The sequence below is a fragment of the Phyllopteryx taeniolatus genome, chromosome 1 (genome assembly GCF_024500385.1).
Source record: "Phyllopteryx taeniolatus isolate TA_2022b chromosome 1, UOR_Ptae_1.2, whole genome shotgun sequence".
Taxonomy (NCBI): Eukaryota; Metazoa; Chordata; class Actinopteri; order Syngnathiformes; family Syngnathidae; genus Phyllopteryx; species Phyllopteryx taeniolatus.
Window position 1 is genome coordinate 16,378,948 of NC_084502.1, and position 121,300 is coordinate 16,500,247.

Consider the following 121,300-nt stretch of genomic DNA (forward strand, 5'->3'; position numbering starts at 1 on the left):
CCATAGATGGGAGAAATTGATTTAATAAATATATATGAATAAATTATGTTTGTATCGATGTACATATGTATTTTCCAGATACTCTGACTTCCTCCCTCTTTTCAAAAACATGACTACTAGGTTAATTGCAGACTCTTAATTGTTCGTATGTGGGATTGTGTGTGTGAATGGTTGTTTGGGATTAGGTCCAACAGAGTACAAGAACAACAATACAACAATAACGTATGTCAACGAAGCAAGAAAATCACTGTTTTCCTTGTCATATTAACAAAAATGTTATTGAAGAGATTTGGTTATTAATATATATATCTTTTATCTTGAAGCATAATTAGAGCGACATACAATGCACACAAAAAAACGGGCAAGGGAGAGACGTCACAACCGTGAGCAGTTTGGATTGGATATCTTCACGATAGATGGCAATTAACTCTGTTCTCTGAATGGGAGGTATCATCCTATCTACCAAGTTGGGCATTTTTGTTCCTGCCACGTTTTCCTACTGCAAATAATGCAAAAACCATCACTGATTCTGTAGATCATCCAAAAGAGTCACAGAGAAGTCTGGAAACTGATAGTGATCTCAATGCTCAGGTCACGAAATCATATTACATGGGTCAAACCATCATGAGGAGATTGCATTTAGGGGTAATGGACTTGCCTTGGTGGAGGTTTGGGCTCGTTCTTCTTCTGGACAAACAATGACCATGAATCACTGGCATGACTAGATCAAAACAAGATAAATCTTTATGAGAAAGAACATGCTTGGTTTTCAAAACCAAACCATCTTTCTTGGGTGAAGTGAAAGTAAAAAAAAATAATAATATCAAGGAAATTAATGAATTAATCTCCCTGTGCTGCTGAGCTATAAACCTTCTGTTGCCTTTTTTCAATAATAAATACCAAACAGATAATAAGCACTACTCTAGAAGGACACAGGTAACAACCACAGCTGCAGAAAAATCAAAGAACAAAGGTTAACCTTCTCCGTGATGTTTCTGCTACCTAACTAAACATTGAATAGCCAGTTGCACAGTGTTCCACAGTGTTACTGTCAAGGCTTATTACAAGCTTAACAAGAAAAATGAGATACTGGTTGACCTATTTCTGAGCACTTTTTTTCATGCCCACTCACACAGTCTCCCCTTCCTCCACGTACATCCCTTTCTTCAACGCAAGTTTGCCGCTTCCTTTTTATTCCTGTGCCCACCGGTTCTTCTAGAGAGGAGGTCAGGTCAGAGGCCACCTGGCTCATCCACGTTGCCGAGCATGAGCAACCTGGCAACAAAGGCTGCCACTGTTGGAGACCTGTCACCCGCTGCCAAACTTTTACCATCGGCCCCTCCCCTTGGAGCCTCTCTGTGAAGAAAACCCCTGCAGGGATACTTCAATGGGGGCAGTGAGCACTTGAGACTTTGCAGCAGTAAAGTTTGGATGCTGTCACGAGAGGAGTCACACTGGGAACTCACTAGCCACGGGAAGGTGGAAAATAAAGGCAGTGACGTACCTCTGCTTTGGTGCGTGCACAAAGACAATTCTATAGCCGCCATTTTTGGTCACGTCTTTTACATCATCAGCATCATTTGGCTGTCAGAACTCATTTTGTTAGTGGGCCCAGAAGCTCCTTGATTGGCTGTTTCAAAAACATCTTCAAGCAGCTATAAATGTGAAACAATATGCTATGAAACCAGATGAAAGAGTATTAGTTTCTCGCGCAACTGAAAATCCTGCACGTTGAGTTTTGCAGATAAGACTTGAAGGCCCTTCTGTTCTAAAATACACACCAAAGCAACATCGGAGACCAGGGGTTTGGTCTTAAGAAGAAGTTTGTTATTGCACTGCCTTTGACTAAGGTCATACCAAATTAACAGATGAGTGACTGAATAAAAATAGCATGCCATTAATTCATTTTTTTCCTCCTCTCTGCTCATAGATCTTAAAGGTTGACCTGATTTTTAATGCTAAACTATGTGGAGAAATGGGGGGGTTGGGGTAGTCGCGGTGTTAAAATTGGAATAAGCAGCACAGATTCTTCCTAAACCACGTTCCGTGTGGAAACTAAAAACGTGTTTGGTCTTTTTGAAAAACAACTTACACAAGTGTGCAGTTTGGATTTTCAGACTTGACGTACAATCAGTGCTGACAACCATAATCAATTTTCAAGTGATAGAACACATAAACAAACGGGTTGGTGCAAGCCATTTAATTGCCAGCACAGTCGTTAACATGCTTAACTCCCAGCACTATGCGCCACACTCAGCATTCAAATAGATCCTAATTATTTCTTGTTGAAGGTCTTAAGATTGTCAACTCTTGTGCTGGCTGACGATAAAACACAGCTATTTCAAACTTAATCATCAAGTACAGCCATTTGGCATGAATGGCTCAGAGGTTAGCGCGCCATTAAATCTCCCGTCCGTTTTGCTTGAATAGACTGGCATGCACAAAAAGCAGATTACGTCCTCAAATCAAACTCAAACTGATAATCGCACTCCTGAACAGTCAATTATGGAATGTTTACTGTAGCACCATTTGCTTCTGTGTGCTTGATAAAATGCTAGACCGACTCTAGATTGACAAGGATTTATGGGAAATTGCATAAACACAAATTATAAGCAATTTAACATTTTTTTGTCTTTTTCTAAAAATGGACGACGAGATACGGGGTGTTTAATGAGGAGAGGCGATGATGGGCAGTCCTTACATCATAATATGCAAAATAGGCCATCTATGAAAGAGTGTCTAATGCACTTCTGCACAGCGCTGGATGCCAAAGAAGACCACTGCTGCTGCTTACTTATTGGGATAATTACCAAGTTTTTTTTTTTTGGAGAGGAAGAGTCAGAGGAGATAAAGTAACAACAAAGCACTGGAATAGATATGCACATCTATCAGAATCCTGCTTTTGGGACAGATAAGTTAATCGTCAAATAAAAATGTAATTAAAATATTCTTTCATCTTTTTTTCTAGAGTTCACAGTAAGCTCACCTGTCCTGGGAAAAAAACGAAAGGTTTTATTATATCATATCTCTAAAAGCAGTCAGCATGTGGAATAGTGGTTAACACGTCTGCGTCAAAAACCGAAAACGTCACACCAGTTGTCCGTTCAACCAAACCTCCGCTCAACCAAACTTCCGGAAGGCAGCGGGCTGTAAGTGGAAATTCCGCTACCCAGCACCCGCTCTCAAGCCCTCGACTTGCTCATTCAATCACAAATCTGACAGAGCAGCATTAGATTTGTGATTGACATTAGCGGGAGAGAATCTGTCTGCGGCTGGTTTGGCTCACAAAGTTTCGCCAAACTAGGACTAAACACGTCATCAAAACCAGTGGAATCTATAACAGCAGTTCAGCGGAAAATTGCTAAACCTTTCTACGACTGCCAGTTTGTGTTGTCACTGTGTGGATCCAGCGGTTTCGGGTCAGTAAACATAGAAGCATTCACCATTCTTGTGCTAACTGCAAAAGTGGTCAGAGCCAGCGAACTACGAAGGAGTGGACTTCCTACCAGCACAGGCCAGTAGAGGCCAGGGAGTGCCGGCACCATCTAGCTAAAGTAACTCATATACCAGTGATCACTATCTGGCAGACCGTGGTCCAGGTCTGGATCCTGATGCAGTCCCATACGGACCCACACCATAGCCCAAAAAGAAAAGGTTATGATTAAAGAAAAACAGGGTACTTCTATTTGAAGCGGCACAGCATTATAGGCTTTACGGTAGCCTTACCGACCAATCACATGTGAGCTCAGCCATCGCTTTCAGCCAATCAAATCATATCTCAGGCGGCGATCACTGACTGCGCGCAGCCCAGACAGAGATGAGGAGAAAAGGAGCAGGGAAGAGTGAAAGAGACTAGCGTGGAAGTGAGTAGACGGAGAAATGCCATTATGAAACATAAAGGTTTTAAAACAAAACCCTGAAAACGGCTCAGTTCTTAAAATTTGTTAAAATAAAATATGTACAATTGTTTGAGACTTCACTGTTGTGTAAAGATGCCAAACAGAAAACAGGAAACTCAAACTTTTTTTATTTTTTTATTTTTCTGGTTAGGCACTTTATTTGAACACGTATAACTTTCTCTTTTTATTTACTTGCTCTTAATTTAAAATTCACAGGCCTATTTTTATTTAATAAAGGAGAGAACACACAGTTGTGCTCATATGTTTGATTACCCCAGAATGTGGACAGTTCTTTATAGAAAACATGACCGACCAGGCGAAACACATTTAATTTTATTTTTTAATGGGATTCAAACTAACCTGTCAGGCATTTCAGAAAAGCACAGTCATTAAACAAAACATAACCATTAAGAAAATAATGATGATCCTTTTTCAGTCATCACAAAAAAAAAACAAAAAAAAAGTCACAAATTCTTCCAGGGTATGTAAACTTATGAGCACAACTCTGCATATCAGTCATACATATTTGTTTAGTTCTGTGTTACTTTGACAATAATAAATGCCAAAAGGTTTTTGGATTTGACTGCAGTATTGCTTACAAGCAGATGCAGACAACTAGGCAGGCTACTGAAACATATATCACAATAAATAGACACTAGTTGATCTTCCGGAGTTTTGCTTCAAGAGATTTTCTCTATCTGGACCTTTTAAAATTTTAGTTGAATACCCCTGTCCTATACACTTTGCTGTGCAGTGAAAAGTTTATTATTTTACACTGGACTGCACCACTACAGTAATCATCATCATCATCAAACATCATCCATCATCATCATCATCAGCACCAGCAGCAGCAGAAGCATATTTGTTGACATGTACGTACCAGTACTGTACACTGTGTATCCGCATGCTTAGATGTAAACTGTTTATTGTGCTATATTTGTAAGCATTCAACATGCTATTTAAGTGTTTTGGGATGATAGTGTGTGATATACATTTATGGTTTTAACTATTAATTTGGGCAGTTATAATCACTTTAAGGGGCGCGTCAATTATTCGCAGAAATCCACTATTGGCAGTCAGGCTCAGTCCCTATATCCTGCGAATAGCGGGGATCCACTGCACCTGCAAAATGGGATTTGGTTGGCAGTGTGCTCCTTTATACTGATGCAGCTTTGTGGAGCAAACTAACCCGACAATCAGAGAGACAGCAAATCGTGATGGAACTTCTCTGTAGCTGAGAATCAGCTTCCTCAGCCCCTCAAGTAAGATCCATTTCCAGGTCTGGGGCGAAGCATCGAGGACGTATGTACGATGGCCCTGAAGTTCAAAACACAACAGAAAATAACTAATCACAACGGCAAATAAAAAACACAACAGCAAATAACCAAACACAACGGCAAATTAAAAAACACAACAGCAAATGAAAAAACAATGACATTAAGCTACCTGAAAATGTAGGAACTGGGCAGGGATAAAACTCATCCCTGATTGGACGAGAGGGAGGACTTGATTGGACGCTTTGACGAGGAAGTGGTTTTTGAAATGAGCGTTACCGGTGATTCAAGCGTAGTAATATTTTGACTCGGGACATATGTAACCTGTCTGATTTTGTGACTCTGTGTTACATAACTACTCCAACACTTCCTGCGTGGTCAAACACACTTGGGTTCGAATCCATGCTGCCACCGTGTCACGGATTGGGAGATGAGTGCCCGGGCCGCTAACTCAGCGGCCAGCAACCTCTTTTAAGGATTGGGGTGTGGGGTTACTTAACATACATCCGCACCGCTTAACACACACATTTTTACACATACATATGAGGTGATAGTCATTATATATGCTCAGGACTAAATCACAACATTCAAATAAGTATGCGTTCACTTACAACACATTTAAAAGAGGGTGGGCTGCACAGACGGTGTCGTCCAATCAAGTCGTCCCTCAGCTTAATGTGATTGTGTATTTTCATTTGCTGTTGTTTTTTAATTCGCCGTTGTGCTTAGTTATTTGCTGTTGTTTTTTAATTTCCAGTTGCGATTAGTTATTTGCTGTTGTGTTTTTTTAATTTGCCGTCATGTTTAGTTTGCTTTTGTGTTTTGCATTTCAGGGACACCGTACTTAGGAGCAAGGACGTTTACAAATAACGGACTCGAGATTAACCTTTAGAGTTAGATAATGATTCCCAAGTAAAGTGCACCTTTGCTGCACCACTACTTCAACCAGTCAGTCACGTTACATACTGTACATACAGTATGTGCATACACAGAGATGAAGGGTGTTAAAAGCACTTTTTTTCCAGAAGGACAAGCAGTTAGTGTGAATGTGTGCAGTGGTTTTTTGTTTTCTTTTGCATAGTGACGCGCACTATACAGGCCTGGCCCGTATATTACATTGTTTAGGACAGTCTCTAGATTGCAGTTTAGTATCCCACGATGTAAAACTGCATTCAGAAAAACAGCATTATCATATAAATCTATCAAATAATGGAACAAGTGAATTGAAGAACATCACAAATTACAAAACATTCTGTAAAGAAACAAAGATCTTAAGAATCCAACCCTGTCAGCATTGACTTACTTTGTTTATGTATGTTAACCAAATTTTTTCAATGCACAAAAACTAATACATTCCATGTGGGTATGTATATTCTGAGAACTTTGAGCACTTTGCTACTGCATAGGTGTGAATAATGTCATTAATGTAATGTACAAATATACTGTACAGTTTGATTCTTCACATCTCTTTCAACTTAACTTTTCTACTCTTAATTGTTTTTACTTGCCTGCCACACGGACTGCAGATGAAAAGTTAACAAAAAAGATATAATCTGGAATACATCTTCTCTATTTTCGAGTAAAATTTTTCCTGTACATGGGCCCTGACAAAACGAATAAATCAATAAACTACATTAAAGTGCAAACTTTTCATTTCGACAATGTCATTGTTATGTGAAACTTTTCAAACAGGCAAAGAAAATAAGATTCCTGTTTTGCCTTGGTTGTTGTGGTGTACCCTTATTCATGTTGCATCTTAGAACAATGGAACTAGCAAACACCATTAATGAAAGACATTTCTGGCCACAAACAGTGTGGCCGGCCAGCCTCTCTGTCTTTGAAGTTCCCCCCTCTCCCTTAACTTAGCCCACTCTGTTGGCTTTGTCCTTTAATGTGGCGGGCGGGCAGGCCTCCTCAAACCGTCCCAACAATCACGTCAGTAGACGTCTTCAGAGCTGGGACTATTTGCATTTCCTGCTCCGTTTGAGCTTCAATCACACAAAAGGGTCCAGGATTGCCGCACAAGAAAGAGCGGCGGGGTAAAAGCACCCTCCCTCTCCTCAATGTGATGTGGTGCTGCAGAACTCAAACCAGATGAATCTTCTGTAGTTTTACCTTCTCCTCTGCCAAAGAAACATCAGGCACATCCTGTTCGCTTCACTAAAGACGGACTGAGGGAACAATGATGCTTCACTCCACACACGCATTTGATTGTGATGGGTGTGTGAGATCACAAACGTTTATGGTGGGAGTTACCAAACAGCCTTCAGGATGGAGATGAACATTATTCCAAGGTCACTGTGAGTCCTGTAACGTTTGGCAGATACTGTAACTTCAGGTGGATGTTGTCGCTGTAAAATATGTATGGGCAAACATATTGTGACAGATGACAACTTTTGATTGGCTCACATCAAATTCTAATTTTTCATTATTAAGTACAGTACTTCTTAATTTTGACATTGGGTGATGCTGATCTGATGAGGCATTCAAATGTAAAGATCACTCAAAGAAGAGTGAGCTCACTAAATCATTTGACACATCCTACATTGGTGAGAAGCAAGAGCAGAAACACCCGATAGCCAAATAGCTCAACAATAACAACAAATATAATTTTGCAAAAATATTGCTATGAAAACTTTTCTGAGATTGACTTCATAAAAACAGTGCCTTGCTAAACTTGCAAGAATCCACCTGTCCACAAATAAAATTGGCTGGCAAAATTAAATGTATCTGCTAAGTTACTTGGGAACAGAAATGATGACTCTTTTAAAACGTCCACATGGCTTTAAAATGGCCAAAATGATTGTATGAACAGCTGTTGTCTGTGACAAATTTGACATCTAAATGTATTTAAGCATAAAGAAGTGAATACATTTAATCAGTCAGATTTGATGAACCATATAAACTGGTCTATTGAGTGCACTGGTATATCAGCCACACCCAATAAATACATAAAAATATCTGAATGTTTTTCCACCCATACACCACACTCTGGACTAGTCGCCAGCCAATCGCAGGCCATATATACACAACAACATGCAAACTCTACACAGAAAGTCTGGAGCCCGAATTCGAACCCCCAACCTCAGTATGTGCTAACCACTTAGTTACCGTGCTGCCATAATTGCACAGACTGTATAACCATAATTTTGAAAACGTCTTGAGCCCATGGACATTTTTTTTACTCCCTGGAGATGTCGCTGTTTGCATGAATTGTGATCTATATAGCAAGTAAATGGAATATTCTACAGTGGTGAGGTCTGCTGCCTGATCTTTCACGTACTGAAGATAAAAGTGAAAGCAGCAAAACCCAAAAACAAGCAGCAACTGAGGGTGACTGCAGTGAAAAGCTGGTAAAGGAACTTTGGTGATGGGTTCCAGACTAATGGCAATCAGTAACTGCAATTTATTTTTTCACTCAAGTGGAGAATTTTGTTACATTTCCATTCAAATACTATTAAGCGCTTAAAATTGGAAGTAGTCTACAGAAATGACTGTAATTCCTAAATGGTAAATGCCACATTTTTGTGAAATCTCTTCAATTAAAGCTGGATTTCTAGACTTCAGTCACATTTTGTTTTATTTCAAATGCATCTGGTGGTGTCAAGAAAAATCCTTAAAACTCTTTCTTTGTGCAGATACTTCTGACCTTAACTGTATACAGTATTTGTATAAGTTTGGGTCCAGGATAGGAACCACACTTCTAATTTGGGTCTTCAGCCGAAAGTAAGTTTGGGAAACTGTGGTCTACGGAGAGAGTGCTGAGTGAAACTCCACCCCCTCTGGCATCAACAGCAGCTTTAAGCAAACGCTATGAATTATTTGCAGCTCCTGCTTGTCCCCACTGCGGTGCACATCCACAGTACTGTATGTACATGCGAGGTGCGAGGGTGTGGCCCGCTAATGAAACCCAGCTGTCGTGAGCTGAACTGTAGAGAACGCTAACTCTGAGCCACATCGACAAAATACAAACAAAAGGAGGAGTGATTTGCACACGAGACAACTGAACCGAGCCGGGCCGTCCACAATAGAGATGTTCATGTAAACAAGAGCGTTGTGCTAAAACAATACAGCTGCATCTCCGCTCGGTAAGCGGCGATAGTCATCACTCAGTGTTTACTAAAACAGAGCGAGCTCCACGGAGCCTCAAAAACGCAAACCAATCTGGATCCACTAAGTGCGTGGCTGTGTTGATGTAGTATATATTGAAAGCCTGGGCCGGCATAAGGCCCTCACTACTGTCCAAACGCATCAGTGATTCACTTCTTCTTGATCAGGAATTGTCATTTTAGCACAATGTCCTGCCCAACTAATGCAAAGTGACAGTTCCTCCTCAATTTCTGAGAGCCTGCAACACTTTTTCCACAGCAACATTTCCAAAACTAATCATTGCTCTTTATGGAAAAAGAGCTTATCATATGCAAAGTGCTCCACATCAATGTCTTCATAGTCTCGTTTGAGAAATTCATTGCACTGAGAACTCCCTCGGGAACGCCAAGTTTCTGCCTCGCTAAAGTTTTTTTTTTTTTTTTTTTTTTTTAATTCTCTCGCTTTAATTCAACTTGGCACGTTATTTCTCAGAAATACAGTCAGGCTCGCGGGAGACACACAGACGTGGTCGCACTTGTTAGTGCTGAATAAAGATCAGACAATGGCTGAGGGGAGAGAGCCTGCAGTCTAGTGCGGTATTGACACAGGAGATATTGCCTGAACAAAGTAGATCCGTGAGAAAAGGGAGCGAGCAAGCGTGAAGGAAGAAAAAAGAGAAAGATTATCTTAATTATCATTCAGGAGCTGCTTAGTGCAGCACCTGTGCATGAATAATGTCATTTATAGGCACATTGAGATGTGCATAATTCCCCCTTAAATCATACACATTAGCAGCATAACAAGGGATGAACAAGTCGGCCTCTCGCAGGCTCGACTCTGAGCTTCATTGTCAGACGCTCACCTCCCTGCTAACAATGTACTTCTTTATTCAAACACTCCGCTCTCCTCTCATTTAACATTTGCTATTCGGACCACAGGGGCTGTGAGGTTACATATCCTGCTTCTTATTATCGGACTGGATTTCATTTGTGCGCAGCAATACTTCAATATAGGGCTAATCTAATGCTCGCAGGGCTATAAACTTGTTTTGAAGGAAAAAACAGTGGGGCGTTATAGTGTGACAAATACTGAAACAAATCATTATTTCATTTTCAGTCCTTGTTCACTTTAAAAGACTGACTGCTTATAAAAAGATTATCTGGACGTTAAGTAAACACTTGCATTTGGTTAAAGGTTACCTTGTGCATCCAGTTTAGTCTTGCTTAATGTAACAGTTTTCACAAATGAACGAAATTGTCTCTAAATTGCCCATAAGTGCAGAGGTGTGAATGATTTGGTTGCCCTTTGATTGACTGGCGATCAGTCCAGGTGGGTGGGCGCTGCCACTCACTCAAAGTCAGGTCAGACAGGCTCCAGTTAATCCACCAAACTGGGCAGGATAAATGGTTAAAAAAAACAAAAAAGATAGAATACACCACAGGGATGCTTAATTACAGCTAGTCTAGCAAAACATTAATGGCCCAGTATGCAATATAAGGCTAATGTTTAAAGAGATATATATACTGTCAGTGGCATCCAATGGCAGCATAAAGAAAAATCAAAGGATGCAAGAGCCTCTATGAAGTCTTTCAACTTTAAATAACTTTAAATTATTAAACAGGCTAAAACCACATGTTATTTACCTTACCACTATACACTACTACTGATGACATAGTACACCTAGTTTTTCTATTAGTGCGACGAGTTCTCCTAGTTTTAATCAAAACTTCAAAAAGTAGCCTATACGTGTTACAATTCTCTGACATTTCATGAATTTACTGTTGACAAACCCACCTCAAAAAATTCTAGTGAGTCAGGTAATTTTTCTAATCCATATACAAATCTGTATTATATATTTTTCTATGCTTCTGCCAAATGTGATGTAAATTGGTCGATTCTTCACACACATTATTTGGACCCCGGGACCCTTGTGATGTTACTCTGACCCTTCATGATGGCTCATATTTTCCTTAGCTTGCAACGCTAATTTCATAAATGTTATCAACTACAAATGCCTCTTAACTGTATTATATTTATTTCTTACTGTGTATTTTAACGACTTATTGAGTGTTTGTTTGTTATGGACTCTTAATTTGTTTGTTTTTTCTCTAGAAATTGTATGTTCCAAATTAAACCAAACCACAACACGTGACCGCCATCTGCAAACTCTGTTTGGGTCTTGAGCATTTGTAAACTTAGGCGCTTGGCTTTCTATAATTACTTAAAGTTCATCAGTTCATCATTATTATATGTTGTCTGTTTCTGAGTTTAGGAAGCTTTCCAATGATACTAGCCTTTTGAAAATAGGATAAAGATTAAGAATGTCAGGAAAGTTTGAAACTCTATTTCAACAAAAAAGGTCACATAATATCTCAACCTATATTGTCTTTGCATAAAAACATTGGCCATATATTGATGATTACGATAATATTGATGATGAAGATTCATAACTTGATTAATATTTGTCACAGCAAATGATATATCAAGATCTGTCTGATAAAGCTGATCTTATGTAAGTGCCTGCGTGGTTTTTCTCCGGTTTCCTCCCACATCCCAAAAACATGCACGGTAGATTGATTGAGGACTCTAAATTGCCCTTAGGTGTGAATGTGTGCACGAATGGTTGTTTGTTTATATGTGCCCTGCGATTGGCTGGCGACCAGTTCAGGGTTTACCCCACCTGTCACCTGAAGTTAGCTGGGATAGGCTCCGGCAAGCCCGCGGCCCTTGTGAGTATAAAACGGTACAGAAAATGGATGGATGGATGGATAGTTTCAAACTGCTCGAGAATTTCTCAAACACACATGACCGGCGCTCTGCAACTGGAACGGCTGGCAGTCGCTTGCTCGGCAGGAGAAAAGCAGTGCTAAGACTAAGAGGGAGAGGGAGAGGGGGACGGAGCTTTGCTTGTCGCCAAGTCTTGTTGTTGTAATGGGGAAATTGTCTTGGCGAATGTTAAATTCCTATCTCTTTTGTAGAACCGGGTCAATGTAAAACATGTTAAAATAAAGAACAGAGTTGAATAGCTGAACATAACGGGTGATTGACTGGAAGCGCTGTCCCTTCGTCTTTAAAAAGGAAAAACATTTAATGACATTTCCACCTCCAGTACCAGCACCAAACTATTGAATACTCCTACTACACAACGCCACATTATCACATATTTAAATAATGAGGTTATTCTTTCTGTCAGATGGCATCCCAGTAACCTGAAACATACAGACACCAGAAACTCATGTACGCCACCTATCCCTTCCAACAGAAATGCGTAATGTGTTGCCATGCATTTGGTCCATTCCAGATAAGGTCAGCTAACTCTTTATCAGTGTGGTAAAAGTGAAAATTCCCACTGTCAATAAGTCATGTGACAACTAACAAACATTGCAAGCTTTTGTGTCAGCAGCACAGAAAATGTGATGAACCTGAATATATATGAACAGAAGATATATAAAAAAAAAAAAAGTTGTAAGCTGCTCTCTCAGCAGTCTATAATTTTAGGTTAAACTAAAGACAAAACAAATGACAAAAACAAGAGTTTGCATGAATACAGTATACACAGGGTTAAACTCTCAGAGACGCTCGAACCATGGTATCTTTGTCCCGACAGAATACATTTACACCAAGAGGACCTCAAACAGTTGAGAACAAGGCGGGTGGGGTTCCAACATGCCACAGTCACAGAAAGTGTTTGTCATCCACATCAGGTTTAACGTTGCCCCGGGAGACACACACACACACACACACACACACACACACACAGGCTACAGCAGAAAACAAAAGTAGAAATGAGACCGCCATCACAGAAAAATGTCAAATATTTCTGCCCCCACTGCAGACCGTGAAGCGGCCTACGTGGCCCAAAGTTCACAACAACAATGTGCGACATTGTGGCGCTTCTCTCGTAAGGAGAGCCATCCCGTTTACGGCGGGCCCATCTGAATTTCAACTATGCTGGCAAAGATTTGGAGTAGGAGGCAGCTGAGGGAGTGTGCTACTGTCACATTTTATTGAGCAAAGTAATCCACAGAATAATAAGAATTCCTCAACGAGAGCAGAATATCCCTTATACTTTTATGATTTCCATTTGACCTTTCCTTCAAAGAAACACTCACACGTGACTTTCCTTCCCTCTTTAAATGAAACGGTACCTTCCCTTTCCTTCCCCATTCTCATGCTCAGCAGCAACATAATAATTCATATCGAGATCATTATTCTTAATCCCTCTGAGCATTCCGGTAATGTTGGATAATTGCAGTGGCGTGACCTCAGGACAAACGCCATTATGAGTCGAAAGGATGACAAGTAATCTAAAGGATGTAATTCCCCCTGAAAATTGGGTAGCTCCTGTAGACAAGGGCCGCCATGTCTGAACTTGGGTTTTATTTATCCACTTCCATGTGATATCTTTAAGATAAGCAACATAAATAAATTATTCACATCAATTAATGTTTCATCCTGCAAGATGAGAGCTTGTGTGATCCCTCTAACAACTATTTATTTCATGCTGGAACACCACTCTTCCTGGAAGCCCACCGCTATCGCCTGAGGACATGTCTTTTAAATAAAACCATCAGAGCTTTACATACCTACAATTTGCATATTAAAAGCTTGGTGAGACATGATGGTAGAATTGGGTAAAGCAATCTAATCGTCGCACCACTATGAATGGAATCCCATACTGTTTTTGGCCATAAGAGATGCAGCAGACTTTATTATGTTTCCGTTTAACGTTGGTTCTGAGGACACTTTACTTTCAGCAATTAATCATGACTTCCATGCTTCAGTCTTTAAATCTAGTCTTTAAAAACAGAAACACAAACTTAATCAGGAAAAAATGCATTTCGACTGATATTTTTTAATATTGGACACGACAGTCCTTTCACACACTGAAGTTAAAAGTGTAATTCAAATCAAACAGAGGACTTAGCAAACTTAGTGTTCGCAAAATATGTTTAATTTGAGGGCGAATAAAATTTTTACACAAACGTACCCCAGGAGGTATATAAATGTGTGTGTGTGTGTGTGTGTATGTGTGTCACGCTGATCACCTCTGATGGTCTGCAGCCCCATGGCTACACATGCCCTGTTTAGGCAGAGACAAGAAGACACCCGCTCATATCATGGTCAAAGACTTCCAGCACCATGGCTCAGAGGCGAGTAGGCCGCGCTACTCTGCCTCAATTAAAACACACAGACACAGACGTGAGTTACATTCTTCAGTCCACTGGGCAGCGCAGGAAAATTTTACAGGCTGTAAAGATTGCAAACACAAAGCATAGGGGACAAAGTAAAACACTTTAAAGCAGTGGTTCTTATAACTGTTGTCGTCCTGGGACCTGCATTCTCCTATTGTCACCAAGTCGTGACCCACTTTTATAGACGTTAAGATCAAGAAAGAAAATGTGTTGTTTAAAAAAAAAAAGTCCTTAAATTTTTGTCTAAACATAACTACACATACTTACATGATTACAAATTGCCATTCAGAGCAATTTATTAAGATTACGATTATTAAAACTTGGAAAAAAAAGGGCTACAGAATTTCTTAAATCTTGTCACTGATTTCTTCATTTTTTTGAATGTTCGTTACCCAAAGTAATAGAGTTTTTCACAAATACCTGTCAAAATAATTGTAAAATCATAAAATAAGTAAAATAATAGTTTGACCTGGGTTCACTTTAAATATTTCACTGGACATGGGGTCCAAGGTTTTTTTTCTTTTCTTTTTTTTTTACTTGCATACAGAATATTTAAATCAGAATTATCACTAATCCACACTAATACAGAATTCATAATTACAGCAACTATCTGTAAGAAATAAAAATCCAATGAAAAAACAGGAGAGCATCAACTGAGCACGCCTTCTTGTGCCACGTGACCACGTATTCTCATGCCACTGCGTAAAGCAGTTCATTGCACGCCATTCGTAACCTTGAAACATCGTATGTCAGTATCATTGGAAACCGAGGACCACCTGTAATTTTGTTACCCATTTGGGTCCATGACAAAGCAGTTGAAAATCACTGCTATAAAGGATAGGAAAGAAAATATAGAACATAAGCAGAGAGTAAAGAAAATGAACCAGGATAGAAAAGGAAATGAGGAAACCAGAAAGAAAAAGAGAAAATACTTTAAATGTGAAACAAAACAAATTTGAAAGGGAATTAGCAAACGACAGTAGAATAGGAAAGGAATGAGGAAACAAAAGGATAAGAAGATAAATGAGAAAACTGAAAAGGATGGGAGATAAATGAGGAAACTAAAAATGGATAGGAAAGGAGGATAGGAAAGGAAACTAGAAAATTAAAAGATGAGGAAATGAAACGAGGAAAAACTAGGCTCGAAAATGAGGAAAAGGGAGAGGAAAGGACACAAATGAACTTAAAGCATAGGAAGAAGACATGAGACGAGAATAGTTACTGGGAGTAGTTGCAGAGTTTGTTGAGTGGACGCAAAGTGCACAGCAGCAAACTTCTCAGCCGGTGTCACTGTGACTTCCTCTGATTTGTTCGCCCCGTGGCAACCGGCGTCCTGCATCGGCCCAGGCAGAGAAGACGAGAGCTGCCCTGAGTCCATTTGCCTCGCTGCTAACGGGTCACATCACACGCCGGCGTCACTTCCATGTCCACTCACTTTGGACCTGACCCACTTTGCCCAGTCCAACTGTAGTGGCATCATCCTGTCCGCCTTGGCCAATAGACCCTGACACGCGGTGATTGGATACACACAGCTAATTAAAGCCTTTATGCGCCATCATCGCCATCAGCAGATTGATGCTCCACCGCATCACGCAAATGAGGACGTTGAAGCATTTGGGAAGGAGTGGAACTTCTGTGGACAATTGCCCACAAACTTTGACAAAGACGAAAAATTGTATTTCATCAAACCCTAAGTCTAAATTTAGTTATCAAGTGGCTCTTTCTCCAACAGGCTTCCACTATTCATTGACAGCGTGAGAAATATACTTCTGGAAACTGTGCAGTAAATATTATACAATATAAAATCAATATTATGCATATTAACAAACATGCTATAATCTGTTTATATTACGAGAGATCAGAGGTGGGTAGGAATTAAAATGGTAGCAGGTGTGTGTGGACTCCAATTAAACATGAGTTTGAATGTGATCTGTTACTTCTGAACACAGCCACATGCCAGGGAGTGCATACTTGTGCGACCAGATTTATTTTTAATTATTTTATCTGAACTTTATATAACCAATTAAACAGAACATCTCTCTGGCAATGGTGACCTGGCCAAGAAGGCAAAAGTTAAATGTCAAGTCCAAGTCAATCACATTAAAATTTATTTCATTTGTTTATTTTCACCTCCAACGGGTAAAACATTTTTTCTACTGCAATCGTCATCTCTACATTTTGAAACCAAGCTTTATCTCCAGGGGCAGACAAAAGTGAAGTCTTTGTCAATAATGCTTGTTCAGTCACACACCGCCTGGGCTTCCACTGGTCTACATGCCAAGGTGCACAAATACACTCTGAGTGTGCCATCATCCTTCCTGAGAGCACATGAGGACATCATTTATCGTGGTACCCTGACTTAAAGTATGTTATGGTGTTGAACAATTGTAAACCCTAACTTGCATCACAAAAATAATCTAGCCAGTTAGTGAACCTGGGTTTATCTCCCACACCTGGTGACTGACTAGCTGAAGTTATATAAGGAGGGTGTTGCCAAATCAACAGATCATGTTAGTAAATACGAATATCCATCCATCCATTTTCTTTACCGCTTATCCTCACGAGAGAAGTCGAAGCCTGGGGGTTTTGCTCTCTGCTTTGACTGTATATTTTATTATTATTATTATTATTAGAACTCTCAGTGCCATGAGGCACATTAGGCTGCATTTGCGGTTTCTGTAATCTGTATGTAATCTGTAGTTTTTTTACAGGAGCAGGTGATTGGCCTTCTGCTCAACCCCTAACCTGGAGGACCAGTTGTTTTTTCTGTCATGGTTTTCCTGCCCTTACCCAAGCTTACAGGACCTGGTATTCCCATGCAATCTCATCCAAGTATTAACCAGGCCTGACCCTGCTTAGCTTCCAAGATCGGGCGTTCTCAGGGTAGTATGGCCGTAAGCCTGGACTTCTGACTCTATAATGGTGGCAAAATTCCATTCATCCATTCATTGTCTTATCTGAGGTCGGGTCGCGGGGGCAGCAGCCTCAGCAGGGAAGCCCAGACTCTTCCCAGCCACTTGCTCTAGCTCTTCTGAGGGGATCCTGAGGCGTTCCCAGGCAAACCGAGAGACGTAGTCCCTCCAGCATATCCTGAGTCGTCCCCGGGGAACCAGGGAGGCTGAGGAGTGTGATCCCCCTGTAGTTGGAAAACCCCCTCCGGTCCCCCTTCTTAAAAAGGAGGATCATCTTCCCCCACCATCGGAGCCAACTCACCACCAGGTGGTGATCAGTTGACAGCTCCACCCCTCGCTTCACCCGAGTGGCCAAGACATGCGGCCGCAAGTCTGATGACACGACCACAAAGTTGATCATCGAACCGCGACCTAGGGTGTCCTGGTGCCAAGTGCACATGTGGACACCCTTATGCTTGAACATGGTGTTCGTTATGTACAATCCGTGGTGACCACAGAAGTCCAATAACAGAACACCACTCGGGTTCTGATAGGTGGTGGGCCATTCATCCCAATCACGCCCTTCCAGGTCTCACTGTCATTGCCCACGTGAGCATTGAAGTCCCCCAGCAGAACGATGGAGTCCCCAGCAGGAGCGCTCTCCATCACCCCCTCTAAGGATGGGTACTCTGAACTGCTTTTTGGTGCATAGGCACAAATAACAGTCAAGACCCGTCCCCCCACCCGAAGGCGGAGGGAGGCTACCCTCTCGTCTACCGGGGTGAACCCCAACATAAGTTGTCTGCGGCTTCACGCCCCTGGTAGGGTCACCCATGGCAAACAGGTCCTAGGTGAAGGACCAGACAAAGCACTGCTCCCAAAACCCCTATGTTGAACAAAATATATGGATTTAGGTTTCCCTTGCCCGGACGCGGGTCACCGGGGCCCCCCTCTGGAGCCAGGCCTGGAGGTGGGGCTCGAAGGCGAGCGCCTGGTGGTCGGGCCTGCACCCGTGGGGCCTGGCCGGGCACAGGCCGAAAGGGTAACGTGGGCCCCCCTTCCCATGGGCTCACCACCTGTGGGAGGGGCGATAGGGGTCAGGTGCAGTGTGAGCTGGGCGGTGGCCGAAGGCGGGGATCTGATCCCCGGCTACAGAAGCTGGCTCTAGGGACGTGGAATATCACCTCTCTGGCAGGGAAGGAGCCCGAGCTGGTGTGTCAGGTTGAGAAGTTCAGACTCGATATAGTCGGGCTCGCCTCCACACACGGCTTGGGCTCTGGTACCAGTACTCTTGAGAGGGGTTGGACTCTTTTCCACTCTGGAGTTGCCCACGGTGAGAGGCGGCGAGCAGGTGTGGGTATACTTATTGCCCCCCGGCTCGGCGCTGAAAAATCCTAATGATTTAAATGCTGTGTCTAGGAGTGTAGCAAGGTATAATGTGCTCATCGACTGCAAGGTGTACAGCTTCTCCCGGAGTTGCCTGAAGAACTGGCCTCCCATCTTCAATACAACTGCAAGTCCCTGGCTTTGTTAGTTCCCCCAGCATTTCATGAGGTGGAAATTTGGAAACAGACACATTTCCTCTCCCGAGAGCTCAACTGCAGCATTGTGGACGGGAGAATCATAGAAAGGCACCCTCCAACAATGTTAAACACCTCTGATGTGAAGTGGATTTGATGTTGTAGCCCAGCTAATGCTGCCCCTACTGGCTCCCTTGCAGCATCAAATATGTGCCGTTTCATCTGGTCTTCACATCTTGCATTAGCTTCATTTTATTCCGTCCCCAGATGAAGCTACACTTGTGGAAGCTTCTGCTGTCAAGATGATTCGGCCATTAAATTACTACACTAGAAACACAGACAAATTATTAGCGTTATTACACATTGGAATGAAGGGAAAGAGCATACCTTAGCATTGACACTGCTTCTAAGGTAGGCAACCAGCTTGGCCCAGATGCCAGAGAGCACAGAGTCGTGGTCAAGAACCTTCTTCACAATCTGAACTACTGTGCATGTGCGTTTGAGTGTGTGTGTGTGTGTGTGTGTGTGTGTATAGAGCAAATATGGTACTGAAGGTGCAGCTCTCTCACACAGGCCAACCATACTGGGAGCAACGCACATCACCTTATTAGTGATTCCTCCATCAGGGAGCCTTAACACACAAGCTATATTTTTAGCAGTGCAGCAAAGTTGGTATCCAGGTTGATGGTAGTCCACATGTCAGAACTAAAGCTAACAGCAGCCACCATTTCCAATTGAGCCTTAGGATAACTGGTACATAACAGGAAATATATATCTTTCCCTATATCTTTGCCTACTTCCAAAGACAACCAAGACCACAACAGTTGTAGTCCAGGCAAAAGACAATTTATTAATACATTAAATGTAAGCAGCAAACTTCCTAAACCAAGAATAATGAGAATCAAGGACATCTCTTACCTCAATCCCAAATAACCTAAAAAGGAGAAAAACATTTTAAAAAACAAAAAAATTGCTGCCCTCGCCGACAGGTACATGGACTGCTTTTTTAACTTACAAACATCGACGTACATTCAGCTCAAGACTAAGCTGCAGTCAGGAGCAAAACAGCTAATCGCCACAGAAACAGGACACATGGTACAGTTGGGAGAAGGGCAGGAGGACGAGGAAGAACAGCTCCAGCAGCCGCCATTTTATGGTATACCACCAATCAGCTGCCAACACCTGGAAAATACAAAAAGATGGGCAGCACCACCCTCAGGCAAGGAGGGACAACAGCACAAAAACCCACGGTCATAACATTTTCTCCAGTCCTGACTCATACTCGGCCTCTTGAGCACCCACACATTCTGTACCTGTCTTGTTGGGAGATCACAATTGTGATCCAGTTTGAGCAAAGATGTGAATCTAACATCATTGAAAATATTGAAGGGCTGCCTATCCTTCATGATCATGGAGCAACTCTTGATTTCTGGTGGCTTGTAAAAGAGAATAAATACAGTGTCTGTTACCTGTCTTTATTTGCACAACAAACGAAAGTCAACATGTACAATGTGATACTGCATTTGTAATATTTTAAATGATTTAGCTGGGTAAAGCTTCGGTTTCCTCCTTATCCTCATGCAAGGCACAGTAATGCCTCAGCATGGAGGAGGGTATTGCACCCCAACTCCTTGAACACAAACGCCTCAAAAAAGAAATTCACAGAAATACTGTTCTTGATTAGCAAATCTAATGTGACTGAAATAATTTTAGATTTGGCTTACCTTATTAGTGTGAAAGTGTTCCCAAATAGAGGAAATCCTCATCTTCCTAGTTGGCTCCACTACCTTTCATCCTTCTCTCCTCACTCTCCTAAATCTTCAAATTACCTCTCTCTTTTTTTCTGTCACTCTCCAAACTATCTCCAAAATCGATAAATGCTATCAAAACTCCAGTATCTAATGTATTAAAACTACGGTAAATCCGAGCTCTGACCTGACCGCAACACTCTATCAAAAACAAATACTTTATTGTTAATGGAGTCGGAGAGGTTCATATTGTTTTCAAACCTTGCAGAAAAATCTGAACGACTTCGCGAAGCAGACTAATGGTAAAGCCAGGCAGCGAGTCCTCGGACGTCATCATTTTGGGCTCCTCGCCCAATTGAAGCAACCCTCGATAGGCGCTTCGTTATTCGACACACGCCTCGAAGCCTCTGCACATCTTGTAGCATTACTATCGATTTTGTTTTTCATTTAACTTCCACCGTTTTAGCCTCTTTTCTCGTGACTCCAAAATTTTGTTTTAATTTGGATTGAGGTCCACTTCTTTTGTTTATCTATCATTTTGATCAAATTAGTGGGTTGTTAGGATGGATTATTTGCCCCAACTTCTTTTAAGAACACATTCGGACCCCATTTGTTCCCCATATAAAAATGTGTTCTAGGTTGAAACATAACATGAGTATGCCAATTTAAGTTTGTTGAGGTTATGAGCTGTCGCTTGGTGTTTTTTGTTTAGTTTTTTCGTGCTTTGTTGCAAGCCAAAATGTGATTTACGAGCAAGCTTAAGATACGCTAATGCTCAATTGAAGTGAAAAAAAATTAGAGCAACAGCCCCCAAATGCACTTTCAGCCACTTATACAACAATACAGTCGAACACACAAACACTAAATGAGAACACTGCAGTAGACCCAAACTCACTTCCAGATGCTCACACGAAGACCAGCCATGTTCCTTCACTCACTAGGCCACGCCCCTTAAAGGCGCACATCCACTACAGCTATTGTTGTTGTGACTTGTACAGCAAATACATGTAAAAAAGGTTTAATTCTTTACCTTCTCAATCTTTTTTGTACAATGCAGTGGTATTTTGTTTATTAAAAACACGTAACAAAAAATAGTGTGGTGTTTCATAAGGGGATGGAATGGATTTCAATTCATTTCAATGGGGAATATTGGTTTGATAGTCGGGTAAATGAGCATGGGCCCAGAACTAATTCAACTCTTAAGTCAAGGTACCACCACTGTACATGACAACTTTGACAGAAAGTGAACTAATATCTAACAGCATCATGAGCCAAGCAGAGGCAAAGCTTGGATGATCCGATCGTGTTTCAGCAGCACCTTTGCCATGCTGACTGTCGAAGACACGCACGTATGATTACTTGCAGCCTTACTGGGGGAAAACAAACAAACAAACTATGTTGCTGCTGTCAGAACCATAGGAATGCATGTTGATTGGTCATTGTGATCCCGCTCCCCCCCACAACTTGCTCAAATTGTTTACTAATTACCTTTGAGGCTCATCGCCAGCCAAGTCTCGCAGCCTCATTCCATTCCATATTTCATCTCTTGTTACATGGCACATCTCCAATGTAAGTAATGCAATCTGCACTTTTAGATGAAAAATGGAGCGAAAAATGTTTCTGAGCTTTGGGCCTCAGAAGTTGCTTTGGAACCAGAGCGTCCGAAATGTGTATTTTTTACCGAAAAAAAAAAAAAAGAAAACACCCACACAAATTGACATAACTGCTAGTCACCCACCCACCACCGCCCCCAAGCCCCCCACCCCCATCCCCCACAGCCCCCCTGTGCAAATTTGGACATGATTACAAGTGTGAAAAGCAAAGGGGGGTCTAGCTTCATGGCAGCAATCGAAGATATTGCTCCCACACACACACACACACACACACACACACACACACACACACACACACACACACACACTTCAGCCACAAGTACATGCATGCCCGGCAAGTCGATTTAATATGCACAGTTGCACAAATGGCATGACTCGGAAAGTCTCCAAACCTCACTCGAGGTGAAAAGTGTCCTGGAAGAACTTGAACAATAGCGCTCTGTGGCTATAGCGTGGCAACCATTTAATACTTTTGCTGAAGTCTTTGATGTGCAAAAAAAAACCAACCCAACCTAAATTTTGCTAGATTAAGGGCTCCAACGACACTGGTTTCTCTGCTTTAAATTGTCCGAGTGGAGCATCATTACACTTCAAAAGTCCTCAGCAGAAAAAGTCAATGATTGAGTAAAAAGTCATCTAATTATCAGAGCACAAATGCACATAATTCTCCTTTTTTTCCCTCCCTTCCGGCTTGTACTCAAAAGGGAATGTTGTCAACCATTCGGGGGATTATAGTGCACGACAGCTCGAGCACTTTTCACTTGAGGTGTCAAGGTTTCACCGGCTGGAAGAGGAGAGTTAATTCCTGCTAGGACAGGCAGCACTTGGGAATCTTTACAAATTCTGTGAGTGGCTCCTGAGTGGCTTGTCATCCCCTCCAGTGTTTGTGACTTGAAAGCTGGGTTAAATGACATTTTTAAACATGCTTTCTTATTCTTTCTCTCTATACAGTGTGTGTATGTGTGTACAGATATACTGTTAGCATGGACTTTATGTATAATTAATTGATTTAATTTGCACATACTTCAAATATTTAAGTTTGATTGCATTGCTTTACAGTGGTAAGTATATTTAACTAATTTGTCCACATAGTCAAATTTTAATTTAAAATGACCTTCTATTACTTAAATATTTGTTGTAACCGCATCTCTATTTCCACTGAGTTGTGAAGACAGATCATTTGACATCTTAGCTTGGTACAGTACACTATCACAACTTTAAAGTGTTCTGTAATGCAATTTATGTGTGGACACAAAAACACAAATGTTTCAAAAATACTTCTAGATGTGCAGACAGAGGATAAAAGTGATTGGTGAATTCTACTGAGGTTTGCTAACGACTGACCCTGTAAAAGTTCCCCTCTGACATCCCTGCTGCTCAACACGCTCATTTTCTTGAGATATTAGGCAATTTAATTACAGTTAAGAGCATTAAGGAACAACTTTAACTATAATTTGCAGTTCATGAACTGTTTTTGAAAATGATTCTTAATATAATTAACTTCTGTCATTAGGCCTAATCCCTGCAGGCTGTGGAGGGAATGCTTCCTTAAAGACATTACATACATGCAAGGCCACATTCATCCTCTCCAGCAGGAAGGTTGGACCAGGAAGTCCTCAATGGAATAATTAACTATTTCCATGGAGGGAGCACAACACGGCGCTAAGTCCATTAACAGCCACAGAAATAAGGAATAATCACTCACCAAGTAAAAAAAAGAAAACAACACTTTTTAGGAGATAAAAATGGGGAGTGTAAATGAATTTTCTCGCCAATGTTGCAGAAATAGCCAAAAGAGAGCGGGCAAAGGGTTAACAAATCACTGCTGATTTTTCCAGACGACATTAACCCTGTGTTCACTCAAACTGTCACATCTTGCTCTGCTGAAGAATGCTGCTTAATTATAGCAGATATTTTACGTCAAAAATGCTGAGCTCTAATTAAATCAAGTTGCTAGTGATGTGAACGCTCAGGCCGCCAATGTGGCTTCATAAAAAATACATGCTGAAAAAAAGGGGTCATTTCTAAAAGAAATGGGCCTTGCACCTTGACGGCTAAGTGATGCTTTGCTTAACGTCTCCTCCGATGAGGTTGAGGACGTGTCACTTTGTCTTTGGCGGCCTTTAATCAGGCTCCAGCCGTGCTGAACTGACCGTTGATTTTGCATGATATGATTACACCTACCATGCTGTGCGGCGTGAATTAGCCATCCTCCTCTAGAAAACGTGTAATGAGCGATGTACCCTCCGCCCACCTGGGACCATGATCCGGCATCTTAATCAGGCGTCAGCCCAAAAGAAGAAAATAAAAAAAATAAGCTGCTGTTGCCGGCATGTTAGAATCTGTATTTGTGCATATCAAAAGATTAACACTTTGGCAAAACACATAATAACTTACCCCTCAGTGAGAGGGAGGGGGAGAGAGGCTCTCCTTTGAATGTCGGAGGAAACCACCACAGTCAGATGACCAGCTGCATGTTTGATTTGTGAGGCTGAATCTGCTAAAAGCCAACATGCTCCAGAGCCGGAGTATATACTGTATATACGCGTTGCACAGTTTCACCTGATTGAGCACTCATAAACTCATCTCTGCTTGGAGGCAAATAATGCAAGAAATTTGATGCTAAATTCACACAAAAAGTGCTCATTGTCCAAAACAAATTCACCACAAACCTTTGTTCTACAGAAAATAGCTTCATGGTTGTTTTTGTTTTATTCCCATGGTGCAGACATTTGCAGTGTGACAGCCGCAAAAAGCAAATTAATCATAATACCATACTCCCCCCGCGACCCTTGTGAGGATAAAACGGTACAGACAATGGATGGGTGGATGGACCATATTCCCTTGTTTATCACGGGGGTTAGGTTCTGGAAATCCCTGCAATTGGTGAACTCTGCGAAGTGGTGGCCATTTTGTTTTTATATATTTTAAAGTTCATACTCTTATAAGCATTTCCTATACTTTTAACACTTTTTATACCCTTAAACATACATAACAACATACAGTATTCTATAAGTGTGCTCACCTTTGAAGTTGAAGGTGATGACGATTTTGAATGTGCTGCACAGCTGTCAACCTTATATTATTTTCGTTCCGATTATTTTATGCCATAATGGCAGCCGACAGCTGCAAAGATTCAACATGTCGATAAGTTCCGTCCTTTCAGCTATGATTAGCTGCTTAAAAGCCACCGAATGTTTTAGCGGCATCGATGATACATGACGAGATGTTAGTGTATTTATCTCACATTTATTGATAAAAGAATGAAACACGGTTCGTAACTGATGCCAAAACAGAGCAGTTAAGTCAACAAAGTCTCTCTGCCTCAGTTTTCCCATCCCCTTCAAAAAAACTCTCGGTGCTTAGCACAACAGAGCTATTATACTGTACTGTACACTCTGTACATGTATTTTATTCCTTGTAATTCCAACAAGTATATATATATATATATATATATATATATATATATTAAGAGGTGCTCAAAATGGTGGTCATTAGCTTGCGTAACGATGTCCAAAGTGCCCAATGGCATTGCTGCACATGCAATTTCAATTTCTTGTCTAAAAGGCTACTAATGTAGTTGGCTTCCTGCGCTACACAACATCCTTTAGGGTCCCCCATAGGTAAAAGCCTGCTGGTGTTAAATCAGGAGAACTTGCGGGTCAACTGCACTTTTTTCCTGATTTGTGTATAGACTGTTTTGACTCTGTATCTATGCAGTGTTTTACAATAATTCTTTTGAAATATAATTTGTACCTGTCTCTGTCACTGCCGAAATTCTTAGGTGCCGTGAATGAATGGAGTGATTGATCATTGGCAACCGTCTCTCACACTCTCTCTTTAATTGTCACCCATTTACTGTAATGTACATCTTTTCGTGTCCTGTTTGACAATCGCGCCATGTTTTTGTGGTTCCACAAAAAAAATTATACAGTACAGCATATTGTACTGTATGTGAAGCCCCAAAACCAGATACACAGTCATTTTTTTTCTATTGTAGCAAGCCGGTAAATTGACGTGCTTGACGCTTGGTGTGCAGTGAAGAGTCACTAACTATTTCTTTTGTAGTTGCCCAGTTCAGTCGCTTCCAGCTGCATTGCTCTGTGTGCGGCAGGCATTACAGAATAGCAAGTTGTGCAAAAAGCACACAAAACATTGAAGAATTGGACATGTTCATCCACACGTTTACAAAAGGTCAAATTAAGTCCAAAGGTTATAATACATTTAAGGTTCATCCTGAACTTTCACCAGAAAACCCGATATTCCAAACTTTTTGCACATAGTGTGCATACTGCATACATAGTGTGCACACGGTATACACACACACTAATAACAAACAGGTGTGAGTAGAACACTTTGGAGGGAAGGAGCTGATTGGCTGACACACGTGGAGCAGAGTTGACAAAACCAAGTGGAGACAGTAACACAAGAAGCGGATAGGAAACACAAGAGTAGCACACAAGGGTACCACACAAAAGTCCACAACAGCATCCAGCAATATACAATGTACACACAGTTTTCCTACCTTCCTTCGCACCCCGGCATCTTAATACTGTTAATTTGCTTTCTGTGTTTGAACAAAAAGTCAGGACAATGTCATGTCATGCACGATTCTCCACCTACCTTCAAGGTGAGTTTATCCTGAGAACGAAGTTGAAAATCCAACTTTATTTAAACCTATGAGTTGTCAGCCAGCAGGGGGCTCACCTGCCTCTCACCCACATCTGTATGGGGCCCTCTGCAAGCATTTTGGTAAGACTGAACCTGACGTAGATGGAGGAGGAAATATTTTAACGTTTAAAACTCATCTTGATTTTGATAATATGGTGACCACGCTGACCGTGTTTTTGTGACTGACATTTCCTTGTTCTGCCTTCTGTTCATATCCTTTCACTCCTGCCTTTATTTTTGAAAAAAATGGCACATAAATAAAGACTGAGCTTGGCATATTTGTCAGTTATATTGCGTTTGTAGAATATTCATTCATGATAATGCGGGCAGGGAATCCGAGAGTGATGCCGAAACATTAGGCGAGTATCTTTCATCAGCATCTTTCTCTTGGGCTCCCCTCCTCTTCAGCACCGCTGGCATCAGGCTACACCACCTGCCTCATTCCGCTCGGGCCAGAATGAACAGCTGGCCGCTCTTCTGACGCTCTGATTGGTTAATCCCTGCTGGTCACTTGTGCCTTCTCCTCCCTGCATGTCATTGAACTTTCTCTCGCTGAGCGCCAAGGCCCTCCTTGTGTCTTTGGCCGCAGCCGTCCTTCATGTGGCCTGCTAACGGCCTGGGTGCCACGTGGGGTTGTGCACATCAGAAGTGTTCCAGTCTCATTTCAGTCAGTCTTACTTTATCAATGAATCGATAAACACAAATTGATGCTGATTTTTTTTTGACCCCATGAAGATCTTTAGCTGATAGGCTAGGATTAGTGCCCCTCTTTAGAACAGGGCTGGGCAAACTGTTGTGCTTGAGGGCCACATTTTGAGAAAGTCAAAATGTGGCCCTCAAAATTACGTGCAGAGAGGCCAAGTCATTTGTAGATGGGGTTAAAAAAGGAACCAAAAAAAGGTACATAAAATATGTGAAATAGGCTCACTCTATCACTAAAATTATCACTTATTTCTGACCCATTACATAATAACTTATTTCTCACCCATTACATAATACACTAAATAATATAAATGTAATTTTGGCATTTTTTACATTTTTTATTCACAAGAAATACCCAATTATTCAATAAAATAAATGACTAAAATGTTAAATGTATGCTGATGTTAAATGTATACACAATTTTATTGTGTATTTTATCATTTGCAATACATAAACTAACCAATCGTTTACTGAGATTTAAAAAAATGCTAAATCTAACAACAAATATTGCAGGTCTCTTGATAATCTCTCTGCTTAGTAGGCTGGATAAAAAAAAATTCACGCATTGAATGTGGCCCCCAGACCATACTTTGCTCACCCCTGCTCTAGAGGTTAGGTGAAGATCACAGACTCCATGACTGCAGCTCTTTGCTTACATGTTGAAAATGATGATCATGTTTTTGTTTTAGTTCAATCCAGTTTCCAGCCCGGGTGACGTGCTTAGAGAGCATTTTGACAACATGAGCGTATCGCTATCATTGGGCGCTGCGCAGCCATATGCCCAGCCCAGATTGGCGGTTTGTTTTGGACAGCTGAGCTGCAATGATTCACTGCGGGGCTTCGTGGAGACCAAAGCTAAGTGTACATTTTGCCTGAGGCCACAGCGCTGCCTGCACATACACTCTCAGCGCCTCCATTGACTCATTTGCATGGACAACACCCTCACCTAATGTCGTGTTCTAATCACTGTCGCCCCATCGTCTTCCCTTTCAGCAATAATGTTGCATGTGGGTAAGTTTGTGTAGCTGAGGAACAAAGGTCACAAGGTGCAGCCCCAGTTGGGAGTTATGCAGTGTCACACTTAACAACACAGAGACAGTAATATAGCAAAATAAATATTTACTTAGAGTAAGTAGGAATATAGATTATAATGTCTTACATGGAGGGCAGCAGAGCAGAAATAATTTTCTTTTCAAATCAGTCAGTAAATTAAGTGCAGCAAAAATCAATCATGTACACGTTCATTGAGCTCAATTGCAATTAGAAGCGAGCCTCTACTAATAGTTCCAGACGGTATTGATTAGTACATGTAAAAGCAGACTGGATCACTTTCAGCTAGTATTGCAGAATGACAGAACCACTTCACAGCGATGGCTCTGAATCGGTCCGTGTTTGTCTCGGCCGGGGATCATTTCTCCCTTTGCCTCGTTAACTCAGCACTTCCCGTTTGCCTTTCGTGCCGGAATTGCAAAAAGAATTCATCACACCCATCCCCGACCTTTGACCTGTTAATCCAGAGAGCCTGTGTGCAAGTCTAAAAGATGCAAAGGTAGCGGACGGTCAATTAATGATGCCCCCATCCATGCCGCACCGCCGAGCTCGCTCCTTTCCTGCTTGCTCCTTTTCCGCTACGTCACATATCAAATTCAACAGCTAATCAACATTTAGCTAACCCCAGCCCCTCCACACGGCCTCCTTTCATCCATGAGATAGTCTGTGAATGATCCGGTAGCGATGCGATCGATGGGAAAATGCAAAGTCGGTTCTGATGTTTGGCATCGCTCAACCTTTGGTGCTTTCATCTGGGCCTTTTGATGTTGCTGTTCATCTGCATAAAGCAAAGTGAAGGGTGTGATGGAGCCCACCTGTCATCGCCAAGTACAAATGTGGGAGGAGGAAAATACATTGTGCAACTATTATTTCCTCCTGCCAGTATAGTCAAATTAATTTGTTTAAGATGAAAAAGATAATATCTGTTTTTTGTTTGCAAACACTCTCATAGTAAAATTTACATTTTCGTTAGAAACATTATTTTTGCAGTTAAAAAAAAATAAATTTTAAGATGAGGACTAAAATATTCATTTTGAATGTTCATAATTGTGTACATGAGATTTTATATATATAATGTATGTATTTATTTATTAATTAATTAATAACATCGGCACGGTGAGCGACTGGTTAGCACATCTGCCTCACAGTTGAGGACCGGGGTTCAAATCCCGGCCTCGCCTGTGTGGAGTCTGCATGTTCTCCCCGTGCCTGCATGGGTTTTCTCTGGGCACTCCGGTTTCCTCCCACATCCCCCCCAAAAAAAGCATGCATAGTCGTTTAATTGAAAACTCTAAATTGCCCATAGGTGTGAAAGTGAGTGCAAATGGTTGTTTGTTGATATGTGCCCTGTGATTGGCTGGTGACCAGTGCAGGGTGTACCCCGCCTCTCGCCCGAAGATAGCTGGGATAGGCTCCAGCACGCCCGCGACCCTAGTGAGGATAAGTGGAACGGAAGATGAATGAATGAACGAATGAATGAATGAATTAATAACCTAAATTAATAAAACAACTAACTACACAGTCTTCTAAATACATTGCATCAGGAGGAAATATTGCATTACGGTAATAGATAATGAAACAGATACAAAATACATGTATATATAATAAGTAGCAGAGCCAGTTTTCAAATCTATTAGAATTAATTAATTCATTAATGAATTAAGAATCAACACCTGCGATTGGCTGGCGACCAGTTCAGTCAGGGTTTACCCCGCCTCTCGCCCGAGGATAGCTGGGATAGGCTCCAGCACGCCCTAGTGAGGGTAAGCGGTACAGAAAATGGATGGATGGATGGAAGAATCAACACATCATATTTTGCCACCTCCAAACAAAGACAACGCAGCAAATGTTTGGTATTTTGTAATTTGGCTACTTTTATTCGAGCAGGGTCATTTTCAAGAGAAATTACAAATCAAGAATTCAATAATACTTTTACAAAGACATTTCAGGAAAGATTCTTCTTCAGTCATGATATCATACATAGTATTTAACAGTCCCTCTTCATTTTTTAGCTTAAAAAAAGAAACAAAGATGAAGAAAGTGGAATTCTTTTCAGTCGAAAATACAGTGTTTTCACAATTGTATAAAAGTTCCCAAATTTTGAATTTTCCATTATGTGGAAAATAAAATAAAATAAGATTAAACTTCGCATTTCACAATGTTTCAAAACACAATAAATGCTCTCTTTACGTAAATTTTGCCCTATGATCAACACCATGTTCCTTTTTACTAAAATATATCTATATATTGAAGACCTATAGTACTGTACACAACAGTATGAAATAAATAAAATTAGGAAATATAAAATGGGCCACATAAATAAGTTTTTTTTTCCAACCTACAAATAAAATGAATGCAATTTGTTGTTTTCCAAAAAGAAAAGAAAAAGGTTTGGTGTAATACTGACAAAGAAACATTGCACAACATAATGTAAACTAAGTAACTGCTGCCTAGAGTCTTAATACTGACACGGGTGCTGCAGAAAACAATGGTAAACCATCCCATAATACTGAAGCTGGTGAAAAAAAAGTAACCTTCCTTTGACACAATACGAGGGTGGCACTTGCAGAAAACACACAGGTTAAAAGGTTTGCATATAAGGCTTCTTTTTCATAAAACACCTCAAAGGCTTCATCCTTCATTTAATCCCCCCTCCCAAAGCGTCCAGAACCCACGTTTTCCCTTAAGACGGAGGCACCACAAGCTCATCTTCCTCCTCTTTGACCCATATCCTTCACAGTCTTAATGATTGGAGGCCTGACACAGTGTGGCTGCGGGTGGCGGAACCAAAGGTGGGTGACGACAAACACCAAAGGGCTAAAGGGGTACGCAGACCCCGCTGCTCTTGTTCCAACCCCGTATAAATATATACATAGGCAACACTTAATTTTTTTTCTTCATGATTATAGAAGCGGAGTGCAATTTGTACAAGTCTCTGTTTTTGTGCTATAAATACTATGGAACACGGGCAGGGGGAGGTTAGCACCACACTCATGTTTAGGCCTTAGGACTGTACATTTTTCCAAATGTATTTATTCTTTGTTGGGTTTGCATAATGTAGCTTCAGTCACAAACCCCTCCCCCTCCCTTCAATGCCGCTGCCTCATTGATTTAGCGGTCAAAGCTTCCCGGAAGCTTCAGGCACGTGCACATACGGTTTAAAACATCACGTCTTAAACCGAGCAGGTAATAATACTGAACCAGGAGAAACGTCAAACGTTTCCCGTGGAAAGCCGACTACATGGCGTCCTCCATCGTGTCCTCACGATCCGATTTGGTTTCCATTTTGCCATCCAGCGAGCTATCGTCCATCGAGTGCTCTCCGTTCTCCTCTTCGTCCCTCAACGTGTCCGGGTCCGTGTCCATGCTCTTGCTCTCCTCCTCCTCCTCAAACTCAAACTCATCCTCCCGGCGTCCCGTCTTCCCATATTCTTCATCCACTTCCTTGCGTCCCTCTATGATTCCTCCGTTCACACCATCGTGCCGCAAGATGGCCTCGCGTTCCGCCAGCTCCGGGTAACCCTGAGGAGTGATTCCCTGCAAGTAGGCCCGGCTCATCAGCAGCTCCGTGGGCTCCAGGTGGCCCTTCTCACGGGCCTCCCTCTCGGCCGCCTCGCGCTCCTCCGCCTCGCGCTTGCAGTACGAGTAGCGATGGTTCATGTGCTGCGAGTACGAGCCCGAGTGCGAGAACCTTTTGCCACATTTGTCGCACTGGTAGGGTTTCTCGCCCGAATGCAAGCGTGAGTGCTCAATGAGATGGTGCTTGTGTTTGAAGGCCTTTTTGCAGATCTGGCATTGGTGCGGTCGCTTGCCTGCAGACACACAAAACAAAGAGTGGAGAACGTGAGAGGCGTGACAACGGTTGGGACGACACAAAACAAATCACACAAAGCAGAGGAAAGCAAAGAATTTGATGGATTGGATGGCGTGGAGCAAAATGACATAACGGGACATCAAATCTAATGTTATTCAAATTGTGAGGCGAAAGTGCGCTCGCATTCGCTGGCTGACATTATGGAAGCTACCTCCTGCGCTCCAAACAAAGAAACTCATCAGTGCGTCGCACTTGTCAATGCATCATAAATACGGTGGCTGAGGAGTAAAGAAATCTGAGCTCAGCAGGAGGGGGGGACAAGCTTATCTCTAAATATGATTCAAGTTCATGTTGCTGCGACGCCTGCCACAGGGTGCAGGCATTTCTTTTCTTTTAAACTTTTGCAACGTATCCCTCATACGAGGAGAAACGGGCTTTTTAATCTCGAGTCCGACCACTTCCCTTCCCTGTAGGACCAGAACAACAGAGCGACGTGAGCATGAAAGCATCACTGCCCCAGCCCCCGACTTTCATGTCCAAATAGATAAGACGTACAAAAGCAGCGAACACTCGACAAGCGATAGCGTCTGAAATGAATGATGCAACCCCGTGAAAGAGGAACTTTGTATCGTTAACAGTAATAAGAAAGACTCGTTAGTGGCATTCTGAAGGTGCTGATGCGATCTATCGCCAATAAGACAGCTGCCTTTACTCATCGGGATAACGACTACTACAACTATATCCACCCTGTTGATGAAGAAGCAAGTTACAAGATGTGCAACAGAGGAAGGAGGAAAAGGAGGGGACAAGTTAAAAGATTCACTGAGGATTTTCAATACAAACATTGACAAAAGGGAATATAATGGGGTTGGAAATAAGGGTCTAGAACAGTATATACCTGTGTGTTCATATTTGTGTCTGAGAAGGGAACTGCTCTTCTGGAATGTTTTGTCGCACAAGTCACACGCGTACATACCACTTTCAGTCTTCTTAATCTTCTTCCGCGACAGACAGGAGTCGGGGTCTGTCATGTCGTCCAGCCCTGACATGTAATCAGCTGTAGCGTCAAGCAGCTCGCCCTTAGCAACAACAAACAACCATAACAAAAAAAAGAAGAAAAAACAAAAATCAATTTGGGCTTGCATTTAAAGCTTCATGTGGCCAGCACGAAAATGAAAATCCCCCCAAAAAACTGACGTTAATTCAAAATATTATGTATTTACTCTTTTGAAATATACATTATCATAAACTTACCAAGGTTTTTTGTTAGTTAGCAGGAGAGAAACCCATAAAAATGTGTTGCCAATCTGGATAACGGGGAATGTTGTTTTATTTATTTATTTTTTTATTTTTTTTTTTTCCATAAACCTTAATTTTCACAGTGAATAATGCAGGAATCGGCACACAAAAATAAGCATGTCTCTCTAACAGTCAAGAGGTCCTGGCTCGGGCCCTCCTGTGTGGAGTTTGCTTGTTCTATCCTGGCTTCTACACATTCCAAAAATGTTAGGTTAACCGGTGATTTAAATTGTCTATAGGTGTAAATGTGAGAGTGAATGGTTTTTTTGTGTCTATATGTCCTGCGACTGACTGGCAACCAGTCCGGGGTGTAGCCTGCCTCTTGCCCAAAGTCAGGTGGGATAGGCTCCAGCTCACCCATGACCCTAACGAGGACAAGTCGTGTAGAAAATGAATGGATTTATACATGGATCTTCATGACAAAATTCAAGCATTTTCGATGCTATTATCCAAATTAGGACTGTTTGACATTGAGATCAGTCTATTTAGAAATTGATTTCAATATGCTGTAATTGATACTTGTGCTAATAATCTGGTCAATAAAGATCCAAACTTTTACATGAAACTCTTTCCATAAAACTGCAATGAACAAGTCCCTTATGTGGCCTGAACAGAATGCATTGAAAGGAGATTTGTGGGGTGGCATATATTGTATTGCTCTCTTTTGTATCTTTCTCAGTCTAGTCAGTAGAACCACCGTCCCTTTTTAAAGTCTCTTTTACGATGAAGACGAGCGCGGCGTGTGAATTGATGGAGAACAATGTTCCAGCGTGAGAGGAACATTCTGCCACAGCGATCACAATCAGAAGGTGTGACGTGTTCCTTTAATGAACTTGACAATGCAAGGATGTTTTAAGATGGGACTGCGCTATCACTCGGCAATCAATTTCAACTAAACGCCTGTAGCTGTATTTTTAAAATCTAATTTAATAACTTAGAATGAGAAACATTATTAATACTTTTTTTTCATCAAAATGGTTCACTCTATGTTAAACAGCCCTCAGCATGCAGTGGTAATGAACATGGGGCCAGTGCATTATTAAACTGCACTTGGAAGCTAATCTCGCTTTAAAACACCACTGAGGAGTGGTGTAGTGGTGTGGGGGTGTTAAGAGGAAGCTCTAGGGCAGGTTTTTGTCATTTTCTACAAATCCAAACATTCTGGTACTTCTGCAATTTGGTACCAGAAAGATGAGGACTCAACATTGGGTCCAGTGATGAAACACACTTTTGTTTTAAAACCATCTGTTTTTAAAGCAAAAAGGGTTATTTACTCTGTCGGCGGAGACATGTCTAATTAGCAGAGCTATGAGTTCACATGGTGCCGCAAGGGGCTGTCACAGAACCACAGGTGGTTTATTTACCTGGAAACCGTGTTTCCGCTGGTACTTTCTCCGCTGATGCATTTCGGCAAAGGTAGCGGCGCCAGCTGCGTATGTGTAGGCCATGTGCGGTAGGAAACCCATCTGTTCCATGCCTGGGTAGGGCCTTAGTCCTGGGATGCTGGCCTGCATTGGGGGCATGAATGTGGCCGGTGGAAAAGCGCTTTGAGGAGGAAGTGACGTGTACAAGGGTTTGGCGGCAAAAGGGTTAATGCCAAAGATAGGGCTAGTGCTTTTCTCCAGGTTGCCGTTGTTGGCAGAGGCGGAGAATTCCTTCTTGAGATAGGCTAGGTTCAGAGGCTCCTCGAAGTGCTCGCGTGGCGAGGGGACACTGCTAAGCTCGACTGTAACACTGTTTACTTTGGGTCGGCTCTTCACCGTCAGCGCGTGCTTCGGTTCCTTGATGAGTCGTGGAAGCGAAAGGTCGAGCGGCTCAGCCTGCAGGTCCTCTGACACCAGGCTGTTGGGGGTATACGAACTGCTGTGCGAATGTTTGGAGGACGTCGACGACAGGTTTAGTGGTGACGGAGTGTTGCTGCGGGAATGGTCCAACTTGTCACCTGCGGCTTTTGTGTCGCCAAACTGGTGGTTTTTCAAATGTCTGAGCGAGGTGTCAAAGTTATTGTGGAGCTCAGCAATGGCTGGGGATGTGATGCAGTTGCCTGGTTTGATTAGAGACATTGGCGACCGCACAAACACAGGGTCTTTGGGGGGAGTGTGGTGGTTGTTTGTTCCGACAACCATTTCCGTGCTGTTCTTGTGCTCCAGCGGCGGCGTTCTTGTGCTACTGTATGAGAACATCTTCCGCTGATCAAACCATTGCTTGACAAATTCCTGAGGAAGGCCAACGGCAATAGAGATCTTGAGCAGCTCCTCAGAGTTGGGCTCCATGTTCATGGCAAAATATGCCTTCAGCACAGACATGTGATCCCTGTAGGGGTGAAGGGAACCTGTCAGTCCCTTCTCAGTCAAGATGGAAGCTGCTAGATGAGCATTCTTCTCCATGAATATATGTTTGTTGGGCATCAGGTTCTCACTTGGTTGGAGCACAGCTTTGATCTCCTCATTCATTTTGCACAGGTAGCGTTCATGTTGATGGAGTGGGATGGGACCTGGGAAGGTTTCTTTGCAATACTGACATGCATATGGTGTAAACATGTTCTCTGATGTCTTTTCCTCCATGACCCCTTCTAGCATATGGTTGGATTTTTCATGTTTGATATTGTTAATTTGTCTCTTTGAGTCTGTGGTCAAGCTCTGGAGACAGGCTTTGGCTTCATTGACCTTCTCAAGTGTGTAGTCTATGATGCTTTTGGTGGCGCCATTGTGATTGACGAGTGGAAGACTGACATGAGGCCCACCTGCTAACGTCAGGCCCTGTTTTTGCTCCTCCACCTGTGAGCCTAATTCCTTCATGTAAGCTGTGAGCTTGGACAGTTCCTCTGGTTTGCAGTCCATTTTCTGCCTGCACACTGTGTTGTCAACAATTTGCAGGACCTTTTGCACCTCACTCAAGTTGTTAATCAGAGGGCCCGGGTAGCCAAGGAGTTGTGACTCTAGCCCGGGGATACCTAGGTGCTGCAGAGGGCTCTGGGCTGTTGAGTTGTGGTGAACCCCCAGTGGACTGTTCCCTCCAACTCCCCCATTCATGAAAGGCCCGGGAGCACCAAACCCATGCGAGGCCATCATCAGTTTATAGTCATTGAAATCGAGCGGTTCTGTCTTGATGCTCAGATGGTTGTTGTGGTCAGTGAGGCCCACTGGCTTGCCGTTCTCCAGCTTTTGTCGCAGCTGGGTGATGGCAGTGTTGGTGGGGGAGGAGGAGGCGGAGGTGGGGGAGGAGGCTGTCTTCATGTTGCTGCGCATCCTGCCGTTGACGGCGATCAAACCAATGCACTTTTTGCTGCTGATGTGCGAACTGTAGGATCCAGAGTGCGAGAAGCGCTTCTTACAGTTGGGGCATTCGTACGGTTTTTCACCTGTAATGGAAATCAGAGAAAATAAAACGTCTGCTTGAAAAGTGACTCATTTGGGTGCACCGTGTTTAACTGCCACTTACCGCTGTGAATGCGGAGATGTTCCTTCAGGTGGTGCTTGTACTTGAAGGCCTTACCGCACTCAGTGCACTTGAACTTGCGGTTACCGGCTGCTTGGTTCAACAGTTGGTGCTGTGGGAGAGACATTTGGTGTTAAAAATCCACAGAGACGCCAGTGGAGTTAAGAAGATGACCGTAAGTGGACAACATTACAATAAGCGTGCGTGCTGCTGAACAGCCACAAGCGGTGGCGATACAGAGAGGATCGCACACCTTTTAATTTCCTGCCTGCTGGACTTTCTTTAGAATTTGGCAGCCCGGAAAATAATCTATATTTAGCGCATTTCCCTTCATTAGATACACTGATTTGATCTACTTTTCATTCATTTCATAGTAATAAGTCTTGTCTCACCATGCATACCTGTATTCACAACGCTTTTGAAAAGTTAAAATGTTATGTAGGACAGAGAGTACATGAGCATCTAATTTGCAATTCTAACGATCATCAGCACCCAGCAACTAGTCTGACTGTCTAAACCTTCTTATCACCCGTGAAAAAATTCACTCTTGAGTTGAGAGACTTTTTTTCCAAGCTCAGACGAGAGAAAATCCAATGCCCCCTTCTACCGGCATAGCCATGAAAAATGTTGGGGTGTATGCATTCCTGAGGAGACAGATGGTAGAGCACAGGACACTACGAAGAACAGCTCCAACCTTCACAGATCAAGCGGGGAGAGTCGGGGGCCCCTGCTTAGCGCCGGAGAGAACCGCGCCACTCGTATATTGCTGAGTTGCATAAACAAACAGCAACAGCTGCTTCGGTGCCTCCGCCCCCACCTCCTCCTCCCCTTCTTCCCCTAAGGACCTCTGCCCGCTAAAGTTTAGTCTCACTGCTAATAAGACACTCTGGGCCCTTAATTGTAAATGGCACCAGCAAAATGCTTCATCTCGGCTTCATGGATTGGCGCCGTCAATGCCGCCACACATGTGGGCGGGGCACCGGCAGGATGCTTGCATATGTATAAGCTCTAATTAGTCATATTCTGGCTAATTGCTTAAAAGGAGGAGGAGCATTAAGACTTGTAAACATATGAGAGCACATGTTTACTGATGGGTACATTATTCCTTATGCTAATGCACGGAGATGTTTTCAGGCTTGCTAACAGGACGGACAGGACGGAAATGACAAAGAACAAACTACCAAAGAAGCTGACTGCGGGCCACACTGCAGCTGATATTATAAGTTAACATAAGTGGTGGAGCAGAAGGAGCTGCGGTGCTTGAACAAGACTCGCCGGCCATTGAGTGAGGAAGCGGCAGCAGAATGGTAATATGGGGATTGGGACGACAACGCATTCGGCCGGCCCATCTGCTCACGTTTACATCCAGCTGGTAGAGCAGGTGAGAGTGCAGGCTGATGACATCAACTTCAGCCTGAGGCTGTCATCCTGTCTCAGGTGGCAAGTGAACACATCGCATGACATGGATTTTTTTTTTATAGTTTATATTGGGGTAAATAAATAAATAATAAATAATGGATGTTTGTTTTGCAGTTCTACAGTTTTTATACAGCAACCTGGATTTTTAATGTTTCTTCCCAGAATGTTCCTGTTAAATTTGTGTAAAAACAAGCATTATTTTTTTTTTAAATAAAACGAATATCCCAATTTTTTATCCAAAATCTCTGTCCAGTATTATCTGATATCAGCAAAATGTTTGCTGTCTGTATGCAGGGTGACAAGCTGAGTTACACCGGAATCAAACAAGAATAATCCCATTCATCCTGTTCAGATGATTATTTCTCTACCAATTCTCATCAGATCATGCAATAATTTGTGTTTAGTGTATATAAAATCTTATTCTATTTTGTGGGTCTAAACAATACTTCATCTGCTTGTCGCTCTTTAAATACTAAATCCCAATGTGACCAATTTATTATTTTATTTAAAATGTAATAACCATTTCTCATATTGAGCTAAATTACACCAATGCTATATTTAAAGTCCATGACCAATGGAAGTGTTTCATCCTCACAGGAGGACTCATGTCCACTGTCACGAGACGTACTCATACATATGGTGCGAAAATATTGCTGCTATTCATGCAGTGTGTGTGTGTGTCTGCATGTGTGTGCGCGCGTGTGTGTGTGAGAGAGAGTGTGTGTGTGTGTCACCAGAGCAACATTAAAGACTAGGAGCAAAGTTAAGGCGCTGATAAAAATTTCCAAATTGGAAATTAACACAATCGCTGGATCGTGAACACGAGGCTGCAAAATCATATCAAGGAAGGCCATCAAAAAACCATTTAGGGCCTCAATTAAAGTTATTACCATTAAAGGAGTCGCATCTTCAAAATGCCATGAAAAATTAATAATGATTGCCAATCAGAAAAAAAATGATCTCTCTTCTCAGAGGATCAGAGCACATTAGAGATAAGATGGCGGTTGTGTGTGCATGTGAGTGTGTGTCTGCGTGTGAATGTTTGTGTGTGTGTGTGTGTGCATGTGTGTGTGTGTGTGTGTGCGTGTGTGTGTGTGTTGACAGGGGGTGGTATAAGGAGAAGCAATAGCTAACCTGATCTCTCGCAGGCTTGTGCGTGGCCATATGTCGCTCGAGCTGAGTGCGGTAGGCGAACGTGTAGCTGCACAGCGGGCAGGCGAAGTTCTCCTCATTCTTCTCATGGCGGTACTTGATGTGCTCCTTCAGTGATGTCAAGCGCTTGTAGCCCCGGTCGCAGTAGGGGCAGGTCAACAGCTGGGCGAAGGCATCTGGCGTTCCAGGTGGCAGGTCTGCATGGGTGACGGTAGGATAGGAGGGGAAAGGGGGTTGAAAGGGAAGGGAAAGCAGGCCAAAAGGTCAGCCAATCAATGGCAGCTAATGGGCGGCTTGCCCAGAGTAGTATGGGAGGTATCTACGCAATCTGCTGCACATGAGAGCCACAGTGTAGGACTGGCACACACACACGCACATGCACACAAACACACTCGCACACGCGCGCACAGGCGCGCGCAGACACATAGTCTTTTAACAGCATACAAACACTTGTGTATTTCATAATTTTGATTTCTGTCAACTTTCACTTTTACTCCACAACAACCCAAGTAAAATGTTTACTTTTACCTAAAAACATTTTCCCAAGCTATCTTAATTACTCATTACTACAAAATAAAATCCAAAGAAATTGTTAATTAGCATAATACCTCAACAGCGGACAACAAAGCAGAAGAATAGTCGTGCCTGTACTGACACAATACAAATGGATGTACCTGCTGCTGACTCTGCCTCTCACGCAACATCTCCAGCAGCAGATGACAACCAAAATAATTACAATGGTGATTACGAGGATAATTTTACACATCCGTCAATGTATGGACTGAAATGCTTTTCGTACATTGGATTTTGTGCCTCTTCACAAAGTTACAAAATATTGGCATTCAAAACTTCCTTTCCAACCTGGTAGGTTAAAATAATTTATATGAATCCAGTGAGGCCAAAACATCAATGTTCTTTTAGTTATCGCGCTTGTTTAGGCATATGTTACTGTGACGGCCAGGATAACTTGCGCTAGCAAACTTCACTCGTTAGCCAACGCACAGCTCTTTCGTTACACCACTGAAGTAAACTAAATACTGTAAATAAAAAGGTAATCACAATTCTAACTTCTCTAGTAATATTGTGATATCACATAATTGCGTTTGTTACTTAAGGAAAGCAGATCTCAGACTCTTCAAGACTTTTTCTCAAGGAACATTCTATAAGGTGCCTTCTAGGCGGCACGGTGGACAACTGGTTAGAGCGTCTGCCTCACAGTTCTGAGGACCGGGGTTCTATCCCCAGCCCCGCCTGTGTGGAGTTTGCATGTTCTCCCCGTGCCTGTGTGGGTTTTCTCCAGGCACTCCGGTTTCCTCCCACATCCCAAAAACATGCGTGGTTGGTTAATTGACAACTCTAAATTCCCCGTAGGTGTGAATGTGAGTGTGAATGGTTGTTTGTTTGTATGTGCCCTGCGATTGGCTGGCAACCATTTCAGGGTGTACCCCGCCTCCTGATAGCTGGGATAGACTCCAGCACTCCCGCGACCCGAGTGAGGAGAAGCGGCTCTGAAAATGGATGGATGGAAGGTGTCTTCTACCAAAGTTATTTTCTGTTAAGATACTTGTACTTTACTCAAGTCATTCTTTCGATACATACACGCACACACACACACACACACACGCACCCCAAAACACAGCAGGACGGCAACTTCCTTCATGCCATCACTTTTTTAAAATCTTTCCCACTCATATGCCTGCCATGTCTGCAGCTTGACCCCCACACCCGCAATACTCAATCCTCCTCCGCCTGCTGGGACCTTCAGAGGTGAACTATCTGGTTTCTGCCCAGCTGTTGCTTTAGACTGTAGGTAAACACTGTGGCATCCGGCAAATCTGTGGGACCAACAGCTGTCTGCTCACGTCGGGCAAGAGAGCTGCTGCAGCTTCTTGTCTCTCATTCAGAACTTTTTGTTTTCAAAGAACATGGGACAGGAGGCAAACTGAGCAGGCACCAACTTGACAAAGCTCATCTACATTTTGATATTAAATCCCTCTGGGCTCCATGCTGGCCATTTGTGGGTGCCTTGCTTCCTTTTTTAAAAAAAAAAAGAATTATGTTTTTTGAAATTACTATCATTATTATTATTGCGTTAGTGCAAACGTAATGAAACTTCCCAAGGATGCAGATTTTTGTCTAATTCTGTTATTTTCAACTTTAGCTCTTTAGATATATCAAAAAAGTACTGTTTACATCAAAGTGTACCTATTGCCTCTATTGTGGCCATTATTGTCTATGAACTAAAACCCATGAAAAAAATGTTTTTAATTCCTTGTACTTTATTGGATTAAACCATACAATTTCGGTGAAATCGGTTTCATTCTGAAATCCACTTCAGTTTTAATTATTTTTTTTAAAAATCTTTTCTACTAGATCATCATGTACATTTACAACATTTGTCCATTTTTAGAAAAGGGAGCAATTTCATGTAATATTCTTAGTTTCCGAAAGAGATGTAAAATGGCTAACTCCACTTAAATGAAGAAGTGCAGAAATGCTCTGCTGACCATGAAGAAGAATTACATTTTATTTTAAGAAGTAGACGCTCCTGCTGCTGGCTGTAGAAAGACTACTTTTAGCAATATAAGAAAACTACTCTTGGTGGTACTGAGGTAATAATTGATAATTGAGGTTATGCATTGTGCAAACAAATTGGAATATAAAGTCTTAAAAATTAAAAATAGATATATATTTTATACTAATGACAAGAACTGATGTTGCTTAAAAACCTTTGTCGTAAAAGAAGCAAAAAACAAACAAACACAAAAAATCTTAAAATTGACAGACTATACCTGTAGGTGGCAAAAAATGCTTCAAACAAGCTATAAAGGCTGGTAAAATCAAACAAGGCTTGAGTGTTGCAACTGGTTTAAAATTTCCGTACCGTTTTCCTCTGGCCCCGCTGCCTCCGGCGTCCCAAGGCGGGACAGCTCCTCCGGGGCTTCTGGGTAGATGATGGCAGTATCACCTCGCTGGAGATACTCAGCGATGCTCACCACGTGGCTGTCGCTGTCGCCCAGCTTCCGCTTGGCAAAAAAGTCCTCGAACTCTGAAGTGCAATTGACGCTCTTGACTAAAGAGGGGAAGGGAGAACAAACAATAATATGTTTGCTATCTTTTGCAAGAAATGCCCTGCACAAAGATATTGGGAATATCTTGCTACAAGTGTGAGGTGACACAAAAAGAATAGAGCAAAGCTTCAGAGAGAATACCTCTAAATTATGGGCTCTGCATGTCATGCTGTGCCTCTAAAATAAGAATTGTAACCAAATCCAACATCAAATCATAGAATAAGCAATAGAAAAACTTGAGTAAGCGAAGTCACTCATGACTGACAAAACACATATGACTGGGTGCACTCCTGAATTCATCAGTAGCAGAACATAGACGTGCACATTTAAGAGGGACTGTGGCTTAATTGGTTCAAGCTAAACCAAAGTAAAATACAGCGGTGAATTGTGGTGCCAAAATGACCATCTTTACTAACAAATTAAAACAAAATCAGTGACAAAATTGGCGGCCTGCGTTAGTTCTCATCTGAGTAACATCTCATTGAGGGTCAATTGTAGCTAACAAGGCTTTTGGATGGCAAGTGAAGGTAAGCTTTAAAGTGTCATTTCTGACAACTTCACCAGCCAATTGGTAAAAGGTCAAGGTAGCAAATATTTGGTTATCTCGAGAGAGAGAAAAAGCAAATGTCATCGGTGCCAATGAATCCCTTTAAGCGGCAGCGATTGCATCATTTACGATGTTCATTAGACATGTCTTTCTAAGCTAATTGCCAGAGTTGCGCTTATGCTGATTAAACGGGCTCGTTACTTGTGAAAATGATAAATGTGATATACTTTAACTCAGCCAAAGAGGAAATTACCTTCTTCACAATGACAAATGCTTGTGACCATATCAAAAAAATAATCCTATTTTAATATATAGCTGCTAGGATGTTGTGACACAAGAAGGACGTTTTCAGTAGCAGGAGCCAAACGAGCAACAATCGGACTCACCTGTACCATTTCCAGCCATTTGCAAAGTGGCATCAGGGCCCAAGGTGTCGAAATCTTTTATTTCATCTACATAAGAGAGATGCAAAAGGGGTGGGGTTGTGGAGGAAATGGACAAAGGCGGTGGAGTGAGTGCAAGCCAAGAAACATGACACATAGAAGGTATGGGAGAAATAAAGGCACTGCTGTGCATCACAGCGCATCACCGCTTTGCTTATTACACTCAATGAATACTATCGTCCGGGCCAGACAGTGACTTATTTACCTTTAACATGACAACAAGCTGTGACTACACAAAATATCCACCTGAGCAATTGCTGAGCTTCCGCCAACATGCAGCTTGAGCTCATTACACCCCGGCTGTGATGCCACCGCACTCCTCCACACGCACATTATGACTCCTTTATTACATGTGGACATTTTCATCCGAAGCTGCCTCACACAGTAGTGTACACTTGCTTGTACTAAAAATAACACACCCCTGCGCCACAAATTAAGAGTTGCATTACCACGTTTGCCTCGCTTGTTGGTGTTAAAGACATCGTCCAATCAGATTGTTTCTGCCTCTGAGCAATATTAGAAAGATTATAGACTCTTCCAATCAATTTTGTTAATTGGTCCTGCAGACAGCCAGTGAGGTGCTGGTACAGGTGAGGTGGTTGTAAACTCAGGGACAGCTCTTAAACAGTGTCTGCACATTGGTTTCTGTTCACAATTAAATCAACATGCTTCCAAGAACACGGAGGCCATGTTTTGCGCCTTCGTTTTACTAGGTGGCACAAGGCGGGACCATCCAATGTCACTCGACATGCCACAGGAAGAGATGGAGAGAGTTGCGTTGATCATAATGTTCCCAGCACAAAAGCCGCACAAAAGCCAGAGGCAAAATTACTTTTTTTATTTTTAGCTGACAATGGACTTGATGGCAGTGTAGTCTGTGAACACCCCCACTCTGGCTTCTGGAGGGATTTTTTTTTTTTTTTTGATTGCATGTCTGCCAAGCGGCATCAGAACCGCAGCTTGAGAATAAACGTCTTTTTAGTCACATAAATCATGAGAACCATATTGAAATATACCCACACAGCTCAGATTTCAGCACATGTGCGTGTCCTCACAGGCCATGTTTGCTTTGGCTAATCAAATTTGGGTGCATTCTTTTGCCCTGATGCAAGGGGATGACCAGTGGGATTTACTGGTCCTCCTCTCTGCCCTGTTTACCTTGGAAAACATGTGTTATCTGCGGTCTGAAGGCGAGACCAGTGCTTCCAGCAGGCGGCAGGTCCACCTCTAGCACACGGGGCAATGTGTCATTGCGGTGAGCGAGGAAGGAGGCTAGCTCTTTCAGAAAGTGAGTGTTTATGTCCTGACATGGCAGCCAACACTTTTACATGGCATAAAAGCTGTCACAACAGATGCGTGTGGGCCACAAAAATGTGCTGCTGTGGGTCACTGGGTAGCCAGAGGTGTATTTCGTCGCCATTAAATCACAGAAGGCCCACCTCCTGGAAGACCAAGACTATAGCACATATCATCACAATGCACAGTTTGTGTTTGTTATGAAAACATTCCTAATTTAATGGACGTTCTCTGTTCTGCCTCTGAGCTGTGGGCCACATTTAATGCAATGGTGCTGTACTTTGGGAAAAAAAGGATTCAGAGAGGGTCGATGCAATTTCTATTAAATATTTTGCATGCATCCTTTCACGTTGCAGCGCCACACAGCCAAGTAACAGTCTGAAATTTGGACTTGGCAAGATGAAAAAAAAAAAAGCAATTATTTAGCAATACTAGGAACCTCTGCAATTACAAGTCCGGTGGCAATGAAAATATGGTGCTGTATTACGATGCTAACTTGAGAGCGCAGGTGATTTATGTGCAAATGTCTGTCAGTGACTATGATGTCATACTTTCCAGAAGACTGCATTCAGCTACATTGTGGGATGGAGGAATGAATGTCATGGACAAGGCCAGATGTAAGGCTCTGATTGTCTTCTGGAATCACAGGAACTTCCTGTCTTGCATGGAGTCACCGTTAAAATACATTGAAAGTGACAAAAGTGATTTTCTTCCGATGTGTAAGTAAGATTTCTTTGAGCCCAATTTCACCAAGAAGGCCGGACTCAGCCTTCCGGAGACTTCCAGCAGGCCCAGTATGAAGCTTGTTGATAGGGTTCCAAATCAGCAGGACAGTGATGTGTGTACGTGTGTGTGTGTGTGTGTGTGGGGGGGGGGGGGGGGGGGGGGGGGGCTGCTAGCTTATCTCAGGACTCAGTTATGTGTTGAGGTATCTGCGCAGACACTCAGGCACCACCAACGTAAGAGTAGGCTGGGAAACACAGCAGCCACAAGATTGGGAAAGAGACTCTAATGAACTTGACTTGCTCTCCCAAATATGTCAGACACTTTATCACAGAAAGCAGATTATGTGGGAATTGCAACATGGCTGATTTACAGACATTATGGCACCGCGGGTCTTTATCAAATAAACAATTACCGTATGCAACGACAGCTTGTTTATCCTTTATCTTGATTTATTTACGCAACTGTCTTCTTTCCTCTATCCCTGAAGGATATGAACTGTTATTTAGGCTTTTTCCCTCCCCTAATAAATGTGCCACCTCCCCACCTCCAGTATTAAAATTAAAGCCCGCTGAAGGTTCCTGGGTTCTTGTGTGCAATGCATGGCTAGTTCATTAGCAGAAATGAATAGCAAAGCCAAGCTCATTTAAAAAGGAGCTGTCTTACATGACTTCTCGCCGCACTCTGTTCCTGTCACTCGCTTCCAAGAATCATTGACTCTTATTATACATGTAAATGGCTATCATAAAAATAAAAATTTCATTTAAGATTGCTAATGACTTTTTTTCAGCAGTCTGGCTTTCTTTAATGGTTCTACCCTGCCCCCTAATTAAAAGTATTTATCTTTCAAGCATCCGTGACTGGCGCCCCGGCAATCAGCGCCGTTCAACAAAAGAACATAAGTCAAGTTTGGGGGAAGGGGGGTGTCACCTGGGAGGAGCCACTACGTGATACGCTTAGATCAGGGGTGTCAAACTCGTTTTTGTCACGGGCCACACCATAGAAGGCCGTTATGAGTGTGAAACCATATAATGTGTAAGTATAGTCACCTCATTTACGTCAAGAATAGATTTGAGGGATTTCAGAAAAATGCTATTATCTGTTAAAAGTCAAGAAAATTTTCAGTTTTGGTACAGATTTTCTGTCAAAATGAAAAGAACATATCCATTTATTAAGAAACATGTAACTTCATTTGCTTTATTGTGTGCCACCTAAAGTGATGCTGCAGGCCAGATCTCGCCCCCAAGCTTTGAGTTTGACACGTGGCTAAGACAGTTCAAGCACTACAAAATGGTGAGTCGGATTCTGAATGGCATTAATATTACATTGTACTGCTGTCCTCCTTGTTAGGTCATGAATGTCATAGCTACCACTCTCTTAGGCCCATTTTTTTAATTTCTAGTGGCTGCCAGCCAGGGGAGTGCCATGGAGGTCTCGCCATCAGACCTGGCTCCAGCCTTGTTTGCGTGACGCTTGGCTGCATTTGCTTAAGTCTACTCGAGCACCAGATGGGAGGGGTTTACGGTATGAGATGATACCACAAGCGGCAGCATGTGCACATAAAGAATCTGCCAGTCAGATTAGGGGAGTTCAGGGATTAAAAGATCACCTGAACACCACACATTTAGTGGCTCAAAGTGAACCAAATTCTGCTCGAGCCTCAGATGTTTGAAAGAAACCATAAACTGGTGTCAGGTGTCCCATTTTAATTTAAAAAAATGAGAAAAATGGCTTTAAGAGCCAAATGTGACATGTACCTTCTGTAGCTCCCTTCTCTTGATATATCAACCAATGAGATGACCTCATCTGACACTCACCAGTACCATCCACTGATGCACTCAGCATGTCGCTGTCGGGCCAGATGTGCTCCACGCCGCTGTCCCTCATCTCGTCGTCCTCCTCCTCTTTGGTGGGCAGCCCGTGGCTCTCGGCACACGGTGAGGAGTCCGCATTGACCAGGCTGGCCGGGCTACCGGTGCCGTTGATCAGCGGGTCTTCCTCTGACACCTGCAGCTTGTCCTCCTCCTCTGTCTCTGAGCTGGTCTCCACCACATTCTCATAGTTGAGAGCTGTGAAAGAGGGGACATTAGGATTAGTGGGTGGGGCCACTTGTTACGGAGACTTTCATCACTGCAGCACTAACAGAACATTCTACAAGGATTTCAACATCTTTTGGAAGCTGTAAAGGTCCAGCATAGCTGCTTGGCCCAAGGCATGGGTTACACCCCAATTACAGCACTGGAATCTCCGACTGAACCACAGCGATGGGCAGACAGCTGCCAGTGTGATGTGGGCCAAAATAGCCGCTAATTTCTAGTCGCGCTCACATGCTTCACATGCCGGCGTGCTGCACCTTTCACGGCGGCTCCGCGCCTCAGCGTCGCTGTCACATTTCAGATGCTTAACATAGCACATGCGGCACTACGAAGTAGCGTCAACTACGGTCACCCTGATTACTCACCGCATGCAGCCGACCATGAACATAAATACAAATGTTTCCTAACATGTAAAAACATTGAGACACGACAGGCCTCAAGGCTTGCTGTGCGCACACACCCCTGCTTCTTAAAACACACACACACACACACACAGACATGGATAAATTGTTGGTACCACTGCCTAACACACACAATGGTCACTGAAAACACAAAAGTAATAAGAAAATAATGTATTGGAAATTAACTCATGAAACTTTGACTGGTTCATCTTTTGGTCCAACTGAAATAATTTGAAAAACAAACCAATGAAAATGGCCTGGACAAAAATGATGGTACCTGTAACTTAATATTTTGTTGCACAAGCTTTTGAAGTTTTGACTGTTCTGGTGTAGCTTTCAGTGAATTTTCATTTAAAACCTATAAGACAGCTGTGGGGCTATAAAACATGCAGTCAGTTGAGGGTGCCTTCATTTTTGTCCAGGCCAGTTTCATCCCACCCTAAAAAAAAAAATCAATTGCTTATTTTCACTTGTTAATTTTCAATACATTTTTGTTTATTATTGCTTATTTTCAATTTCAAGTTATTTCAGTGAACATTGTCAGTTTTTCTTTCTTTAACGCAAGGGTACCAACACTACAACCAACGTGGTTTGTTTTTTCATCAGGGCTGTGAACTGACTCATGTAAATCAGTCCCCACCACCGGCAGGTTATGGTAACGGTGGACAAAGCACCACATACGGGGGTAATGTTCAGGGGTTGGAGTCAGTCACGAAGAGGCACCATGTTTTGTTGGATCTCTCACATTTTAAAAGGTTTAATAAATCTATAAGAGGCCGCCTCTTCCCACGGTGAAGTCCATGCATGACACTTGTGTGCATGTTCTACATATGAAAGACTAAACCTCCCACAGCCCCCTCCAGGCACGTATGACTGGCTGGTCCACACTTGCCTACATCGAACAACTGCACAACAGGTGCAAATTAAAATGAAAACGGGGCTTTGAGGCTGGGTCGGGGGTGCAGGCGTCTGGGATTGCGGTGACCTGCTTCGAATACCAATCGGTGGAGGAAACAAAACCCTTTCAAGAGGTGTGATCACAAGGGTTTAGGCAAGTTCAGACTCAGTAATGCTGCTTGTGATGACAAAAAGGGCAATGGTGACCTGCTCGGGAGGGAGACTGGGCGAGTTGCTGGGGATTGGTGCTCAGGGGCGTGGGGTGTGTGTGTGGGGGGGGGGGGCTGGTCACGGTTCTCCTGGGTGGTCCAAATCTACCTTGGCATACTTGATATAGAGCCTTTTCCACACCCTGCTCCAAAACACAGCGATGATATTTGTTTTTCGCAGGTCTGCCATTATATTTTAGGAATTCAACTGTTTAAAATGGATTTCACCACCAGCTCAAGGAGAGTTACTGCTTAGAACAAAAGGGCCGGAAGGCTCGATCAGCTTGTCACTGTGGACCCGTCTATGGATGAAGATTCAATGACAGCCTCTGAATGACATTATCTCAGGGCGGATAGGTTATAAAGGTTTTGAAGAAGCTATTGTGAGCTGATAAAAGTAGTGAGGGAACATCTCTTTGTTGCACAACTGACTTCTACTCCCACGTGAGGAAGGTGGGGCACCGCCCACCTTCTACACAACAAACTTTCACAGTGGAGAAGAAAAGTGGTGCTTTCATTTAATTTTGTCACCACTTTGTGTCTCCTGCTGCATGGGGGCGGCCAACTGTCTTGTGAAACTACAGCCAATGCCATCTTCCCCGAGCGTCAGCTGTCTGTTGGCGTCAAGGGAGCTTGTCAAGGCACGACATGCGCCGCTAACGTGCAGAAAGACTTCTTTGTTAAGGTGCCACTGCTGACGAGTCGCTCATCCACCGCCATTGTGCTGTGCAACAAAGTAATTCTAACCTACGAACATTTCGCAGGCCGTCATTTTGTCACCCTCTTCATCATCCTTTTGTGGCACAGGCAAGCAAAGAAGACAATCAAGTTTACTTCTCTGCTCGCTCATCTTACCTTGGTGTCAAAGCACCACGTTGGCTGCATTGAAGTGTTACCTGCATCACTGTGCCATTAATTCAGTTTGCGTGTAACTTGGCTTTGAGGTTGCTGTATCTAATATTTGGTTTTCGCAGGTCTGCCATTAATGGCTCTCTTGTAAGTGGAGCTGCGTTGCTCTATTGATTAGGGCGGTGAGATGGATGCCGAGTGACAGTTTCTTTCATTTTTCTCATTTGTTTGATAAAGATATATAAAGCAGAAGAAGACAAATGTGGCACTTCCTTTTGAACAAAAGGACTGTAGGTTTGACTTTCAACACACAGCACCACTGATCAAATGGTGGCGTCAGAAATCTACAACCATCAACACTTAAGTGCATTTGTTTGACCCAATCTAAAAGAACAGAATCACTTGTGGAATGCTGACACCAGATAAAGAGTGAGAAAAAACTTTTTTCAAAGCCAAAGATCAGCAAGCTTCATCGTCAGGTGAGCAGTTTCCTCCGAGGCACTGAGTTCAGAGGTGCTGCACCTGCATTCTGGAGCACTAACAATGATAATCACATTCATTTAAGCATCCCAAGGTGCTGTTAAGTGCCGCAGGGAGACTGCATTTCCTGCTCTGAAGCCAACCAGCCAGAGAGAGAGAAAGAGCGAGCGCTCTTCCTTCTCGTGGGGCGGCGGTTAGAGGTGATGGCCGGGAGGTGGAATGACTAACACCCACGCTGTAATGCTAACCCCGGCTGACTCTTTAGCCGAGTGTCGAGGCTTAGCTTCGGGTGACACACTTGGCCTCCTACGCCGATAATGAGCCCGGACAGTCTCCCTATTGGACCGTAACTGCTCGCGCTCGCTGGCTGTCTCATGAATGTGAGCCAAGCGGATCACCTGGATAGCTAAAAGCGAGATGTGGGGGGCGGGTGTAGCGTGGCATTAGTCAGTCCTGGTGTGTGGGGGAGAGCACCAAGGTGGAGGCGAGGTCGCTGCCTCGTGGCTACCACTGGCAGAAGTGGATTTTCACTGCGACCTTTTGTCTGCCACAGCTCCTTGGCTACTTCTCACTCGGCTGTGGTACAAAGCAAGTACGATTTATTTTAAAGGAGAGACACTGCAACCTGGCAAGAGGGAAACGCCAGAAAAAGAAACAAGCCGCTGAAGTTTCTCAGATTACAGTTTGAAAATAAGGAATTGTCAAGTCACCAACAAAAGTGAGTGTTTGGATGTTCCGTCTTATCTGGTCTGGGAATGAGGGCACGACAGAGCATGGGGGACACAAGGGGGCCAAGTCGGTGAAAGGAGGGAGGTCGTGGACAAACAAAGACCCTGAAAGGAGACAGCGAGAGTAAAGGGAGGAACGAGGAGGTGGGGCGGTGGGGTGCAATGAATGGTGAAAACTCAGCGGAGTGTAAACGCAACCTGAGTGTGTGTGTGTGTGTGTGTGAGAGAGAGAGAGAGAGAGAGAGAGTGTATGTTCCTGAGAAGAGGGGGAGCTGCATCGCTGAAAAGTGGAGTCAATTATATTTAGAAACTTTATACAACGTTGAGATAAAACCAGCAAATAAAGCATTTATTTAGGTTTGCTACACAGCTCAGTGGTGCCACCTTTGCATCAACCAACCATCTGTGACCCGCCTTCCGTAACCCCCCCCCCCCCCCCCCCCCCCCCCCCACACACACACACACACACACACCACATATGAACCCCATTCCTCCTCCCCCAGTTAGTTCATGGATGTTCCCGCCCCAAACAAATGTCCCCCAACCATTTCCAGCCCCACCTCCTTGTCCTGCTGGTCACACAAGGAAAAGAATAAAAAAAGGAGACACAAAAGCTTCCCTGGCTGCCCTCAGGACCCGAGGTCTGGAGAGAGGAGGAGGAAATGGAGGAGGGGCAGGCTGGTGAGGGGTGGGTGGCGTACAGTCGGCAAACCTTTTTTTTCCTACTCAGGTAAGTCTCACTTCACCTCCTGACTGTACCATTACATGCATCAAGCAACAACACGAGGGGGTTCACATTCGAAAATTTAATTTATTTGATAATTTCCCAGAATAATTAGAGTTAATGTGGGTTAATTAATATGCAAATCTCTCAGCAGATGTTCGTCAGGGAGGCCAAGGAAAAACAGCCCCCGTCTACCTTCGCCTGGCCGCCTTATTGGGCCATAATTACTGTAACTAACCAAATGTATACACCACAAGAAAACACCAAGCTGGAAACGGCAGATTCACATGAAAAGAAGCAAGCGGCAATTGCCACTCCACAATAAAAGAGCTTTTTACACGTTGAGTTAGTCCAACACATACGCTCGTGTCACAGAAAGAGAAACGCACATGTTGTTATTGCACTGACATCATGTTTGCAGCAAGGAATTTGCATCAAGTTTGAAAGTGAGCGCAATCAAGTGTCCGACATGCTCAAAGACACACACCTAAGACGCGACATGGTGGCACGAAGGGCAGCTTTCTAAATAGACACCACTTGTAAAAGCACAAGCCGGAGAGGCAGCGGAATCTGCTGATGAGGACCCGGACCCTGTTATCATATATAGTATGAAACCTGTGTGTGCGCGTGTGCGCCCCAGGAGATCCGGTGTAGCCTTGCAGCACTTTGAGCCACCCTGATAACACATCTGCTTCAACTGTGTGTTTATGAATCATGCTTATCTGTGCTCCGATTGCTACGACGCGCCAGTGTGCAAGTGTGCACATGCGGGACTGGACAGCTGTGTGTGCGTGTGTGCATGTGTGTGTGTACGTGTGTCTATGTGTTACTCGGGAGGGAAGCAACGAGCCAATGACAAAAGGGAAGAAGCTCAAGGAACTTCCAGCCAGAGACATCACACTAAAAGATTAAAATAAAAAAAATCACTGTCCATGTCAGATGTTAACTGTTGTGAAGGTCCTCGTAGGAATCACTATCAATGAATAATTGCACCAGTCCTACCAAATCCTCCAAATGTCCTATAATAGAATTAAAAGGGAAAAAAATAAAGATTTCACATACTGTGATATGCATTTATCATCTTAATGAGGGCTCCAGTATGACTGACTCAGAGGAGATCGAGAGTACTCTTACCAGTCACGCTCAGTACACCTGTACAATCCAATGTGATGCCTTTCCCAAAATAAAGATGCTCTGTATTGATTGACACTGTCAGACAGGTATTAATTTTACAATATGTGGATCATTGTGGTTCTAGTTTACAGTGGTGTGCCAACATGTACTGCATCATCATGAGAGCTCTTTCTAATATTTTATTATATCTCTTGTTCTGGATGTCGTTAGATTTTGTTTGTGCCACAAATGTTGTGATCAAGGGGTTTATACGTATGGATTGGTTTTTAAAAATAAAATATCAAGGAAATCTAACTATGCACTTTGCACAAAAAAAAAATAATCCCCGAAAATAAATATCAGGCAAGTATATGCAAATTCAAACCTAAGCAATAATTGTGAAATTAATTTTTGCCAAGACTGATTAAAAGGCTTTAATAAATCTATATAGAGTATTATACAAATCTGATATTGTAAATATATTAGGCTCCGTGTAAAATTAATTATAAAGCTGTGGTAACATATTGCACTGTCAGGACAGATTACTGTACTTTTTTCTCATGAGCATAACCTCGGCAGTAATTACAGGCTCACGCCAGCGTTTGATGCTGTGTTCCTTCGGCACCAGCACACTAAATAAGACACAAATAAATTAAGTTTCTTACACATACGACACATCCATTTTGGAAGAATTAATGGTTCATTTTCGGATGAGGCCAAAATCCAGCAAACACACGCTGGAAGGTTCCATTGTGTGTGTGGAGGCAATGAATAAAAAGCTCATTTGAGGTTGAGCAAGGCACATACCATGCCAAGTTTATGGATTTGATTCTCACTGAGAGGAAAGACCAATAACGTGCAACCATCACCAAACACTGTTGATCTGGTTTGATCTGACCAAGGCTGTTCGCATTCTTGCTTGACGCCGCAAGGCCGCCGGTTATCGCTGCATAAACAGAACCTGAGTGCTAAAACAGTGTTCCTGTCCACTCCACCTGTTGTTTTAAGGTCCGAGAACAGAAAATGTTGTACCATTGTGGATGACAGTGACATGAAAAAAGATGGTAGGTCTGCAGCGGTACACTCGCTGATATTAAACTCTGCTAGTTCAATCAGTGTATCGTGTGTGTGTGAAGTGGAGGAGGGGAAGTCACGCAGGGACCTCAGATGGACTAAAGATATCAGACAGAATCAACCAGTTGGGGGTGGGGACCAAGGTTCCAGGTGAGGGGCCACATGAGGGTAGGGGGGATCTTCTGTTTCCTCTCTAGATTGACTGAGCCAAACCGGCGGCCCAGGGCCTCATTCACATGGTAATGAGAGTGTAAAACCACATCTGTTACTCACACACATACACACACACATGCTCGCGCACCTACACACACACACACACACACACACACACACACACACACACTCTCACACACTGGCGGTCTGGACCCTCTAAACCGACCTCCAAATTAGCTAGCCGGACAAAAGGCATTAGTGTTTAGCGTTTAGCAGAAAATGCTAAATAACGACAGGCATGTTTGTGTTTTCACATTTTCCCGCGAACCATGCATCTCCATGTACACATCATCTGCACTGGAGGGGATTTTTTTCAACAATGCAAACGAGATTGATTTTTTTTCTGAAATTTGCCGCTTTAATAACTCAACTGCATGTGTATGTGTGTGTGTGCGTGCGCTCGCGGCAAGGTGCGCCAGGTGCAGGCTGACGGCAATGTGACACGACTTAACCTCTCTCGCCATCTCGGTAAACGGCATGAAGAAGCAAGCAGCGCTGAGGCCGGGCCCCAGAGCCTACCGTGTGTGAGTGGGAGGAAAATGCTGAGGTTTTCTTTCCCTTTTCCCAATCATGCACCTGTCTTTCCCTTGTAGCTGCAGGAGGTCGAAAAGTACACTTTTAATGACACTGTGGTGTGACGGAGGAGGCGGGACACCTGGGGCTCTTTGAGTCCACCTTGATAAGACAGCCAGCATGTTTAAGGTTGTGACCCCTAACATGTGCTCCCGTTTGATCACATCAGACTTGAACGTCCCTCTGTCCTACAACAAGCTCAAACTGTAAGAACAGTTGCTACATTGGATGTTTAACCCTTTGCGAGGTGCCCTTTGTCCACATGTACTCATTGTTATCGTACGTGCCCGTCTGGTGTCACAGTCTGAGAAACTCCCCGCTTGCTCAGATGAGCGCTTACATAATTGAGCAGCTGCACTGGTGTGATGTGCTGCAAAACAAACGCCCTCTCTCACTCTCTAACTCTTGCTCTGTTTCTCACTCACTCACACACACACACACACACAAACACACACACACACATAGAGCTACCCCAGGGTTCAGCCTCCCCGTGTTGCTGTCAAACCTGCTGTTTTTGATCAGTGGATTGAAAGCGGAGCTCAGGTTCTCGGGTGACGGGGAGGCACGAATTAGCTCGGCAGGCTAATTGACGTGCAGATTACGCCACTGTAAAAATGCTCAGACTTATTTGTTCTTGCCGCGCTTCAGTCCCTCATACCTTGGCCCTAATGAACAATTTACCTGCCTGGTTAAAGGAGGTTCTTGGGTAAACAAAAAGGGTTGTACTGGAGTTCTGTTGCACATGCAGAGCGAGAGTCTGGGATTCCCGGGTGCAAGGAAGCATGCCTTTCCAAACCCTGAAGGAGAGGATGGTGAGCATACATAATTCCAGAAGGCAAACCATTCACTAATGAAATAGCATACCATTAAGAGCACGGCGCAGCTTCCACCCCCCACGGTATATTGCTATTTCCTCCATCTTTTGTCTTTAGGATACTATTATTAGTAGAGCACATGAAAAACCTCTTTTCCTCTGCCTGCACCCATTCTTTAACAGCTATGTTAGCACAAAAACATTGGCCTGAGCTTTCGCTAATAGACTAATCGCACCTGCTTATCTAACTGGGAAGAGGACTCCAAGAAGTGCAGGCCATTCGCAGGACAGATGCGGTGGACAAATGTGAATGTCCGGGTCTGCGACTTCTCGCCCCACTGCTGGACGACCTGTCATCAACTATTTTGATTTTAAACACTCTACTGAGGCGGTACGGTTAGACTGGTTAGAGCGTCAGCCTCACAGTTCTGAGGACCCGGGTTCAATCCCCGGCCCCGCCTGTGTGGAGTTTGCATGTTCTCCCCGTGCCTGTGTGGGTTTTCTCCGGGCACTCCGGTTTCCTCCCACATCCCAAAAACATGCATTAATTGGAGACTCTAAATTGCCCGTAGGCATGACTGTGAGTGCGAATGGTTGTTTGTTTCGATGTGCCCTGCGATTGGCTGGCAACCAGTTCAGGGTGTACCCCGCCTCCTGCCCGATGACAGCTGGGATAGGCTCCAGCACGCCCGCAACCCTAGTGAGGAGAAGCGGCTCAGAAAATGGATGGATGGAACACGCTACTGATCTTGATGAGCCTCATTTGGAGGATGCATGAATGCAATGGGCGCTCCTTCCTCACCCCTCACCAATGGTGCTTGCAGATGAGGATTCTAATTGTTTTAAATTTTTCATTAGTGTTTGTTTTTATTTAGTTTTGAGTTTTGGTTTTTCAGTCTTTGCTATTAGAGCAGGTTTGCTAGGTTTTATTAGTTAGATTTTTTTATATTCTTTTTTTTTAATGGCTTACGGAACAGTCACTGATGGTGTAGTGGTACACTCGCCTGACTTTGGTGCAGGCAGCGTGGGTTCAGTTCCCCCTCAGTGACGGTGTGAATGTGAGTGCGAATGGTTGTCCGTGTCTATATGTGCTCTGCGACTGACTGGCGACCAGTCCAGGGTGTAGTCCGCCTTTCGCCCAAAATCAGCTGGGATAGGCTCCAGCGTCCCGCGACCCTAACCAGGCTAAATTGTTTTGAAAATGGAATGGGTTTACGGAACTTGTCAGGTGCGAGATTAAAAAAGGTCACCACAGATATTGTGTTATTAGAAAAAAAATCAACAAAAGTTACCATTTTAAGTCAATTTGGACAAATGAAGAAAAAAAGAGGAAAAGAAAACATTTTCACTGTAATCCACTCTGAATCTAAAGGGACAGAAAACCTCAAGCGGTATTAAAGGTCAACCTGTGAGCTTGACTCTCCCACCTGTCTTTTTCCAATCGTAATGTGTATTTAATATACCAAGTAAAGGCATTAGAGGCAGAAAACTGGGAGGAAGTGAGCCCAGCATTCAGGCAGGGAGGAACATAGAAGTCCGGGCGAGACAGGAAACCTGGGCTGAGCGCTTTTTATCTTTCTCTCTTGGTCTCCCTAGACGGAACGCTGAAGGCGGAGGGATCTTTTTAAGCACATACCTGATAAGGAAACATGCATGAAGGAAAATTACCACCCTCCCTCCCAGCATGGTGAAGACTCTCTCATCTTTTGAACACCAGATACAGTCCCTTTCATCCCTGCCAATCGTGTTTCTAATGGTGATTAACACCTTAAAATGTGTCATTACGGAGGGCAACAGAGATGGATCAGAGAGCGCCACTCGGCCTTTGCAATCAAATCCTACTGTGTTCTGATGTGCCAGGATTGCAGCAGCTTGAATTGCCTTTTGCTTGTCATCAGAGAAAAACATCATTATAAAACAAACATTGCCCCCTACTAGGGTGACCCACTTTGCTAGCAGAGTTAGCTGATGCGCAACTGGACCAACAACCCTCCCAGAGTTCCCAGGCCTTCCTTTTCTGCCTATCACCTCATTTGCACAAGAAGTAAATGGAGACACAGAGGACCACTTTCCCTTTCCTTCCTCATCTCTTCTTTTCCCCTGCCACTGTTTGTTGTTTTAGGTAATCCAAACAGTATTATAGCAACTTTCTCATGTTGTTGACTTGACCCGGACTACAGGGCCGCCTTCCTCAGACATCCAGAGGTAAGGTTTGACAAGACTCTTCCCTCGCTGTTGCATAACTACTTAGTCTCCATGGTAATGGCCAGCTAATTGATCCTCATGGGGTTGGCTGACATGGAGGGATCTTTATTTATGACCTGCTCCAACATGCCCCTTTCTTCCTTTCAGCCTTCGTATGCCAGGTGTGACCAAAACCACCATGAGGAGCCAATCAGGCTTTAACACCTTAATTTGTTCTCTTAATGTGCCCACTGCCACCTCCCCACTGTGCCTCATGCATGTCCACTGCTACAAATTGACTTCCAACAGAAATGTGAGGTGTCACAGAGCCATTAGAAGGACATAGACTTGAAATCTGCCCAGGAATCATGTGACACAGTGTGACAATCAGCCCGCCATTAGCTCTGGCAGCAAAGACACATTTTCAGCTCACATCAGCATTAACTTTTTTTTCACTCCCTTGAACAAGGCATCTTCATCACATGACAGGCAGAACAACCCCAATTAGACAACATGCATTATGCTGGCCAAATCTCAAACTTCCTGCTTAGTAAAATAACAAACATTTTTCTATGAAGTCAAAGTTTGGACATTGGAACCTTGCTGGCGAGAAACAGAATGCTGTAAAAGCAGGCATCTGGCCCTCACAGCTGCTTCCTTTTGGGATTCCTCGAGTTGCAACACTGTGACTCTGCCTCCTTTTTCTGGCCGGACAGGAAGCAGAGTTCAGCACTGTGGAACAGTTGCGACATGGCACAAAGACGACAGCCAGAGTGCCACTCCCTTGCCAGACAACTTCAGCAGACCAAGCTGAGGACAGCTTGACCATCCCAATGCCACCCCCTCAAGAGTCTGACAAAGGTCAACTTGAAACCTTCCTGAGCAAAAGTATGTGGAGATGCTGAACGGACACGCTGACAGACACTTTGTGCCTGTGAAGACATTTCAATGTGCACAAGCTCTTGCAAGGGCGACACAATTGGTGAGCTGGCTGGCGCTGAGAGGGCCACCCACGCCTCATCAGCCATACTTAATGTCATTATGCATAGCACATAGATTTCCACAACACAACATCACCGCCGGACACTAAACCAGTGCGACGATTTCTCTTTAAAAGGCAGTGTCCTATTCGATTAGCAATGCTCAATTAACGACAATTTAGACGGCAAAGAGGAAGTCGAACCTGAGAGAGATCAGGTGGCTCGGCGGTGGCGTCGTGCTGAGTCTGTGCGAGGGAGATAAGAGTAGTGTGTATGCAGTCGGCCCGAGGCCCATTCCAGAGTGTGTGTGAGTGGGGGAGGACGTGCTTGTACAAAGATTTGTGTGTGTGTTGGCGTGGACAACACATGAGAAAGGTGCTTGACGGCGTGAAGCGACTTATCTCTCATTATGGCAAACAGAGCAGGAAGATGGTCTCTTCCAAACAATTAGAGGACACACTGTTGTGACGGACACGATGCCCGCATGCTGGTTCGAGCTGCTAACGAGCTGCTCACACTTCCACCATGACACATGTGACCAGTATTGAGTCTCTTTTGGAATTGCGGAATTAAGAATTGGGAAAATGGAGGCGTATTTATAGGCAGACACAATGAAGCAACTCTGGCCTCCAGAAGTGAGTGAAGCAAGAACGATCATGAAATGGGAGTAAAGGTGGCTCGCAGGAGGATAAAGATAGTGACAACACATGAAACTAAACCAGAGCTGCTCTTTTGTCCTCTGCATGCACGTGTGCACGAGCATATGAGCATCCAGGTTGACTTTCACGTTGCATGTCGCTGCGCATCAACGTGTCCACTGAATGGCTGAAAGGCAAATGGCGAGTGACAGGCCCTGGAGAGCTCGCTGCCCTGGATGTTGGTGCTCGCCCTTGATGGTGGAGAGAAGAAGATAAATATGTTTGTGGCCAAAGAGGAAGACGGAAAAGAGGATTTGGCGGCACCAGAGTGTGTCTGACAGCTTGAAGGGCTGGAACGGCGCGCAAGCCGACACCTTGGTGGCTCCCGGGTGGATACAGGAACCTTGTTCATGAGGAGGAGCAGGAATACAATTTTGCAGCCAGTGTATTTTTATTTATTGTGTCACACCTTCCTGCTGACACTCTAGATTTCCACTAGAGTAAACGGAACTGGCGCCACACACAGAGACACTTCCAGGTACAAGTCCCCACTGATGCGTCCAACCACTTCCAGCTGATGCAATAAAATACTTAATGATGTTCTCACTCTCCACTTGGAGTGTGGAGCTGCCAGGAGGAGAAGGAGCTGTGCTTGCCTCTTGCCTTTCCTCAGTGGTCAACAAAGGCGGGATAATGTTTGTAAGTGAAAGTCAGAAAATCAATAAAGACGAGACCCAACACCAACCACCTGACCAGAGACCTCCTATGTTTGCAGATGCTGCTACCAGCATGGCATCTTCCCGTCAGCCCAGGCCCAGGGAAAAGGGTCTAAAGTCACAAGGGCAACATTTGGACATTAACACCACAACTGTATTTAAACAAGCTCTGCTACTCTGCACTAACCGCCAAGCTGAGCTGCAACACGTGGGCGGTTGAACCGCCTGAACTTGATAAAATGTGGTGAGATGGAAGATGGTTCTCATCAAGTCCAAATAAATCAAATACCAAGAAGTGAAGGTAACAAACTGACTTTTCTGTGACACTATCATGATTCAACAGCAACCGCTGCCCTCGTGCATGATATTTGGCTGCTCGCCACTCCAAAAACATCCAAAACAATGATACATCGCCCACCAAAATGACTGGCTGACAGCTAACCCAGCACTCTCACTAGCCCCCACCCTCTACTGCACAGAAAGAGTAGTGAGCAGAGGGGAGGGCTTCTTAAGGATGAGTTGTTGTGTTTTAAGCAAACATGACCCTCCTGGTTCCTCCTGAGGAGAAGTGGATAAAGCCATGGTTGAGTGGCAGAGAAAGCTAAGAGCCCTCAATGGTGACGATAACTAGTTGCCTCCTTTTGTTTAAGTGTAGGTATGATGGGGGTGGCAAGGGGGAGACAGGGAGGGGTAGGTCTTCATGAAGTACCATCCAACACCACTTAAAGCTGCACCCTTGCCACTAAAAATAGCTACCATTACTCTGAGAGGAGGGAGAATTAGGAAAATAAAAGCCTGTGCATGAAAGTACCACGAACAAGTGCAGCAAAACTATGGTGAGACAAAACAGTTGTGGACTTTGACACCTGAAACCAAAACTTTGTGAGACAATGTGCTGAGGTGTTGAACATCTTATCTGACGCTCAGGGACGTCTGTTGGAAACTCAGGATTGCACCACTTCCTGACATTCCATGATAGAGAGAGTGAGGGAGGGAGGGCAAAGAGGAAGTGGGGGGAGGGACGGCCATGTTGAGGTCTTCCAATAAGGGATTATGACACAGATCATAAATATACTCAACCTTATAAATATTTGAGCGTGGCTACTCCTCTTGCTTAATGTGCTGTACAGCCCTAATTAAGCTCCCATCTGATAGATGCCACTGCGTAATGATGGGGTGGTGGGATGGGGGTGCGCAATGGTACAGTGAGGGAGGGACGCAGGTCCACTGATGTGATGTCGTTGTGGTGAGGAGCAGTGGTGACTGGGGACAGAAATATCATCTATATTGCTAGCTTTATAATAATGATAGCAATAGTAATAATGATCTGATACTTCAATTAAAACTGCTTACTATAGGGGCAACCCACGAGAAGCGCCACCGCCAACACGCACTCTTAGAAGAATAATTCCACCTGTCTGATGTCAAAGTTTAATTGGAGGTAATTTTCCACTACATAGTGGGAATTCTTGTCTTGACCCGGCATCCCGCCAGTAAAGGTTTCTAATTCAAGCTCTTTATTTTGGAGGGTGATGACAGCTGCCAACAATAGACATAAAGAGAGGAAAGGCGGCCTCTATGTCACACTCTTATTAAGAAGAAAAAAAATCTATGGCAAGAAGTCGAGCCTTTACGACGCGCCACAGAGGGAACCCGCTGATTCTTGTGCGACCCGAGACTGACTTCTCACCTCTTGTTTAACATGTGAACCCATTCTCCAGTGAACCTGAGAAGCCTACGTTGAACCACCGAGCGGGAGCTCGAGACGTCCTGGCTTAATGTTTCCGCCATAACCAGATGATCGATGCAGATTAATTATGTGATAGTGTTTCTGGCCAGCTGCCACAAAGCACTCATGACTCTCAGCTTGAAGGGGCAGAGGCAAAAGTCAGCCTCGTTCAGGTACTATATTCAATTAGTGTGCCGCAGAGCTGCGCTGGAAGCATAATTTCACACACAAATACACACATGCACGCACGGCTGACCCGACACGCTCATATCGCTGAGCAAACATGCATGCCAAGTAGCCATGAGCCTAATGAGCCCATTATTGTATTTACCTTAGATAAGGTGAACGATGCCTATCGATAAGAGCCAGATAATGCGGAGTATAGAGTGGAGACAGGGGCGAGCGTACACAGGGCTTCAAAATTCAACAGTTGTGTCAAAACATGCGGAAGGTTGACAACAGTGCGATCTAGACAACAAAGCAATTAATTCTCATCTTATATCTGCAGCAAGACAGAATTTGTGTCGCAGGGGGTGATATGATTGACCCATATTGGGTTAAAGCTAATGAGTGAGCTCTTTGACTTCTCAGGAGAGCTCACATTTAAAGTAATGTCGCATTGACCAGGGTTAAGGGGATGTTGTAAATTCATGCTCAAGCTAAGGAATCTGAGTGTTGCTGTTGTATGAGAAGATAACCACATCAATCCAGCATACTTGCCACGTGTAATGTTACAACTCCCAAACCCCCCACCGCCCCGCCCCCCGTCCTCCTGGATGCGACCTGAGACGGGCCCCCCAGCAGAATTGTGGGTAATTTTTCGCTCACATGCTACGCCGTCGATGGCGGCGCTTTTGTGAGGTGAAAGAAAGTGACAGCGCCGACTCTCCGGGGCAAAGCTTCCCAGTCAAGTGGATCGGCATAGTGAAAATCACTTATGAATAGTCATTAAGCCTTCGTTACTGAGCGCCTGCGAGCCCGCCACTTCCTGCCTGGCGTCCTCGCAAGGTGCATCATTTAATTGCCCAATGATCCCCCAATGTATGACTGCACATCACATGGCAAGACGCAGCCTCAATCAGCCCTGGGCTTCCACATATTCTGGCCATCTGCTGGATGTTGTTGAAAAAGAGACACAGAGACTCACAGTAAAAGCAGTAGCAATGAAGAAATTATTTTTGTATTCTGTGCTATTCTCTTGCTGAGGCTGCAAAGCTCTCCAAGTTTTTTTTGTTGTTGTTGGTGCTGTTTTTCATTCTAATAGTACCATGAGCGAATCTGTGTGGTGCAAAAGAAATGGTCTATTCTGCCCTGACCTCACAGTGTCACAAACGCCTGCCTGCTACCAAGTTTTTGTGTTTGGCAGAGCCATGTTTTCCGCGTAACAACATTCAAATCAGCGGGGTTATCTGTCAGGTGCACTTTGCTTCGGGCGGAGCAAGCATTGTATGTCAGCTGCGAAAGGCCTTTACATACTGCCTTTATTTGCAGAGCAATTTCATCCTGCCTGCGTGCGTGGAGGATTGAGCTCGCAGTCTCGTCTCGCCTTCAAATGTGGCAAATCGGTACAGTCGCCCCCTTTGACACCAAATGCAGCACGATTATAGAGTCGATGCAGCCTTAATAAGCTAAATAATGAGGGAATTGCAGAACTACCCCACCGCCATTATGCCCAACAATAACGCAAGGAGTGTGTAAACCAGCGTAGGGCAGAAGGTAGGCGGCGAAGAAATAATGAGGCTACTGTGGAAGTAATGTTGTCTCTATTGTACGCCTGTGTAAAAGGCTGATTCTTAACATGCACAGCAATAAGCCAGTCGGAGGCTTCTGGAAGAATGGTGCACAGAGCGGAGCTCTCTCTCGCTACTTCACCCCGCTCTCCGCCTTTCTTTCTGTGCTCGTCTCAGTGACAGCCAGCGACAGTGGCGGCTGGCAGCGGCTGGCGTCTTCAAGGCGAGGGATGAGCTGCAGGTGTGCCAAACTTGTAAACATGCGCAAATTACACATTTTTCCAACCCATGGCAATGAGGTCACAGAATAATTGCTGTTTTGTCCTGACGGATGCGTAAGCATGGAGGCGGAGGAGGATTTGGCTAAATGTGATCACAAACATATTTTGGGTGCACAATTCTACAAGCCCTTAGTTCTGCAGCTGATATCGCGCCGCGCATCTGATGCTGGCACATCTAGCTGTTCGAACAACAATGAAGTAAAGACAGCATTAGTTCAATTTAAACTAGTGCTACAGACAATACAGTTTGTGCTCACTCTGTGAAATATGAGTCAGGTGGACATCAATAAATCATGTTAGCTACCTTGGAAATGGTCATCCAGGGCCATGAGCTTGTCTGTGTTGAATCTGCACATACATTCGAACTGACAAACTGTCTGGCCACACTTACAACACAACACAGGTGCACAATTCAACAGCCGTGCACGTGTGGCACTGAAAAAGCGCTCAGAGGTCGCCCCTTGGCAGGAGAGCACCCAGGTGGCAAGCTATGAATGTGGACCTCTGTGAGGCTCCATAGAGCTGCGAGTGTCTGCAAACAATTAATCACATTCTTCCAAACCGATGCTTTTCATCGTACAAATGTTCAGTAGGTACTGAATCTTTGCTGACCCTCAACCCTTTCCTTACATCTTCAACTACTTCCTTCTATATGTTGCACTTTGTCTAAGTAGGCCAAGCCTCCGCCGTAGTTTTTTTTTTTTTTTTTTTTCACGAGCCGTTAATATTGATTGGCGCTGGCGCCGAGAGAAGGCTAGCTCAATCTCAGTAACAGCGTTCCATTACATGTCAGACGACAGCCGCGTTAGCTGCGTGTCTTCCATACAGCGGTGCATGCAGCGAGTTATAAAATTGATGGTGACTCAAATTGATTTGGATAATGAAGGTCGCTGCACCTTGAAATATAACGGCCACTTATTGTAATTACTGTTGCAATTACCAAGGTCATTGCCACGGAGACAAAGGCCTGAAATACTCCTACCAATGATGAGCCGTTTATTTACTGGTGAGTGTAGTTTACTGTGGGTAAACATCTAAAAGTCATGTCAGACATACAACAAATAAACACTTAGAATCCTGTTTGACTTCAGCCCCCCATTCCTGTCTCCATCCCACTCCCCTCCCTCCCACCTTTCCCCTTCTCCTCGCTGCCTCTCTGATGCCTGTCAACGAGGAATAACATCCTGATTCAAATGTACTCAACACCTTGGCTGCAGCGCTCGCGGGCACAAAAAGGTTTGACACAGAGCAACTTAGAAAAAAGCAAAAGTGACTTATGCGCTGCTGTCAGGTGTAGCGTCTGTTTCCTTGCCGCGCTGCCTGCTCGCTATCTGTCAGAATCAAACACTATTGGAGCGTGTTTCCTTTCACACAGTTGAGCCTGCAATGAAACCCGTGGCCTTTGTTTGGCCCGCACCAAGCAGGAGGATGACCTCAGCTCTGAAACAATAAAGGGCCTGTAATGGCCCCTCCAGAGGCACGCCAGGGGGGAGGAGCTATAAACTTTTCTCTTCTTAAACACACTGTGCAAATTGATGCTGTAGAGTTGCGATCTCATTGGGGAGATGCACCACTTATGACACAAGTGACTGCAAAGACAAGTTTCCTGCTGCAAATATACTTAGATAAAAGTTTATGCATATTGTGGGAAACCAAATCGTTGACTTTTTAAGGTAGTACAAATGGTGGCGGAGGGTAGTAGCGAGGGGGCTGAGGCATGGCAAACTGCTAAGAGGATCAAAAATGGAAGCACAACAAAAGCTGTGTCACAAGACCCCCCGCCCCCCGCCCGCCCCTCACTACCCACCGCCTTTACCTCTAACCTCCTGTTACCACGACAGCACCACAAAGGCAGCCCATAATAACACAAAGAACAAAACGGCGGACAGATGTAGGTATTGTCATGCAGAATATAACTCCCCCCCCCCCCCACCCCCCACCCCCCCCACCCCACACACACACACAAATTCTCCCACCCCAGCCTTCTCTGAAAAAGAGCAAATACGGCACTGCCACCGAGATGGCCACGACAGTCAGTGAGCAGGTTGTCTTGAGTCAACAACAGTCAGATGTTTCCGTGTCCACAAGGCTTTTACTTTGAAAGGGTGTGCTGAAATGCAGATGCAAATAAGTGGCCATCTACTGTTCACATTACCACACATTTATTTGTAGCTTGTTGGTCAGCTGGATACTCTCATTTGGCCCTCAGGTTTTTACTTGAGAAGCTCAAGTGGATGCAGATAGATGTGTGATGCACCTTTACAGGACTGATTCGGACCAATGTGTCGCAGGACGTCAGTGTTAGACCACTCTGGGTATAATTGCCTTGTCGTGATAATGACTCAAGAGTGGGGGTGTCGCAGAGCCGCCTTAAATTAGCAGAGGATTTAATCTAATTGGTGAAAGTCATCTGCTCCAACCGTCCTCATGTTAAATCCCCTCGCTCAACAGTCTAGACGGAATTCTTGACAGCCCACATGTTGGGTCTTGGTGGCAGTGGGACAAATGTAGAGCGGCTGGCCAGTCTGAGGGTTGTGTATGCGGCGTGTTAATTTAGAATGGCAGTGTGGGCCTTTTTATAAAGGAATCAATACGATTTAAGGTGACTCCTGGTTGTACATTCAGGATTTGCCCTGGGGAGGGAAAGCGAGGAGGAGGGAGGGGGCGGGTCCCGAGCAGGTTCAGTAGAAACAACATATACAATCACACGTTTCAAACACTCGCGTCAGCAAACCACACAAATGCCGTACTGAAAAGTGGGCCATCGCTAGCGTAATTTGGCTGTCATCTTCCTACAGTTTAAGGATCCTCTTCAGTCAACCTGTTGATGGCCTGGAGCACCGCAACAATTCCCAGAGAACACCCAGGGGGAACATCATATATCAAAGGAAGGAAATCTTTACAGACAAAAAGATTCTGCTTCACCTTAACGTTTACTTTGATCTTCACCCTCAGGTGCCAGAAAAACTATTCATCCTTTGGCGTAGCACCTTGCATATAATGTGCAAACCAGCTTATGACATGATCTTTTATGAGCACTTGGGTGCACATTGCAAGGTGAGATTTGTACGCAACTGTGTTCTATTAAATATGAACCTCCTGTGCACGCACACGCACATGCACACACACACACACACACACAGGCAACGGGGGTTTGTGCATAACTCTTATTTATGTCATTCAATTTAGTCCCCATGATCAACGACAAACCTGAAGGCTTGTGTGGCGTATGCAGTGTGTAGGGCTCAACACTACCACCTTGGAGGATTCCTCAAAGTGGATAATTTTCCTGCTTTTACTGAGCATTTGTTGCAAAGTTCCACTGGGAGTAAACAGTTACCTACACCTTGTATGCAAATAGCAGGCCTGTGTGTGTGGTTGGGAAAGATTAGTTTGTGGCACGAAATGCATCAATCAATTAAAAAGAAAGAAAATTAATAAATGCTGGGTATGCGCTTCTTTCCAAAATTCTTACTTTTAACAATTGACTTAGTTGCTGTGACACTTTGCTGTGTAATTAATTACATAGGCTATTACCATAGCCTAATTAGTTGCATCTTATTCACACTGGCTTTTAAACAATAGGTAAAATAAAACAACAACTATAAACAAAAAAGCACATTAGGAAAACTTCTTTTGCATAATGCTGCTGCACTCAATTCTAATTCCAAATTTTATGAGATTTTTTTTATGAGTCTCACGCACCTCAAGGGGTTGCGCAGGCTTCCCGCAGCCTTGACCATTCCTGCTCATACAGTATGTGGGCAAAATTCATTTCAATATTCATCTCCATGAATATTTTCCTCTGTTTTGTGTGAGAAATAAGGTGGAAATCACAAACAGGTTGTGGGGGTGGATGAGTGTTGGGGGGTGGCTGTCTGGAAATTGTGCTTGGTGGGAAGACAAATCATGGCGTTACCTCAGGTGAAAAATATTGTGGCTTTGCTTAAAAGCGCATGGAAGAGCAGCTGCGTTATTAGAATGTTTAAATATTAATTCTTCTGCTGGCTCGTAAAGACGATGGAAGCGAACGCTCACACTACTTTGTTTTCCCTCCATGCCGCCGCAGTAATCTCACTGTGCTTGCCCTCCTGCGGGGGAAACGGCGTTTGCACTTGGGGGGTAACACGGCGGCATGCAGGCTAACGTGTTTGTGTCGGAAACTTAGAAATATTACAGCAGGTTGTCACATGACCGGTACTCATGGGAGAGTTAACACCTAACACCCTAACAACTTGCAGCTCACGTGTCACATACTGAGAGCAGGCTAATTGTTACTCATGTCTAAGGCCGTGCATGTGTGTTGCACGCGTGTTGTTATGGAAACATCACCAATTATTACCTCCTTTACTGAAGTAAGCGTACAGATACTGAAATGTACTTAATTACAAAAGTTGGTTTTTTTCCTGTGAAATACTGTATATAAAATACTCGTCCTCGCGTTCATAGAGAAAAGAAAAGAGAAAGCTAGCTAGCTAGCTTTGGCTCAGGCTTTTATAACAACAACAAAAATATCCCATAGATTTGAAAATGTTGTGAATTGACTCACAAAAAATGCTTAATATGCTAATGAGCACAACTGAAAAAATACTCTTCCTTTACAGTGTTTTTTCAGGTTAGAATAATTTTTGAATGCTAGAAGTGCAAAGGTGGCTTTCAGGCTAGCACAAGCCACAATACATTCAACATGAATCATTCTTGTAGCTGACAACATCAAAAACGTCTCTTAAATCAGGCCATGGTGAATATCTGTGGCCGTTGTCGTCATTAGTCTTCTCTGGTTCGTGTTCCTCCGTGTCGCTGTTGTTGCTGTTTTTTTTTCTGCCTCAAGTCTCCAAGATCTTAATAAATCAACAAATCAAGATCAACTACTGTTGACTTTCCCTCTCTCTAGTTTTGTCTTTTTCGCGCCTTGTCGTCATCCGCGGAGGTTAACAAATGTACCTATCCTATTTGACTAAGTGATGAAAAGAGAGCACTAATATTTTTACAAATGATGGGAGTAAAAGTAAAAAGTTGTCAGAAAAATAAATATGTAGAGTACAGATACTGGAAAAAAAAATCTAATTAATCACAGTAATAAAGTATTCGTACTTTGTTACTTCCCACCACTGGCCAGTGAGTCACTAGCTCGAGGCAGTGTGGCTGCCAAAGTGCGGCGATCGATCCATGTGAACTCAGACACCAAGAAGACAACAGATCGCAACTGAGGCCTGCTGTGCATGAACGTGAGAGCATCGTCGCGTTCGGTCGCTCGTGCTGAGCCCCACCGCCACATGTTGGAGTCAGTGATGCGGGAGTGGCGATACACAAGTTGGGTGTATAACCACTTTAAAAGCTCATCAGGCACGGCCTTTGCTCGTAGGAAATAGCTTATTCATGACAACACCAGACACGGTGAAGGTAATTACTGACATCAAGGTGGCCTCGCAAATGTTTAAACCTACAAGTGCTGCCAGAGCCCATGAATAATGCAACATCATTTGCATCTACATCTTTTAAGTGTGCTTTATTTGAAAAAACTGAAACATGGGCAGCGATTAAACTTTGATGAGCGAAAGCTGAGCGCACGATGCAAGTGTGCAGATGTATATCTGTGTATGTGTGTGTGTGTGTGTGTGCATGGATATGTGTATGTTTGCTGCATCCTTATTTCTAGAAATTATTTAAAACAGGTGATAAAGGGGACAGAGGAGGTGAGAGGAATGGCCAATAAATAATAATAAAGCAAGAGTGGTACGGCGGTGGTGAAGGTACCATCAAACAGGTTTGGTGCTACGGAGCGTATTGTTTTAGACAACAAACACATGTTTTTACAGCTCTTTGAATAATAATGAGGAAAGAGAAAAGCTGAACGTGGTAAGTGCTGGTGAAGGCTGTTGTTTGAAAGATGACTTATTAAAGGCTTACCTGCTTTGGAACCCGGAGGTGCACAAGGAGCAAGACCCCAAAAAAGGAAGAGGAGAGTGAAATTAGTGAATACAGTAGCTTCACGTCACTCAAACATTTATTATAAAACATGATGGCATGGCATGATAATGTCTTCACAATCCTGTGTTTGGCTGATAAATGGACCTGACCCCTCCTTCTTTGTTAAACAAACCATACATCACTGGCTCGCGCTGCTCGGCCGAGCTGGGGGCCGCAGAGGTGACACAGAGCAGAGGGTGAGGGGGAGGTGCATGGTGGGTATTTTTAAACTGAGGGTGCAAACAAAGAGCCCCCCCACTTCTGCCCGGAGGATCACCTAGCACCCCCCTGCCCCACTTTTCCCACGCTAACCTCAGGCCTCATTTGCATTCCCCCACCCACCGCCGCCGCCATTATTTTCAGGTGAGCTGCTCCGTATAAAAGAGCCGGCTTAAGGATGTGTCACTGTGCACATTAATGTGCATGTGAGGTGATGTCTCCAGGTCCATCAGTGTGCGTATACACCCCTACCCATTATGCGCCCTCCCCCCGCCCCGGGCTCTTAATTACGACTGACTGGCACCAGACACAATCGCCCCCTTGATTCGTCTGCTTCCCACCACCTCCCTCCTCTGCCGCCAGTTACCCGATTCATTTCCCAGCAGCCTAAGGAGCTGCCTGTTTCATCCTAACTCTTTACAAACACCTTGATAAACTTAACGGGTTGGTAAAATTGGGTTAGGAGCGTGGCTCTCTGCGGGCAGCAAACATTTGCATGTGATCGGGTGCAGCTGGTTAGAAACTGAAATGATTAAACATCCTCCACCAGTAACCACATTCGGGCACATCAAGACTTGATGGAACTGCGTGAGCTCGCCATGACCACACTAATGACCACCACAGCACTTCCTCAAAGAGATGGCAAGCCGACAAAAGTAAAGCTGCATCGCTTTTCTCCACCTTAACTTGACCTCCCCAGAATTCACTGGCAGCACCCCGCCCTTGGTCTGACAACGAGAAAAAAGATGGCGCTTCCTTCAGTGCACATGAAAAAAAAAATAACCAACTTAATGTGGCGAGTGCCTTTGAAGTTAAAGGGAAGGAAGTGCGACGCCACTTGAGACGCCAGAGGTAATCGTCCAAGGTGGCGACAAGCGTGATGTCACAGCAAAGTGAAGAAAGAGGGAGCGTGTGCACGGGCCTCATTTAGCAAATAAATGAACTCAAAACCAAAAAGATGCGACGAAGTAAAGCTCTGTGAGTTAACACGTCGTGGAAGACGATCAAATCCATTTCGCCAGAGAGGGGAGGGGGGTCTTATCAGAGGATACACCTCCATTTTATCTCATTTATGAATTACAAGCAAAGATGCCATTATATATTATTAATTCTCTGCTGTTGCTTTGGCTCCGGCTGCTGCAGCGGCGGTGAGCTGCGGATGTTGGTGGCGGTGTAATTACGTTCTAGCCGGGCAGCCATCCGTTTCCTTTCAAAAATTTACAGGATTCTTAATCACGTTGCTCATTTGGGTGCACGGTGGCGATGATGGCGAAACACAAACAGGGGGGCATGTCTGCTTGCACGGGAACACCTGCTTAGCATTGATAGCAGATGTCACCCAGTGAACTGAGGAAGGGGAAAGTGCGGCGAAGAGGGGGGGAGGTGGAATTAAAAATGCAAGCATCACCAACTTCTTATTATTTACTGACTCTGAAAATGAACTACTGGAATGGGAAAAGGAGAATCCTGGCAAACGTCAGGGAAGCGGGCCTCCTAATTGTGCCGCCTCTGCCATCGCCAAGAGAAGGGCGGCATCGGGAGGCTTCTTGTAACCTCCTCTCTTAGCTAGATTGCTAGAGTCTTATATTTCGATCCGTTTGCATCAGTCTTTGCTGCATTATTCATTTGCATTACAGCTCTGGATGCTAATTAAGCCTTGCCTGGGATGTTATTGTCTTTATATGAAACATGCATATTTTAGACAAGGAAATATAGAATGCTTCATTTGAACTCCCAACTTCACCCCCCGCACTCTCATCCCAAGCTGCTATGGCACCTTTCTATAGGCTCATCTTGGCTACTGTTTGCAATAAAAGTGTGTGGAGTCAGAGTGACGATATTTGATACACACACAAAGGTCTCGGTGACAAACTGAGGACCTTGATGCATCCACCTATCAGTAAGATAATGAGAGACGAGAGAGTCAAGGAATTAGGGAGGGCAAGAACGGGGTGGGCGGGGAGGCGACCTATGTAACACATTTACAGACACACATCACAAAAAAGTGAATAAATCGAGAGAAGAAAGAAGCTATACTCAGCTCCAGTCTGCCCTGGGAATCAAACATTGAGCCTTGATAAGTACATATCAACACTTTTTGTTTTGTAGTCTTGGGTTCTTAGGTAAACTGTCTTGTGTAAATGGTCATTCAAAAAAGTTATTCCTGAAGTGCCACAGTGAACAAGATTGCAAAAGCTAAGCACAATAGTCCAATGTAGTTGCTATGGTTGTTGATTGAAAAAAACAGCTGCAATGAATAACCAACCTCAAGCACTGTGACATTGCATGTCTGTACAATAAAGCACATAAATATATGCCAACAGTGCAAGAAAAGGAAGAAAGGCAAAAGATGGTGAGGTGTGATGTAGCGTTTGGGAAGGACGAGTACTGCCTTTAACGCCCATCTGGCTCTGAGATGTAATAAAACTGACGTATTGATTCCTTTGAATTTACGAATGCCTGTTTCATAAACTGCATTTCCAAAGCCTTGGCCTCTTTAGAGGCCCGTCATTTCTCCTCCCAATGGATCAATTATGTGCCCACGTAATCCTGTTACCTGAGGAACCCTGCCATACTTCACAGGTCGCGCTCACATTATGTGCGCATAAATTGACTCAAGGTTTTTTTTGTTTATTTTTTGTGTGTGAGCGTATTCCACAAACCCCATCCACCCCCATGCCCCACTCTAATGCTGTACTAATTTTAGCGATGCCCCCGCCTCCGCTTTTACTGCTCGGTCTCTCTCGGTGGCTTTCCACGAGGCTTTTCCCTGCACGTCTCTGCTTTGTTGTCACTGTGCACACATCTCTTTCACCTAAGCACCATCATCCCATCACATCAGCCATGTGAACTCCTGCAGAAAAATATGTTTGAATCATAGGGAGACACTTAGGGTACCATTTTGTCTGATAAATCCACGGTTGTCTCCACACATGCGCCTCAGGCCATAAACAAGGTACAGTTTTTAATACGACACACGAGAGGCTTCCTCCATCTGCTGCAAGATAAACGCCGCTGTGTGCGAGGCAAAGCGCAGCTACGCATCTGTTACACGAGTCAGGCAGGTCCAGCCATTATAATAATATTATCTCTTTCATCCAGTTGGCAGAAACACTTATAATAATAAAATCACAACAGGTACTCAGCAGAGATAAGAATCAGGATTTAAAAATGGTAGGATGCGATGGGATCAAAAATGGAATGGCATTATAAGAGACAAACTTCAACAAGTCCTAATTTGTATAAATGTCAGCAATGTTACAAAAAAATCTGCACCAAAATTAAACCTTCCTTACAACATGTGTAATAGCCAAAATGATCCAAATTCAACACACTCATAGTTTGTACCTTGTGTACACCAATTTCATTTGAACAGGAATTGTTTATACTGTTTTTATATACATAGATTTTGTTTGCTTTGAGTTTGTGTGATCTTTTGTTTCATTACTGTAGCCTAAATAAATTGAAACATGTTGCTTTTAACAATGAAAATTAAGTTAGAATAAATGTAATTAAAATGTTTTGTTTGAGTGTGTTGAATTGATTGTATGAAATCCTGTGAACAACCAAACATAACATATATAAACCTAAAAACATATATAAAAGCCTAAAAACATAAACACAACCGATTATGTCGTGTTCGTCTTATGAAACACTTGAAAGGCCGGCTACTGCATTCACCACCAAAACACATAGAGGAGGAGCGTTTGACCTACAGTATGTTTCGACAGGCCAGTCATGACTCAACACACCGTTGCGGGAGGAGAAACCCGCGTGGCCAAAAGTGGTCACGGGTCAACGCAGAATGAGTGTAAATGTCGGACGAAGATGGCGGGCTGTCAGGTGGAACGGAAATGTATGTGGGAGCGCGAGCTCAACCTCTTGATATCTGTTTTATTATCTGCGTGTAACCGAGAGAGCGGCAGTGAGGGAAAAAAAGTGAGGGGAGTGGGGGTGGGGGGGGGGATGGTGCTCAGTGGCGGTGAGAGAAGAAAAAAAAAATCAGCCCTCGATCTTATTTTCCACACTTGGGCAAGCTACAAGCAGCTCAGTTACACTACACTTGCAGTGAACAATCAGTCTGGCAAAGGTTCACAAAACAGCGAAATACCTTGTCACTTACTGGCTGACCTGCTCCAAGGATGAGGAGGGAGGGAGCGGGGCTACGAGAGGGGCTGACAACATGAAATCATCGTGAAGCAACCTTGGTGTGGCTGAAGGAGAACTGGCCTGTTCAACTTACACACATGAAAGACATCCCCTCCGCTAAGTCAAACTAAAGTGGGAAAGTTTTTTTTTTCCTGAAATATCTGCTCATGCTTTTTTTTAATTTCCTTTGTTATACTCGTCACAATCTTTGAATTTGAACATATTGTACATATTTTGTGATGCGCACCGCACACTTCGAACCAAATCTCGCAGATACAGTATGCATGCAAGGAGAGATGTCAGAGTGAAAGGGGCAAAGGGCAAACAGTGCTACATCTCTTGGGGGGGACGGTGGTGCCTTTTTTATATACCATTTGCAAGAAAACACAGCTCACAGCAAACTTCCTGGAGATGCTTTTGAATAAAAATTCAACAAAGTCAGGATAGATGAGAAGAAAAACTGGAGATGAAGAGCCTGGCAGGCACTACTCAGGTTCCACTCATGAAGGAATTTCCGTTCATCTTTCTTTCCCGCCATGCACTGCCGTAACAACTACTCCCACTGGACCAGCCCCCTTCCATACCACACTATAAACACAAGCGCCATGTTGCCGGCACAAACACCCATCATAAGAAGTGTGGCTATAGCGGGACTTTCTACAGCCAGTTTTTTTTCCCCCCAAGATGGTGGAAAGGTTTGGCTCGCTGTCTCGTTCCAGATCCGACATTCCAGCGCCGCCAACTATAATGATGGACAATGACAGGTAATTACTAGGGGTAGTGAACATGAGAGGTCCAGATCAGCAGTATCTGTGAAGGTTCTGGAAAGTCTGAGTGGGAGAGAGGACCGTGGCCAACATCCCGAGCGGCGCAGCGATCACAGTCGGGGCGGAAAAAAAAATTCCGAGCCACCAGTTTAATGTTGTGCTTTCCTTGACTTGGACTGCAATGTGGAGAACCAACATTTTGGTCGTGTGTGAGCCACGTGCACTGAACTCAAATTTCTAAATAATTTTTTGGGGGTTATGGTGTGTTTGTGTAGCAAATAGCTTCACCTGCATGACGTGTGTGTGTTGTTGCAATCATCCTGATGTTACAACCCCAACATCCCCATAAATTACCTCATCAGTCACTGAAATGAACACAAATTCTTGCAGGCAATTTGACAATTTCTAATGCTAATTAGCTTCTTCCCTTTACTTTTAAACTGTGTAGCACCTGTTTAGATGGTGAAGTGTGTGCGTGTGTGTGTGTGTGTGCGTGTGTGTGTGTGTGTGTGTGTGTGTGTGTGTGCGTGAGAGTGTGTGTATACTATCTGCATGTGTGCCTGTGCGTCTTCGCAGGCACTGCAGCCGCATTTAATCACAATTTTAATTAAGCATGTTGGTAGATGTGTGTGAGAGAGGCAATTATAATGCAGATGAATGATGATTTTGCCGCATTAAATTGTTTTGTTTCTTCGTTAGGTTGATTGCATAAACACTGCTCACTTCTTATCTGCTGTAATTTTGTAACTGTTTTGCCAAAAGAGGGGGAAAACACCAGGTGCTTTGCATTCTTTGATCCAGTTAACCCTTTAATTACCACAGAAACAGGGAGAGGATTTACTATCTTTCGTCCCTAAAAACAATTAGAGTCCCGGCTTGTCAATCATTGTGAGGGTTTTATTGTGGGGTGTGGGGGTTTGACCTTAAAACAAGCTATGTTAACCAATCAAAGTCCTCTGCTCTCCAGCACAGATGGGTTCTGCTGGCACCAGCACCCAATCTTTATGTGCTCGTCAAAGTAACGTTGGGTTCCACAACGGCGCCTTCGCCCGCCTTTACTGCTCTGGAATTTAGCTTTGAAATTAATGTAAAAACAAAGACAAACCACTATGGCGTGTTTCCTGAAGACGCCAGCGCCTTTTTTTTTTTAGTTTTAGTTTTAATGGAATCGTTTTTCCCCAAAGAGCTGCAAGTGGCAGCCATCCTTCTTTTTTCTTTCTTTTTTAAAGATCCACTTTTACACATTCTGAGAGAGAGTAAACTGTAAGTGGACTTGCCCGAAAACATGGTCAGGAAAAAACTCCCAGAATCCTCCCGTGCTCTGTTCACTGAACCCCCCAAAACAACACTCATTCGCTAATCCCACTGAGCAATGCTTTCAGTTTGTCCAGAGAGCATGTAGGGGACAGTCCAGACACACACACACACATACACACGCACGCACGCAAGCACGCACGCACGCACACACACACAGACACACACAAACACAATCGCGCACACACACACACACACACGCACACACATGCACACACACGAAATAAAACTTTCCCTTCCCTTCAGTCACCCTGAAGTGCATCTAACAGGACGGAGCGCCTCTCTGAATATTAGCTGTGACTGGCTGGAGGTAAACAGAGCATTAAATCCTGAAAAAGAGGCCAATATGTGCGCAGGACAATGGCCCGGCCCGGCATCTCCAAGCCTTTGTTCTGAGCTTAACAAAACTCTGCCGTCACACTGCTTTACCTCAATGCTGGCCTGTCGAAACGGCCATCAAGCCGTCATCTCGCAAAGCTGAGGGCGGGGTGGCGACAGTGGGGGAGGCGGGCAATTGGAGAAGAAGAAGATGATGAAAACAGGAGAAGATGAAGGTGGTACACAAAGTGGTGAGAAGATGAAGAAGCTAAAGGCTGTGGAGAGGAAAGGAAACCGTTAAATTATTTGCAAACAGGTGGTGGGAGGAGGGGGCATGGGGGTAGAAATTAAAAACATAATCACCCTCACCTCTCCCACGCTAATGTTAATAACAATATATGGCAGCAAGAAGGAGTGTGTGTGTGTAGGTTGGGGAGAGTCTTGGGGGGGTTCTCTATGACGTGGATCTGGAGCAGCTAGATTCACTAAAAGTTTCATCACAAAGCCCTTATCTCCTTCCCCTCTGAGGGCCATGGCGAGGTTCAAGAGGAGTGTGTATGTGTGTGTGTGCCTGTGCTTGTGTCTGTGTCTCAGCGAGAGATGTAGAGAGAGAGAGAGAGAGGGAGAGAGAGAGAGAAAGAGAGAGAGAGAACTTGGCAAATAAAATATGTAAACGCCTGCCATTTTGTAATTGACAAAAAATATATGTCAATGTTTGACCCTAAAAATAAACAATTACAATACTCACCATATATATGTGCCAATGTATGCCAAGGGTAATTTGTGTTAATGATTAATATGTAGACACACTGAGTGACATCGCGACCAATTAGTGGTCCTCCGTATAATGATTGACAGACAGACCGCCCAATGATTGCATGACCAGTGACTAATTCTCAATAGAAAAAGACAAATAAGCACCAAGCTGACTGAGGGAAAGAAATCTGTGATGGTTTAAAATCACAAAATGGACAATTTACAAAGTTTCAAGTAATGGTAAAAGAGGACCTCTGGTCTCCCAAAGAAGGGTAGCCAACAAGAAGCAATGTAAATGGCTATTAATTGGCAGAATATCGTCACAATTAAAAATGGCTACTGCAAAGGTAGCACAAATGAATATTTCATGACTTTAATTACTGAAAAGTAATTGCCAGTCACTGCAACTGATTAGCAAAAAATAATAACATTAGCCAAACTGTGATTGGCCCTTCAGGAAGCCGCAGCCAAGTTGGGGAATGCATGAACAGAAACATCCGGACGCAGCTTTACGCTACCTGCACTTTTATTGATTGATTGATTTATTCACTTTTATTTTGTCTGAGCGAAATAAAAGGCAGTCAACAGAGTGCAGTGCCCAATATTACAATGAAATGATACGAAATCCACCATGTTTGGAGGAGCCTGACCATTAAGAGGCAGTAAAGTAATAAGAATAACAGTGCAATTTATCTGAGGAATGCAGAACGATAAGGATGTGACTTCCCTGGGTGGGGGTGCATATGGACTGGCGGTGGCAGTAATTAGCTGCTGAGATGCACGGAAGTCAAAGTTTTAGCCTGGAATGTTTGGAAAAACCAACATCTAGATCAGTGATTTCCAACCAGGCACATTAGTCGGCTGTGAGAGATCATCAGGTGTGCCTAAGGATATGATTCAATTTCACATTTATTTACAAACATTACAAATAATGTATATTTGTTCATCTATCTATTCCAGTGACATAGTGACAGACACAACAATGAAATGTGTTTCCTTTAGATGGCAATTAACCTGTGCAGCCACTTTTTGTGAATTATTTGTTCGATTGTCTGTTGTAAGATTTTGTTCAAATGTGAAATATGTGCTTTGGCTCAATAAAGGTCAGGAAAGAGTGGTCCAGACGGTGTCCATATCTGACCTGTTCTTGGCCAAATCGCACAACCTACGTCCTTTGTATGAAACATCAAGCTGACGAATATCGGATAAGTATTTGCTACACAAACATCAAACGGGAGCCTGTTGTATTGAAACACTTCCTCTGAGGTGGAACCTGAAAGTGCAGACGTCTCCTCTGCAGTGTCGGTTTGAGCTGCCTGTCAGGATGGCGGCGGACAGGCCTGTCGGCGTGATTATCCCCCCGCTACCTGAGGAGGTGTTTGTTTGACATCTGCCTTTGACAGCAGCGGGACATGCGGCGTTCAGGGGCGGGGGCTCCCTATCCAGTCAGAACCTATTAACACGTAAATTCACCTCTCAGACTTTTTACCACGCTCGACTTTGCTCCACATGTCCATGTGCTGTGCCGCTGCTGACATTTAAAGCAAAGGCTGCTGCCTCTCCCCCCCAACCCCTTCCACGTTTCATCTCTCCTTGACTCACTCTTGCCAGAGGTTAAATGTATGTTTGAATAACAGAGAGGCCGCATGTAATTTCTGACCATTTCCTCTTTAGGCTGCAACCTCCGGTTAGCGGGCCGCTTGATCAGTGGCAAGATGAAAGCCAGCGAAATGTGTGCAGCCGCAAAACGACCTAATTTTGTTAATCTCACTTGGCAATCGGCCGCAATTAAAGCGAGATAACACATCTGAATTCCATGTGAGGGCACAGAGCAATGCAGGCGAGTCCTCGTTAGAGAAAGGTAACAAGAGGGGTGCGCTGAGGTGGCTCGCAAGCAGGGTGCCAGTGAATAATGGAGCGAAGAGATCCCGCTTCAAATAGCATGCTCTATTAACACGTTAAAGGTAGCTTTTCAGGAAAGACACTGACTTCCACATACGCCATTGCTTTTATTCGATGGATCGCTTATTGATTGGTGCATGTGCTGCTGACCTTGCCTCGAGAGATACCGACAATCAAACACATGATGGCTGCAGTACACGTGTGTGCGTGTGTTTGTGTGTGTGCGTAGGTGTGTGTGTGTGTGTAGGTGTGTGTGTGTGTGTGTGAGAGAGAGAGAGAGATAGAGAGAGAGAGGGAGAGAGAAAGCGAGAGAGAGCATAATGACACGCAGTGAACGACATTCCAAATGTGTTTGCACAAAGTTGTCATCTCTACAGTCGCCACAGCCAGTGAGACAGTGCCGGGAAAAAAGAAATCTTTCTAATTGGCAATTGAGGTGATTACGTTTTCCTCAGAAACATGGTGACAGCGCATTCACAGACATTTTATTGTTTCATTTAAGAGAAATTGAAGAAAGCTCCAGAAAGGGATTGTGCTGACACATTAAGACAAAACATCACAATTGACTTTTTTTTAAATGACCTCGTTTACACACCTTCGACAACATTTGCAACTTTAAAAAAGTAAGTGCGCGGATCATGTTGGAAATCAGATGTAGGCTGTATCGCAAGCAGCAGAGCGAAAACAAACAGTAGGATGAGACAAGCCGGATGGGCCCTATAAAGACTTGTCACTGGACTCAAATGAGGCGTGATATTTCAGAATGCATCGTCCTGCCGCAGTGAGGCATTAAACATGGCGCCCGTGCACATGCATGCAAGTATTTGCCGGACCAGAGGTCTACAATTGTGTTTGTTACAACGAAAGAAAGATGGGAAGCGGAGGGAACAAGAAGGCATGAAATGAAGTCAGGTGGTCAAGGAGGACAAGTCGACATGTTGTATGCAATGGTCACAGCGACCAAATATGATTACAACTGAAAATGTCCCGCCTGTGGGTGGTTCTCACCCAGTCGCCACTTTCCCCATTTTTGGCACCGACTGCGAATGTATGTGTGTGTGTGTGTTTGTGTGTGTTTGAAGACCCTCACACACCCTTTTCAAGCGCCCCAACACCAGCCACCCCGTCCCTCCAAAGCAGGGGTTAATATCATGGCTGCCTGGTAAGGCATTATCCAGAACCTCTCAGAACAAAAGGCCCCTTTTGCAAACAGACTCTTTCTCCTACACCCCCCCCCCCCCCGCCCCACCCCACCCCCACCCACCCACCAGTGTCCAAAGGTGTTTGCTGAAGTAAATCTGCCTAAATCCTGCACAGCTTGGCCAGGAGGAGGAGGAGGGGAGGGAAGGTGTACCGATAATCCTTCTTCTTAACCAAAACGAAAAAAAAAAAAAAAGTTGTGTGAGGAAAAGAAAGGGTAAAAAGAAATCCATATCACATGATGCCGCCCCCAAGCCCACATCTCCCCATCTTTGCTTAAGATTTGCATCCATCCCGCCTGGGAGGTGCACGATAAAGATATCAGTTTCACAAGGAGCTTGTGAGACACCTGCCAGTGTTTGCAGGTCACAACTTTTCCAGGCAAGAAAAAGACGACACCTGCTCACAGATGCACAAGCGCGCCGCTTCTTCTTAAGAAGTTTGAGTGTCCACGAATAGTGCGAGCACGCCATCTCGTAACACTATCTGTGTGTCAGGAGGGGCCCGGGTCCCCGCTAAAGAAGGGAGGCTATAAAAGGCTTGTAACCAGGGGACCGGCAACAAACAAGCACAAACAGCCCAGTTATTTCTCTCCAGCAGCCACCCCTTCCTCCCTCATCTTCCTCCCTCGCCCCCCCTTTTCATCTCGGCCCCCTTTCTGATGCTGAATGCAAATGTGCAGCCCTGCTGCTGGCGGCGAGAGGGGCTGAATTGTGATTAAGAGGGAGAAGAAGAAGCAGCAGAAGAGGAGCTCCTTTCTTTGTTCTCCCCCCGGGGGATGTTTACCAGGAGAGACGCGGCGGATCAGATATGAAAGGCATTCAGGTCAGCATTGATGTGAGCCAAAGTGAAATGGTACCTAAGGCATTCCAAAGACCCGCCGTGTCAGGGGTCTGGCCCGGCGGTGCCTCTGCGAGTGTGTGTTCTCTGGCCGGCAGGCGGACGGGGGGGGGGGGGGGGGGGGGGGGAAGAAAAGAAGCATCTTCACACAAGCGCTGTGGTCGAGGATGCAAAAATAAATAAATAAATGAAAAAATAAAATACGTCAGAAAATGTTTTTATTGGCTATTTCGGGGGAAGATGAGGAGGTAAGAAAGGGTTCTAACCGGTGTCCAGGATAGAGTTGAAGATCATTAGTGTGTGTGTGTGTCTGTGTGTGTGTGTCCCCACTGCCACAAGCCACACTATTTGCTTTAATGTGTCTTATCAAAGGTGCAAGCAACTCTGTGCACGTCTGTGTACACATGCTGCTGAACTAGGACACATATCAGAGAAGATGACGATGAAGACAAAATGTCACATCACAAAATGATAAAATGACAAAATATTGAATTTATATTTAAAAAAGACTACATTTTTAAATGACAACAATAAGTGGGGAAGAAAGCGGACATGGAAGAAGAAGACAGTCAGTCACTCGTGCAGACTCTCACCCAGCAGATGTATTCATAAATATGTATATATTTTTAGATATATATTTATAGGCCACAGCCGAGGGAAGAGCAAATCCAAAGGTGTCACGCCGGTAGTGATTGGACAAATCTGACCTCTCATTCGCCCATTTGTTGTTGTCACACACTGCTTATTTGGAATCATGCACAAAACTGAGGTGTGAGAACACTCCTTGTCGCGTTTCTGTGGGCCAAGCCGCCACGCCACAGCGGCCCCCGGAACATCTCGCCGTAATTATTTCACTTGCTCAAACAGAATAATCCTTTCAACATGGACGCGCCGTGAAATAGTTCTATGCACAGAAGAAGCCATCAGGAGTGGAAGGCTGCACACAATTGGCGACCCGTATGGGAATGGCAGCGCTGAATGGTGCGGCGGACAACCCCCCGCCATTATTGACGGTATAAACATGTAAATGAAACACATTACCGCTGACAATCAATTGTCCGCGAGCGCCCTGTGAAACCTCCTCCTTCCCTCCCCCTGTACCTTGAGGAGGGGGGGTGGGCACCTTGTCTCACTCCCACCCCCCCCCCCCCCCCCCCCCCCTCCCGCCTCCCCAAACGCTCACGGTTCTCTCCCACACAACTTTAAAAAGACTGCAGAATAATAGTAATGGACAAATTGTTTGGACTGGCACAAATGTGGCATTGTGTTACACTCAATGCTGCTTAGACACACACACACACACACACACACACTGTAATTCAGACTACATGTAAAGTGCGTTACTGGGCTGCAGCTGTTATGTAATCTGAGTATAGTTCCGAGGGGACATCCTGACACTCTAAGGTCATAGGTCACACAGGGAAATCAGAAATGATTCCGATGAGGGTAATGCAGGATTTAGAAGCGGGGGTGGGGGAGAAATACATTTCCTGGCTTATCACAAGATTTCCTCTTGCCGGGCGTCTGGTGGTAAAATCAGCGGTGATCACGAAAGGTGTGCAAAAGCGCACTTCTTTTCTCAGCAGGATCCAATGAGCCACACCTGGCCAGGGTCAAAGTTACACTTGGCGCATGTGCATGTTACTTTGGAATATTTTGTTGGTGTGCAGGCAGGAGGGAGTGATGAGCTGTGGTTAAATATCACATGACACACTGGCCAGAGAGTGCTACCGTGTGCCACCTCCAGCCTTGAAGGCCAACAGTCATCTGGATGAGAATGTCATCGCTTGGACAACATAGTGAGCAAAGGCCTCATTAATACTAATTGGCTGGATGGCTGAAAAACAACAACACATTAACCACAAACAGGCCAAAATAAGTAAATAAAAAAACTCATGAGGCCGCTTCCTGATACAGAGTCACCCTCCAAACTGCAGCGAAATTTCACATTCATGTTTGGGTCTGATTAGTAAGTGAAGTCTGCCAGTGGGCTCCCGAGCCGGGCCTCGCGGACCCGCCGCACGCCTGGGCTCGGCCCGGTTAGCCCTCCACTGCGGCCAGGGAGAGGACAGCGAGGGGAGAGCGGCCAAGCTTCAATAAGACTCTACATTCCCAGGGGTGTGTTCGGGTGGTGGTGGTGGAGGGGTGGGGAAGGGGGGGGGGGGGGCGGAAGGGGAGGAGGGCGAAGGCATCAACTAGGGAACTTACATGTCATACGTTATTATGGAACTATTTTCGCTGGCGATTCAAATATCTGAGCTTCTCCTTGACGTGTGAAAAAATATTTTTCATAATTTTGTACATTTGGAACATAAGCCAAGAGTATAGTTTATTTTTAATTTTTTTTAACAAAACAGGTGCTGGTAAACAAGCTCTCAATTTTATTACTATTTTTTAAATATAAATTACCAGATTATCTTTTCAGAACAGGAACATAATGTTTGCCGACCATCGATCCAGCAAATCAATGAATAAAATCTGATCCCGATAAATAATCCGTGGGGGCACTGTATGCTACAAAATATAATGCAAATATGACAAATCCGTAGTAGATTGAACAAAAAGGCGAAGCTTGTCTGAGCAGCTGCATGGCAGCCTTCATGTTTCACACACGCGCGCGCGCAAATACTCACGCAAGCACGTACACACGCACAGGGTGTATGTGTGGAATAATCAGGAATAACGGGGCCAGGAAATGTCACAGCACATTTGCCTCTTGTGGGAAAGTGTGCACTCAAATGGATAAAGAAAAGCAATAAATGTGCACCTCCAGCGCCCCAATTAGTGTCCGAGTTTAGACGACAAGTCCTTTATTTCTAACGGTCACGTCCACGAGTGCACGCGATGAGACGCGTGGCTTTCTGCGTCAGATGTTTTCATCTATATATATATATTTTAAAATATTGACAAGAGTACTGTAGATGTAAAAGCAAACATTCAACGCGCGCATTGAAGCAAAAAAAAAAAAAAAAAAAAAAAAAAAACCTGAATCACAAGCCGCGCGTGTCCTGGGAGCAGCCACAGCCGGGTGACCGTTACACCCCCCTCCTCCCTTGCCCATTGCACTCCACCCCACGACGGGCTCGTCCCAGCCAGGAGGCCCGTCGGCACCGACACAACTTCCCAACACTGCAAAGTTTGTGCCTCGCTCCCAACACACTCCAAAAACACACACAAGCGCACACGGCTGCAGACACGTTTGTGTTTGCGCTCAGCTTGTCCCCGAATAACGGACTGGAGCGCTCAGCAGGCTGGGACTCGAACAGCAGAGGAAGGCGAAGAGATTCGCCGGACGAGCTCTTACCGTTTTTCCGTCTCGGGTTGGCCTGTTTTCGCCGCTTGCACCGGGGCCCATCCGCCATCATCTCCTGCCTCATTTAGAAGTGCGCGTGTGGGCTCAGACGGCAGCTCGCATGGACCCGAACGCTTGGCTTCAGCTTGTCGTCTGGACACACGCACGCACACACACACGCGCGCGCGCACACACACGCACACGCACACAGACAAGAGCGGCGACAGTGTTAGCGAAGACATCCACACAAACTTACTTTGATGTATACAACAGCCCAAAAAAAGAAAATACATTTCATAAATAAATAAATAAATAAATAATAATTTGAATAATTTAGAGCTCATCGTGACAAAAAGAGAACATACATTATCAGTTGAAGAACATCTTCATCTTTGTCTCGTGATGTTAAACCTTCAAATAATTTCATTTAAGTACGAAATGTTCCCCTATTTTGTTTTTTTCGAGTACTTCTGAATTTAAAGTAACATAAGGTGTTTGGGCTTCATACTCGTCATTGGGGGGGGGGGGTGAATTTCATAAATAACATTTTAATCCATGTTTAAACTGAGCTCACGGGCGTGCACACACATATTCAAATCCTCAGTGAGGAAAAGTAACGGAACTTTGAACAAATTGCGGCTACCGCATTGTTACACCACACGCGGCTTTCGGAAATAGCAGCTCAATTATAAAGCTGGGACTGAAAATGTACGAAAGAAAAACGTGGTTGCGGACGCTCTGAAGCCGCAAATTGCGCACAAAGAAAAGCGCAAAGATTGTTGTGGGAGCAGCTGATCATCTAAGTTTAAAATGACAAGAGGTTGCGTCCGCTGTTTTGCAGCATGGCACAAGTGGGCATTAAGTTGACCGCCCGGGCAGACCAGCGTTGTCTGGTCCTCTCCGAGCAGAGCGGGGCTGCGCTGAGCAAAACGCCCGGCAAAGAGCGCCTGGAACCGGCGACGAGGAAAAGCCCACTGGAAGCCTCTGCGCATGCATGGATTTTTATTTATTTATTTATTGCGAACCAACTCATCCACCTGCGCAGGTAAGTTCCAAGTGAAGCACGAGTGCGTTGAAGTGGAGAATGTCAGTTTTGAGTGAGAATAAAAGGAAAAAGTGCGAGCAACGTACCTGCCTGCTGTGAGGGGAACAAACAGTGGCGTTGGTCCGATGACACCGGAGCGCGGCGGTGTGCGGATTCCGGTCCAGCGGTGATAATAAAGCCTTAGAAATAAAGCCTGCGAGTGGTTGGGAGGAGGGAGGGAGCGCGCGTCCTGCTCGGGCAGGTTTACAACTGATGTCTTACACCCACTCCAGGAAACAAACCTGGGTCGGGACTGACGTGTTCCGCCTCTTCTAATGACATTTTTTTTCTTTCCACCTCCTTTTCTTTGCAGTGCACACGGAGGAGAAGCCCCCTGAAACGCACGCCACCTATCTTCACGGGAGGGGATAATTGAGGGGAGCCAAACGTGAGCATCTTCTGGCTTCAACTTATTTTTTTTATTTCCTCTATCCCACCCCCCGACACTCTCTTGTTGCCCCCTCCTGCTCCTCTCGCTTTCTCCATCCTTCTCTTTTGCACAGTGAAACCAACTATGTCCACGCTGAGTTTGTGTGTGTGTGTGTGTGTGTGTGTGTGCGTGTGTGTGCACCGGGAGAAACTTGAAGCGTCCACGCCAGCCGCAATCAGTAAGGATTCTTATTTCAAATATTGTATTTACATTTGGTGTTTTTGGCAGAAATGTGCGTGTACTTAGTCCGCGTCATTGACCGCAAACCGTTGGATAATCGCCAGAAACTGCAGTTATTCAATCTAAAATGATTCCCCCCCCCCCCCCGTAAAATGGAATAGTAGCAATTAGTGCGCTTATTTATTGATTGATTGATTTAATAACTCGCAAATTATTTAGGTAAACTAAAACAGTTTAACTCTTGAATTTGTATGTATTTTTTTCCTGATGGAAACAATCGACGGTAACAAATAAAAAGATTTTGTCAGCCGATCAAATGTCAATATTTGTAGCATTCGTTTTAAAAGGTGTGGATAAGATACGTTACAATTATGATTTGTAATTATATCAATTTTATTTGAGAGAGTACAACAACGTCCTGCATGCAAGGACACATTAATGTGTAAATGTAACACGGGGGAGAATAATTAGCATTTTACTGAATTGCACATTTTTAGCGCCAGATAATAATTAATAAAAATCAAACTAAAATATAAATTTATGATTTTGCAGTAAAATCATGAACTATATTCCAACAGTGACACACATACAGCTATTTTAGATGGGCTCTGGCGCCACTTAAAAAAATAGAAAAAAAAGAGGGTGGAATAAAAAGCATAAAGTGACATAAAGTGTCCGCGGAGCTGCACGAGTCCCTGCAGGAATATTATGCGAATATCATCGACATTTTCTAGGTTTATTAGAGTGATTCTCGCTTCTGGAGGCCACTTAAGAGGATGAACCCCACATTTATTAAAGAAGTCAACGATCTCACACACGCACATCTCTCTCTCTCTCTCTCTCTCTCTCTCTCTCTCTCTCTCTCGCGCTCTCACACGCTCGCGCGCACACACATGCTCACACACAGAGACAGACAGAGAGCGAGAGAGAGAGCGAGAGAGAGAGTAAGCCCCGCCCATGCCGCGAGTCGATTGGCTATGTAAATAAAGGGTTATTTTGTGTCCCTTCCTTTTGCAGGTCGCTACTGGATAGCTAATTAAATCATCAATCAGTCCCCCTCCTCGTTTTTAAATCCACAAAAAAACTTAGATGCAGGCTGACTGTTACACTTACAGAAAAAAAATGTACAAGGTTTGATCGAACAATTCTTCTTCTTATTATTATTATTATTATAATTATTATTTCTTTAGCGCTGCGAGTGACGTTTTACCGGAGAGACTCAGGTGAGTCGGATTTGATTCCAGCCACAACTTTTCTAATGTGAAGCAAGTCTGAGGCCGCTTTTAGAAAGTGTATCAGGTCCTGGGTGAATTGTTGCCACGCGTAATTTGCTTTTAGGGTATTTGCATGCGAACGAAGCCGCGCAGTTGTCGCGCTTTCTCACGCACGCGCGCGCACACTTGAACGCAACACGGCTGCATGCAGATCCATTCATCCTCCACGCCGGCCTGAAATGCTACCTCTCGCCTTTCTCCACGCACGCGGCCTCTTGTGCGTGGGGCCGCCGCATATTCAGCGTGTAAACGGATTAAGTGTGTGTGACCTTTATAGGGTGGCGGTGTGTTTAATGCATATATGTTGTTAATTGAGAAGGGCGTTGCTGGGTTAATATTTATTTTGCGTATAAATTTGATAATAAAACTGTAATTACAAGATGAATTGTCTGTCTGCTTGTTTAATACAACGTTGCTGCAAAGAAATCTGATGGGTGTTATTCTGTCAAATTGAATCAATATGTGCTTTATTTCCTGAGATTTTTAGTGTGTCTGCAGGCAGAAGACCAAGAATATCCCAAATTCTCTGTATGTCAAAGGCAGCCACAAACTTAGGTCCAATTTCAGAGAAGCTGTGTTGATCAAATTGAACTTGCAGCACAAGATGACAGCAAGGAAGCAACACATAAATTTCAAGGTCAGAGGTCAAGAATGCACAACAAGTGCTCAGAATAAATTGTGCAGATGCAATCTGTGGTGGATTTTTCCTCTCGTCAAAGATGCCCTCACCTGAGCAAAATGCACAAATATGAGCGTGTGATGCCGGCTGATTCTCTTATGAATAAATTCATACAAGGGTTTGTGTTGCTGTATGTAGAGTGGCTGCACGCCAAATGAAGACGCCGCAGCAGCCACAGCCCCAAGACAAGGCTCAGCCGCCACTCATCTACCATTATAGGCCCAATTTAGACGACTGGGAGTCACACAAGAATCACAGAAATTTGGGAGAGTAAAAGTCCACATTGGTGACTTAATCTCTGGATCTCAGTTCATCTCAAATGTGGAGAGTCATGGTCAAAAATGTACATTGGGATATAATGAGACACTTGAGTCATGTTTAGGTTACAGCAGTGATTCCCAACTCCTATGTTGTGACAGACCATCAGGCGTGCCACAGGGAATTATTCAATTTCACTGAATTGGTCTGAAATGTATTTATGTGTAAATAGTCAAATAATCTCTCAATAATAATCTTTCTTCATCTACCATGAGAGTCATGCATAGTGACATGCAGATTAAATCTCTTCCACTTGATGGCAGAAGGTACAATTAACCTGTGTATGACTTTTTTGTTACAATTTGGTTTGGTGGTGTGCTGTGAGATTTTTTTCTCGAGTAAAATGTCTGCCTTGGCTCAATTAAGGTTAGGAAACAATTGTAGCAATTCTATAGTGATCAATGCTTATTTTTCCTCAAAAGGAAAGGTTTGGCCTGTGACATGACGATTAACCTCCACAGCTCCTGAAGGCCAGGTGTTTGTTTTTTTTGATGAGAATAGTGGTCGGATGGACGAGCATTTGAATGCACCACAGCTAGGCTCCAGCATCCCACATTTCATCTCCACACTGTGCTTGTTTGCGTCTATTCCAGCTTTGCAACATCAAACTGAGCATCTCTCGACGGGCTTCGGCTCTGTTAGCCGCCAACGCCACGCCGCAGAGATTGACGGACAATTAAAGAGCAGAAGGCGACTGCCGGGGCGTGTGATGTGTAAGGGATCCTCCAACATGTAAAATAAAGAGTTTACATTGGTTTCTGATCTCCCTCGCTCGGACAAGAAGGAGAAGAAGCTAGCCGAGGCACAAACAAATATTTGCACTGAGAGCTATTGATTTTGCATCTTCTCAGCTATTCACTTACTCACAGTGCGCTGCCACCACCAGACACACACGCACACACACACACACACACGCACACACACACACACACACACACACTGATACAAACAGCTGCATGTGAAATGAAGCCGCTGATGCTGGATTGAGTAAATAAAGAATTTAAGAAAACTGTACATTCTGCAGACCTTCAATGATAACTTCACTTTATTAGGGAATCCACCTTGCTGCTTACCACGACATCAGCAGTCATGCGCAAGGAAAGTCACAAAGAGTCAATTTGATTTTGTGTGTTTGACAAATAAAAGGCTTACGATTCAGGGTTTGATGGATCCCGTAAGGAAACTTTTTACTTGCGGAGAAGAAAAAAAAAGCACAACTTTATCGCTTGCCCCAATGAATAATTGACAGTGTCTCCGCTGAATAATTAATCAAACATTTGAATAATTGTTGTATCTCTCATTTCAACATTCATTTGCATATTGCCATGCTCTTAATACGAGTGCACATCCTCTCAGGACACAAAGACACCATGAAAGGAACAAATGTATATTTGCAGGAACCTTGTCCCACATTTCCACTTCACGGCCTCAAAAACATTTTTAGTGAGGATAAAAAAAGTAAGATTGGGCAGATGCGTCCGAGTGAGACATGTTGCATTCTATATAATCTGCAGAATATCTTAAAATCCCTGCGGGAACAACTTAGTTTAAGACATTTTCAACACTACAATAGCACTCAGTGGGGCACAGACATACACCAGGGCTGAACAATTTGGATCATGTCTATTGCCAAAAATGCATATAATAAAAACAAGGAATGTGCATAAAGGTATAAAGAGACCAATCATTAAAAATTTAAATAGGGCATAAATGAAAAAAAAAGACAATAATACAAATGTGAGAATAATAACAATTACCATTGGAAAGAAAATGGCAATAAACCTCTCAGCGAATATACTGTACATTATAAGTTAAACAAGTATTGCAAAGACATTTGGAGTCTATGTTGGCAGTCATGCAAATCAGCACCAAACTGTACAGTTATACAGCATCTAAGATACACACCTCCTTTTTTTTGCAGTCATTAACATAGCTAAAAAAAAAAAAAAAAATCTGCAGTAAACACCAGATCTGAAAAATTTATTTGCCACAAAACTTCAGGATAGAAAGGAACAATGATGAAAACACGGGTGTAAAAAAAACAGTGCTATCTGATGGCTCTACAAACACCAGACACATACATACATTCATACAATCAGGCATACACATGTAAATATTCATTCATTCATTCATCTTCCATTCCGCTTCTCCTCACTAGGGTCGCGGGCGTGCTGGAGCCTGTCCCAGCAATCTTCGGGCGAGAGGTGGGTTACACCCTGAACTGGTCGCCAGCCAATCGCAGGGCACATAGAAACAAACAACCATTCGCGCACACATTCACACCTAAGGGCAATTTAGAGTCTTCAATCAACCTACCATGCATGTTTTTGGGATGTGGGAGGAAACCGGAGTGCCCGGAGAAAACCCACACAGGCACGGGGAGAACATGCAAACTCCACACAGGCGGGGCCGGGGATTGAACCCCTGCCCGACCTAACCAGTCTGCCACTGTGCCGCCACATGTAAATATATTACATAGAATTATTTTAAATAAATAATTACTGGCAGGTTTCAGTATAAAGATTAACATTTGGATTCTCTTCTATTAGTGTAGTAAAGCAAAATTAAAAGTTAGTAAACAAGTGTGTGTGCATGCATCTGTGTGTGTGTGTGTGTGTGTGTATGAAGAGCTGTTTGCAAACTATGAACAAACAAGGTGCAAACAAACATCTTTTCATGAACTGCAAAAAAAGTCAACTTTCAACTTATGGCTTCTGACAAGCCTCAAGAGTTTTGCGCATTTGTATTTAAAATGTTTTTTTTTTTTTTTTTTTTCAGCGGCGCTTCACTCGCCTCATCTGCCGCTAAAGTTTACGGACTAGTGGGGAAAGTCACGGTTGGCTGGACACTTGTTTGTTATCCTGACACTCAAAGAATTTGGAGGGATTTTGATAAAAGTGCATTGACCACTTCCTGCTGAGCAATGCTAACTTTCAGGACAGAAAACAGGGTATGCAGTGTGCACGTGGCCAAGGTGAGTCCATGACGCCTCTTTTGATGGCGGGCTTGTTGTTACAGGCTGCGCCGACCGAAGAGATTGTTGCCCACAATTGACTGCGACAATTAGGGTGACATCAACGTCCTGAGTGGTGCTCTTAAAGCTAATTTACATGTCACTTTGCCCTAAAAAGAGAAAAATATCCTGCTAGCTCCCTCCAACCTTTGCGGCTGTCTCCAATCCATCCCAGATCCCCTTGTAAACTGTCATTTGTACACCGCTCAGGGGAACCTGGCGGACGAGAGGCGGCTGCCATTTCCATGTGAAAAGAGGCAATCACCAGGGCACTGCTGAGCCTATTGTTGGCAGCAAAGGTGGGGGGTGCGGGGTGGGGGGGCAGCAATTTACAGGCAGAGATGTTAACCTTCTGGCGAGGTGCGTTTCACACCCATTAGGCACGTATGTCTGTCTGGTGTTTGCCGATTTTCTGCTCTTTTGTCAAACACCTTATTAAGCCCCTTAAGTTCAGTTAGGTACAAATTGTGGGTGTGTTGTCAAAATGTGTAAAGTGAAATACCAGGATACCGTTTTTTTCAACACTTTTATAGGGGTACCAACGGCAGTTCTGGATAAAAAAACGAAACACAGGCCAACAATTAGTGTTAGGGTTAAGAACTCTAAATTGTTGTTCGTTGTTTACCATGCAATGTTTCTCTTCCTTGTTAAATTCATCAATGGGTTACAGCGTCATACTGTTTAAATTTTTTTTTTTAAATTGATGACGCAGGTATCATTCTTCCTACACACCCTGAGGTGCAAAAACAGGCTAGATCGCATATTAAAACGGTGATGGGGAGAGCTGAACTTGGTGAAATAGCAGCTTTCGCTTGAAATTCACACACACTACTGAACCACTTTCATACATACTACTGAAACGCTGTCACACACGCTAGGGATTGTTTTTTATGCTCACATACACTCACTCACGATCACGTTCCTGAAACGCTGTCACACACGCAAATGAAACACACACACACATGTAACTGATTTTTCCCTTATACACACACACATACAACTGATATTCTCTCACGCATACTACTGAATTGTTTTCACACACACTGACATTTTTTCCACTCACATACACAACAGGAACACTTTGACACACACTACTGATTTTTTTCTCTCTGACACATGCAACTGCAACACTCTCACACTCGCTACTGAAATGCTTTCCCAAAAAATACTGAAATGCTGTCGTACACACCACTGAAACGCAGTCAGGCACACAAGAAAAACACTCTCACACAATCTACTGAAAAACACTCATGCACACTATTGAAACGCTATAATATATAATTAACTGAAATGCGTATTTCAGTTTATTATACAAGGGTATTTTAGTGTGATGTCTGAGGGATTTTAATAACGTGTGTAAACATTTAAGTAGTATGTGTGAGCACAAAAATGTCATTAGTGTTGGAAAGTATGAAAGTTGAATGTAAGTGTTACAGCAATGTGTATGAGAGTGTTTCAGTTGTGTGTGAGAGACATTCACTCGTGTGTGACAGCCTGTTAGTCGTGTGTATGAGAGCATCCCAGTAGTGTGATGAGAGAGAACTGAATTGTGTCCCTGACGGCCCCTCATAGTAACGTGTGCATGTTCACAAAGTGGAAATACCATAAAAATAGTGACGGACAGACAGCCCAAGTTTCCCTTGTTCTGAGAGGTTGTCTGTGGCAGGTGCAGTGTGTGTGCACGTGTGTTTGTGTGTGTATTGCCGTGTGTGCCAGAGTGTATGAAAGACAACCAACCCCCCCATCCCTCCCACTTTCATCCATTGCACACGCACACACACACATGCACACACACACACACACACATACACACACGCACACACACACACACACGCGCGCTCACACCGGCTGTCCTTTCAAAGGGAGCAGAGTGTAGAGAAACAGCAGGTTGATGGGATAATGCCCATCATCTGTTGCACAGTGTCATTTGTGCACCGCCGTAACCTGCTTTTGTAACAGCCATGTACACACACACACAAACACACACACACTCATACACACACGCACGTGCATGCAGACGCACACACACTGTTTTGCAGCATGGATTTTGATTGTTTTTTTTGTGTACAGATGAAGTGTAAGTCTGAACAGAAACCAAATCAGTTGCACAGCCCAAGTGTGTGTGTGTGTGTGTGTGTGTGTGCGCGTGTGTGTGTCTGTGTGTGTGCCTGGGTAAAGGTTGTGTTACATCACCGAACACAGGGGTTGCTGTGCAGCTCACAGTAATCCATCCATCCATCCATTTTCCATACCGCTTATCCTCACTAGGGTCGCAGGCGTGCTGGAGCCTATGCCAGCTGCCTCTGGGTGAGAGTCGGGGTACACCCTGAACTGCGCCCCAGCCAATCGCAGGGCACATAAAAACAGAAAACCACTTTCACGTTCACTCACCTTTGGGCAAGTACGAATTTTCAATTAACCACACAATGCACATTTTTGGGATGTGGGAGGAAACCGGAGTACCCGGAGAAAATCCACGCAGGCACAGGTAGAACATGTAAACTCCACACAGGTGAGATCAGATTTGAACCCGGATCCTCAGAACTGTGAGACAGATGTGCTAACCAGTTGGTCCACCATGCCGTTCTCAGGATAATCATTTGAATAAATTCCCTATTTTGATGCGAATGACCTAATCCAGATTTGCTACTCATTATTTCCATTCTGCCACAAACATACAACAGATATAATCTCGATAATTCTTAATCTCAATAATTCCACTGAAAACATTGAGAACACCGCGCACGGTTTCTTTCTCACGGCCAGAATAATTTTGTTGACATTTTTACACATTCATAGCCAATTTTCAAGCATTTTTTTCCCAACATAGTTGTGAGGCAATCATAAGTGTGAATGTAGGTTACCAATCCTAACCTTTTAATTAATTGTGTAGCATGAGACAGCCTGGATTATTGTGTGGACAGGTGGGCAGATTTAAACCGCCCCACTCAGACACATGTTGGGACTAAAAGCGAGCCATCATCCCGAACAAAGAGGCTTTTTTTCATGGATGCACTCCAGATTTGTGTGTATATGTGTGTACATGTATATGTTCACTCTATTAGAGTTGAAATAGTGCAACGATTCATCAACTAATCATATTTTTTTTTATCATTCCTTGTTTGAAATCATCTGGTATGTTTACATTTTTTTGACAAAATGATTAAAGTTACGAGAGTATCATCATCACATCTTTAAATATCATCGTTACATTTTGCTGCAAAGTCCTTTTAATATGAGTCATTGTTGTCATGCCGCCTTCACACATCAAACGACCCACTAACTGGCTCCCTTGCATACAAAATCAAACACATATGCATGTAGAAATAGTACAGCGGTACCTTGACTGACAAATTTAATTTGTTCCATGACCAAGCTCGTAATTCAATTTTCCCATATTTACCCATTGAAATAAATTGAAATGCCATTAATCTGTTCCAGCTCCGTAAAAAAAAAAACACCAACATTGTCTGTGATGTGTTTTAATAAAGACATTTTAACTGTATTGTATAAAAACATAATAAAAGACAATAAAAGAGAATGTTAAAAATTAACTGGTTTTATGAATTGTAATAACTGTACATTTGGACAAAGAGGAGTCACAGCAACTGCAGTGTACGCCTTTAAGGGGCATGGCTTCGTGAATGACATCAGGAACATGGCTGATTTATTTTTGTGTGAGCGTCTCAGTGTGAGTTTTGGCTCAATGTTGCTCGTTGCGAGTGTTCTCATTTTCTACTTGTGTGCTTGACTGTTTGTCCCGTTTAATAAACAGTTTTTCAGTCACTTCACCCTACTGAAATTTTGGCTCACAACACAAAGCAAAAAAGAAAAACAAGCAATCGACCAAGCGACTAGAAAAACTCAAAAGTTGAGGAACCCGTAAGTCAAGGTACTACTGTACACAAATGTAGCATACTTACACATCCTTTCCAGTCGCTGTGTTGTCGTATCAGGCTAAACAGTCTTTAACATTCATCTGATCATTGATTGAAAAAGCCAGAAGAGCTGAGCTGACACTTCTTCTTCTTCAGTCCGATAGGTAGTGGTACTATGAATTACACATTTACTGCAAATAATTAAGAAATTAGCTAAGTACCAACCCCCTCAAGCAGCGTTTTTCCCAACTGCCCCTATGTACTGCTACACTCCTCACATTTGCATTACACCTTCATAACTATAGCTATGACTAGGGCTGTGCATCGTTTGAATTTGAGCAATTCTGATCCCGATTCCGGTTCCTTATTTCGATTCTAGTTCCAAACGATTTTCGATTCAGATTCTTTTCTGGGGCTGGGTCAAAAAGGTTTGCAGGGTTTAAGTAAAGGGTGCCCAAATTATGAACATCCAATTTCTTAGCAGCCCACAGCATAGACTAAAAGGAATATTTGACTTGGGGTTCTTTATAACCAGCATTAATATCAAACCTATGAAGTAAAAAGGAATGTGTATGGAACTAACCCAATTGACTTAGCTTATTAAAATTCAGCTAAAAGTTAAATATTGCATTGTTAAACTGTTATTTGGGACTGTTTTATCACGTCAAATGGTTTATATGTGCAAGTTTTAAATTGACTTCCTGTTGTAAACTTGTATCCTTTTATTTTGAAGGGTATGCACCGGAACGAAAAGTAACTTCACACGGCACCGTTGATTTTTTATTTGTTTAAAATTAATAAATGGAAACAAATGCTATAAAAAGTATATTCCTTTACTTACCCACCAATGAGGCACAAGGTTAGTGTTTGTGATACTTTGAGACATTTATGTGAATTTTGTCCCAATTCATTGTTGTAAAGTTGTAAAGTTTTAGCTCACTATTAAGCTTTTTTTTTTCTGTCATCGGCTTGGTTTGAAGACTAAAATAAACGCTATAAACCATCAGTGCAAATGTGCAACCAACCGTGTACCTTGTTAGCTGTCTCAATGTTGGCATAGACGTATTTTATTGTTTCACTCACCCAATTGACTGAGAGTTGACTTCACTGAAGGTCCGCACGGTCTAGGCTGAGGCAAGGAGTGTGTCAGACACTACACATCCTGAAAGCCTCCTTTGCACAATATAATCTGATTCCAAGTGTTGCACTGAGGCGACTGGTCATTAATTTTAACAAAGTTAAGACACACTTTTGTTTGCCGCCGCCACCGTTGGGCACAAGCTCATCTTTGTGCATGTTCTTCTTCGTTGGTTTTCGCCACTTCTTCGTTAGTTTTCACCACTCTTCTTCGAACTCGGCATCGAAACTGGGACCCGACATTTTTAAATTTGAACGATTCCAGGAGAACCGGAATGTTAGTCCCGGTTACAATGGGTTCTCAATTCTCGATGCCCAACCCTAGCTATGACTCAATATTTTATCTTGTTTGTTCATTTTAAGATTAACGCTTTAATTACCCGCTTGCTCAATCAGTAGAATATATTAAGAAAGCAAATAATCATTTTTAAGGACTGTAGATGGTAGCCCATGTTTATAAAGGAATGATTTAACATTCATAACATGTTTTGTAGAACTCAAAGATGTGCTTCTGCACCCTACATAGATGAGATAAAGAAATAGTCATAGTCTCTATGGTCATCCATCCATGCATTTTCTTTACCGCTTTTCCTCACTAGGGTCGCGGGCTACTGGAGCTTATCCCAGCTATTTTCGGGCGGAAGGCGGGGTACTCTCTGACCCGGTCGCCAGCCAATCGCCTGCCACATATAAACAAACAACCATTCGCCCTCACATTCACACCTATGGGCAATTTAGAGTCCTCAATCAACCTACCACGCATGTTTTTGGGATGTGGGAGGAAACCGGAGTGCCCGGAGAAAACCCACCCTGGCACGGGGAGAATATGCAAACTCCACACAGGCGGGGCCGAGATTTGAACCCCGGTCCCCAGCACTGTGAGGCAGATGTGCTAACCAGTGGAGCGCCGTGCCGGCCGCTATGGTAATATTTCATATATAATGCAATATTCAATTCATTAATAAGATGCAAAATAATACAGTCAGGGTTGCAGCCAGGGCTCACCCGAGACTGAAACTTGGCCACCCCAATGGCCACCACCATCGTGTGTTTTTTTTTCACGTCCCCGAAACTTTGAGCTGTATAACTTTTCAGCTTCCACTTTGAACTTTGTAACTAAACAGTAAACCTTCCCCAAAATTTAAAACAGGTTCAGAAGGTAGTAATCCTTGTAAAGACAAGCTAAATTATTTTTATTTTGTGGTCATGTCACATATGAACAGGTCTATCAGTTTGTATACCTGGGAAAAAAAAGGCGTTTGGGTCTCATTACCAGCAGCCTCCAGTGGCACAGCAACATTTTTTCCTTCATGCTTGCGGCGCACCATAGAGGTTGTTAGTGGCCCCCAACACTTGAACAGCACCTCCTGTATTTGATCTTCCATTGGAGGTATAATGGCCCTGTGTGGCCGAGCAGATGAAGACACAAAAGGTAAGCCGTTGTCCACCTTTGACTGCACATCTCACTTATTTTCAGCTGCACCCAATTAGATACAAGTTTTGTCACGACTTACAACTTTACAGAGGCAGCAGCCACACAATTTATCAAACCTCATGAGGCCAAATTTTATTTCAACTCTTGAAACACTAAAACAATTACAAGCTCTTGTGTTATCCTTTAACTTCTTCAATGTAAATTAATCAAGCAAACAGCTTCATCACATACTCAAGGTCCAGATATTGACAAAAAAAGATACACAAATAAGCAACAAAGTACAAATATACAGATACACCAAAATAATACAAAAAATACATTAATACCTACTGAAAAACATCCCACAAGAGGGAGGAATACCGATGTCTCCAGATCCGAGACTAGTATTATGTTGCACTTCGCCTTGTTTGACAAGTACCAAATGATTTCATTGTTTGAGTCTTTTATCCAGCAGATAAATTCGTACATTACATTTCTTAATACGGCCTGCAAAGTACTGACACTTGCACTTACATACATTACACTCACACTAGCCCATCAAGCTCTATTAGTAGTATTTTCAGGGCATCATTATCAATCAAGTCACTGACGGCACAATTTGTACATCCTGTTTATGTTCATGTTCAAAATCTGTGTTGAAGGAATCCTCACAAAATATCAAGTGCACCTAAACTAGAATCAAAGCTTCAGGCAACAGGGGCTCCTACTGCAGTGCTCCAGTCAGATTCTGCCACTTACCTTTGTAAGCAAAGGCAAAAAAAAAAAAAAAAAAAAAAGTGGGCGGAGCCTCAACTTTCATGCTCTGTCTTTCCAGAGCCGTCTGTCAATAGGTGCAGCCAGTGTCAGTAGTCCTTCCCATCAAACAGGGCCTGACAAAGAGGCGGCGGCGCATGGGAAAGGGGCAGCAAGGTGAAACTAATGCCATGGATGTTTGATTCATCAGGGCCTCATTGTTGGCGGCCACAGCTGATTGTGAAGGTGCAGTCAAGCAAAAGGGCTGCGGAGTAATCAGTCGGATTTATGGTGCCGAGGGCCTCGTAGGGAGGAGGAAAAAAGCTGGATAGAAGCTGTGTGCACTGCAGCTAGAACACACTCTCATGTCATGTTCTGATGCTTGTCTTTGTGCCTGTTCTTGTGCATAATGCATGTTCGAGTGCTGTCAGTGATGCAGGTGAACGTGCACTAAGGAGAACAACTGCAACGAGCCATTTTGTAGACAAAATGAACTCTCTTCCAATTAGAATAGTCAATTCTGTAAAAAAAAAAAGAAAAAAAGAAAAACTGCTACTGCACTTAAACAACAAGAAACATCTGTAAACTAAAACCATTCTTTAAAAAATTTAACCATTTGTAAAATAACAATAATAATAATAATAATAATAACAACATTCTGTCAGCAACTAGAACTCCTACCAGAAATTACATCAGTATATTCTGAAAACAATTACATTTAGTCCAGCAACTGGAAACAACTTTAAGAAACTAGAACATTTTAAAACAACTAGAAAATTATGTAACAAACGACAATCATCTTGAAACAACCGTAAAGTGGAAGGTGCCTGAAAAATGTGGCAAGCATTTATAAACAAGAAAATCTTTGTGCATGTACATACATTTAAAAAAAAAAGCAGACTACAACTTAGTGTACGCACGTGAGAGGTGCCGCATCAGCATATTTTCGTTCCCTCCCGCCTCTCCTACCATGTTCTCCATTCTTCTCTCAAATTCGCAGCTGTCCTCCATCATGTCGGACATCCCCTCCCCCCTCAGTGCACCTTCCTGATTGGTGGCGGCGGCGGGAAGACAGATGTAGGGCGAGCAGGCGCTAAGCTGTTGTACTCTTAAGCCTAATGTGGAAGTTTTATATGCAGAGAGGTGAAGCGGGGAGGAGGCAGTTGCGACTGATTATGATAATTCCTGCTTTTAATACAGCTGTCCCTCCAGCTTAAGGTAAACCAAATGTTGCCATGGGAGATTAGTGTACCTTGCTTGGCTATTAGTGAATCCCTCGTTCCCCCACCCCAACTCAGCCTCTCACGCACGCGTCAGAAATGCCACTAAAGCTGCTCACGCTGCCATTGATTTGAGAACCAGAGAGGCAGGAAGTAGAACATGAGGGTGTAAGGTTTGAAAGACTGCAGGAGGAAAATTGTTGCAACTTGATCGGCTGCTGCACCTGTTGGTGAAAAATTATGCTCAGCCTGAACTTCCTCAGAGGGATGTTCGCATCATGACTTTTGGCACCTTTCATCTCCAGGAAAGTTTTGCGTCGTGCACTGTAAAATGATGAACATTATTCTATTTTCTCGTATGCGTCATCTTTGACCTGATGTTTCTAATAGAACATTTCAGAATGTTTGTAAACAAGAGGTACTTCTGGGTGGCAGAAAAAGATTGCCTACCGCTGACTTGAACAGAAAACGATGAGAAAAACGTTATGCTTTGCACCATCAAATATAGTCCAAAAGGTATTTGTAGGGGTATTTTTTAATTTCCTTCAAGAAAATCAAAATAAATCCAGGTGAACCTGTGGCTGAAGAGGATAAATTCAGTGGATGACGTAAATTGTTTTCAGGAAAAGATCGCAAGACTGCCTGGTGGCAGTAACCACTTGTAAAGGAACAGACTGGGAGCCTAACCTCCAATATCGAGTTTGTGGAAGGCATTTTTTCACAGATATGTATAAAATATTTGGTCGGGTTGTCTTTGAAGTATTTCCGTAAAACATGACGTCAAAAAGCACAGACCAAAACAAAACAAAAAAAACACAAAAAAAGTTCCGAAAATGTATAGACGGATAATGGCTCGCCTGCTCGCTGATGTTACACTATCCATTTCACTATCCATTTCACCAACCAAAGAGCATGCTTGTATCATTAATCTGGGCAACAGAAAACACAATCAATTAGCCAGTCCCTCAATGGTCATATTAACTAGTTCTGAGTTTCCACTTTATGTGCTTTTAAATCAACTTACCTGTTGAAATGTAAATTATGGCCCGCGTTCTGTCTCCTTTAGAAGTAATGTACTTCCCTTTTCAACTGACACATCACAAAAACTATCACGTTTGAGAAGAAGATGCAAATCATCGTTCAAGCCATTTCCCCTGTTTTTTTAAATGCTGTGCCTTGGTCAAATGACATTGGAGGGTTTGTTTACAAGTGTTGCCATCTGAGATCACTTGGCCTTTTGCCACCTGAAAGTACATCCATCCATCAATTTTCTGAGCTGCTTATCTTCACAAGGGTCTCGGGAGTGCTGGAGCCAATCCTAGCTATCAACGGGCAGAGGCGGGGTACACCCAGAACTGGTTGCCAGCCAATCGCAACTGGAAGTACGTGTGACGTCATAGTGAGAAGTTATATAAGAAGAGAAACCTGTGCATACAGTGTATACCTGTGCACTGCCCCATTTTGTCGGTGAGTGCTGAAATTGCCACAGGAGAACCAAAACACACTTTGACACACTTGGCATCGTATGTCAAACAAGATGTCAGTCGCTCCAAGTGGAAGTGGCTAAACACTAACATTCACAAACTTTCAGTGTTCAAATAGCTGAGCAGGAAGTCCAGGCAGTAGTCAGATCTCTAATTTGCCTTTACTCACGAAGAAGTGATGGTGCCGCTTTGCATCCACCTTTGTGGGTTTGGGAAGGCCCTTTTCTGTTCGAGCATGACCGTGCTTCAGTTCACAAAGCTAGGGCCAAACAAGTATGCTTGCATGAGTTTGGTGTTGACGAATCATATTTTCTTACATTTTCTCTTCCAGTTGGTCGAACGCTCATGCATCCAAATACTTTTATCCACACATGTAGTGCATTTTCAACCAGGCAAAAGTAAGATTGTTATGTTGTGAACGTAGACGCATGCATAAATGCATGTGCCTGAATATGCTGCTTCTGAGCCGTCATTGACATCCTAACACGCAAATCAGAGCCGACTCACGTTTCCAAAGGAGCAGCAAGGCAGCAGAGACGTGATGCTGCTGGCTGGCGGGTCAGTGGGTTAATGACATCCCGCTCAACCTAACAATTGGAGCAGTACTCAGGTTCAATGGCAGCTTCTGGCCAAGCGTCAAGAGTGGTGTGACTTTAGATTTATCTTGTAGTTTTCATCACTTCACTTGTCACTTGAAGAGTAATAGAATCAACATTTGTGTGAAGTGAACTTCACTTGCCGCTCATTACTCAAGGAGACGAAGGTAAGTGTGAGACTTTTCCAAACTCAACTCACACGTTTCCTTGGAATGATACGGCTCTCTCTACAGGTAGATGCACTGAGCTGTGCATCCGACATAATATATATATATATATATATATATATATATATATATACAGGAAGTCCTTGAGTTACGACGTACTCGACCTACGACGTTTTGACTTTACGACGTCTGTGCCTCGTGCGTCATTTTTCCCAGCACCATAGTGTTTCTTCTTAGCTAGTGCATAGTGCTTGTCTGTGTTTGTGCGCCGGGAGTATCTTTGCCCTTTTTCACACTCTCAGCAATAATGGTAAATACAGCATCTTATTTTTTTATTTTAATGTATTTTAGTTTCTTTATACAAAGTGTTTAACCTTTCCTGCTACGGTCACCTGACCGTGGTCGGGAGACGCAGGGGTTGCACATCGCCCACACACACTGAGCTTCCTGTCACAATCACGTGGGACATGACCCGTAACAGAAGTATTTCACCGTAAATTTCGACTTTAACGGTGAAATCCGACTTATACGGAAATTCGTGTTACGTCGCCAGCGTAGGAACGGAACTCGTTCGTAAATCGAGGACTTCCTGTATATATATATTTGAGTTAATATTTACACATCAGTTGATGCTTAGGATTTAGTAGTCAACACTGCAGCATGACTTTTAACAAAGACAAGAGAGTTTGATCATATTACTCCTAAATTGGCCAACTTGCATTGGCTCCAAGTCCATTGAGATACGGGTTCAAGGATTTGGTGCTACTTACTCATACAATATTACATGGCTTAGCACCTTCCTGTCTTGTTGATTTGGTGCTACTGTATGTTCCGTCTCAAAACCTACATTGGCAACTCATTGGTATTTTGGTGACTCCAAGAGCTAAAAAGAAGTCCGCAGGTTCGAGAGCATTTTCATTTCAGCCTCCAGTACTCTGGAATGCCCTTCCTGCGTAAACGTCAGTGGCTACCTCAGTAGAAGTGTTTAAATCTCAATTTAAGACTTATTTTTTACACTCTGGCATTAGTTAGACTACACATTGGCCTATTTTACTGCCGCTTATCCTCTCACCTCCCCCCTCCTATCCTGCTTGAAGAGAGGGCTCAATGGCGATGACAGAATCTGAAGCTGTTGCCGTATGAATTTTGCACCTAACGATCAGGACAAGATCTGATGTGGACCACTTTCCCGAAGGCATATAGCTGAGGCGCTTCATCTCATTAAATTTACTTTCATGCTGTCTTAGCTAACATTGTACACCACCATACTATGTTAGAAATGCTACCCACTCAGTATCCATTGCAGCCTGGTCATCCTGGAAGGGGATCCTTCCATATGTGGTCCCTTTTCAAGGTTCCTTCTTTTTTTCCAAAATATGAGTTTTTGAGGTTTTCCGTGCGCGGTTAGGGGTTTTAGATCAGGTTATATTACCGATCTTTGTCAACTGTGGGACTGTGAAGCCCTTTGAGACTCTTTTGTGATTAAGGGCTCTACAAATAAACTTGACATGAGTTTCTCATTTCACAAGAATTCTGCATTTACTTTCTTTCACTCGCTCTAGGGCTGCCGGATCACAAGGGGCCATCGAAGCTCTGCCATGAATTGACATTACACCAAAGTCTTGCCTATGTTAAAAGAGACAAATAAGGTTTATATTTATTAGGGTTTATTTAGGGTACTTATGACCCCTGAACATGTAAATGTGAACAATGCAGTGCGACTGGTCCCCCAATGTTGAATCCAAATCTGCTGCTGAATATACTAACGGGTGAGTCACTGTCAGCTTTGTCAGAACCGCACATTTCTCGGTTAACAGACTGAGGAACAGTTGGGACATGGTAGAGGTCTAAGGCTTGGGTTGTGTGTGTGTGCGTGTGTGTGTGTGTGTAGGCACCATGTCCTGACCTGCTGGAGCCTGACAGGAGCTAACATTTAGGTGGGGATTTGTCAAACAGAGTCCAAGATATGCAGCAGAAAAGATAGAGGACTTCCGTTTAGGTTTCATCTCACGTTGAGTGCACAGGCAAATGTATCGTGTTCACACTACGAAAATACAGTAATTCATCTAAATTTGATAACTGGATCACAAAATACATTCACCTGAAAGGAGGGATATCTACAATTTTACATAAAATGACGGTGAATATGTATTCCAGTGTGTCGAAACATCATTGTTGATGAACTAAGCAAAATTTTGTTTTGGCAGCAAGGCTTGAACGTGCAACCTGGAGATCAACGACATTCTGAGTCGGCAAGGAACATTGCACCGGGAACAGTGAGAAACACGAGCAAAACAGCCTGCAACTTCTCAGGAGGTTTAACATAGACAAACAGGGTGACTATCGTTACATGGCCGTCGTCTATGTTTTGACACCACTGACAAGCACAGTGAATGAACTTCAACCTGTGCTGCCGCCATCAGGAAGCGGGCTAATCACGGTGAGGAAGTGATAAGGTTGGCCTGTTGCAGGAAGTAACCACTCATCTTAAACATGCAAACCTGCCAAGATTCAATCATCAGGTATTTTTCCTCAGACCTGAGAAGGGTGCCAAATAGAATTACATTTATATTATTTTACTGTTTTATACTGTCTTCTAAACAAACAAAAAGGAATAATACCTGACTCCTGAGTTTTTCATCTCCAAGTCAGAACCTTCGATCACAAGGACAACATGCTCAGGGCGGTTTGTGCGGTAGGCCCAGTGAAGAGCATCAGTGGGATTAACGGCACCTGGAAAGGTCTGTCAGGTAGATTACAGTAACAGCCATGAACACGCTCCATGACGCATTCAGTTTTAATTTTGTTATTACATCTGTCATGACTGCATGTGTCTTATGGCGCAACCAAAAGACAATGCCACGAGAGCAGCAGGACCCGTTTGACGTAAAGACAGCCTAAAGCAGGGGTGTCAAACTCTTTTTTGTCTCGGGCCGCATTGTAGTTATGATTTCCCTCAGAGGGCTGTTAGAACAATGAAACCATATAAATGTTTAATCATCACCAAAACATGTTATTACCATTACACAATAAATTGAGGGATAATTAGTTTTGAAATCAGAAGACAAGGATAATAGTTTGTTCAAGTATTGTTTAAGTTACTGAAGAAGAAGGGTTTGGTAACAGAAAAATGCAATATCTCAACATTATTGTTTATTATTATGACAATTTGGAATTTGGGTACAGATTTTAGCGAAAATCACGAAGTTGACGAGCATGATTTGGTTTCGCGGGCCACATAAAATGATGTGGCAGGCCGCATCTGGCCCCCGGGCCTAGAGTTTGACAACTTGGCCTAAAGTATTTTGACAGGCTGGCATAAAAACAAATAAAAACAAATCATAAATATACAACGCACAATCACGCTGAATGTTGTAATTAGTGGGAGCCCTGCGCTTCTTTCTCTTCAACGAGGTGGTCCCATCTTGGGGTTATCTTTTTTTCTTTTAAAAATCGCCAAAGGATTGTCGGCGTTATAAGACAAGCCTTGAGCTCCACGTGCCAAAGCTGTTTTTGACCGCTTCATTGCCTCATTTGCCAGCTTGTCATGGCATATTACGGAGAGCGGGTTTGGTGTGTGTGAATCAACTAGCAATAACCCGTACCTTAAGCAGGACTGCCGATATTGCCTCAAATAAAACTTTGTTTTTCTGGAAGTTGTAGGCTTTTCTCCTGTCTTTATTTACTCATTACTCATTTTTGCTAGCTTGTCGATTTCATTTTTTCCCATATCATGTGACCGAGATGAGCATTTTGACAGAGGCACATGCGGCTGTAACTGATTGCCAAAATAAGATGTATTTCAAATAGTGATGATCAATCAAATATGTTGTCTTCATTGGCTTTGTGCAGCCTGGTACCAAATGGTCTGGGTCTAATACCAATCCGTAGCCTGTTGGTTGGGGACCCCTGAACTAGAGTCTCTGGTTATTCTTCAGTATGAGCTGTAACCCCTTGACTTGGATTTCAGTCTGTTCGGTAATAACAGACAGACATTCCTGCCGATCCCAGCAAGTCACGCCTACATTCTCCTCATCCTTCCTGCTGGAACACCACTCTGGCAAAAGTCACCTGGGCCTGAAACAGGCGCTGAGCTCATGTGAATCAGTGACAAGTCACTGAGAAAAGGCAGTTCTGGCAAAGAGCTCTGGGGTGTGTCTGTTCCCGGCCGGCTGTGCACAGATGACAGGGCAGGCAAGCATGGATCAGAAAGGAGGGAGGGCTGACAGTGGGTTGTGTCTTTACTGTTCCCTGATTTAGGAAGCATCTCTGTGGGAGAGTACTGCAGAAAATGAAACGCTCACCTTCTCTTTTGACTGGTGCTTCTCCTGTGGTCTATTTATACACCGCTTTCTTGACAAAAACAAAGTGGACCAGTTTGTCTGAGCAGAAAATGTTGCCGTGCTACAGATACCTGTGATTGAGTCCATTTAATCATACAAGAGATGCTCTCCCAGTGATGTCATGTCAGTGCGACGAGCTGCAGGTGGAGAATAGACAAGGGACTGCAGAATACGCTTACAATCGGAGCTTACAGTTCTGGCTCCTAACAACAATTTTATTGCTGTCAGCTTTGCAACATTAGTACATTCGCTGGGCGTCTTCTCAGGCTTTCCTCATCGCCACCACCACTGCCAAAATGTGACGTCCTCATAGCTTTCAGATTTATTTCAGCTCCATTGGTGAAGAAAGGATCCATCACTTCATCTGTTCACTGATATGACTTTTGACCTCACGCAATACAGGATAATAAATCACTAAGTAGATCAGTGTTTACTTTACCACATATTCCTCTCACGGTGCAGTCTAACTAAAAAAAGAGGCTCACATTACATATCTACATTTGCAGTGCCACTTATGTGTAGCACTATTAACCAGAGGTTGCAAAAGTACTCACACTCTGTATACTTAAGTAGAGGTACAGTTACAGTACATGTGTAAAAGACTGTTAAAAGTAGAGTTATTCATTTGACTCCTTCACTTCAGAAAAACTAAGTATAGACTAAAATCTACATGAGTACAGTAGTATGCTATCAAAACAATGTGTTCCCACAGTTTTGCGAACATTGTGAACTGACAAACTAACTGCTAAATTAGCTAATAATAATAACTGAAAAAAACACCTTAAATGTACGTGCTTATCCAAGTTAGACAGATAATTTTTGAATGAAAGAACGCATTCGCCACAAACCATTCTTGTAGCCGACAACATTAAAAAGTATTCACCAGGCCTATAAATGGGAAATATCTTGCTTCTCCTAATCTGTTGCATTGTCGTAGTTAATGCTTCCTGGTTCACGTTTATCCATGATGCAGCTGTTCCATCCATCTATCCATCCATCCATCATCCAATAATTCAAGATATAAACCTTGGTTACTTCACCTTTTTCTTTTTTACATTGTGTCATCATCATCCACAGAGTTTGATAAAGGTAAGAAGCCAATTTTGACAAAGAAGAAGAAAATACAGAAATCTGTTTTCAAATGTAGGGAGTAAAAGTTTAAAGTTATCATAAAAATAATTACTCAAATAGATCTGTACTTTACTTGAGTACAGTAAAGAATTTGTCGTACTATTGTTACTTCCCACGACCACCATTAACACAGACTATTTTGCGGCATGAATATGGAAGTCTTGACCTCACCAGCAACAGGAGCGCCAGGTCTCATCGCTCACCAGGGCCGAGCCGACCCGCCAATGTCAATCAAATGAGAGTTGTAAAGACAAAAGCCAGTTGTTGAACATTGTGATGTTGCCAATAGCAACCAGCAAACACACAAAGATGAGACGAGTCTTCATGGTGCCACCCGCCCAGTAGAGTGGCTCACCATGAAGAGTCACTTTTCAGCGATGGCGACACAGCGGTGAGTCCTCCAGAGCATCGCCACGCCACCACTTTCTTGTCAGCGCTATAATGTTGACCCATATTCCCTGTTGGCGTGCAGTATTATATATCTGCAAGAGGTAATGTTTTTCAGAGCCATGACCAAATGTGTTTGGCTTGGCCCAGATGGCTCAGTGAGATTTAACACAGGTTACATGGGCTGATAGCTGGTCCAAAATAAATTAATTCCAGCAGCACAAAAAAAGAGGTGAACTTAATGAATATTTACACAAGGCTGTGCACATGTCAAACTTCACGGGGGCGGGACAGAGATCACTCACTATGGCGCCATGCGAAGGTGAAGTAACCACATTGTAATGATTTATTTAAACAAGTCGAGCGTTCCGGCAGACAAGCGTTGAAACGGTGGTGATTAAAGCAGAAATGGTGGACAAATTGAAGGCAAAGTGAACGAAAAGTCAGACACTGCCCTTGTCGGACCTAAGCTACTCAGTTCAGTTTCTTGCGGCGAGATCATCTCAACACTCACACCCAAGTACTACACGAGGGCCACAGCAAATAATTTCACTTGGAAAAAGTATTTTCGTTGTGATGTGTGTGCTCTACCCCTACGCTGCCATACATAAGGTACATACACAACTGCAAAACAAGCACAGCTGAATCATTATGTTGGCTTTGTACAACTACCACAAACCATAAGATGTATAACTATCTACAGATATTTCAAAAATAATGGGGCAGAAGTCCTGTTTACACTTTATTTAACAATTATTTAATTAAATTTTATTTAAAACATAAAGAACCACTCACTGTACAACCCATTAGGTTTAGAAGTGTGGTCGCCACTGCAGATTTGTTTGCCTTTAGGGAAAATAAAATCCTTCTAGTAAATAATGTAAACTTAAATACTCAGTTCCTGGATCCAACCATCACCGTCATAAAAGCTTTATTCGCTGAAACAGGCAATGATTTTAGTAGTATTTTAACATTCTTAACTGTCATAGCAGGAAATAATGTTTAATACTTAAATATAAAAACAACAAATTATACAGTCTAACTCCCATGTCATGCCTGACAGTGGTTCAAATTCTATGCTTTTATAAGATGAAGATGTCTATTTCCAAAACTGTCTGTGAGCATGCTGCAGCCAACGCCAAGTTCTCCCATCAACTCAAATCTGTCATTTACAGTACGTACCCTCGTGTCAGCTATGCACTCTGGGTGAAGCAACCCAAAATGTGGACATTCTCTGTCACATTTGGATCTGCGCGCAGCTTGCGTCGATTCTACAGTGGATTTGAAGCACTTTTACTTTTCTGCACTCCAGTGGCTGTTGTACATTTGTGAGTCTAGTGCCCCGTGAAGGTGAAACATCATATTGCAAATTTTTATTCAGTTAACTGCCCCGACGGCCCAGTCACGGCTGACTCATGCTGACGGTGCAGGACACACCTTGCCCTGATACGCTCACCTCTACTCACCGACTGTCCAACAGCCATAAAGTATCCCCTACTTACCTGATGGGGAGTTAGATTTTGAATCATTTGTTTTTATTTGATCTATGTCAGTCGTAAAATACGTGAAATTTAAGTGACTGGCCCCCAATTTGTGGCGCAAGCTGGTTGCAGGGCACCGCTGATAAACAACGGCTGGCTCACCCTCTTTTCTACAATGGAACTCCAAACGTGTTCAGTCATCGGCAGAGGTCGGTAGAGTAACCAAATATTGTACTCAAGTAAGAGTACTGTTACTTTAGAATAGCATGACTCAAGTAAAGGTAAAAAGTAGTCATCCAAATATTTACTTGAGTAAAAGTAAGAAAGTACTAAAAAACTACTCAAATAAAGAGTAATTTGTGAGTAACTTGTTTTTTTAAATCCCTACAGAAACATTATTTGCTTTATTCACTTATGATTTATGACTTCATGAAGAAGCTGTTTGCTGACCAGACTTAGTGATTGTGTGGGCGTGTGCGACACCATAAGGATAGTGCTAATGTTGCTATAGCCACTACCAAAACAACAATAGAAACATCTGTAACTTACCGCAAAGTGTTTTCTCCAGTTAGAAGTGGGCTAAACTATCCAAGTTTGGGCAGTCACAATTTAAGAGCTGCATGTCAAAGATGTGTTTTGGTCTGTAAACACACTAGCGGGCTGTTTTTTCCCCTCAAAATGAGTCATTTTGATTGGCTTGCGAAGGCTACGTGCGTGGTCACGTGACTGCCTTGTGTCGTCTGATTGGTGAATTTGAATCAAATGACACTACTGATTCCCTTTGATTGGCGCAACGGCCGCCTTATGCTGAAGTCAAAGATGGAGTCTAAACATAGACGCACACACGCATGAATAGATAAATAAAAGTAGTGAACGGCATGTCGCTCATTGTAACAGATTAAAAGTATCAATCCTTCTTCACATAAATACTCAAGTAAAAGTAAAAAGTACAGTGCATTTAAAGTACTCTGACAAGTATAGTTTATCGAAAATGTTACTTGTGTAGAGCGAAGCAAAGCAAAGCAAATGTATTTATATAGCGCATTTCATACAATTAAAACAGCGTACAGTGCAAGAAATATAATTAAAAAATGGAAATGCTCTAAAAAGCATGGGAAAAAAAGAGTTTTTAACCTGGACTTAAAAACATGCACACATGGGGCTGACGTCACTTCTGTTGGGAACTTATTCCATTTGTGTGCAGCATAATAGCTAAATGCTGCTTCACCAAGTTTGCTTTGCACTCTGTGCTCCACTATTTGACCTGAGTCTGTCAATCTCAGAGCCCTACAGGGTTTATATTCCATTAACATTTCTTTCATGTATTCAGTACCTGGACTGTTTAGTGCATGGGTGTCAAACTCAAGGTCCGGGGGCCAGATGCGGTCCACCACATAATTTTATGTGGCCCGCGAAACCAAATCATGCTCGTCAGCTTCCGTGATTTTTGCTCAAATCTGTACCCAAATTCCAAATTGTCATAATAATAAACAATAATGTTGAGATATTGCATTGTTCTGTAACCAAACCCTTCTTCTACAGTAACTTAAACAATATTTGAACAAACTATTATCCTTGTCTTCTGATTTCAAAACTAGTTATCCCTCAATTTGTTGTGTAATGGTAATAATATGTTTTGGTGATGATTAAACATTTATATGGTTACACTGTTCTAACGGGCGGCACGGTGGACAACTGGTTAGAGCGTCAGCCTCACAGTTCTGAGGACCGGTGTTCAATCCACGGCCCCGCCTGTGTGGAGTTTGCATGTTCTCCCCGTGCCTGCGTGGGTTTTCTCCAGGCACTCCGGTTTCCTCCCACATCCCAAAAACATGCATGAATTGGAGACTCTAAATTGCCCGTAGGTGTGAATGTGAGTGCGAATGGTTGTTTGTTTGTATGTGCCCTGCGATTGGCTGGCAACCAGTTCAGGGTGTACCCCGCCTCCTACCCGATGACAGCTGGGATGGGCTCCAGCACGCTCGCGACCCTAGTGAGGAGAAGCGGCTCAGAAAATGGATGGTTGGATGTTCTAACAGCCCTCTGAGGGAAATCGTAACTACAATGCAGCCCGAGACAAAAAAAAGTTTGACAACCATGGTTTAGTGATTTATAGACCAGTAGAAGAACTTTAAAATGTATTCTAAAGTTGACTTGAAGCCCGTGTTAAGACTTGGATTGGAGTAATATGCTCTGACAGCTGCTGCTGTTTAATGCTCTTTTTGGGTAGTCCTGTCAGAAGACCATTACAAAAGTCAAGTCTACTTGAGATAAAAGCATGGATTAGCTTCTCCTGGTCTGCTTCACACATGCAAGCCTTCACTCTGGATATGTTCTTCAGATGGTGGAAGGCAGTTTTAGTAATTGATTTGATATGACTGTTGAAAGTCAGGTCGGAATCTATCAGAACACCAAGGTTTCGGACTTGGTCTTTAGTTTTTAAAGAGAGTGACTCCAGGTATTTACTAACAGCAATCCACTTTTCTTAACTGCCAAAATCACTAATCTCGGTTTTGTTGTGGTTTAATTGAAGAAAATTTGGGTCATCCAGTTATTTATCTGTTTTAGACAGTGACACAACACCTCAATTGAACTGTAGTCATTTGGAGACACTGCTAGATATAACTGTGCGTCATCTGCATAGCTATGATAGTCAAAATTACAATTCTAAAGAATTTGACCCAAGGGGAGCATATACACCCTGAACAGGAAGGGTCCAAGAACTGACCCTTGAGGGACCCCATAGGTCATTGCCATTCGATTGTAACGAAGTAAATGTAATGCGTTACTACCCACCTCTGGTCATCGGAACCGTATTCTTATTAAATTACTGTATTCTGTATTCCGATTAAATAACTTTATTTCATTTAGAACAACAACAAAAAAAACATGCTGTCCTACAAAGTGTGTTAGAACGGAGGGCACAAACACACTGAAGCCCAAATAACACTAAACAAGTCATAAAACTTTAGGGAAGATTTTTTTCCAGTTCTAGACCTAGCTTGATGGCCGACTGCATGCTGTAGGGGTATAAATGGGCAAAGTTATTATCAATGAAGTGGCAATTGCGTTGAATAGCTGCGTTCTGTAATTATATAGTGGGGGAGGGCCGACTCATGCCAGAAGCCTCATTACATACCTGGTCCAGTTTTAGCCAGCCCAAAAATCCATACATCTGAGACGGTGAAAAAGAGGTTCACGCTATATCTCAACAATTCAGTACTAAATTGTTCTCAGTCTTTGCAGGTTCTCAGCACTTATCTTCAAACATATTTAATGTATTTAGGAACAAAACACGAATGTTACTTTACAGGGTCTTGAACTTGCATATCCGCTACGGAAATTAATTACACATTTAATGCCTAGATCAGACTACAGGATTTTAGCTCCGATATTTGCCCGATTAGCTATTGCAGCCGATTTCCCAGATCAGGCCCGACATATTTCGTCGGGAAAGACAAAACCTCTTGTAGTGTGACATAATCAACGAACCAACGATTTGGCCCTACCACAGCCCTATGACGCCAAAATGAAAAGTCTAACTTGTTTGATTTTTTGGATAGATTCCTTCTAGTGTGACATATCAACAACAACTCTCTGAGAACACACACTGATGTCGACCAATGGGATTGCGTATTCTGACCGGCACATCGCCTACAATACTTGCTGTTGTCAACGTACTTGCATGTCGTTTTCAGCATGTATTCATGCGCACAAACCAATGTTTACCGATGCTTTAGAGCATGATTTGACAGAACGCCGGCATGTTTACATACAACTGCTACCACTAGCTTGCTAGGCTACATAACATTTTGTTCCCTACTTGCGAGCCGTATCGTATTAAAAGTGTGTGAATATATATATATATATATATATATATATATATATATATATATATATATATATATATATATGTATGTATATATATATATATATATATATATATATATATATGTATATATATATATATATATATATATATATATATATATATATATATATATATATATATATATATATATATATATATATATATATATATATGTCAAGCAATCCTTTAATGAACGTCATCTCCTGACCACCAGTGACAACCACCACACGTTTTCCCTCATTTTGTTCTTTTTTCCCCCTACACAAACATTGGCGCGGCGTATAGTTGTTGTCGTTGCCATAGTAACAAGTGTATACAGTCGTGTTGACCGGTGACACGTTGCCTGGTTCCGCCTCTCCGACAGTGTTTGATTTTGACAAGGTAAAGCCCAGTGATCTTAAAAGACGGAATACATGTCATGTAGGGTTGCCACTGTCTGACCGAGATACGGCAAGATTTTATGGCAGTAGTCTGACATAGTGGAATCGTGAAAGACCAAATGTGTCTGGTCGTCTGATACAGGCATACAGTGTGATATATTTTCCAAATGATTTCTATGGCATTTACATGGCTCAGGAAAACTCCAGACTTCAGCAATTACAGCCAGCCTCAGACTTCATTGAGTCGCGCCTCATAGACAGTTGCGCACACATTCGCGGGTTACGCACGGTGGGTGTCAGTAGTCATTACCAGAGAATCCGCGTGGGTGTCAGGTACGTTAAAAAAACAAAAACACGCAGGAACTTACGCATCAATGGGAGAATATGGCCCTATGTTAGTATATCGCTGATGCTTGAATGGCCTCACAAAACAGTATGCACACTGCAAAACCAGGTCATACTATGTTTGAAACACGATTGGTCTGTGTGACATTGACTAGGGTTTTGCTGGGATGTCTGAAAAGTCACTAAATGAGACAGTTTGGTCTTGGAGATACATTGGCATTACTAGCTATAGAAGCTCATTTATCTCCTGACACTATTGCAGCACAGTGTGCCTTTTTGTGTGTGTCTGCCTTATGCCCCTCCCCCTCCCTCATAATTCACCGTGAAATACTCGCAGCCATTTGACACAATTAGGCGCACTCTTCCCACCACATCGCATCCCGCTGGATGGCCCTCATTATCACGAGCGCTTGCCTTTTAGATAACTTATAATGAGGCCGAAAATGTTTCACGTTTTGCTTTTGCGCGACACCGATAGTTCAAAGAGATCCACTTGCAGCTAATTAGGAGCTCCAACACCGCTCTCACATGCTTTTCCCGTTTCTTACGTGGTTAACAGCACCGCCATATGGATGTACGCTAGACAGAAGTCTGAGCCATTATGTCAAGGCGGTGACAAATATCCCTGAAGTCTGCGTCCCACAGTAATGTGCTGAACTGTGACGGAGGAGATCCTGGAAGTTAATGTAGAGAGGTTTTTCCTTTTTATTCCCCAGATGGAGCTGACATCTGCACATGTCAAACACCTGCTCTACCACCTCGTCCTACCCCGGCGGTCTGATGTCGGAGCAGCGGCTCAATCCTGAATGTTCCCATGTAATCCGCCTGGGACCTCAGATCCGTACAGCATCCAACACCTGTTTGGACGCACATGTGATCCCGCTCAGATTCCTTTGGAAGCTGCAGGAAGAGGAAGTTTTCCCACAGATGAATTAAAAAAACAGAACGCATTATTGCATAGAATATTTTAATAAGCGTGCACTAAATACACTGATTTATGCACTTAAAATATACCATAAAGAGCAACAGATTTTCTCAGAGCACAAAGATAACGTTCCACACCCACTTACAAGGTCCTGCACTTCATGGATGAGCTTTGACCTTGCTTGACCATCAACATGGCTGTGTTCCACTTGAGTTGGTTGGAGGTCAATGAGGTACCAGCTAGTTCCTGTTTACAATATGAGCACTGAACCTTGGACCTCACCTGACTAGAGCAGGTAGGGCAACAGCCAATTTGCGTGTAAACGTGCATGTGCGTTGCTGTGTCTGTGTGTGGGTGCGTGCGTATGTGAGTGCAGCGCTCTTCCTTTTTCATAGCTCAGTTCCCCTCGCTGCGCTGAGTCAATAAAGCTGTTACTGAGTATGCAGGATACAAGACCTTCAGTAGGGGTTGTCACACATTCAGTGAGCCGAAGTTGCATAAATAAAGTCTAGTGACAGATGCGCGTTTAAGCTCTGATGGTCAAAAGCACATCCACAAACGTCATCTTCTACAGAAGAAGCACCACTTCAAGGATCTTTGGCACTACAAGGTGAAGGTGAACACAACATTTTTGCCTTCTTGTTTTTTATTTTGGTGACATCTCAAGTGTGACAAAGTGAAAATTTACAATTGTGTATGAATTATCTAAATAAATAACAACAGCAACTGTGTGTGTGCGTGTGTTTGTGTGTGAGACATCACAATATGTGTGCTGTCCATGTATGTTGGGGGGAAGGCACGCTTGTGGTTTGAAAGGATTATGGGAAACAGATGACTTACACTTACACCTATTTGCAGCCTTAAAATTGTGAACAGGAGTTTCATGAGTACAGGAGAGGTGTGAACTCCATTCGTAAATGTTTGGACTTTGTTTTACAGCACCTCAGAGCACTTTATTTATTTATTTAATATTTGCACAATTTTTTACATACAGCAGTGGTTCTCAATAGTTGTCTAACAGGTACCCGCATTTTCTTATTGTTGCAAAGTCACGACCCATTTTCACAGAAGTTAAGAACAATAAAGATTTTTTGGTTTGTTTGAAAATAGCCTTTGAAAACACATGTAAAGTATATTTTTTAAATGCTGTTTCTAATGAGTTTGCTGTACCGCCAAAGGCATATCACTTGCCATTACGGCTGCCAACCAAAGACTGAGCCGCACTCATGGCCGTAACTGTCATTAAGGACAGTGAGGTCACGTCCTCGGTATTTTTTCCTCAGTGAAAAAAAAAAAGAGGAGCAAGTGGTTTCTGCACAAAGTTATTTGTCTGCAGTTACCATCTTATAATCATCACCGTGGGTTACAGAGTGAATTTTCTTCTTAAATATACTAGCTCCGTGGGAACTGCCCTGAGAATGCCTCATCGTGTCCGATCTCAGAATCTAAGCAGGGTCAGTCCTGGCTAGTACTTGGATGGGAGACCACCTAAGAATACCAGGTGCTGGGTTTGGGCAGTAGGCCAATCACCTGCTCCCGTAAAAACTACGGATTACTGAAACTGTAATTGTACCTCATGGCAAGGAGAGCTCTGAAAAATAAATTAAAATACTATCTTAGGTCATTGGCGCTGATTGGTTACTAGAGCAGTCCCATGAAATTTCCAGCCCAAGGTCTTCTATTCTTCATCCACTCCCTCTGCTCCAGGAAGACTCCTGGAGTCACAACACATTACGACCAAGGTAATACAGAATTGCAATTGTACATTCATTCCCTGACAGGACATTGATAAAAATACGAAGCATGCTAATAAGCAAACGTCTGTACATTGAATTTAATGGTGACATCATATGCATTAACTGCCTAAAAATGGTCATTGCCGAGTTACTCTACTAATACTAATGTCTTGACAAGAGTTTTGGTGGTCAATGAAAGCCAAGAGAAATAAATCATGGTGACTAAAGTTAGCTAGTTAATTTTTTTAAGCCATGCTTGCTCATGTATAGTATGGGAAGTTATGCTGTTCTTGGACTGCATCTAGTAGCCTATTGCAGATAGGCCTACTATTTTTAAAATTTGAATTTTTTTATTACTGTACCTACTTGCAAATATGCTCATTGTGGGACTAAAAAAAGGTTATATTATTTTATATGAAGTTACGAGAGGCGGCACGGTGAACGACTGGTTAGAGCGTCTGCCTCACAGTTCTGAGGAGCAGGGTTCAATCCCCGGCCCCGCCTGTGTGGAGTTTGCATGTTCTCCCCGTGCCTGCGTGGGTTTTCTCCGGGCACTCCGGTTTCCTCCCACATCCCTAAAACATGCGTGGTAGGTTATTTGACAACTTGAAATTGCCCGTAGGTGTGAATGGTTGTTTGTTTGTATGTGCGATTGGCTGGCAACCAGTTCAGGGCGTACCCCGCCTCCTGCCCGATGATAGCTGGGATAGGCTTCAGCACGCCCGCGACCCTAGTGAGGAGAAGCGGCTCAGAAAATGGATGGATGGATGGATGGAAGTTACCAGACATATTTATGTACACACACACACACACACACACACACATATATATATATATATATATATATATATATATATATATATATATAGAGAGAGAGAGAGAGAGAGAGAGAGAGAGAGAGAGAGAGAGAGAGAGAGAGAGAGAGAGAGGGGGGGGGAGAGAGAGAGAGAGAGAAAGAAGAAAGCAAGATAAACCCTGTTGCTCTTTGGGTAAATAGTTAGGCAACAAGAGGACGAGTGGCGTATAAAAGGAAATAAAGGCGAATGAGATGACCAGGTGCTGACAGATAGGACGATCAATATCCCATACACACTGATGTTAAATAAAAATACAATACTGTCCCAGATACAATTCAATAATTATTATTCAATTTCAATGTAACTTAACAGCACACCAATAGTGAAAGTGTGTGACTTATATTTTGCTCGTGTTCATGTGTTTGAGTTTACATTATTTGGTATTTGAGTTAGTGTGTCTTAAAGTTGATATTAAGGTTTATACTGTATTACTTGCTCAAGAACAGCTGGAAACCTCAGCTTTAAAAACAGTAGGTCGACTAGAAAAGAAGTACAGTATTAGCCAAACAGCTACTGTATTCTTTCAATCTACACTGACACGCCCCAGTGACCACCTGTTCATGTGAAAGGTCCCTTTCAGGATTAAGGAGGCTGAAAACCTCAAAAGATCATCCACGGGCAATGAGAGACTGTCAGGACTTACAATGAGGCAGGTTCATGAACAGAGAGCCCTAGATCCAGTCAAAGTGCTAAGGGGCTGGGATACCTCTGGCCATCGCAAAATAGCTTTATCCTGTAGCGAAAAGGTAACAGCAGTTCTCACACAACCATGGGTGATTTCAAGCAGTTTTAAATACAAATACACATTTTCTTATGGACAACTTTTCTTGTTAATGTTTTGTCTTGCATTATGACCTGTTACATCGAGGCTTAATAATCCTTGAAACTTGTTAGATCATTTATGTTAATTGGAATCAGTGTACTGTCAATAATCAAAAGTCATACAATTTTATTGAGTCTGTATGCCTGGTGACTGGCTGCATGCTCCCATCAAGTGCTTCTGACAGCCTTCATTTATCCACATCTTTACTCTGCTGTCATTAGCCCTCTCGAAGGTTGGTCAACACACACACATACGCACACACAGGCCCGCGCACACCAAGGTTATTATAGTAAACGAAAATGAACGAAATAACAAAAACTAAAATTGAAAAAAAATTTCCGTAAACAAAGTGAAATAAAAACGAGAATGTTTTTAAAACGTTTAAACTTTAACTAACTAAATCTATAATTCACTAGAATTATCGTGAAAATAGCTTTCATTTTCATCCTTGTCAATTAATTTCATGCATGAGCTTTCAGCGTTGATTTTAAATGTATTTATTTTGGATAAATATGTAGAGCGTACGTAGAGCGAATAGGGAAGGTAGGTCGAACAGTCCTTTTGGAATTGTAGTTCACTTACTGTGTGTCGCCGAAAAATGACGTCATCGGGCAGCGTAACCTTTGCCATGAAGCCGACTTTTACGTCCAAGCAGTTTTTGTTGCTACATGTTGCTAACGGAAATGGCTAAGACTGCTACCGCCTAGCAATAGCGCCTTCACAGAACCTCCACGTCGTTTATTCGTCTTTTGGGGGAAATTCAGAGAAACGGACAACTGCCGAGAGTCTCAAACTGCTGCTGTAGCCCGCCACGAAAGGTAGATATGAAATCAGGCAAGGTGTTTGTCTCGCTGACACAGCAGGTGATTACTGCCGACAACAGGACATTTTCACAGCACTACTGTACTTCAACAAGAGCAGGAAAACTTGAAATGCTTTGTCACAATAATCATGGACTCTAAAAAAAAAAAACTGATTGGATGTACTTTCACTGGAGATACAGCAGGTAAAAGCAAGCTTACTTTCTGTCTGTCTATCTAACAGTCACACATCTGAAAGTCCACTTGAGAAATTTGCAATTTAGGAAACCGGGAAGGAAAACATGCAAATACGAACTTGATTTTTTTGGGGGTAAAATAAACACATATAAAGACATTTTTTAAGAGGCCATACAACAGCGTGTCTCATGAATGGTTTTACTGTATGTTGTGATGTGTCTCATCTAACTTTAGAAGCAGTATTATGCACTGCGGTTATTGCACTTCAAATTCTGTGGACTGTTATACAGTACCTGTACTTTATTTGAGGATGGTTGGTCATCTGTTAGAAAGTCAATAATTATTATTTTTTTTAATGTAATTGTTGTTGAGTTGTCACTGACTTTGGTGCAGGCAGTCTGAGTTCAGTTCCCACTCAGTGATGGTGTGAATGTGAGTGCGAATGGTTGTCCATGTCTATATGTGCCCTGCGACTGACTGGCGACCAGTTCAGGGTGTAGTCCGCGCTTCGCCCGAAGTTGGATTGGATAGGCTCCAGCGCCCTGAGACCCTAAACAGGATAAGCGGTGTTGAGAATGGATGGATGTTGTTGAGTTTTTATTACACAATAGTTATTGTGATCTTTTTTTAATCTCACACTTGCCAAATATCCCGAATAGAAAAAACTAACACTATTACTGAAACTAATAAAAACTAAACTAAAACGAAGCATTTAAAAAAGAAATAACAACTCATAAAAACTAACCAACCTGCTTTAAAAATTAATTAAAACTAACTGAATTTGAAAAAGAACAGTTAAAACTAAAAAAAAACCTATGAAGGAAAATCCAAAAAGTATTATAATCCTGGCAAACACACACACACACAGACACACACAGACACACACACATACACACACACACACGCACACACACACACGCTCACACACGCACGCGCATGTTTTTCTATTGCTTTAATAAAACACAGGATATTATTTCAAATTGACAGTACAGAAAATGCACAAACATGCACTGATTATATGATTCAGGGTCGGTAACATGTCAGAAAATAGGTTAAAATGTAAAAGCAGTTGTTTGCAAATGTCGTATTTTCATTGAACACAAAGATAATCATTCTGCTTTCTTGGATGACTATAAAAACGTGAGAATATTTACTGTTGAGAGGCTGAAATACCTAGTGTTTGGATTATGTTATGTTAAACATTTGTCTCTAGATGAGTAGTCAATTATTATTATTGTCGTGTAATTAGATAATCAATAAGTGTTGATTAATGAGCTAATTATTGCACCTCTAGATCACAGCTCAGTATTTCTAAAATACTTGTTTCACGACCCTGGCGCCACTCTATTTGTTTACAGAGTAAACTAGTGGCTCGAGCACAAGAAG

The 121,300-nt window shown here is 43.3% G+C and overlaps 1 protein-coding gene, 2 long non-coding RNA genes and 1 pseudogene across 11 annotated transcripts; 2 read left to right on the forward strand and 2 right to left on the reverse strand.

Annotated features, from left to right (window-relative positions):
- Positions 1–17,250: 17,250 nt before the first annotated feature.
- Positions 17,251–17,357, reverse strand: LOC133465683 (5S ribosomal RNA; annotated as a pseudogene).
- A 13,144-nt stretch (positions 17,358–30,501) lies between these two features.
- zeb2b (zinc finger E-box binding homeobox 2b) lies at positions 30,502–86,282 on the reverse strand. 5 transcript variants are annotated; one of them, XM_061775746.1, is made up of 10 exons: positions 86,142–86,282; positions 85,023–85,163; positions 47,672–47,923; positions 43,779–43,844; positions 42,659–42,847; positions 39,757–39,971; positions 37,207–37,315; positions 35,130–37,126; positions 33,365–33,545; positions 30,502–32,464 (listed from the first exon to the last, which is right to left on the reverse strand). In XM_061775746.1, exons 2-10 carry the CDS (start codon positions 85,093–85,095, stop codon positions 31,890–31,892), a joined length of 3,657 nt encoding a protein of 1,218 aa, XP_061631730.1. In that variant the 5' UTR covers positions 85,096–85,163; positions 86,142–86,282; the 3' UTR covers positions 30,502–31,889. The 5 variants fall into 5 exon arrangements, with proteins under 5 accessions (XP_061631730.1, XP_061631753.1, XP_061631722.1 ...); XM_061775769.1 differs by having other exon boundaries at positions 33,443–33,545; positions 47,672–47,926; XM_061775738.1 differs by having other exon boundaries at positions 47,672–47,926.
- LOC133479192 (uncharacterized) lies at positions 59,419–60,848 on the forward strand. Its single transcript, XR_009788867.1, has 2 exons — positions 59,419–60,526; positions 60,603–60,848. It is a non-coding gene; the product is annotated as an uncharacterized LOC133479192 (long non-coding RNA).
- Positions 81,537–91,133, forward strand: LOC133479179 (uncharacterized). 5 transcript variants are annotated; one of them, XR_009788863.1, is made up of 4 exons: positions 81,537–81,703; positions 85,852–86,055; positions 86,408–86,702; positions 87,895–91,133. It is a non-coding gene; the product is annotated as an uncharacterized LOC133479179 (long non-coding RNA). The 5 variants fall into 5 exon arrangements; XR_009788865.1 differs by lacking the exon at positions 85,852–86,055 and having other exon boundaries at positions 86,408–86,482; positions 86,598–86,702; positions 87,895–91,128; XR_009788861.1 differs by lacking the exon at positions 81,537–81,703 and having other exon boundaries at positions 85,151–86,055; positions 86,408–86,482; positions 86,598–86,702; positions 87,895–91,128.
- The last annotated feature ends 30,167 nt before the right edge of the window (positions 91,134–121,300 follow it).

What these genes read in the sequence shown, in the direction of transcription:
- zeb2b (XM_061775738.1), bottom strand. Translation starts at nt 85,095, where the DNA reads ATGAGGCAGGAGATGATGGCGGATGGGCCCCGGTGCAAGCGGCGAAAA. An exon ending in ACAAGCCTGCGAGAGATCAG is followed by an intron (nt 37,316 to 39,756) that starts GTTAGCTATTGC and finishes TCTCTCCCACAG; the next exon opens with CACCAACTGTTGAACCAAGC. An exon ending in ACACAAATATGAACACACAG is followed by an intron (nt 32,465 to 33,364) that starts GTATATACTGTT and finishes GTGTGTCTGCAG; the next exon opens with GCAAGCGACCGCACCAATGC.